We start from the raw sequence: 134,610 nt of genomic DNA on the forward strand, positions 1-134,610 counted from the left end.
TTTTGATTATCCTAGAGTGTTTTTTTTTTTTTTTTAAATATTGGACTATGCATGCTTTTTTACACTATAAATTACTGATATCGGCACTACTTCATTTTAATAAGTGCACAAATTCATCTTGAATTTTCTTGTTTAAATGGCTGTCAAAGCTTATTAACAGTTTCCAAAAAGCTATAAAAAGTAACTAAAAACCAAAAGACAAGCTAAGTTAGTGCAATTATTAAAAGAAAAAACCTCAATAAATACACTAGAAGAGGGGGTGGCTAGAGAAGAAAAGGCCCCGAATATTTACAGTTTCCCTTCTTTTTTCTACCGCCTTCTGACATTCCTGCCGTATTTGTCTCTCACCATTCCCTCTATAAAACGCCACCCCTCCAAAACCTCGTCTAAAACCCATCTTAGCCTACGCACCCACTCCTCAATGGAAGAATCCGGCGACTTTTTCCGCCCAGTTTCCGTCACCGTCGCCGGATTTCATCCACCGGAAACTCCACATGAGACAATGGAGTTTCTTTCTCGGTCTTGGAGTTTGTCTGCACTCGAAGTCTCAAAAGCACTCTCTCCCTCTTTTCTCCTAAAAAACCCCGCCGGCGGTGGATCTATACCGGAAGATGTGGCCGGAGAAGTGGAAGATCCGGCCGTTGTTGATCGGAATCCCTTCTCTTTTGCTTCCTCTGCCACGTCACAGCTCGTCATGGAAAGGATTATGTCTCAGTCAGTAAGTAAATGGAAACCAGGATTTTACAATCCTGGAAATGTACAATCCAGGTTTTAGCTTATAAAATCTGGGTCTTAACTCTTAACTTATAAAATACAGGTTTTATAGCTTGTAAAACCCAAGATTTTGGATTTTCTAATCCTGGATTATAAAGTACTTGAAAAAAAAAAATTATTATTTTGGTGAGAGTGTTTTGGGCTTTGGGTCTTTTTGGGTTCTATTTTGTTGTTTTTCTCATTATTTCTATTAAACAGAGGATTTCTGTGTTGGGTTTTGTTTTTTATCTCTTCTTTTTGGGCGTTTCTTAGTGTCTTATTTTAATATTTGTAGTATTTGTTGAGAAAAAAACAGAGTCAAGGAATATAGACTTGTTTTCTTCTGGGTTTTTATACTTTGTTTCCTCTTGAAAAGGATGAGACGTCTGAGTTTTTTGTTGTTGTTTTCTTATCGGATTTGTATTTTCCATAAAAAAAATTGACAGTAATTCTCCTCTTTGTTTTTCCAAACCCATTAGGGTTGTTGAATATTTGGTTTATTAGGACTGATGATGGGTATTCAAGATTCAAGTCTTAAAAACAAGCACTTATCTTTGATTTTCCATTTGGCTTTGCTTCAATCTTTTATGGTTTCTGATACAGTCGCAATTACAGCTAATTTCAGCTCAAAAGTCTCTATTTAGATGGGTTTATCTCAAATGAGAATATATTCCTTAACGTTCAAGATTCCAAAATAGGCTCCTCTTTGATTTTCCATTTGGGTTTTAGCTACCTTTTATGGCTTCTGATACTTTCTCAAGTTACAGGACTGGAGAAAAAAAAAAAGCAGCTGATTTCAGCTGAAAGTCTCTGTTTCGATGGGCTTGTCTTGTATTTTTTAGGCTACTGAAATTGGCAGCACCATATGTTTTGATAATTGCACGAACTCAGCTTGTCATTTCTTTTTTTAATTGGCATCTGGGAGCTGAAACAACCTTTTAACAACTCTGTAAATAGTAAAAGACAGAACCAGCTAGTTCAATTATCAAAACATGGTTGTGCCGATACCGGAACTTTTTTACTGCTTTTCCATGTTTTGATAACTGCACGAACTCATCTTGGCCTTTTCATTTATAAATGGCTTCTGGGAGCTTTCTGGCAACTGTTACAACCTTTTAACAACTCTTTAAATAGTGATAGACAGAATGAGTTAGTGCAATTATCAAAAATGATTGTGCTTATTTCACTTTCCTCTCTTTTTTTTCTAACTGTTTTCGTCTTTCCAGCAGGAAGTTTCACCTCTTACATCAGGAAGGCTGTCTCACAGTAGTGGCCCTTTAACCGCCGGTGGGTCTCTCACGGACAGCCCTCCGGTATCTCCGTCCGAAATGGATGACGTTAATAAGGTCTGTATTTTGCCTCTCCATATTTTTTACTGTTCTCTGTTTTTATTACGTGAAAAAGATAAAGTGTGTTAGGATTCTTTAGCTTTAAGAAGTTATATCTATCAGTCATTAATTTATGAATTTTTGTACCTTTTTCTTTCACGCTTGTCACAGAAGATTTTCTGTGATACTGAGAAAACAGGATGCACAGAGTCCCAATTAATGTGCCTGATTAATTTCAGGTGGGTCTATAACTGTGAAGAGTTAATTTTGTAAGGTTAGTTTCAGTTTTCTCTTTGATTGAGAGCTCCAAGAAGGAAACCAAAGACACTAGAAAAGTAATATGGTCTCACCCATTTGAGTATATAAGTCATTGAATTGGGTGTCTTGGTCATCTTGGTATATAATTTTAGGCAGTTTTGGGATTATAGGGAGATTTTTGTAATTTCAACCTTTTGCCTCTCTGTTAGAGTCTCAGAGATTTCTAAGAAGGAAAAAAAACCCTCAAAAAACATTTTAAAAAAGTTGATTTGTCTCACTTGGGTATTTAGTAGGGGTGCAACTCGGGTCGGCCGACGGGTCTCTAAATTTATGTAATCAAGTGTGTAAATTTAAGAAGAAAACTATATTTCCACATCACAAACATTATCACCTCGATGATAACAGTTATATCAATATATTGAAAAATAATTTTCTATGCTAATCAAGAGAGAATTAAAAATGTCATAGTACACCTACATAAGTCGGGTCGGGTTTCGGGTTTTTTTTCTTTAAACCCGACCCTACCCAAGACCCATGATTTCTAAACCCGACCCAACCCAACCCTAGTGTCATGGAAGAGAGGGTGTTTGTGGGGAGATTTTTGTAATTTCACCCATTTTTCTCTCACAAAGCCTTCTTTTTTAGCAGTTGTTTCTGTGCTTTTGTGATTGTTATTGTGTAGTCGTGATTTGTGACTTTTTGGCGTCGAAGGTATTGATTGGTACAGAGCACGGAATCCTTGAAAACTACCTTCTTTCTGCACTAAATCAGGTGTCTTTCCTTTTACCTAAGTACTGAATTACCCCTTCTTTTGTCACAAATCACAGATGTGTCCTTTTTTTTTTTTGTTGTAATGACGAAAGTCCCGGCCTTTTTGGGATTTCTTCATTTTGTAGGAACTGGTACCCTTCATTTTTATTTTATACCACCGCTTTTTATATTGCCACCCACTCCCCTTTTAGTTGACGCCGTCGTATTTTATATTGCCACCACCATGTTTTACTATCAATATGGGTTACTTCATTACTTGCTTGCTCCTTCCCCCATACAAGGCCAAGAAATATTTGGTGACACGCGTTCAGCTACACACCATATACAAGCGGTGGGTGCGCGTATCAAATCACGAGCTGGTCGTCTACGCACCCTGCTCAACTTAAAATATAAAATCCTTTTTTCTGTCCTATTATTCCTCCCTGAGATTTACTAAGCAATTTCGGATTAAACCAGTTTGCCGCTCACTTTTACCGGTGAGAACAGCCACGTAGGCTTATTTTTAGCAGATTTTGTCTTATTCATGTAATTCGTCAATGGTGGGCCTGCGAAATTGCCTAGTAAAATGGGATTTTGTCTTCAGAAACGATGCCCAGGAGATTGTCCTATAAGTCTATAATAACAATCAGCTGTCAGCCAATGTTTCCACCAGTGTAGGGGTATTTTCGTCATAAATTCATTATTTTGTTTTTATATGACACGTGGCAGATTAATAGCTCTTTTGCATGTGGGCGTAAGTTAGATGCTGAGGGCTTAACGTGCGCCTGCGCTTTGTTTCTGGGTGCAGTTTAGCCGGTCGAACAACACGGTAACAACCGGACCCTACAGGGGTGGCGCCGCCGGAGCCGGAGGTGGTGGTGGTGGGAAGACAGTTGGGAGATGGCTAAAAGACAGGAGAGAGAAGAAGAAGGAAGAAACTAGGGCCCACAACGCCCAACTCCACGCCGCCATATCGGTGGCCGGAGTCGCGGCCGCTGTGGCGGCAATAGCTGCCGCGACTGCGGCTTCCTCAGGGAAGGATGAGAATATGTCAAAGACAGACATGGCGGTAGCTTCAGCGGCCACCCTCGTGGCCGCGCAATGCGTGGAAGCCGCGGAGGCCATGGGGGCCGAGCGGGACCATCTAGCTGCCGTAGTTAGTTCCGCCGTTAATGTCCGGTCGCCTGGAGATATCATGACTCTCACGGCGGCAGCCGCAACAGGTACTCAAACATCTCAAGAACTTTTGGGTAAATTTTAGGAGGAAAAATATTTCTAAGACACTTTTCAGTACACTCGAAGGTAAACCATAATGATATGATTTCTCTCTAAATCATGAAAAGAAAAAAATTTCAAGGAAAAAGTTTTCTGTCAGCAATGTTTTTATGGAAAATGCTTTCATGGCAAACAAAATTTGTGAATAAAATGCCAATAATACCCCTATATAAGGGTCAAATTTGCAAAGGAATGGCAACTAGATGCACCCATTGCCAACTAGATTCATTCTGACCCGAATTGGTTTGCAACCATGATTGAGCTTCTTATCGGGGTATTTTAGTCACTGTAAATTTTATAGTTATTTCTCTCAAAATTAATCATGTAGACGGGTATTTTAGTCATTTTCCTGCAAGCCCAATTTACTAGCAGCACTCTCTCCTTTTTTATTTTTATGTGTGTGTGTGTGTTTGTTGAAAAAATTGGAGCTGTAATTTCTGATCTGAATTGGGTTTGTGTTGATTGTAAAAGCTCTTCGAGGGGCGGCGACGCTGAAGGCTAGGGTACTCAAGGAAGTATGGAACATAGCTGCCGTCACTCCAGTGGAGAAAGGCAATGGGGGTAGTGGGAATTTCAGTGGAGAACTCTTGCCTCAAGAAGATAACATGAACTTGCTTGGTCTCTGTAGCAGAGAGCTACTCGCCAGGGGAACCGAGCTTCTCAAGCGCACTAGAAAAGGTGATTCTTGGTTCAATTCAATTTGATTCAGTATATTTTCTACAGTATATTCTGGGAAGTTTTAGAAATTTTGGAAACAGAATATAAAAGTTTCTGTTGGTTGGGATTTGTTTCAGGTTCTCTACATTGGAAGATCGTTTCTGTCTATATCAATCGTCTTGGGCAGGTGGGTTTCTCTCTTTTCCACTGTAACCAATCTTTAGTTACACTCAAAAATATAGAACACTCAAAAATAAATATAGAAACATCATTATCTAATCTCCTTACCATTTTTACCTTAGTTACCTAATCAACCTTTGTTCCGTCATTTAACCAACTTGCCTAATATAATACTAAGATGATCCAACGATGAATTTCAACCTAATCCAACGGTGAGATTTCACAAATTCAAACATGTCCCTCAAATGTCTGAATTGAAAAATCTACGGAGGTTTGATTTGAGCATCCCCCAATAATTAACATCCACTTTCTTTATGCTCACTGTCGAACGATAGTCGATAAAAATCTACGTAGGTTTGATTTGAGCATCCCCCAATAATTAACATCCACTTTCTTTATGCTCACTGTCGAACGATAGTCGATCACTAATGATTGTTGCTGATGATGCTCATTATAATGATTACTATCCATGCCTACTGCTGAAGAATGTGTCGCTTGGAACATGTGCCACGAAGTGAACTTATGAACCTACACTTTTCCCTAAATCTTTACTGATTACATGATTCCTTTTTTAAAACTCCTCGTGTCAAGAGTAGACTTCCTTTCTCAACTCATTTTTAACTTGGTTGTGTTCAAGTCCATGATTGAAGTCAATCAGAACTCCTTGGACTCTACTGAGTATTCGACTGCCTTGCCGAGTTGACTAGGATTTGCTTTGTTTGCATTCTAAAACAGTGCTCTCTCTCTCTTCTCTCTACTATTTTATTTTTAAATTTTAATTTTGATCTCCGTTTTTACATGCAGGTAATGCTGAAGATGAAGAGTAGGCATGTAGCAGGAAGCATTACCAAAAAGAAGAAAAGTAATGCTCATCTTCTTTCATTCTGAATTTTCCTATATTGAAAGATAATTGGAAAATGGGTGCTTCCATTAGAAAGCTACTTATTAGTGTATTTTTTCAGATGTGGTTTTAGAGGTTTGCAAGGACATTGAGGCTTGGGCTGGCCGGCATTTGTTAGAACAAGGAGAGCAAAGGCGCTATTTTGGGCTGAGAACTGTTGGAGGACGTGTCATTGAATTCGAGTGCAGAAACCAGAGAGAATATGATATGTGGACACAGGGTGTCTCCAGGCTCCTCACTATTGTCCAGGAGAAGAAACGTTGAAGAACAATCATATACAGAAAAGCTACCTATGTCATTTTTAAGAAGACCCGTCTGAGATAAGAGCCTTTCAAATGCATATTTTGCGCATTCATCTCTCAATTGGGTCCCATTTTCTACTGTAAATATATATACATCAGTAAGCGTGCTCTGTTTTATTTTTGTTCATAGAGCGCACGGGAATTTCTCAATACAATATCATGTTCTGCGCTATCTTTTGGGAAGATAATCGCTCACTGTTTAGCAGGCAAAAGAAAAGAACAAAGAATTCAAGGGAAGAACGAAAGAAGGTAAGCTGCTACGAGAATGGAATATCCCAAAGCTAATAGTTCTCAACGATTTGAACTAATTGTGTCACCCGAGCGTTTCCGTCCATTTGGGTCCTTAGTGTTTAGAAAATTTGCATGCATATAATGTCTAATTCACCTTCACTTCATCCTTGCTACTTTAAAAGTAGCAGATTTTAATGTTGTGTTGGGCCACTAAGAAGCAGACTGTGGCGGAGATGGAAATGCTTAGATGGATGTGCGGCCACACAAGGTTAGATTGAATTAAAAATTAAGGCATCCGTAAAAAGGTAGGGGTGGCACCAATTGAGGAGGAGATGAGAGAACATCACTTAAGATGGTTTGAGCATATCCAACGTATGCTTTTAATTGCTCTAGTGATAAGAAGTGATTTGTGCCAAGTTGATGGAGTAAAAAGTAGTAGGCACAGACCGAAAACAACTTGGGTAGAAACAGTGAGGAAAGACTTGACTGTTAGGAACATAACAAAGAACATGACCTTGGATATTATAAAATGGAAGAAAATGATCCATGTAGACGAGTCCAACGAGTGTGAAGATTAGACTCAGTCAATTTGAGATGAGTAGATCCTTTCACCTTCTTCATGAAAATTTTCTACGGCCCTGTTCACTTGTTTTCTTACTGCAGGAAAAGAAAAGAAAAGAAAGGAATTTGACGTGGAAAAATGGAAAAGAAACTGTGACGGGAAACTTGTTTTCTCGCTGTTCACTTGCCCAGAAAGCAGACCAAACCCCTGTTTTGCTATTCATAATAGTTCCCCCTTTTTTGAACAGATCCAACCCATTTCTTCCTAACAGATCCAAGCCATTCTTGCTGGAAAAATATGTCTTGAAAACACTTCATTCTTGCATGGAAAAGGGGTTTCCAAAAAACAGAAAAGAGAGAGAGGGAGAGAGAAGCAGGTCTCCTATTTTTGCAGAAAAAAAATTAAAATATGTGACGGGAGAGAAAGAGAAATAACCCAAAATAGATAGAAAGTGCGAGTACCTGCTGACAGAAAGCGGTTTCGAGGGAGAGGGGGTATTGCCAGAGAAGAGGCGGTCGCCGAAGAAGACGAATGTGGGTTTAGGGTTTTTTTCTTCTCAAAAATGAGTTTCAGAGGAGTGAGCCCGACGAATTTTCTCATGTGGGAAAGGAAATGGGTTTTCTTGCTGTTTTGGCGAGAAAGTTGGTGTCCCACGTCAGTATAATTAAATGCCACCTAATATTTGATGGTTTCCTGAGAAATCAAGAGAACAATGGCTCTGTTCACTCGCATTCCCGGGAGACCAAATCCTGGGAAAACACACCATTTTTTCCGAAAAAGCTAAAATTCGCATGTTCACTTGTGTTTACGGGTTTTTGAAGGAGCCTAGGTGGAAAATGTCACATCTGACATGGAAATTGGGAAAAATGATGTGGAAATGAGTCTTTTCTCACAAGTGTGAGATTGCTTTTCCCTTTATTTTGGTGGGATTTGCTTTCCCAGGAAAACTAGTGAAAAAAGGTGGGCAAGCAGCTCCTCGTGAAACCTTTTCCTGCACAGTTCCTGCGCAAGTGAACAGGAGTGGAAAACCTTTTCCTACACAGTTTCCCTGGATTTCTTTTCCTAATGCCACGTCAGATTCCCGTGAAGCCTTTTCTTTTCCTTTCCTGGGAAAACAAGTGAACAGAGAGGATTCATTAGCCGATCCCAACTATTTTGGGACAAAGGCTTAGTTGAGTTGAGTTGTTCTTGATTGTTGTAATGTGAGCATGATACTTTAAAAGATCCGAAAAAAGGGAAGACAACAGAGTTTGTCTAATTATTAAAACATGGTTGTGTTGATATCATTTCCCTGATGCCCATCTGTTTTTCTGGTTGTATATAAAAAAAACCTGTTTTTAATAAAAAGTTTGTAATTCCAATGATAACGCAATTCACATTTCATTCCTAGCTTTTGGCAATGAAACTTGCTTGGTTGATAAAAACACAAGATACCCAATGGCTGATTAGGCTTATAAGGCAACAAGAAAAACAAAAAAATAACACATTTTCCATTTCGTTACAAATTCAGAACAAATACAGACAAAAAGAAAAACACTCCCTGTTTGAACTTGCTCAAGTAAAATTTACACGGTTCTGATTCCTTTCGATTTACAGAAGAAGAATGCATTTCAAGCATCAACCACCCTGAAGATGGTAAGTATGGCTAAGAAAAGGTTAATGATGTCGAGATACAAGGAAACAGCTGCCCATATATACTCATCATACGTATAGCGTTTGATCAAGTTGTCTGTGTCATATATTATGTAGCCAGAGAATACAATTGCTGCCACAGCTGCCCAAATCGCCAGAGAAAACCTCCCCAATGGGAATAAGATCTGCCAAATGAGAAAGAAAGTTTGATGAAGTATAAAAGATTAAATAATGACATCTCCATTAGCTTAAGCTTTTGGAGTACCTAGTCATTACACATGGTATCAGAGCCAAAAGGTCCTCAGTTCAAACCTCCTGGATAGCAAAAATCCACATGCAATGGCCAAACCCAAAAGAAGGGTCACATGTGCCACATGTAGGCCAACCCTAGAAAGAGGGGTCACAAGTGAGGGGGAGTGTTAAAGTATAAAAGATTAAATTACGCCATCTCCATTAGCTTAAGCTTTTGAAGTAACTGGGCATTTGACAAAGCTGAGTATGTAATAATCAATTACTCCAAAAGCTTAAGCTGTTAGAATTGGCTTTATTTAATCATTTATACTACAACAATTTATAATTCCAACCCCAGAAGCTCTGAGCTAGAAATATAGAACCAAATGGAAAATGGTCCTAAAATCAGCTCAAAGAAACAGACCCAAATAGAAAATGGTCAAAAAAATCAGTTCAAAGAAATAGACCCAGGTGAAAAAATGGTTAGAAATCAACTCAAAGAAACATTCCCAAATGGGAAAATGGTCAGAAATCAGCTAAAAGAATGGAGGTTTTGTAACTGGATGAGGGCGTAGACCATGAGCACAATAATGGCAGAGAACAAGAAAATCCCAAGGAAGTTGAAATCATAGCCTCTTCTAGCCGCCCAGAATGTGTAAAGGGTAAGGCTCACGACCACAACTGTAGTCAGAATCACAGATTTAATATAATCTTCCCTGTTATAAACAGCAATAAAATCAATCAAAACACACAACATTTCAATAAAATTATTAATGGCAAGGCCCAGAAGATTGAAAAATACATGGAGAAGATTTGAATTAGAAGACAAAGCCACTCCGGAAACAGAATTATGTTGTTTCTTTGAAGATGAGAAAGGTGAGAGTTCCAGAAAATGCAGCAGGAACAGAAACTGAGTAGGATTCATAGACAAAATTAGCTTCCCTTTTTTATTTTACATTATATAATTTTTTTCCAATTTTTTGAATTTTTTTAACAGTGTTCCAAGTCAACGATCGTTGGTTGTATGATCAAATGTGATCTTGGATGGACCAGTAAAACGAGTTATATTAGAAGTAAAATGAGTTACCCATTTTGAATTTTTTGAACAAGTGTTCCAAGTTCAACAATCCAAACTCGTTGGTTGTATGATCAAATATGATCATGGATGGACCAGTAAAACGAGTTATATTAGAAGTAAAATGAGTTACCCATTGACCATAGTGATCAGTAGAGGGTACAAGGGTAATCCGTGCATCTCATCCTCTTTGAGACAAGGATGGTTAGTGTAGTCTATTTCAACCATGGTTTTAAGTTTCGACGAAATTTCGGATTTCAGTGAGGAACGAAACGAAACGAAATTTCGGGAATTCTGTCGAAATTTATAATAAAATAATACTTTTTTATTCCGTTAAAAATTTCAAACGAAATTACCTGTAATTTCGATCAAAATTTCATCCCAAAAATCCGGGATTTCGTGCGGCAGTACCAAATTTAGCCTGAAATTTCGGGATTTTGGATGAAATTTTGGTTTTGGATAACTCCAAAATTTTAGCCGAAACCAAAATTTAAAACCATGATTTCAACTGCATTGGCTAGCTTTGGATAGTGTAGCTGGTTAAACAGAGTAACAGACTAAGTTGGTGGGTGGAACTCTAGGTCTTTTTCTATAAATATGCCTAGGTACAGCCTATTTCAACTACATTGGGTAGTTTTGGATAGTGTAGTGGGTTAAGCAATACTAAGCTAGTGGGTGGAACTCTAGGTCTTTTTCTATAAATACGGGGTTTTTCTATAAATACAGGGTTGGTCACTATACTGCCATCTCCCCCACTAGAAATCACGCATACCAGAGAGTGGAAGATCCATCCCGGTCGATCGCCACCATGGACAAACGCGATAAGTTTCTTGTTCTAATATCTTCCTTGCATTCTAGTAATTTGCAGGGTTAGATCAATAGATTTGTAGTATCTTTATTAGTTGCAGATGTGATCTTGAATACCATGATCCCAGGCTTACACAACCCACTAAGTGAAACCATCAAAACACACAAATCTGATAATGATTGTCAAAAGTAGGGAAGCTGAGTTAAGATCATGTAGTCTTCATTCTTACCTGGAGTGAAAGCACACGTCAATCCAACAGCGAAACTGAGAGAGACAGTAAACACGCCGAGAAGAATGAAATTGCAAGGATAGCTCTGATAATAGTAGTACATAGGGCAAATGACTGTAGAATTACAGAAAATTTGTAAAACAAGTAAGAAGATAGCCAAAAAAAAAATATCAAAATCAAAGAGACCCAATACTAGAATTTCAAAATAAATAAATAAAATTAAATACATGAATTTAAAAATTAAAGAGACCCAACACTGGAATTTCCCTGTGAACTATATTTTACCCATGAAAGGTATGAGGAGTATGAAGATGTAAAGCCCCAGTCCTTCGCCGGAGACGAAGAAGTTCCTAATCGGGGGGACAGAGACCACAACAGACGCGACAGCAATGGTGAGAAACAATTGGAAGCACAAATTTGTGTAGACCTGTTGAAGTATAAATGATTAAATAACACCAACTCTAATAGCTTAAGCTTTTCGACTAATTTGTTGTTTCACATGGTACCAAGCTATTGCCTCTTGCAGGAGGTCTGGGTACAAAACCCTAACAACTCCTTGATATTAAAAAAGTAGGGTTCACAATCCAACAACTCCCTGATATTAAAAAGGTAGGTATGGGTTCAAAACCCAACAACTACTTGATATTAAAAATTCACGTGTATAAACGATAACTCTAAGAGCCTAAGCTTTTGGAGTAATTGGTAGTTTTACAAGACCTTTCTGATCAATGCCCATCGTAACCCTGGGCTCTCGAGCATCATCGGATAAAGCCCGCCGGGACCTGCTTCTACGTCGGCAGCTTTCCAATTATAGTAATTCGGTCTCCACATCTTTGCTCAATAATGATAAAAGACTAATTAGTAGAAAATGAGATTAACTTGCAGACAAACTCAGGAAATTGAGAATGGAAAAGAAAGAAGGAACAGATAATCAAAGTGGGTGTCTTTTTCTTTACTTGCAAAAGATCAGACGATAGAAAACTAACGGGAAAGAAGCTTACATTGGCGTTTTTAAACGGTTTGTGGGTGGATTTTTTTGAGAAAATTTGGTTGCAGTGAGAAATAGGATTGATTTTTGAGAGGGAAGGTTTGAGAGGAATTTGGTGTCTCTGTTTGTGGGATTTGTCGTCTGATGCAAGAATCGTGGAGGCCCAAACCGTTAACACGTAACAAAGTTGGTGGGATAGATTCTGGAAGGCAACTGATATTCGCACTATCATGTCTTAATAACTGCACTAGCTCAGCTTGTCTTTTAGATATTTTTTTTATTAGTTTGTCTTTTAGATTTTAACCAGCTGTCAAAGGTTACGGACGGCAATTTCGAAAAAGCTCTTCATAAGCTAATTAAGAAAGAAAAGACAAGTTGAGTTGGTGCAATTATATAAACATGGTGGTGAGAATATCAATAGCCTTCTCGAGTTTTCTCGCTCATTTTCTGCTTGGATTCCAAAAACAGTAAGTTCGGTACTTTGACTAGCGGGGCAATGATATATTGGCCCCGTTTTCTTCGGGTGCCACCGTCTTTATAGTGTAGGGTTTTAAATTTCGGTTCAGGGTTATTTCGGTCCTAAACGAAACCGAAATTTTGGCCTAAATGCCAAAATTTCCGGCCCAAATTCGGTATAGGCGCTCGAAATGCCGGTTGTGATTTCGGCTGAAATTCTGTAAAGCAATAAAAAATTAATATTTTATCAAAAACTTAGACCGAAATTTAGTAAATTTCGTCGATTTCGGTTTCGGAACGTTTCAATTTTGGTCCTGACCAAATTTCGGATTTCGGCCGAAATTTAAAACCTTGGTCTTAACTCTTAAATATATAAGAAGGGTTGGAAAGGAACAAAAAGGGGAGGATATATTACTTTGAGCCAGAAATGGACCAAATGATCAAAAGGCGCATTGGTGCCTAAGATGACCAAGATTTTGTATGGTGTCCAAGGGGGAAGTTTTTTCCAAGAGTATAGTGGAGCCCACGTCAAAGGATGATCCAAACTTTTCATTTGTTGGGCCACGACGAAAATAGGCTGTACCCTATCGATCATCTCCCATCCCAACAAGATGATACTATTTTACTAACCCTCCGATCTATAGGGGTGTCGGGACCCTGGTAGAACTCACGCATAAAAGCAAGCCGTTAAGGGGAGAGTGCCCAATCCCTTATATGCCCATCCACATCTCCTTACTTTTTCGATGTGGGATCTTTTGTTTTTGCGTGGACGTCCCACCAATCTCCCCCTCCATGCAGAAGCAACATGGACAATCTTGTCCTCCACACAGGAGCAACGTGGAAACTACAAGATATTCCTCGAGGGATTTTTCCATCCCCATAGTCACACTGGGGTTACCGAGATCTTCCCTGATGGATTTTTCTGCCTCAAAGGCACATCGGGGTTACCACGCCTGGTTCTGATGCCACTTGTCTGGACCTAGGTAGAACTCATCGTTCACATCTCTTCACTTTTCCGATGTAGGATCTTTGCTTTTGCATGAAACCTTCAACAATCTCCCCCTCTATGCGTAAGAAACATGGATAATCTCAACCCTCTACGCGGCGGTAACATGGGAACTACGAGAATTTCTCTGAGGGAATTTCACCGTCCTCGAAGGTACACTAAGGTTACTGAGATATTCCTCGAGGGAATTTCATTGTCCTCGAGGTTGCACCAGAGTAATCATGCCCAGACTTTGATCCCACTTGTTGGGGCCTGGTGATGCAGTCCAAAAATCCGAACCCTCTTCGTTGCTCAGTAGCAAAGAAAAAATAGATGAAATAACAAGAAAAGAGGACCTTTAATCATCGTCGTAGGGAATATAATACTTCGATCACCGCTGTAGGGAATAGAATACTTCGATCACCGTCGAATAGAATGAGATTTACTTCGATCCCGTCGAAGTTGAGTTTCCCGAAGCGAAACTAGAAAATACTCAAAGTTCTCAAAGAACCCAAAAGCAAAGGTAAATTTTCATTCAATAATCAAAATAAGTCTATTACATTGCTTTGATGATAACTAGTTATAAGAAATACAAATTCTGAAAGCTAACTTAAGGCCTAAATTGCTAATCTTAGCCGTCCATCAAAATTCACTTAAATAAAACCTAAAAAACACTACACTAAAACAACCCAAATATAGAAATCCCGTAATAAGCATGTTACACATCCTAAAAATGCCAATAACTTCCTCAAATCACATCTGATTGATCATGGGCTCGTTAGATAGGTAATCGAAAAACATTTATAAAGTTACCAAAATCAAGCCAAACGAACAAGATTTGATGCCTGAAAAATAGGCTATACGTAAAATGACAAAAATATAAATTAAAAAATAAAATAAGAAACATGTTCTATGTCATTGAACCAAACGTTTTTGGTGATTTCCATTCGCATCACCTTGGTAGAACTCATCCTTGAAAGTTAGCCATTTAGGGGAGGCTGCCCAATCCCTTATAATCCCATCCACATCTCCTGATTAGGATCTTTTGCTTTTGTGTGGAGCTAGATAGTTTCTATAACGTGCGGTCCTTGTACCGATCAGAGGGATAGGATCATCCTATGGAAATGATCCACAGGGTAGAACCTATTTACGCCGTAGCCAAACAAATTAACATTTGGATCATCCTTTGAAGTGGGTTCCACTGTACGTGGCGTCCCCATTGTTTTGGTGATCCAAACCATTCATTTCTGGGTGTGCCCAAAAAAATCTTCTTATGGATGATCTCAACACTATTCATCAATGAAGGTTTTTATGCGGTGCCGTCAGTATAAACGGCAAAAAAAAAAAAAAAAAAAAAAAAATGGGAGTAAAATTTTCCGTCAGAAATGTTTTTCCTGCACTCCAAACAGGGGTTTTTAAAAAAAAAAACCGAAAACAAAACGTAGATTTTGAGAATAGGGAGATGTTTCGCTAACATTTATCTCCCGTTCTCTCTTCTTTCTTATTCGAATGCTGCGCGCGCAATCCCTCCTCAATCTCCCTCAAATGCTTCCTTCTCCCGCTCTTTTTAGGACTCCAAATCTCGCAGCTCGTGCTCTCTTTCATCTTCCTCTACAACCCAGAAACGGAGTTTTCTCCACTTTCCACCGTTTTTCTTCGAGCCCTCAAAATGAAGGAGAAAGCACCGAGCAGACCCACGAGGAATTCTCAAAAGGGGTGATTTCTCCTGCTCCATTTCTCTCTTATAACCTATGATTCTGTTGTTTTTCTTGTTATTTTTTATTTCTACAATTCCCTTCTCTTTGTAACTCGTTTCTTCTGTGTACTAGGGTTTTGAGAATATGCCATATGATTTCAATTTCAATATATATATATATATATATATATATATATATATATATATATATATATATATATATATAGATGAAATAAGTTAAGTACCATGCCACTCTTTTTACACCCATTTTAAATTCGAGACCAAATCACCTAGTGATGACTTGTTTGGACTAAGTTGAGAGGGTTATTGTTTACACTTGTTTTTTAGTTTGATAGGTCAATAGGGAACCGAGTTACTAAACGATGACCTCATGACCCAGTTGGACTAGGTGAAAGGAGTGACACTCAGATGTCACTTGATGGAAGGTGAGGTCATGGCCACCTGGAAGGAAGGAGGACATGCAAGTAATTATCGGAAGTTTCCTCTTTAAGAACGTGGGGGTAATGGGGAGTGGTTACCCGAATAAAGCTATATAAGGAGAAGTTTCTCTTCAAAGAAGAGGTCCAAGGACCAACATCAAACATGTCTTAGCATTTTATCTTTTATCGTATGATTTCCTATACTGTCTTTTACTTTTCCTATCTGTAGAACCGGATTAAGGAAGCAACAAATTCATCTTCCCAGGTGAGTCTTTCTCTTTAATTCACTATCCCTTGCATTGGCGTTTTGCTCGTGTCATTCTGTTGGTTAGTTCAATCGGACAGTCTGCCGACCCTGAGAGTCGTTTGCATTCTGCGTGCATCGATACCTTTGTTTGCGTTCTTCGCACATCGGCATTTCTCCCGCGAGTCGTTCACATTCTGCATGTGTCGATGTGTCGTCCATATTCTATGTGTGTCGTTCACATTTGCAATGACTCCGAAGGTCTATGATTCCCCAAGCTAGATCCATCAAAGTTCAGTTTCAGGAACCCAGGTGGCTCCCAATTTTGAACAATCTTGGGCTCCCACTCGGAATCATGGCAAATCTCCTTCCATCCATACTAGAGATCATGAGCCGATGATACAAACCTAAAAAAAGGTAATATCCTCACCCAAGAAATAGTGATGGCCAGCACCTTATTGGAAAGGAAATGCGATCTCTTTGAATATCCTTTAAAAATACACACATTTTTTGGGTCATTGTTTTGGAAAGGTAGGCCTTTGGTGGGTGATCTGCTGAAGCTTTGGAGAAAGGTGACTGGTGGTTATGTTGTGAGGTAAGGAGCAGGGAAAGGTATATAGGGACGGTTTTGAAGTTGGGTGAAAAATCAAGGCTGTGTTGGTGAGGATCGGCAGCAAGGTTTTGGGAATAGGCGCCTAAAATATAGGATTAGGAGGTGGAGATGGGTTGCTAATGAAGGAGGTTCGGATGGAGGTTGTGGAAGCCAAGAAATGGTGGCTTTGATTGAAGGGTCTGCTGCTGGAAACCAATCAAGCACAAATAGATGGGGAAGAAAGGACTGAAACACAAATCTTGGTTTGGTTTGCAACCTTGATCCAAGAAGAATATGAAGATAAAAAGGAGATAAAATTCCGAACAAAATAAACTTTATTTAATAAACTCAGCCATCAAATTCGATTACATATGATGAATTTGTAGAAGTTTGCATGGCTTTCCTAAGTTGACTCAACAAGGAAAAAGAAGAAACGTTTCCTACCTCCACATGACCAACTTTAAAGACTCCTAAAACTTCTCAACTCTCCTACTAAAACTCAATTTCCCTAAAGTTTAGCTAACTTGGACACAAACACTAACTAGAATTTGTTCAAATATAAGAAAGCAATTTAAAAATTATAAAATAACTAAAACTAAGCCTATTTCTTAGCCAATAGAAAATTTCTAACTAAATAAAACTAAAACAATTAATAAGCATGGATCCTTGTGAAACAAGGACCATCGATTGTAATGTCGGCTAATTCTTAACGATCTGTGAATGGTCGGCCTTTGGGTAATATGATCTGGCATCCTCGTGCCCTTGATCGTCGTTCTGTATCATCTATTGCTTGATCTGACAGTCTGAAATGGCCTGATCATGGCTCTGTAGTTTTCAGCCTTCGAACGACATAGATGCACGTGCATCATGATAGTTTTTCCTTTACAAGGGCAATCTGATTTGGTTAAGAAGTCCACTGCTTGCTTTGCCTCCCTCCAAATGTGAGTGATTCCAGACCTTCCTATTATAATTCTTTTCCTTGTTGCAAAGCATTTCTTTCTTTGAGAACCAGGAATAATGTTTTAAAAAAGAATAAAATAAGACATGCAAAAGGATCCCCTTTATAAGTAGGAGACAGCAGAACTATTCATCTGTCTTTCAACACACAAAAAATATTCATCACAAAATTTTCCAAATAAGCAACACAAGTGTTGCCTTCTTTTGGAGTTTTAAGAATCGTGAACTCTCAAACTTAGAACATAAATGCACCATTTCTCTGAAGCAAGAGAAAGGGATTGCCTCAATAGGGTGAGTGCTTAACAACTAAATTGCAACTAAGTCATCCTCTTCAATGTAGGTCTTTGAAGAAGACAACTCATAAACCTATTCATGTGCAGATGAGTCATAATCTTTGCCTCAACCAGATGTTGACCTGACTAGGTATGTCTGGCAATATCATTGCACCCTTTTCAATTACTATGGCAAAGACTGCATGAAGCTCAATTTCATCTTTCCATTGAATCAATTTTCTGTTTCATCGATGTTGACTTCTAGGCTTTAGTCAACCTCATGGGATGCAAATTTGGATGATTAACTCCATTTATTGAACATCATAGATCCTCTTCAATATGTATTGATTGGGCTGAAATCTTCTTTGAATGTTTGGACGTTCTTCTGTAAGGTTATCGAGCATTGTTACAATACCATGTTATGATTTGAGAAGGAAAAAATTGAAATTTTTTCACAAATTAACTCCACACTGGTTTTTACAGATTAAGGGAAAAAGAGAAATGAGCAAATACAGGGACTTAAAAAACAAATCCTCCAACACCTAACATGTTCCATATCCTTTCTCGATATAATGAATATATTTAATATCCTTGTTAAAAACTAGTGTTTAAATTCCATATTTTGCATTTTGTGATGGAAAGAGAATTAAGTAAAATACCAGAATTTAAAAAACAAATCCTCCAACACCTAAATGTGCCATATCCTTTCTCAATATATGCTTAATATCCTTGTTAAAAAATAGTGCTTTGATTCCATGGGTGATATATTGTTTGGAAAGTTCTTGTCATAATGGAAAATGTTAGAAAAGTTCTAAAATGGATCCATCTTAGATTAATTTTGAGGCGCATGAGATTTAATTTGTTTCATTTTCTATAACTTTGTGTTTTAGGTGTTCTATGGGTGCCATATTGTTTGAAAAGTTGGCAATATTACCCTTGTTAAAGAAAAACTAATTTTGAAATGATTTTCTTATCAATACCATTATAGCTTGTGAGCTTCCATACCATGGGAAAAAAGACTTGTGAGCTTCCATAGTTCTTGTCATAATGGAAAATGTTTCCTGCATTCCTTTAGAATCTGGCAGCTTTGATATACAAACACTTATTCTTGAAATGTCCCCTCTCCATGATGTTGATAAAGCTTGATATTTTTGCAGGGCCCTTTGAAATCTGGTTTATATCTTGTAGCGACGCCAATTGGTAATCTTGAAGACATCACCTTGCGGTATGGGTCATGCTTCATAGAAGTGGCAAAATATTTACCAGAACTAATTGAAATACCAAGAATGTCCTCATTTATTTGTATGGAGCTAAAAATGAACTTAGTAGTATAACTGATGCAACCCATATCTTTAGACTACCCCTCAAGTTTGTGGTGAGGATTGATGAACACCCAACTTGCTGAGTTACTAAAAATTATCTTAAAATGGAGCTCTAGAGAAATTGAATTATGAGATCCTATATCTGAGAAAGTACAGGTCAAGGAATGATGCCATCCACATATTAGAGAATGCAAATCCTTGGAGAAGAGTGTTGCACAATGCCACAACCTAGAAGAACATGCCCGGCTACATCGAGAACCAGTGGCCAATATGGAAAGCTTTTGAAAATGGTTAGCATGGTGGTTGCCATGAAGGAATTCTTCACTTTCAGTTTACATGTCGCTGTCCAAAAGTGGAAATGGATAGAATAGTTCAAGAGGTATTTTGCTTTACCACATGACTTATCTCTTACTTAAATTAAGTTCATGGTGCTCGGTCAAGAGTGGGAATGGAACACGTTAGTGGTTTCAAAAATTATAATAAAAGGGAAAATCAAACATCAACTACCCTCTAATGACCATAATGACCACTAGTGAGAGCCAAACGAGCGCACAACACAAGGCACACAAAGTATGCCTAGAAAAGGATAAGAATCTCTAACCACATTAGACTCTCTAGTAACTCTACTATGACCGAGATCACCAGCCTCTGATTTAGGAAACTTCTGGTGGGGACAATCTGATTCCAATAGCAAACAACGTTGGGTGGCAATTTGCAAACCCCAAGGAGAGCTTGGAACAAGCTCCCTCAAAGAGTATAACCTTGCTTTAAGATTGAAGTCTCTACACAATCTTCACCAAGGAAGATCCCTATAGAGCTAGTTCATCAGATCTATGGAAGTGAAAGAAGGGCATCTAAAGCTCTAGGATCAATGCGTTGGAGAGATGTCTTCAAAGTAAAGGATCTTTGGATAGGCAACAATAGGTAGGGGTGTTCATTCGGTTATAGCCGAACTGAACTAACCGATCCTATTTCGGTTACCTATTTTAAGCAACCGAAACCAAATTCTCTAAAAACCGAAAAACTGAAATCGAATAATGATTTCAATTATTCAGTTTTTTCGGTTAAAACCGAATTAAATGAGGATTTGCCTGATCAACACTGTTTTAGATCGAAAAACCAAATAAACCGAATTTCTACATGTACTTTCATCATTATTATGAAATTATTTGGTATGTTCTCCCTTGAAATTCGGTTTATTCGTTTTTCGGTTACATCGATTTTTTTGTACCAAAACCGAACCCGAAACCGAATAACCGAAGTTTGTAAAAAACACAACCGAAACCGCACCGAATATCCGAATAACCGAATGAATTCGGTTCGGCCGGTTATTTCGGTTATAACCGAATAATGAATACCCCTAACAATAGGCGGAATTTGGGCAAGCGAGTGTCCGATTCTTGATTGATAAGTGGATATATCACAAACTACTTATCGATCTGGTTACAAACAGAAGCTAGATCAATGTAAATATGCAGATTAATGAACAGATCACATGCGAAGGATCATGGATTAGGACAGCTATGCAACAACATATTCATAGTTTAATAGCTGAGACCGTTACGAAAACTCGGATCCAGTTCAGTGACAGTGGGGATAAATTAGTGTGTTGTTTGACAAGAAATGAAAAGTTCAGGATGAGTTAGGCCAGAAAGTTGGTCAGATCTAATGGTCATAAGCCTGAATGGGCCAGCATCATTTGGAGTGATGTGTGCCCCCAAAATCAGTATGTTTAACTGGAAATTATTCATGAATGCTGTTAGTGTGAACGACAAGATTAAAGACCTTACCATTCCGATCACATCTATGTGCAATTGCCGCGTCAACCATAAAGAGGAATCCATAAACAAAGAGTGTGGTCTTGCTGCAAGTTTGTGGACTCATTTTGCTAGCATTTACTGCTTGGGATGTAGAACTCCTTTTCCACTTGTGCTAGAATGTTAAACTAGTTGAGAAATGCGAAAAGTGCGAATTTATAATAAATCTATCTCGGGCAACATCATGAGAATCACATCTATGTTGATCATTTGAGAAACATGGAAGGAACGATGCAACAAACGAATGGAAGGTAAGTATAATTATGTTTACCGAATAAGCAGCATGGTTACAGAATGGATCATAAAGTTAATGTAGAAAGTTCAGCCAAAATTTCATGCCAACCTAGAAACCAAGGAGATATACAAAAATCCGGGCATTAGGTCCGTTGAACAAAAGAGTGAAAGAACTAGGGGTGTTCATTATTCGGTATAATCGAAATAACCGACCGAACCGAATTTGTTTGGCTATTTCGATTCGGTTATTCGGAGTGGTTTCGGGTTCAGGTTTGGTAAAAAAAATTCGGTGTAACCGAAAAACCGAATAAACCGAATTTCGAGGGAGAACATACCAAATAATTTCATAATAATGATGAAAGTGCATCTAGAAATTCATTCTATTCGGTTTTTCGATTTAAAACTGTATTGATTAGGCAAATCTTCATTTAATTCGGTTTTAACCGAAATCATTATTCGGTTTCGGTTTTTTCGGTCTTTAGAGAATTCGGTTTCGGTTGCTTAAAATAGGTAACCAAAACGGGATCGGTTAGTTCGGTTCGATTATAACCGAATGAATATCCCTACAAAGAGCAATAATTATTCGATGGACTGGACAAAATGAACTCTTAAAATTAAAATTGATGGAACCTCCAAGGGCAACCTTGGGACGTCGGGCGGTGGGGGTATCATTTGGATGATAATTCTTACATTGTGTTGGCATTTTCCCACTACTATGGAAGGATTACTAACATGCAAGCAGAGTGTCGCTTCCTCCGTGATGAGTTGAGGTTTCGCAAAAATCTGAATCTTGGAAAAGTGGGGGTAGAATCTGATATCAAAGTACTTATAGATTTTACTGGTAATGTTCCTTGGACACTTATGTCCTTTGGCATGAAAATTTAAATCTCATTGATGATCTATCCCCTTCACGTATTCACCAATATAGAGGGGAACAAATCAACTCATGCGGTTGCTATTGCAGCCTGCAAGGACCAATCCAACAAGATATATTACCAGTTAAAAGATCTCCATAACACACTGCAAGAGGAGCAGTAAGGTGTGAGTGTTTGGGTATTCCAAACATTTATATGAAAGGAAGGGCCAAGGTGGATATGTTAGACAGTTAGAGGTTCTTGGTTGCCTCCTCTTTGTATTTTCCATTTTCTCATCAATAAATTCTAGGTGCCAACATATATTGGTGAGAACTCAGTATGGGAGCTGAGTACGGACCTTTGGCAGAAGGTGCAACTGAAAATCTGTGGGTGATATGGATTCTCTATGATATGAATGCGCCCCAGGAAAAGAAATCCTCACACACCATATCTCATGTTGAACCTTGTGCTTCATCCTTGAAACTTTTCCTTCAGATAAGTAGTTTGCAAAAATTTCACTCATGCCTGATGTAGGCCACCTTTACAATATTCAAAACTAAATAACAAACAACTTTATAACTCCCACAAGCTTAATATGTTCATCTTAGTTCAAGAGGTGCTTTAGGGATATAAGAACATGGTTTTAACTTTCGACCGAAATCCGAAATTTCAGTCAAAATTTTGTTTTTCCCGAAATCTCGTCTGAAATTGAAGGAAAATCAACCAAAAATCTTGATTTTTTAACTTATTTAATATTTTCGGCCAAAATTTGGGCTGAAATTTCAGTTTTGGTGAGGACCGAAACACATTCTGAAACCGAAATTTGAAACCATGTATAAGAATAGTCATTTTTTTTAATATAAGGCATAGTTTAAAAAAAAACCCTCGTCCGCGTTGACTCCCCCGAGTCGACTCCCATTTACCTTGCCCGCGTACTGCATTGCGCCGCATCTGCGTTCCGCATTTTCCCTACAAAGTCAATAAAAACTCCTTTGATTCTCCCGAATTATGATCGCGTCAACCAAGTACTCAGCTGTGTCAACCTTGTTCTTGGCCGCGTACGCGCCGAGTCGACAAGAATTTTTTCTTCGGTCGTGTTCTGTGCCGCTCCACGTTTGTAAACACTTATAAGGGCATTTTAGTTACTGTATTCAAACTATGGAAATTGGGACAATACTAGGACATTTTAATATAAATATTCTCAATGAATGAGACTTCGTCTCTGCAGTCTTTTTTTTAAAATAAATTTCGTTGGGACAATATGATGTAGCACCGTCAAGGGAAATTGAGGAAAGGGGAGAAAAGAAGAGAAGAAGAAGAATAGAAGAGAAGACGAACAGGGGAAGAAGAATAGAAGAGAATAGGAGGAGAAGAAGAATAGAGGAGAAAGAGGAGGAGAAGAAGAGAGGCAATTAGAGGGGAGAATCTCAATTTAATTAATCATTCAAAGTTACAAAATAAGTTGTAAAAAGGCCTATATATAGGCAAATAAACAACCTAAAAGATAGAAACCTACTAAAATAAGAATTCCTAAAAATAACATAGAAAATAAAATCCTAGAAACTAATGACATGGAAATAAAAATACTATAAACTAAATAATGTGGAAATAAATCCTAATATCTGCATCATTCTCCCCCGCTTGAAAAGAACTCGCCCTCGAGTTCTAATCCGCCTGGATCAAATACGTAGACGACTCACTCAAGCAGCATGAGTCGCAATCTTTCGACGACACTCCTGATGTGTAATGGTTGTAACAACTGTGAGAAGTGTCTGAAATGCCGACGTTGTGAGAGGGAAGAAATCTCCCACGTAAAACCATAAATGCGCAAACCTCTCCTGACAAGTAATGTAGCGGGGAAAATGGCAACGTACTCCTCCTGGATCGGTGAGATCGGCATAACAGCTATGGGCAGTACTACTCCATAACCAGCATCAAGATGGTCATCTTGTGCACTGAAATCGGCGGGCTCGACCTCCATAATCATCTTGATCGGGGCATCTACTGGAGAAGCAATGCTATCAGTGTGCTCATGTAATGATATGGAATCGACATCCTCAATGATCAGCTCGTGCTGTGTATGCTCTGATAATGCCTCAACGATCTGGTCACTCGGCTCAGACTCAGGCAATGGATCAGCCTCACTTGGATATGCCACAATATCTGCCTTAGATGAATGAAGCTGACTCGCTGGATGCTCGGCAATCGGTGCGGCAGAAATCCCAAAATCGTCATGCTCAATGATGTCGACCTCAGGAATCAACGGAGTCTCTGGCTCTAGATCGTCCTTCTCAGATTCTAAATCTAAATCTGATGGATTCAAAGGCTCAACATCGATGATCTCATCAATACTACCATTGGGCTTCGTAAGAATAGCAGCAACGTTAGGTGGGACGGATGAAGTAGTGAAGCGACTCTGCAAATATGACTCGCGCATGCGACGCTCGAAATATCGATTTTCGGCTGCAATTTCAATGTCTCGTGCACGACGTGCTACGGCTTGTCGTTCACGGCGAGCTGCTGCTTCTCGTCGAGCGGCTTCTTCACGCATCAATCTTTGGTCATACGCTGCTCGCTCACGTTTTAATCTCTGCTAATTTTGATAGTGGTATGTAAATTCATAGCGAACATCCTCTCATCGACGAAATGGAGGCTTACAATACTCACTACGCTCCTTAACAAAGAAATTCCATTTCGACTTGGCTTCTCGGCACACTGTATCTGTGACTTTGCGAATTGTTATTTGATGATCATAACCACAGTACCTATGGTATGCATTAAGTGCCTGGATCCAGTCTAAACACGCATCCTCGACATCTCCATAGGGATAGGTGCAGTCATCATAACCATAGAAATATGGAACCTATGGTGCAGAAGAATATCGAGGATCATATCTATCACAATACGGAGCAGCTGGCGGAGCCATAGGGATCTGTGTCAAAAACTGAAATCAACTGTCTGATCTATCTGACATGTCGAAAGAAGCACAACGTCTGTCGCAGATCTGAAATCAGATGAGTGAAAGCTGATGATCGGAAGAAGGGGCGCGATCAACGGCTGAGATGGCTCTGATACCAAATTGATGTAGCACCGTGAAGGGAAATTGAGGAAAGGGGAGAAAAGAAGAGAAGAAGAAGAATATAAGAGAAGATGAATAGGGGAAGAAGAATAGAAGAGAATAGGAGGAGAAGAAGAATAGAGGAGAAAGAGGAGGAGAAGAATAGAGGAAATTAGAGGGGAGAATCTCAATTTAATTAATCATTCAAAGTTACAAAATAAGTTGTAAAAAGGCCTATATATAGGCAAATAAATAACCTAAAAGATAGAAACCTACTAAAATAAGAATTCCTAAAAATAACATGGAAAATAAAATTTTAGAAACTAATAACATGGAAATAAAAATACTAGAAACTAAATAATGTGGAATAAATCCTAATATCTGCATCACAATACTATGACCTTTTAATATAAATATTCTCAATGAATGAGACTTCGTCTCTGCATTCTTTGTTTTTTTAATAAATTTCGACACTGCTTTTCATTGTATTTCATAAGAACATGGAATCCCATTCTCTCTCGCCCTCAACTTCTTCTGTGTTTTGATTTTTCCAATGTAGTGCCTTGCGTGTCTTAAGATCAGCAGATGTGATACTTTCAGAAGATACAAGACATTCCGGGAAGTTGCTTCAATACTACAATATTAAGACTCCCCTTGTGAGTTTTTCTTTTCTTTTTCCATTTTTTTTGCACCCATTCATAGATCTGTGTTAATGGTGTATGATTTAAATTTTCAGCTTAGCTATCACAAATACAATGAGTCTCAACGCGAAACATCGATCTTAAAAAGGCTGCAAGGAGGCAATATTGTTGCTTTGATAAGTGATGCAGGGTCACCAGGCATTAGTGATCCTGGTACAGAACTGGTAAGCATTTTGCCTGTTCAATCTTCCTTGGGTACCTCTGATTTCATTTTATCTGCAAAGGGCTACTGGACATACCATTGTTATGGTTGGGTCAAACCGGAAATGCATAGGGTGGGGAGAACAAGTTACTTCTAAACGGGTTTTAGAAACGGAAACAAAATGTGAAAACAATTTTTGGGAACAGTTTGGAAATGTGTAGGAAACATGTTGAATACTTGAATGCATATGTGACATGTGTGGGAAACATTTGTGATACATGTAAGAACATATGCACAAAAGATTGTAGAAAATTGAACTTAACAAATTCCAAATCTACAAACACAAAAATCTTGAGGAAATACAAATTAGAAAGAAAAATAAAAAATAGGGTAATCAGATAAAAATAACTAAACTAAAATAAAAAAATACAAGAAAATAAAATAAAAATGCTTGGAAACTTATGAAGATACAAATTATAAAGAAGAATGAAATAATCCATCTAGAATCTTCTCATGTTTGACCCCACAATGACCAATTGAGAATTTTCTCATGGTGGCCCCCATCTCTGATCAATCCGAATTGTTCCCATGGTTGGACCACCTTTGATCAATGTGGAATGGTTCACTTGGCCATGATCTCATTGCAATACAATTAGGCATGCCCATTGTTACATAGTAGGCACTCCCTTTGGTTAATGTAAACTGATCATGTAATAATCTCTACACTGAATCTCAATTGCTCAAAAATCGCACCAATGGGGTATTTAGTAATATTTACTTTTGGTTGTTGAATTAGGATCACTGACTCGTGTGTATTTTTAAACTCCACATTTAATGATCAAATACATACAAGTGGATATTATGATTTTGTGATCTTTTGGGCCATTAGAGATCCAACTTGAAGCCCATCGGATGGACACTTTCGATCAACCAATGGTAGGACCTTTTATGTAATAGTGGTTGTGCCTAAGTTGAACCTTATTGAAGCATTCCCCTTGAAGCCTATCGGATATTATGATTTGGATCACCCAATGGTAGGAGACCTTTTATGTAATAGTGGTTGTGCCTAAGTTGAACCTTCTTGAAGCATTCCCCTTGGTTGATTTAAATTGCCTACATTATAGTCAACCTTGTATGTGTTTATGTGGACAATTTGGATCTGAATTTATCAACTATGGGATCCACCATAAGAAACGAAATGTCATTACCCATGGTAATAAATATCAGGCCCACCGTGAAAAATGTTAAAAGATGCCTTTACACATTCAATTCACATGGTAGCAAATGAGACCCACCATGAGATTTTTTAGAAAATCCTTTACACATGCAACTTTGCATGCCGACAAATATTGGGTTCACCATGAGAAACTTTCACAAGATGCCTTTACAATGCAATTTACATGTTGACAATTATGGGGTCCACCATGAGAATTGTCACAAAATGTCTTTACCCATGGAATTTATATGCAAACAAATATGGGGTCAAGAATGAGAAATTGTTACAAATGCTTTTTTTTCTAATCCGGAAATGAACAAACCTCCGGGCCGAAAATGGAGACAAAACATATGAATGTATATGCTTTTTGAACCAATCATCGCAATAAATCATATATGTTATTTTCATATTATTCTATAGTAGGAAAAAAATGCACACAGTAATATTGGCCAAAAACAATTCGATACAAGTATGTTTTGATACATGCTTAGGAGTGGCATTTTCTTCACACTCATCCGCCCATCATATAAAATTAAAACAACATTAGTTGACCACTTTTCTAATAACCTCAGAACCTTTTCTGGCTCTCCTTTTCATTTTCAAGCAAGGTGGTCCCTGTTCTCTCATAGGATGGAGTCTTTTATCCTGCTACTTGACTAATTGCAGAAACCATCTCATTTTATTATGATTAAAACATTGAATAGAATACCATTTGCGCATAAAATTCTGAAAACTTTATAATCTACTTCTCGCTCTTATATGTTAAAGGCTTTTTAAATCGGATCTAGAGTACCTGTTAATGTGGTGGTGAAGTGTTATTAGGTATGAGTTAGGTAAGCCTATGAAGGTGAGACTCTGCAATTGGAATGACACATAATGCAATCTCAGATCTCTTCATTTGGATTCTTATCTTAACTTGCAATCGTGTATTGTTCTTGACAACTTGAGAATAAGAAATTTTGAGACTTTGGCCTCTGAGCACTCATGAGATGGCCATATTCACGAGTGCAAGAGTAGTGATAGATATTCTTGCCTGTCAACATTTGAAAATTTTCGACCCACCAGTGGCACTACCATTTTTTTGCCCTTCAAACCACATGCATCCATAGAATGTCAGATGTACTGGGAAGAAGACTTCTATCCTCATCATAAATTTTTTGAAGAATTTCGTCTCCATTATCTCAGTAGTCGTCATCTTCTTCTTCAAATAGACACCCCCTCATCATCATAACCTTCTTGATTTTCTTGTGATCCAAAATGATTAGGTTCTTGATTTTCTTCATCTCGAATGTCTGCTCCATCATTATTATTTTTAATTTTATTCTCAAAATCCATCCTATTATTCAAAGCATCCATGAAGAAAAAAGAACAAGAAATAAAAACATAAAAAGTGATGGACTGATCAAGTTCCAATTCCTAATGAAAAATGACTTTTAAGCAAAAACATAAAGATCCTATTTTAAATTAATAAGATCCAGTCATGTATTAGCATACTCTTGAACTGTAGGTTGTCTCGCCTTGACATACCTAAAGTTTGGATTGAGGGTGATTCTAAAGTTACTATTTCATGGCTTATGGAGGAGAGTTCCCCTCCTTGGAGATTTAGAGAGCTATTTCCTGATATTAGAAACTGGCTGGCTAAATTCTTAGAGGCATCCTTCACCCTCGTATTCACTGTAGAGGAAATTCCTATACTGATATTTTAGCAAATTATGGTCTCATGTATGGATGTAATGATGTGGCACGAGATGCCATCTTTGTAATCTTGGTGTTCCTCCTCTTTGAGGGATCCCTGCTTGTATTTTTCTTTTAATTTTATTAATAAAATTTACTTTTTCGAAAAATAATATTATAGATTTTTTTCCTCTTTGAGGTAAAAAAAAAAAATGTAAACAATGCCTCTTGACTAGTCTATTATCAATGCTATCAGAGCTAAAGTAAAAGAAGAATACAACGATTTCTTGGTTAGTTGGAATTGGAACCATTGACATATTTTATTACTAACCAACAGTGAAACTTGGAAATTATACTTCTATTTAAACTCATTGAAGCACATTTTGTATCTTGAACGCAGGCAAAATTATGTGTGAAGGAGAACATCCCTGTTGTTCCTATTCCTGGGCCATCTGCTTTGGTAGCTGCTCTTTCTGCCTCTGGGCTTTCCACTGACGAGTTCACATTTGGTAATGTTCTTAGGAATTCGATACTTATATATATATATATATATATATATATATATATATATAGGGATTTGCTAGCCACTTTCGCGGAAAGCCATTTCACGCCGGTCTTTTGCATGTGGTGAGAGCCACGTCAACTGAATTAAATGAGTAAGACAAAATCTGCCAAAAAGTCAACATGTGCGGCTGTCATCACATGCAAAAGCCAGGCGCGAAATGGCTTTCCGCGAAAGTGGTTAGCAACTCCCTTATATATATATATATATATATATATATATATATATGATGATGATGATGATGATGATGATGATATTTTCACTCCCCCTGCATTACGCATGCGCTCCCCTTATAACGTGATTTGACGTGAAAAGTGAGCAACTTTAACACTTTTTGACGTCAAATCACGTTATAAGGGGGGCGCATGCCTAATGCCGGGGGGGGGGGGGGGGGGGGGTTGGTGAAAATATCATCGCCCTATATATATTATATATAGGGATTTGCTAGCGTCAAGTAGTTGTGCTTCTCTTTTAAGGTCACTTTCTTACACTTGCCTTAACCGACCGAAGGCGGACTAAAGGTGGACCATCGCGGATGGTCTGTTGCATGTGAGACCAGCCGCATAGGCTCACTTTTCGGCAGATTTTGTCTTCATTCATGAGGTGGTTGCTCTCACATGCAACAGACCATCCGCAAAATGACACACTTCCCTTAAGACTGCCAACAGAGACTTCGTTTCTTACTGCTGGTTTGATATCTACTCTTACAGTTGGTTTTCTTCCAAAAAACGCTGGACTGAGAAGGCAAAAATTGATGGTTTCTGCCAATGAAACTGCAACACAGATATTCTTTGTTCCTCCACACAAGCTCCATCAGTTTCTTGAAGAGGCTTCATCAGTTTTTAATGACTCAAGGTAAAGATGGAATGAAATACTACAGTGTCTGTAATATGTTAATATAAGGGCATTTAGTTCACTTTTTGTAGCATAAATAATTTTTGGTTGCTTAAACTTTGATTTTTTTTTTCTTGTAATTGAAGCAAAAGATGTATGGTTAACTGGAAATTAGCACGGAAACATGTTTTGAGATCAATGTGAAAGCAAATTGTTAGAGAATAAAATCAGATCTCTCAAGATCTTAGATTGATTAGGCATAGTTTAGGCAAGCCGATTTGATTAGGTAACTAGATTAGATTATGTTTATCTCTTTCCTTTCTTATCACTATGTCTTTCTCTGTTTATCCCTACGAGTGTTCTATATAAACACTCTTTGGGCTCTTTGTACTGTATCCAAGAATAGTGAAATTCCAAAACTTATCATGGTATTAGAGCGGGTCGATCGGATCTAGCCCTGAGCACAACCCTTCAAACTTTGTTTTCCGGCAGACGGCCGATGTCGCCGTCCGGCCGGAATCAAGTCCTTGTCACCGCTGCAAATCCAAAACCCTCTTCTTACCCTCTTTGTTTTTCTCTGCCGTTATGTTAGTTGTGTCCCCGGCCTCTGAATGTTTACTTCTCTTTCTCTTCTCTCGTTTTTCATGATATCAGTCATTATCTTCAACAAAAACTTGGCAAATCCCCTCTGCTATGCTGCCGTCCTAGTACCGGCGAAGATCGTGACCTTGGTTCCAGTTTTTTTGACCACCGACTCTCCATCAACAAGGGGTTTGATTGAATAAACACACACCAAAATTTTCATCCAAGGCTGGTGTTGGATTTCTTCTCAGCTACAAACTCTTTTCTAAAAGGTCATCTAAAAGATGTTGTGCCTTGATTGGATAGAAAGCATGGGATCCGTTACGGCTCAACTAATCCAAGTTTGCATGGACAGATCTGCTCTAGTTCCTCTCACGAATCCCCCGGCCACAGCACATTTCTTGGTTGACATCGGGCAGATATGAAAGAAAGGGGTGAAAATTGTTAGAGGCACTCCCTTTCCATAATTATTTCCAGCTTTGTCCCTTGCCTCTATTGATATGTGACTTCCAATCCAAGTAATTTTGCTCCTCGTCTTAAGTGAAAATCCAATCTCCCTTATCTTGATCCTTGCACCCATCTTTTCTATCCCCCAAAATTGATTTCAACACCACTTCTATTTTAGGCATTTTTTTTCTCCCAAATGTTTCACTCTTTATTTTTTAGAATCCCTCTTACTTTGATCACCCCTACAGTCCTCAACGAAATATCTCATCTCCTTTTCATATTGGCACCCCTTTCTTCTATTTTTTCAAAAGTGTCTTCCCTTGCTTCTTTTTTTTAGCCCCATTGTTTTCTTGGAAGCCATCCTCATATTTGATATGTGCACACTCTTCTTCTCATCTTGTTTAAAGTTTCGTCTTGTTATTGCCGTCATTACATTAGTCGTTTGTTGTCGCTCATCTCAATTCTCTTTTCTTCCAAATCTCCATTTCTAATTGGGAAAATTACATATAGACCCCTTGTGGTTTGGCCATTTTCCGCTTTAAACCCTGTGGTTTGGAAGTTACCAAAGACACCCCCTCAACTTCCGACATTTTTAAGTAGACCCCCACCGTTGACGGTCCGTTAGTTTAACCCGATGGAATGACTAAAACTAACCATGGTTAATATTTTGAGGACAGAAATACCCTTTATCACTGGTTTTAAGCCATTTGCAAAGGGATTAGGGTTACGCCATTTCCCACCGCCGTCGCCATCTCCGGCCACTGCCATCACCTCCACCACAGACAATGAAACCCCACCCCATGGCTACATCAAACCCATATTTCAAGAAAAAAACATTGATAAAAAAAACAAAAAATCCCTAAAATATTGAAGTTTATGTGCAAATCATGATAATGATGTGAATGAAGACAAATAAAACTCCTAAATCAAGGGTTTATGTTGATAAATAAACAAGGGTTTGAATCAAACCCTAATTTTCACTTTGCAAGTATGAAAACCCTAATTTCAGTTGGGGAAGACGAGGGCATAACAGTCATTTCCCCCTCTCCGTGCACTCCGTCACATTAAAAAAAACCCACGGAAAGTTGAGGGGGTGTCGTTGGTAACTTCCAAATCACAGGGTTTAAAACGGAAAATGGCCAAACCATAGGGGGTCTATTTGTAATTTTCCCTTTCTAATTTCAGTTGAGGTACCTCTTTGATGTGCGTGCCTGAAATTGATCCCTCTACTTAGTTGAGGACCCCCTCGATTCTTTGAGGTTCGTGCCTGAGAGAGTCAAATTCCATTAGGATCGGTACTTGCCGGACCCTGATGTCTTGCCCATTGAGGCCCATTCTCGCCCATTGAGGCTTTCTTTTGCCCATTGAGGTATTCCAAAACTAGCCTATGGTGACTCGCCCATCGAGGCTTGAGTTCTATTCCCACTTCGTGGCTCATCTTCCAAGCGACACATTCTTCGGCAAAAGGCATGGATCATCATCAGTGGTATACAAACATCTTCAGTGGACATCGGTCATTAATATTCAAAAGTGTGCATCAAATTGGGTAGATTGTTGGGGAATTTTTTGGGAACTTTTATTGTAATCAAACGTATGTCGATTTTTCAACCCACATACGTTTGAGGGGGCATGTTAAAGAATAAAATCAGATCTCTCAAGATCTTAGATTGATTAGGCATAGTTTAGGCAAACCGATTTGATTAGGTAACTAGATTAGATTATGTTTATCTCTTTCCCTTCTTATCACTATCTCTTTCTATGTTTATCCCTACGAGTATTCTATATAAACACTCTTTGGGCTCTTTGTAATGTATCCAAGAATAGTGAAATTCCAAAACTTATCAATGTTAACTTACCAACTTCTCCAAAAGCTTAAGCTGTTGTAGAAAGGTGTTATTTATCTTTTATACTTTAACACTCCCCGCACGTGTGGCCCACTTGGCAAACACGTGACACATGTGGTCCCACTTTGGGCCGACCATTGCATGTAGATTTTTGCTATCCGGGAGGTTTTGAACTCGAGACCTTTGGCTCTAATACCATGTTAACTTACCAACTTCTCCAAAAGCTTAAGCTGTTGGAGAAAGGTGTTATTTATCTTTTATACTTTAACACAAATGTTGCAAAACTAGTAAATGACATAATTTTTCATTTCTGTACCACAATACAGTGTATTAGTCCTTATGCACACAAACCTGAGCGTAGAACAATGACTTCATTGTGAGAAACTTCTTTCATTTTGGGGATGAAACATCATAAATTTCGCTTAAATTAGTTAACATTGTTGAACGAATTCTCTAGATATCATGCATTTTTGTTTTTGGGGTTTACTTTTGTCCTCTTATTCATGATATTTGGTTCTGTTCAGGATGGTTTCATTAGATTCTGCCAGGTGTATAGCTTGAAACATAAATACGAAGTTCTGAGAAATGGTTTCAAAGTTCAATATATTTCTAAAACTTGTTTTCAGAAAATAACTAAACAATTTGAAAGCAACAATGGAACTGAATACAATTCATCAGGATTTTGCAAATTATTGTTGACATTGTATCATCTTGTCCAACGTGTTCTCCCTTTGCTCATCAAGATATTGCTTATATCATAGACATATATTGGGAATTCCATTATCTTTGATGTTGATTCCCTGGGTTACTTTTACCGAAACTTTCAAAATAGTCTATAATTGACTAGTTCTCTGTTGTTGGGCTTGGAGATTGTTGGAAGTTATGTCTAATTTAATCTAAGTTGTAGTCATGTGGTGTATCTTCATATTATTTTGTCTCTTCTCCTCATTAAGAGTATTTTTTTTATAAAATACAGCATGCCCCACGATGGTGACATACTCTCTTACTCCAATGAACAATTTTCTCTCCACAATATCTTCATTTTCATCATCTTCTTCTTCAATATAGTAAACTACATGGTATCAGAGCAGGATTAGATCCTCCTTGCCATAGATCCAATCCCCTTCTCTCCGTCAATCTATATCAAGGATATCAAAGAAGCCACTGAATGATGAACACGAGAAAAACCACCTTCACTCTAGGCCATATGGTTAGCCCCATCAGTTGTATGATACATCACATACCAAATCTGAGACATGTGCTATGTCATGATTTAAAATCTCAAGGCATTTTTAACGATTTAATTTTAAAATATGTGGACAGATTGTCCCTTTCTTTTAATGAAGCTTCGACCATTCAAATATATGTGTGTGTGAACCTTTTCATGCACTGTATCTCTCCATTATAAGTTTTGTAACTGATTTTTTGAAGCTATTATGATCGTGAAAGTGGCCCTTTTCATGCGTTTTTTATAAGAATTTCAAGAATTGATCAAAATCCTACTCATAAATTTCTCTAATTTAAAATTTTCTAAAAGTCACTGGGATAGTGTTTAAAATTTTTATAATATTCACCAATATTCTTCTAAAATCAAAATGACTAGTGTTGGAGGCATTTCAATAATTTTTGAAGTGGGTGAGACCCATGAATGACATAAGCAAGCCCATCATGATGATGTCACTAGTACATAATGTACCCCTCTTTTGGCGCACTTTTTCATCTCCCCTCTCCCTCGCATATATGTATGAAAATACTAGGTGTTCTCGTGCTGGAATGTGTGCATCACTTTGTTACGTATCTATTTCGAGGCTACCCAAATGCGGCCCCTTCTGCATTCCAGTTGGACTAATAAAATTTGAAGGTGATGAGTTTGTGTTCTTTCTTCTATTGTTTAAAGGTTCTGACATTCATAGAGTATTCTGAAAGACATAAAAGAACAAAATTGGTGCAAAATTTGGTGCTGGTCTTTCAAATTCCTTTCACACTCTATCTCATCATGATGTATATTTTTTATATCGCTAAGTAATGAAATAGGCTGTTAATAATTAGTGTAATATTGACACTTTCAGGCAATGTGTCATAGCTCGGGAGATGACAAAACTTCATGAAGAGGTACTTATTACCGAACTGGTATCTTTTTAAAATTATATTATTTCACCGTATGTTGGAGATCTTTGAATCTCAAAGATAATTGTTTCATACAATTATATTATTTCACCTTTTGTTGGAGATCTTTGAATCTCAAAGGCAATTGTTTCATAGAACTTATATTCTACGGTCTTTTTCACTTCCGGGATATATATATATATATATATATATATATATATATATATATATATATATATATATATATATATATATATATATATATATATAATGGGCAGATTTGTGGACAAACTGTGTCTGTCCATTTTCCCCATTTTTCCCTCCACATTTGGATAGGTTGGGATGATCCAATGTATCTGATTTTATGTGGACACCCTATGTAGGTAAGGGCCTTTCAAATGAATGGTTTGGATCACCCAAACATGTGGGCCCGCATTGTTTGTAGCTCGACCATTGGATCATCCTAACCCTTCCATTTTTGGTGGGGAAAAATGATCAGATTTGTGGACACACAGTATCTGTCCATTTTCCCTCTCCCAAATGGACACCCTAGGATGATCCAATGGAGCTGATTTTTGGTACACACCCCATCCATGATGGGGCCTTTCAGATGAATGCTTAGGATCACCCAAAACATGTGGGCCCGAAGCAATATAAGGCGACGTTAGCAGCAACCCTTTTCTCATATCTATATATATATATATATATATATATATATATATATATATATATATATATATATATAGAGGAAAGTTTTTCTAGTCGGCCAACTAGAGAAGCTTCTCTAGTCCGCCGACCAAAAACACAGTGGGCCCATGTTGTTTGGATGATCCAAAGCATTCATTTGATGGGTCCTATCATAGATAGGGTGTGCCCAAAAAATCAGCTCCATAGGATCATCCTAGCCCTTCGATTTGTGGAGGTTAAAAATGGACAGTGGAGGTTAAAAACACAGTGACCCCACGTTGTTTTGATGATCCAAAGCATACATTTGATGGGCTCTGACATAGATAGGATGTGCCTAAAAAATCATCTCCATAGGATCATCATAAGCCTTCGATTTATGGAGGTTAAAATTGACGCGTATAAACTCCACAAATCTGTCCATTTTTAACCTCCACAAATCAAATGTTTAGGATGATCCTATGTAGCTGATTTTTTGGGCACACTGTGTTTTTTGGTCGGCGGACTAGAGAAGCTTCTCTAGTCGGCCGACTGGAAAAACTTTCCTCATATGTATATATATATATATATATATATATATATATATATATATATATATATATAATGGGCAGATTTGTGGACAAACTGTGTCTGTCCATTTTTCCCTCCACATCTGGATGGGTGTGTATCTGATTTTTTGTGGACACCCTATGTACGTAAGGGCCTTTCAAATGAATGGTTTGGATCACCCAAACATGTGGGCCCGCACTGTTTGTAGCTCGACCGAGTAGATAAGCTTATCTACTCGACCAAGTACGCTCGACCATTGGATCATCCTAACCCTTCCATTTTTGGTGAGGAAAAATGATCAGATTTGTGGACACACAGTATCTGTCCATTTTCCCACTCCCAAATGGACATCCTAAGATGATCCAATGAAGCTGATTTTTGGTACACACCCCATCCATGATGGGGCCTTTTAGATGAATGCTTAGGATCACCCAGAACATGTGGGCCCGAAGCAATATAAGGCGACGTTAGCAGCAACCCTTTTCTCATATATATATATATATATATATATATATATATAGAGAGAGAGAGAGAGAGAGAGAGGAAAGGGTTCCTCCGCTCGAGCGCAGATAGCTTATCTGCGCTTGAGTGCAGGAAACAAGAGTGGGGCCACATTGTTGGGGTGATCCTAAGCATTCATTTGAAAGGCCCCATCATGGATGGGTGTGTACCAAAAATCAGCTTCTTTGGATCATCATAGGGTGTCCATTTGTGGGGGTGAAAATGGACAGATACTGTTTGTCCTCTAATCTGCCTATTTTTTCACCCCACAAATGGACACCCTAAGGTGATCCAATGGAGCTGATTTTTTATGGACCCTATCCATGAAAGGGCCTTCCAAATGAATGCTTTGGATCCCCCCAAAATTGTGGGCCCACCCCTGTTTTTCACTCGAGTGCAAAAACCCTTTACTTATATATATATATATATATATATATATATATATATATATATATATATATATATATATATATATGACTAGGGTTATAAAGGCAATGACAAAAATAACCCTATGCAGGCATGTAGTTACACCACTACTTCCAACAATTATACTTTGAATTGGGAGTCATAGCATATCCAATGCATTATTTTTGGTACTATACGCAGTTAAAAATACCTTATAATGATGCGTAGGTTTCAGTGCTTGGGTGATCATGGTTACATTTCTTTTCTTCCCAACCCAAATTAACTGTTATGAAATTTTCTATTGGAAAAATTAATTTAGGTGCAATTAATACAAATTCCATAGTGCTATTTTTGTTGAAGCTTTAATTTCTTAGACCTTCCAGAACACACACACACACAGTCATGCACACACATATACATAATGAATTTGTTTTGTTTTCCCTTATTTCTTGATATTGCTCATACATCATCTGCATCTTGGTGTGTGCTCTTTTGTGACCCTTGTTTTACTAATATTGATGCCTTGTTAGTTTTGGCGGGGTACTTTGGGGGAAGCTATAGAAGAATTTTCGATTCGCCATCCGAAAGGAGAGATTACTCTCTTAATAGAAGGAAACACAAATAATACTGCTGACATTCCTTCAGAAGCTCAACTCGAGCATGAATTGAGAGATACGATATCCAGCGGTCATAGTCTTTCAATGGTAAGTCATCGAGCTCATGAAGTATCTTTTCACCAAATATGAACCTTTGCAGTTCTAAATATTCATTCATAAAATTTTTGAGAATTTGAATAGTAGATTTTATTCTGGTGTTTTTTTTTATGACCACTGGATATTTACTGATCTTCAAAAACTTGATCATGTGAATTTCTTATCGTTCAGTGCACTCATTGTAAGAGGTCAATATTTTACCTCTTAGGCTCTCGTTGATGATAACTATTTTTGAATTTTGATATGCAGAGGGGTATTGATAATTTGATCTATAAAGAGAACGTTTAGAGGACTCGTAATATCATTATTACCTAAACTAGCCTGCAAAAAGAGGTTGAACTTGAAAGAAATAAATTACTGGTAAAACCTAGCTAGTGCTTGTTTACATAAGATGCACAGTACCCCTAACATATACTTTAGTTCATACATACATGAACATATGCAACAAGGGCACACATTTTCATGTATGCTAGTGTATTTGATCTTTTAACCATTGGCAGGTTGCCCTGATAAGTTTAAAGCATAGTTTTAAAACTCCCCCTGCGTCATCGCGAACTCCCCCGAGTTGAGTCCCTTTTACCTTGGCCACATTCCTCACTTTGTTGCCGTGTTCCGTGTTTTGACCTACAGAGTCAATAAAAACTCCCGTAACTCTCCCAAATTATGACTGTGTCAACCGTGTCAACCGAGTCAACCGAGTACTTGACCACGTCGTGCCGAGTCGACTTGGATTTTCTTCAGCCACGGTCCGCACTGCACCGCACCCGCATTTTGAAACACTGGTATAAAGGATAGGTGTTCCCTCCAATGCATATCCCTAAACTTGTTCCAAAAAATGAGGAAAAAGAAAAAAGAAGCTTACCCTTCAAAACACCTTTCTCCCAATACTTTTGGAAGTATCTAACCTAAGCCCTTGCTTATATTTAACTTCTCCATCCTATATCTTCTTCAATGTTCAAAATAGCGGTATCAGTCTGCATATCAACTGCATATCAACTGAAGTTGAAAATGATATGTATCACAATACTTATCAGTCGTATTGGCGATGGGCTAATGTATCAGGCCATAGTCTCATGCTCCTGGAAATAGAGCGATACACAATGTTTCGGTCGCATATTTGTGTTTACTTATATTTTAAGGGGCCGTCTAGATACGCGGATTTTAGAATCCAGGTTTTAGTTTGAAAATAGTGTAAAAGAGGGTTCATGATCAAGCTGTTGTATGCTGTCCTGACAGCGTTTCTTGGATTTTAAATAAGAAATCCAGGTTTTAGAATTCTCTCCCCCATCTTGAGATTTCTAAAACCTAGAAAACGACTCCTGGTCTCTTTCTTCTCTCATCTCCGTCTACAATTTTGAGGAAATCAAAGATTCTAAAATCCGCGTATCCAAATGCCCCCTAAATGATTTTTTTTATTTATTTACTTTGATAAGTTGTTTAATGGAGAACCTGCGAATTTGGGAGAACTTGACAACGCTTTTGATGATACAAAGCGGAGGTTTATTCGTAGAATCCAAAGATCAGAGGTAAGAGTAGCTATGAAAAATATGAAATTAGGTAAGGCTAGGGGGCCTGACAATATTCCTATTGAGACTTGGAGATGCTTGGGTGATGTGGGTTTGGTTTGGTTAACTAGATTATTTAACAATATTTTGAAGACAAAGAAGATGCTTGATGAGTGGAGGAAGAGTACATTAGTACCTATTTATAAGAATAAATGGAGTATTCAGAGTTGCACCAATTACCGGGGAATTAAGCTAATGAGTCACACCATGAAGCTTTGGGAGAGGGTAATTGAGCATAGACTAAGAAAAGAGACTAAGGTGTTAGAGAATCAGTTTGGCTTCATGCCCGGATGATCGACTATGGAAGCTATCTTCTTGATTAGGCGGTTAATGGAGATATTTAGAGAAAATAAAAAAGACCTTCATATGGTTTTCATTGATTTGGAGAAAGCGTATGATTGGGTTCCCAAGAGTGTTATGTGGTGGGTACTTGAAAGGAAAAAAGTGCCTACTAAATATGTTGATGTGATTAAGGATATGTACGATGGAGCAGTAACTAGTGTCAGAACCACGGATGGCACGTCTAGTGAGTTTCCAATTACAGTAAGACTGCACCAAGGATCAGCCGTAAGCCCTTATCTTTTTACACTAGTTATGGATAGCTTACGGGGGGTATCCAAGATGAGGTGCCGTGGTGTATGTTATTTGCAGACGACATAGTATTAATCGACAAAACCAAAGCAGGAGTAAATGCTAAATTAGAGTTATGGAGAACTACTTTGGAATCCAAAGGTTTTAGACTGAGTAGGACTAAGACAAAATATATGGAATGCAGCTTTAGTAATGTAAGGAGGCGGGATGAGGATGTAGTAAATATGACTGAACAGGAGGTACCTAAGAGGGATATCTTTTGCTAGCTTGGTTCAATTCTACATAAGGAAGGAGAGATTGAAGACGATGTTAACCATAGAATAAGAGCAGGTAGGTTGAAGTGGAAGCTTGCCTCAGGAGTTCTGTGTGACCGTAAAATCCCTACCAAGCTGAAGGGAAGTTTTATAAGACAGCTGTGAGGCCAGCCATGCTGTACCATACGGCTCAGAATGTTGGGCCACCAAGAAGCAGCATGTGCATAAGATGAGTGTAGCGGAGATTCGAATGCTTAGATCGATGTACTACACAAGGTTTGATAGAATTAAAAATGAAGACATGTAAAAAGGTGGGGGTGGCACGAATTGAGGAGAAGATGAGAGAGCACCGCTTAAGATGGTTTGGACATATACAACGTAGGCCTTTGGATGCTCTAGTGAGAAGAGGCGACTCGTGCCAAATTGATGGAGAGCGCAGACCGAAAACAACTTGGGTAGAAACAGTGAGGAAAGACATGATAGCTAGGAACATAACGAAGAACATGACCTTGGATAGGATAGAATGGAAGAAAATGATCCACGTAGAAGAACCCAACTAGAGCCAGGATTAGAGCCGGGTAGATTCCTTCTTCATGAAATTTTTCTAAAGGATTCATTTAGCCAACCTCAACTAGTTTGGGACAAAGGCTTTGTTGAGTTGAGTTGAGTATTTACTTCAACTAAAAACCATGATTTGATATTTTCAACTTGATTTATTAGATTTGGACTGCATTGGTGAGTAATATCTGTATAACTGCATTGGTGAGTAATATCGGTCACCTACCGTTTTGCTTGTCAGTCAAGTTTTTTAGTTACTATTTCGAGCATAAGTGCACAAATATTTATTTTAATTGAAGAAATAATTAGCTAAACAATCTAAATATGTAAAAAAAATGCAAAAAACAACTATTAATTAATTTATTGCTTTCTCAGAAGGCCGATGTCTACTGCTTCGGTGTCTCTTATTTCCCTTCCTGTTTATGAACAACCACCGAAAGTACAGAGTACCTCCGGTGTCTCTCTTAGGGTTAGCTTCCACTGTTAATATACATATATTTTTTGAATAGCTTGCTTCAACTGTTAATTTGTTCATGGTACACTTTTTGGTACCTTTTTCCTGCTATATTTTAAGCAGGCATTGTTTATGTGTTACTCATTGTTCTCTCACAACTGGATGTGCATTTAGGCAGTGAAGTTAGTATCTGAAGGAACGTCAGTGAAAAAGAAAGCATTATATGCACTTGCACTCAGGATATTCAGAAAGCAACCTGAGGGTGAAGATGGTTCAAGTTAGCCTAATTACCCTATTAGTAATGGTGAGTGCCTCTCTATTAGCATGATGTAGTGGTAAATGACTTTATGCAGTAATACTAATTTTTCGGTTCACTTTCTTACAAGGGGAAGCTTTTTTAAAACTCGGTAAATATTATTTTAGCCGTGCCTGAAATGTTCGTGGGTGGATAAATCTACTAAACTATGAGAGAGAGTAGCAAGAGTTGATAACAGTGCTCTTTTGATTATCCAACCCATTGTTCGCAATTAAAGAGTAAAGTACATAGGGAATTCACTGATTGGCTTGCTTCGCCATCAACTCTCTGCAAGCTAGAATTCTTTCTATAAGGAGTTTCTACCGTCTTACCAATGAAAACATGGTTAAGCACTGTCATATGCTCATAAAATGCCATTAAGTAAACAACAAAATCTATAACTGTGAGCATCTATGTTTCATCAGTACGGGTACGAGTGTCGGAATTCGACACGGATATCGTGTTGGATTTGGCAAATCTCAAAAATAAAGATATGCTCAGATTCGCCAAAATAGTTTAAACGATTCTCAAATTTTATTTTATTAATAATGAGATCTTTATATCAAGTAATATATTGAAATTTTAAATAGGTTTAAGTAAATATATTTTTTCCATATAAAAACTTACTATTAGGATGGATATAACTCAAAACATGAGGTAATTATAAAGCTGTGGTAGTAATATTCAGAAAAAAAAAACAGATAAAAAGACCTAGAAGTGTCATAGAGAATCGTGACGTATTGGAATCTGACACGTCTGACACGGGCACTTTGCACATTCAGAAGAATCCGTGTAACATCAGTGAGCATCATAGGGTGTATATCATATAGTGCCATAAGAATGAAAACCAGACATAACGGAATTCATTATTTTTTTTCTAGCATTACATAGTTTTAATTTTTCTTAGATGATTTCCAGTCTTTGATTAAATTTTTTCCAATCATAACAATTTGAGTTTTGGTGCAAGAAATAAGAATCGTGCCTGAGTTGCATTTATATCATGTAAGTTCGTACTTTTGTGAACTTGTTATATTCTTGAACCCGCCTTTCTTTTTAGAAATTTTTAATCAGGCTTCATAGCATTTATTCTTATCCTAATGTGCTTTTGGAGTGGGACAAGGTTCCTATGTATATCTCCTGCCTCAAATCAACTGAGATGACTGTTACTACAATTCTTCTATTGTGGTTGTAGCTAGGGGTGCAACTCGGGTCGATTTTTTGGAATTCGGGTTGAGCTTTTACCATAAAATTGGGTCGGATTTGGGTTGATTCTAATTCATTTTTAGCAAAAGCTCAACCCGACCCGACCCAAGTTGCACCCCTAGTTGAAGCTGTTTACATTGCCAGTAGATTTTGTCAAATGTTTGGCAGTCTGCTATGGACAATTTTCTCTAGTGATTGTACATGATGCTAATGAAACTTGAACAGGGGATCCAATCATCTAGCTTGTTGTTCCCACCTCTTGATCTCAATGACAACTAAAACAACTTCTTTGAGGGACACGCCGAACCATATATGAACATTTCTGTACGAAAATCTTCCAAGAACAACATTCTTGTCGCTTGATCGCTGGATATTTTGCTACTCAATGCGCGCGCTTGCCTCTCCTTCTACAAGTTGGTTCCTGTTTTGGTTGATAATACATACTGGACAGGGTTAATTGATTGAAATACACAGAGATGAAGCTGATGTAATGGGGCATTAAAAACAATGCTATGAAAGCATATGGATTAATGAAATGAAAAAAAAAAATTTCTTTCTGCAAATTGAATCTCATTCTTTACTGTGCTGCAGGAAAATTATCAAAAGATTGATATTGATCAAGCTAAAACTGTGACTTTAATGGGTAATTATTGACAAAATAAGCAACAATTCACATTCAATTGGCAAAAGATCAATCGGAGCGAAGATCATCGGATCACTGCAATGTTGGGTTATGGCCTAATCATGGTTTTATTGCTGAGTGAGTTGTTGAAACTGATAGAATTCACTCATTGTGAACTTCAGTTAAGGCCGTTTCACACCAAATACCTCATTACTTATCCTACAAAAGAAAATTACCAAAACCTACTTTAGGAATAGCCTAATTACTGACAGGAGGCTGATATTTACATCCCCTCATTTTTTTTCCATTGTCTCAAAATAAATTTTAGAGGTGACCAATTCAATTAAACCAAAGTCAGTATAATAACAAAAGGGAAATGTTATCAGCACTACTGTATTTTGATTAGGGCACTCCTCACTTTATTAAAAGTACAGTATGTCCCGCACCATAGGATGATGCAAACCGTCCGTTAGATGGGTCCCAGCCTAGATAGGTTGTGCCCCAAAAATCATTTCCATAGGTTGATCCTAACCCTCCAATCTGAATGTTGGAGGGTTGATCCTAACCTTAGTTAGGATCAACCTATGGAAATGATTTTTGGGGCACAACCTATTTAAGCTGTGGCCCATCTAATGGACGGTTCGGATCATCCTATGGTGTGGGCCATACCGTACTTTTAATAAAGTGATGAGTGCCCACATCAAAAGACTGTAGTGCTGATGACATTTCCCTAACAAAAAATGCCATAGTATTTCTAAACGAACGGAGAGAGAGAGAGACCCAGTTTCTAGAGCTAGGGGTGTAAACGAGCCGAGCCGAGCTTGGCCAGGCTCGGCTCAGCTCGGCTCGGCTCGGTCAGGCTCGGCCAGGCTCGCGAGCCTTACCGAGCTCGGGTTATATTATGTTCACACCCCTCATCTTCCCTGGACAGCCCTACTAGTGTAATTTGACTACTTTTTTTACACTATGGGGGGTGGTCCTAGTAACAAATGGGGTTCCAAAAATGAAGTGACATATTTTGCCCCCCCATTTCACTCCATGGACAACCCTTTTAATGTATATATTAATATATAATATATATATTTAAATATATTAAATTCTTAACGAGCCGAGCCGAGCCGAGCATGGCCTAACTCAGGCTCCGAGCCGGCTCGGCTCGGCTCGTTAAGGATTTGAGCCGAGCTCGAGCGAGAGCCAAAATTGACACCCTTATCTAGAGCCATGGGAACAACCACCACTTTATCGTATGGGATAAGTGATGTTTTATCTCATATTTAACCCCACTGGAACAGACCTTAAATAAAAATATGAGCATCAATATTGTAAACAGTGTGAATTTTATGGATCAGAAGACCCTTCTCCGGGTCACAGTTCATTTTGATTTTGACCCTCCATCAGTGTCGTATGTGGTACTTATGTTGTACAACATGCATAAAAGCCATTAAGGGTGTGATAGGGCTTGCTACTTGCTTTAGAGATAATGGCATAAAAGCCATTAAGGGTGTGATAGGGCTTGCTACTTGCTTTAAAATTCACGGTGTTTACAATATTGATGCTCATATTTTTATTTAAGGTCTGTTTCAGTGGGGTTAAATATGGGATAAAACATCACTTATCCCATACGAAAAAGTGGTGGTTGTTCCCATGGCTCTAGAAACTGAGTGTTATAACGCCTCCCATTGATGCGCTTAAGCGGGACCCAAACATTTAAATGAATGGGAGGCGTTATAACAACTTAAGCGCACCAAAAAAATGGTGAGCTTAAGAGCACTAACAGTTCTCTCTCTCTCTCTCTCTCTCTCTCTCTCTCTCTCTCTATATATATATATATATATATATATATATATATATATATATATATATATATATATATATATATATATATGAGGAAAAGGAGTGTGAGGTCGACCGCACCAAGCTTAGGTGCGGTCGAGGGCCCCAAACTCATGTGGGCCCACTTTGTTAGGATGATCCAAAGCATTCATTTGAAAGGCCCTTACATAGATGGGGTATATATATATAGCAGAAGAGAAAGGGAGAATTATTGTCCATTTAACACGTCAATGTGGATGATTTTGATGTTTTTGCCCCTCCCCACATATCTGTACATGCTATCTATGTGAGGGTAAAATCGTAGTAACGACACGGGTACGTGTCTAAGACAATTACGGAAAAAAACTATCAAGAAGAGGTAAAGACATATGACAATGACGAAAGAACTACTTTATATTACTCATGCAGGACACTTGCAAAATATTGACGGATTTCAGGCAGCTGAAGAGCAACAACAATTATACAAACCTCTATCGATTGGAGGGCTAGGATCAACCTATGGAAATGATTTTACGGGCACAACTGATTGATGTTATGTTCCATCACATGGACGGTTTGGATCAACCTATAAAGCCACATAATTTCAATCTTACCACCCTCCTTTATGCTTTTTTAATAAAAAAATCTATAAGGTGATCTTAACCATCCGATTTAAGAGGAACAACATATTATGGAAACCTTTATAGATTGGAGGGCTAGGATTAGCCTATGGAAATGATTTTTGGGGCACAACCTATTTATGTTGTGTTCCATCATATGGACGGTTTGGATCAACCTATGATGTGGTTCGTACAGTTCTTTGTCGGCCCGTGGCAGAAGAGAAAATGGAGAATTATTGTCCATTTAACACGTCGATGTGGCTGATTTTTACCTTTTTTGCCCTCCCCACATATCTGTACATACTATCTATGTGAGGGTAAAATCGTAATCTCCATACGAAAAGTACCGACACGGATGCCTGTCTATGACAATTACAGAAAAAACTACCAAGAAGAGGTAAAGACATATGACAATGATGAAAGAACTACTTTATATTACTCATGCAGGACACTTGCAAAATATTGACGGATTCCGGGCACCTGAAGAGGAACAACAATTAAGGAAACCTCTATCGATTGGAGGGCTAGGATCAGCCTATATCAATTGGAGGACTTGGATCAACCTATGTAAATGATTTTACGGGCACAACCAATTGATGTTGTGTTCCATCACATGGACGGTTTGGATCAACCTATAAAGCCCCACTCCTTTATACTTTTTTAATAAAAAAAATCTATAGGGTGATCTTAACCATCCGATTTAAGAAGAACAACATATTATGGAAACCTCTATAGATTTGAGGACTAGGATCAGCCTATGGAAATGATTTTTAGGGCACAACATATTTATGTTGTGTTCCATCACATGGACGGTTTGGATCAACCTATGATGTGGTCCTTACAGTTCTTTGTCGGCCAGTGCATCGCACGGGTTTTTTTACTAGTGTGTGTGTGTGTGTGTATGTATATATATATATATATATATATATATATATATATATATATATAGAGGAAAGTGAAGCTACACCGCCGGTGTAGCTAACTTAGCTACACCGCCTGCTTAAAATACAATGGGCCCACATTGTTTTGGTGATCCAAACCATTCATTTGATTGGCCCTCACATAGATAGGGTGTCCACCAAAAATCAGCTCCATAGGATCATCCCAACCCTTCAAACTGTGGAGGCAAAAATGGACAAATTTGTGAAGGTTTTTACACGTTCATTTTTGCCTCCACAAATCGTAGGGTTGGGATGATCCTATGGAGCTGATTTTTGGTGGACACCCTATCTATGTGAGGGCCAATCAAATGAATTCTTTGGATCACCAAAACAATGTGGGCCCATTGTATTTTAAGCAGGCGGTGTAGCTAAGTTAGCTACACCGGCGGTGTAGCTTCACTTTCCTCATATATATATATATATATATATATAAAGAGAATAGAGTTCCTAAGGTGTCACCTCCTAAGGTGTCACTCATTTGAAAGGCCCTTAGATGGATATGGTGCCTACAAAAAATCAGGTCCATAGGATCATCCTAACCCTTCCATTTATGGAGGTTAAAAATGGGCAGATTTATGGAGGTTTATACCCATCCATTTCAACCTCCACAAATGGAAGGGTTAGGATGATCCTATGAAATTGATTTTTTGGGCACACCCTATTTATGTGAGGGCCTATCATATGAATGGTTTGGATCATCCAAACAAAGTGGGCCCCTTATGTTTTTAAGCGTCACCTCATATAAGCTATATGAGGTGACACCTTAGGAACTCTATTCTCATATATATATATATATATATATATATATATATATATATATATATATATAGTGTCCATAAAAATCTATATTTGATGGGGCTTCCTCCTATACTTAAGAATTCCATTGGACCCAGAGAAAAAATGATAGGTTGGGAGAATCTTTTTGGTCTTCCAATATCAAAAGGTTGATTGTTTCACTTCTTATCTTCCAATGATACTCACGAGGTCATTTCTTTCCAAAATGATTCTCATCATCTGGGAGAGTTCAGCAGGCAATCATTAAGATGTCTTCAGGAAGGGGGATGACATTTTCACCCCTCTGCAGAAAGCATTCGCCCCCTTTTAACGTGATTTGACGTCAAAAGCGTTAATGTTGCTCACTGTTCACGTTAAAATGGGGCGAATGCTTACTGCAGAGGGGTGAAAATATCATCTCCCCCTTTAGGAAACTCATGAGTTTTGTGATGAGGTCATTTCTTTCCAAAATCATTCTCATCATCTGGGATGGCTTAACCAGTTCAGCAGGTAATCATTAAGATGTCTTTAGGAAACTCATGCACCTGGCCAATAAGACAAGTTGATTCAAGCAATAAGACAAGTTGGCGACTATAGAAGCAATTTACACGCATGATATAACAAAAACACTTGCACTACACCGAGAGAGAAGGACTAACTAGGGGTGCAACTTGGGCGGGCTCAACCCAAAACCGACGGGTTCAACCCGGGAAAAAGTTGGGTTGGGTTGAGTTCAGGTCGGGTTCGGGTTGGGTTTTCTCAATGGACATTTGGATGACGATCCAAAATAAAATTTGAGCCTTAGGAGATGGATCCAATGGACATTACAATTATGTGTTCAGATCGTCTGGATCCGTTAACAGCCCTAATGTTAATTTATTGTGGTGAATGTGTGTTCATTACAATCAATCATATAGCAACTTGGTTAAAAAAAGGAAAGAAAAATACAGACAAACAATTCCTCATATTTTTATAGCCAAATGAGGCCACAATGGCAGGTCTCAAGAACCCTAATTCAAAATTTTAGATGCAAAGTCTAACCCACCATCTTCACACCAAGTTAGTGAAATTCCCTATGAACATTAGAAATTATTAAAATGATTTATATCACCATTATCGCCGCCAGTCCAGTCAATCTGCTTTCTTCAATATCACATATGATACTTCCAATGAAGTATATTTTACAAGGTCCCTTGCAACATATTACACAAAATAATGAATCTATCTTTACAATATGCTACCCAATTATATTTGTTCCCACCAATCTCTGTTACATCACTCTTTTCAGTTCATATAGCTGTTCCTTAGTTTTGTTTCCAACTGCAAGCATAATACCAAGGAACAACAGCTTTTAAGCATATTATTTTGCCAACTTAGAATCAACATTTCAAGCTACAAAATCATGTAATAAATGGGAGGATATGAACCTGTCCCCAACAGAAGCTCCACTGTACATATCATCCCCTCTGACGGTAACGAAGTTCTGCTGACCACCAGACACTGGTAGACTCCCATCACAATGTTGCAATCCCAACGTGAGCGAAACCCCACCACTCCCAAACCTTCCCAACTCTGACATTTGGTAGGCCATAAACCTCCCACTTTCATCAGGATGAACTAGTGCATTTTGAAGACTAAAATCATCTGAATTGGGTCTCTGGTCCCTTTGTTTTAAATTCCCATAGTTGGGTCCTTCGCCGTTAGGCCTATTTTGAAAACCAACAGTTGTTCCAGTCATTTCTACATCGGAGATATGATCTGACTTTGAGTCATTGAATTGGCTGGTGAGGCATCTATCCTCCGATGTTCCAATTTCATCCCTAGCTTTAGCTACGTTATCCGATGATGAATTGGAATCCATCTCGGCATCACCAATCTCTTCTTTGTACATCTCCTCAACCATAGGCTTCCAGAGACGCACACGGGCATTTATGAACCAGTTTGAAACCTGAACCAAAGGAGAGAGAGTAAAGATTAGACGGCAGAGGAAATGAGAAAACTAACAGATAATTTAACTTCTTGACGCTACCTGACTTCTGGTCAATCCAGTCTGCCTTGCCAGAATTATTTTTTCTGAATCCTTTGGGTAACTGGTGAAATTCAACAAATAGAAAAATTCAGTAATGGAAGGTTGGAAGTATAGGAAATTTGGAAATCATATCAGCACAATCTTATTTTGATACTTTCGCTAACCTGTCTTCTCTTTTAGTATTTAAAGAGTGTCAAGGTTATTACATTTCTCAAAAATCTCTCACGAGCCAATTAAAGAAGAAAAGGCAGCTGTGTTTGTGCAAATATCAAAATACAGTTGTGCTGATAACATTTCACTTTAAAAAAATGAGGCAAAAAGGGCTGTGCTGAGGGAATTACGGATGAAGGAAGTGCTCAAAGAGCCAAGCACGGAGGATTGAAACGGAACTTTCGGGAAGCCCCCTTTGTGGCCTCCAAGCATGTTGTTGAATCATACCAATCTGTTGAAGAGCTCTCTGTTGCCTGAGCTGTTGGTCTACAAAACGGAGGCGAGATATTCCACCCCCTTTGCTGTTGGAACTCTCTTGCTCCCCAAGGCTTTTCCTGGTCACTTGAATTTGACCACTGATAGCATCTCGCAAGCAGCGGAAATGCCTGGAAATTGTCTGGAGGGCAAGTGCCGTGTATGGTTTGGCAGCCCCGCTCCCTGCTATTACATCAAACGAAGACACCACAATCTGCATCTGATGGAAATACTGCTTGTATCTTCTATCAACCTGAAACATGAGATTTGAAATGTAACTACCTCCTAAATATCGCATTTTTATCACGGCATTTTGATAAAACGACAAAATCTCGAAATCATCCCGAGATTTAAAAAAATATAGCGATATTTTCATTTTTTATCATAAAATATCGCAATAATATCATGATATTATCCCGATATGTTTATTTTGCATTTTTCTTAAATTTTATATATTTATATATATTTTTAAAGAGGAAACAGTTCCTGCATTCGAGCACAGATAAGCTTATCTGCGCTCGAGTGCAAGAAACATGGTGGGCCCACATTTTTGGGGTCATCCTAAGCATTCATTTGAAAGGCCCCATCATGTATGGGGTGTGTACCAAAAATCAGCTCCAGGATCAACCTAACCCTTCCATTTGTGGGGTGAAAAAATGGGCAGATTTGTGGACAAACAGTATCTGTCCATTTTCTCACCCACAAATGGACACCCTAAGATGATCCAATGGAGCTGAGTTTTGGTACACACTTCATCCATGATGGGGACTTTGAAATGAATGCTTGGGATCACCCAAAAAATGTGGGCCCACCCTTGTTTCCTGCACTCGAGCGCAAATAAGCTATCTGAGCTCGAGCGCAGATAAGCTATCTGAGCTCGAGCGCAGATAAGCTATCTGAGCTCGAGCGCAGGAACTGTTTACTCTTTTTAAATAATTTTATTTTTATAGTTTTTTTCCCAATATAAATCCGAAAAAAATAAAAATTAATATATCCCGAGAAATTCCTGAAAACAGTATTTGACAAAAACGGCTGAAAAAAAGGGGAATTATGGGCCTTTCAAAAGAACATAAGTCACTTAAAAGACCTAAAGCATTTTGTAAAAGTGACAGTGCAAGTGAGTGGGACCCGTCCAATATAACCCCTCCAACACTCCACCTCAAGCTAGTGCATAGATGTCGTCCATTTCCAACTTGGAACAAATATTTCCCAATTGACTGTGAGCAGGAGCCTTCGTGATTTTGTCCACTAACTGATTTTTGGACTTAACAAGAGAAGTAGATATCAAATTACTGGCAATATTTTTACTAAAAAAAATGGCAACCCACCCCAATGTGTTTAAGTCATTTTATAAAACACAGGATTGCAAGCAATGTAAATAGCAACTTGATAGCCAATTTAAAGGTTGTGTGAGCCATTGCTTGATACTCTGCTTCTATACTACACCGTACAACTACATTTTGCTTCTTACTACGCCAAGTAACTAGATTCTCTCTAACGAATGTATAATAACCAGTTGTTGAACGCATGTGCAAGGGCGATCCTGAATGATCTGCATCGGAAACACTTTTCCCTCTTAGATGATCATTTTTCTTGAACAAAAGCAATATTCCTAGAGATCCCTGAAGGTACCTTAGAATTTTCTAAAGAGCTTCCCAATAATCCCTATAGGACTTCGCATGAATATCCTCTATAACCACGATGGAATCCATGTATATTGCTAGGATCTCAATATGACGTTTGTATTGATACAAATACAGAGTGATCCACATGACTACCATTTTAAGCTACTGAAAATTACGAAAATTTCTGGAATAATTTGAATAAGTTTTCTCCCTATTATCTATTCTAGATCTTTGTACTTTTTAGTTTTCATCTTGTATCTATCTCGGGACTTTGTCGGTCTCGTTTTTCTTAATATATTATCTATTTACCTTTTCAAAAAAAAAGTTTTATCCCTATTAAGCATTGAATTCTATGGCCAACAGACTGAGTTTGGGACATGTAGAGATTAAATTAGACTCCACAACAAATTATACAAGTACGTTGGTTGGAAAAGGATACTCAAACACAAAGACCAAGTGGGATTGAAAGTTATAAAGATTTTACGGAGTTAGAGTTTATTTATGTTGTAATTTCTGGACTTTTAGTAACTTCAGTTTTTAGTCCAATGTTTGCATTAGGACAGTTGTTAGTTAAGGAGGGGGCAGTCACCCCACATGAATTTCTTTAGATTTATTTCCTTTTCTTGGAATTCCCAGTTTGGCTATTCTTTTCAAGTTGTAGAGGTTTCAAAACTTGAAGGACTTCTACAACTTGTTCCTCTTCAACCCTGCTTCCATCTAGCACACACAGCATTCTAAATGTCTAACAGCAACTGTAACAAGGTGTTAGTATTTACACAATCAATACTCGGAGATTATTAATCGTAAATTAGTGAACACCGTAATTTTATTTTACGGCATGCTTGGCACTTCATCAATTTGGTATTAGAGATAGTTGATCATGGACGCAGTGCCGCCTAAGAAGATTCCATTTGACTCTCAAGGGAGGATTGACTGCATAGAGGAAGTGCTACACCAAGTGATGTAGTGACTAAATCAGCTGGCAACGATTGTGTACACAATCGGTGGAGGAAAGCCGGAGGACGAGAACACACTCAACAGGGAAGACAGCATTGAGGGTCATATAAAGCACCTTCTTCTGTATTTCCGTGAGGCTTCGGTTCATTCTCACATTGATCGCGAGTAGTTTGATGAGGAAGAATCATTCACGTTTTGAAGCGTTGTCGAGAATCTGGAATATGGGTAGTGAAAGTCGAATCTGAAGGACGCATTAAAACATAAGAATTCATCAATTGGATCGTCGAAGTAGAAAAAGGTATTTGAATCCAAGGAGATACCAGATGATAAGAAGGCAAGGCTTGTAGCCATTAAATTATCAAATTATGCCCTGATTTGATGGGATGAGCTAAAAAACAATCTGGTGAGGTTTACAAAAGAGAAAATAAGATCATGGGAGAAGATGAGGAAGTCAGTCCTTAAAAGCTTCCAACAAATCATGTATGCCCGTAGCCTCCATCACTGTTACCAAAATCATCAGCAATGAGACAGGAGTGTACAAGGGTATACGAAAGAGTTTTATATGTTGAAAGCTTGTACGAAAAATTATGGAAGCAGAGGAGAAAGGATAGATCGATATCTCAATGGGTTAAGGTTTTCGATCCAACAAGAATAAGCACTTCAGGATTTCAAGTTACTGAGTGATGCTTATTGATTCACCATTAGAGTTGAAGAAATTCAACATTCCGGTCCAATCAGCAACATAATTTTTGTGAGGCTATATGTACAAAAGCATCAAATCATTAAGCATGTGCACAAATTTCGATGATTATACCTAAGCCCCCTTACCAATCAAACCCTGACTCGAGGGGACGTACAAAGGTTAGTGGTGCTGGTTCGAGTAGCACAAACCCGTTGATTGTGTGCTACCAATGCACAAGCAAGGACATTACTCTAACAAGTGTTCATCAAGCTCCAATACACATGGCCAAAGACGGAGATTGGCTCAACAAGGAAGGAGAGGAAAAAGAGTACCCTGGGCTTAACAATGAGGACTGGGATGAAAGTATATGCGATCCTAATCATGGGGAGGATAACTTGATGATCAGCAAGACCTTACTCTCCCCTCTCAAGGAGATTAATGAAGAGGAGTGTTCCAACATCTTATGAACAAGGTACACCTCGTTAAAGATTTGCAGCCTTATCATTGATGGTTCTAGCAAGAATATTGTGGCACAATAGATGATTGACAAGTTCCAATGGTTAAGAAAAAAGGTGAAGAGCTTGTTAATAAGAGTTTGATATGCTTTTCCATTGGCACCAAGTACAAAGGAAGTGTAAGGTATGACATCATCCCTATGGATGCATTCCATATATTTCTTGGAAGGAGATATTAGTACAATCGAGGTTCTCTCAATTATAGATGCAAGAAAAAAAAGGAGTGTCGCATCCAATCTTGCAAAGAGGAGGGTTAAACTTTCTTAATAATGCAAGAGTACTTAGTAAGGATACTTAAAGAGTCTCTGCACTCATTGTGAAAGAAGTGACTCCAATGGGTATTCCATTGACTCTCAAGCCTCTCACAAAATACAAGGAGATAGCACTAGAAGCACTTCCTGAAGGACTTCCAGCAAAGTGCAACATTAAACATCCCATTGAATCATGGCCTCGATCAGCATTATTGATTTATGGCACTATCGTGTGAGTCCAATGGAGCGTGAGCTACGTTGGGACCCGGGTAGAACTCACCCTTAAAAGCTAGCCGTTAAGGAGAGGGTGTCCAAGTCCTTATAAGCCCATCCACATCCACTCAAGTTTCCGATGTGGTGCTTTTGCGTGGCTCCACGCTGAAGCAATGTGGACAATCTTGCCCCTCCACACGGGAGCAATGTGGGAACCTCAACAAGCTACGTGGCAAAATCACCAACTTATTGAAGAAGTGCTTGATCCGAGAGAGCAAGTCTCCAAGTGTAGCTCCTTCCTTGCTTACTGCCAAGGATGGAAATTGAGGATATGTGTTGATAGCCGTGCCCCCAGCAAATTACGATCAAGAATAGGTTTCCAACCCCACGATTAGAAGACACGTCGGACGCACTACATGGATCCAAGATCTTTACACAGGTCGGCCTATGGAGTGAGTATTGCCATATCTACATTTGACCTGGCGATGAGAAGAAGACTACCATTAAGATGCGAGATGGCTTCTTTGAGTGGTTGGCATGCTATTTGGGCTCTCTAACACCACAGATAGCTTCATGTGGCTCACGAAATATGTACTCCATCTGCTCCTTGAAAGATTCGTTGTCATCTACTTTGATGATATTTGGATTTTCAGTCATACCCCTGAAGTGCATGTAAAGAATCTACACTTGGTGTTAAATGTACAACGACAAGAAAAGTTATACTCAACTCAACTACAACTCAACTCAACTAAGCCTTTGTCCCAAACTAGTTGGGGTCGGCTAATGAATCCTTTAGAAAATTTTCATGAAGAAGGTGAAAGGATCTACCCGGCTCAAATTGACCAAGTCTAATCCTGACACTAGTTGGGTTCGTCTACATGGATCAATTTCTTCCATTCTATCCTATCCAAGGTCATGTTCTCTATTATATTCCTAGAACTCAAGTCTTTCCTCACTGTTTCTACGCAAGTTGTTTTCGGTCTGCCCTACCTCTTTTTTACTCCATCAACTTGGCACGAGTCACTTCTTCTCACTAGAGCATCCAAAGGCCTACGTTGGATATGCCCAAACCATCTTAAGCGGTGCCCTCTCATCTTCTCCTCAATTGGTGCCACCCCCACTTTTTTACGGGTGTCTTCATTTTTAATTCGATCTAACCTTGTGTGGCCGCACATCCATCTAAGCATTCGCATCTCCACTACACTCATCTTATGCACATGTTGCTTCTTGGTGGCCCAACATTCTAAGCCGTACAACATGGCTGGCCTCATAGTCTTATAAAACTTTCCCTTCAACTTGGTAGGTATTTTATGATTGCACAGAACTCCTGAAGCATGCTTCCACTTCAACCAACTTGCTCTTATTCTATGGTTAACATCCTCTTCAATATCTCCTTCCTTATGTAGGATTGAACCAAGATAGTGAAAGATATCCCTCTTAGGTACCTCTTGTCTAGTCATATTTACTACATCCTCACCCTGCCTCCTTACATTCCTAAAGTGGCACTCCGTATACTCTGTCTTAGTCCTGCTCAGTCTAAAACCTTTGGATTCCAAAGTAATTCTCCATAACTCTAACTTAGCATTAACTCCTAGGGGTGTTCGCTCGGTTATAACCGAACCGAATAGACCGAAATTTGATAACCGAAATAATTTCGGTTATCAAATTTCGATAACCGAACCGAAATTTCCAAAAACCGAACCGGAACCGAACCGATTAAAAATTCGGTTATTCGGTTATAACCGAATAGTGGGAGAAAAAGAGGAAAAAAAAGTAAAATCTCGGTTTGGATCGGAGGGCTAGGATCATCCTATCGAAATGATTTTTTGAGCACAACCTAATTAAGTTGTGATCAATCAAATGGACGGTTTTTATCATCCTACAGAGTGCCCATATAGCATTTTTTTGGGAAAAATAATGATTTTTATCCATAATTTCGGTTATTCAGTTAACCAAATTTTTTTTTTTTTTTTTTGAGATAACCGAACCCGAATAACCGAATTTCCAAAAAAAATAACCGAAACCGAACCGAAAAGGAGAAAAACCAAACCAAACCGATCAAACCAATTCGGTTCGGTTCGGTTTCGGTTATAACCGAATAATGAACACCCCTATTAACTCCTGCTCTAGTTTCGTCAATTAATACTATGTCATCTGCAAATAACATACACCACAACACCTCGTGGTCACACAAGTGAGAAGCTTCCACGATCTTGAAACCTTCTACTTGTGTCTCATCAAGAACTTTAGCACGCCGATGGCTTTTAACAACAATTGCCTGAAGTCCCAACTCTTTCAAGTGGATTCTGACTGCAAAGAAGAGCTTTAAGCTCGTCAAGGAAAAATGACCCGCATTCCCATTCTCACCTTGCCAGACATCAACAAGGTGTTCGAGGTTGAGTGCAATGCCTCATATGTGGGCATTGGAGTAGTCTTGAGTTAAGAGGAACACTCAATAGATTAATTCAGTGAGAATATGAACAAAATGTGTGTCAATATCAAATCGTATGGAGCTCTATTTCGTTGTTTAAGCCTTAAGGTATTAAAGGCACTATCTCATCCATCATGACTTCATTCTATCCTCTAATCACGAGGCCCTCAGATACCTTAATTCTCAAAAGAAGTTCAATTGGTGTCATGCCAAGTGTGTTGCTTTCCTACACAAGCACAAGGTTTTGCTCGGACGTCAACTTCGCAACCAAAATCGTGCTGTGAATGCATTGAGCCGACGAGCAGCCATGTTGGGCACCCTATCAGTTGAAGTGGAGGGGTTCGGCTTCATAAAAGACCGTTACAAAGATGATCCTAATTCGGTGACATGCTACAACGTTGCTTGGACGGAGAGTTTCTTCTTCATAATGGATTTATCTTTAGAGGCACCCAACTTTGTACATGGTTTTAAATTTCGGCCGAAACGAAATTTCGGTGGAAACCGAAACGAAATTCACTGTGAGTCGGAAAAGTACCAAACTTCGCCGAAACGTTTCGGAAATTTCGGCCGAAACGTTTCGTTTCGGTAAAATTTCGGTGAAATTTCGGAAATTTCGGTGAAGTTTCGGAAATTTCGGTGAAACGTTTCGGAAATTTCGGTGAAACGTTTCGGTGAAGTACAAAATTTCGGAAATTTCGGTGAAACGTTTCGGAAATTTCCGAAATTTCGGTGAAATTTCGGTGAAATTTTTACAAGATTTCGTCCGAAATTTCGTACCGAAACCGAGATTTAAAACCTTGAATGCATGACTATTTGTTGAGAGATATTACGGTCGAGCTTCGTGTTGGAGGTTTGGAAGGGCACTTCGACCATGATAACACTTTGCCTCTAGTCGAGCTTACTATTGCCCATGTATGCATGGAAATGTTGCACGCATGTGCATTGATGTCATATCAGTCAAGTTTCGAAGGGTTACTTCCAAAATATCAATCTACACACTCCATTACCAACTCTGAGTGCTCCATGACAGGATCTAAGCATGAACTTCGTGTTGGGTTTGTGATGTAGAATGGAAGCGGAACTCAATTCAGTTCTTCAGATTGAAGTTCAGATCTCAGAAAAGGTACACAACTACTATTATCTTGAACAGCTCAATTATGACTGAAAGAACAGATTTGAAACAGAAACTAATTGATCTGTGTCAAATGGAATTTCCGGCAGAAATATAGGAGGCTACTGTCAATTAGTTCCAACGATCAGTTCAGTTCAGAACTGAATCGAACTATGATGCCTAATGTGACAAGACCGTGGTCAATTCCGTTTATGAGCAAGGAAAGAGTTTAAGATACAGATCTTATCAATGAGAAGACTGTCCTGAGTGTATTCCATGGTTAGGAATAGCAAAAAAAATGTAAGATTGAGAGTTGCAGGTCTGGAATGCAAAGAAAGTTCAAGGATCCAAAGATCAAAACAGAGCTGTCTATGGACGAGGTCACCATCAACTGTTTCTGAAAACTGTAGAAAAATCGTAGAAATTCTGCTTGTTGTGTGAAGAAGAACGAAGGGTTGTAGTTTAAGAACCATAGGCTTTAAGATTCTACGCTTTAGACTAGATCTGGATTGAACACAAGTGAGAGAGTCCTCAAGCAAACAGATAAGACAACCTGCTAACACAAACTAATTTCAGAAGGGATTTGAATCATATAAGTCACAAACTAATTTCTGAAATCTAGGATAAAACTTCAGGTTGTTTCAGATTCTGTTAATAACAGATCAACTCTAGTCTGATATCTTAATTCTGATATACTGCTTGCTCTTTGAAGAAAAATTCGATCATAAATGGCAACCAGATCTATTAAGTCAACCAAATTTTAACAAATGGCAGGAAACATTCAAAGATTACTAATTGACAATTTGAGGCAGCAAGGTACTCCAAGGATTAATCGAATTCGCTAACATGATAGAAAGTTGTAATAGAATTTCATGAGCTGAACTGTAATAGAAGAAAAAAGGTAAGAATTACATTCAATGTAAGATAGGGAGGCGAGCAACAAGAAGTATCGCAAGGCCACTAATCAACACTAAAGACCACAATTTTTCAACGAAGGATATCTAATCATAGTTTATCTTTGTTGAGAAAGATTTCAGGTAGGAACCTATACGAAGCTCAAGCAGAAGAAGATTGGTCAGTTTAGAATTTTCCAACAAATCCACAAAAATTCATATAAGCTAAAGGTATTGGAGGGATCTGAGTCATCTACATTCAACATTTTTGTTCAAATTTCAATATGATGATGCCATAAGCAATATAGAAGTGCGCTTTCCGCTTCCATAGAAGCCAGAAGATACGATCATTAATATACTCAACATGAATGTTAAACGGTCCAATGGGAAATCCTCTTACCAATACCTTATTCAATGGAAGGGAAAACCACCAATCTATGATATGATGTTGAAGAACCCCAAGAAGATTCCAGTTGACCTTTGGAACATTATCAACGGCGATTTAATCTATAACTTTTGATAGTTGTTTTTTTTATGTATTGGAAGTTGTATGTATATGAAGAATTAGAGTTATCTGCATGCCATCCAATAAGGCTATTAATACTTTCCTAGTTTTTATAAATTGTATAGGACCTAGGTTTTAGTCATTAATGTTTCTAGGGTGTTTTTTTAGCAATTAATCTCTTGTAAATATATGTGGCTAGATTTCCCCTTTATAAGAGACCTATTTTTTATTTATATTTAGTTGCTTGTGAAGCAATTGTTTTTAGTCACTACTCATTAATGTTTCTAGGGTGTTTTTTTTTGCAATTAATCTCTTGTAAAAGCCTATATATGTGGCTGGGCTTCCCCTTTGTAAGAGACCTATTTTTTAGTTATATTTAGTTGCTTGTGAAGCAATTGTTTATCGTAAGATTCGGATTCGCCTTGACTGGTTGGATTGTTTGGATTAGCATCCTGCAGGAGTTTTTCTTGATTTGTCACCGTGACATCAAGCTACAATGGTGATCATAGTCTCTCTCTCTCTCTTTCTCTCTCTCTCTCTCTCTCTCTCTCTCTCTCTGAGATGTGGATCACTAGGGGCATTTTTATTTCACTACTATCATTCCATTGCACAACAAGATGGAGCCTTCAACTTATCCTCCCGTGTCAACATTTCAAGAAGTGGCATCAAGAAGTGGGTTGGTGGTAGCGAAATTATGGCAATAAGTGAATGTAAGAGCAGTTTCAGTTAGATGCTTTGAAGGAATGGCATGGGTAGCTATGCTCCATCACGGTTGTATGTTTGGGTTAGATACCAAGAAAATCAGAGTCTGTGGGATCGTTGTGGCATCTCTAACTTTGATGTTAAGTACTATTTATATCGAAATTCATTGTCATTGAAACGGAGCTTCACTTTCACATGTTTTAGCCTTTGAATCAGCCTTTTGCACGCCCACCCCTAAAACTCGTACAAACTTGATTCTGTCCACCATTCCTCAATTCTTCTAAAAAAATAACTCGAAGAAAAGATGTACAATGAAGAGTCTCACAAGACATATGAAAGTAACCCAAAAAAGGCCATATGGTAGTAAACAAGTCCTTTTAGTCATTTCCCAATTCTCACACCTACGAGAGTATAAAGAAATACAATTGAATGTGTGATTGTGTGGTTCCCTTCCAGACATCACAAATACTAATCATTCCACTAATTTTCGACAGAGGAAGTACCTTTCTAACACACAGTCAGCGATACAAGAGTTGCATTAGCCAAGCTAGCTATTTTTTGCATAGATTGGATGCGCTGGGTGTACCTAGATCATGAGCGAACATTTCTTGTAATGGAGTAGAATCCATCCATGAAAGGACTTGCTCTCTTTTTTCTTTTCTTTTCTTTTTTTGTTTTTTAGCTAAATAGAAATGATACAATTAGAGAAAGAAGAGGTATGAAAATGTAAAATCTCAAGACACAGCGTTAGGATATAAGTCAATACTCATGGTTGATCAAGAAACACTCATTGGTACAAAAATGTAAAAGGAAAGTAGAATCTCAAGACACAAGGTTAGGATATTATACTGCTACTTGATCAAGGAACACTTTGGGGCCGTTTGGATAAGCGGATTTTAGAATCTTGGATTTCTTCAAAATTGTAGATGGGAAACGAGAGAAGAAGGAGACCAGCCATCGTTTTCTGATTTCTCGCCCTTCTTTCCATCAGCAAGAGAGTAGGAGATCATCCCATGTTTCCAGGTTTTCGAAATCTCAGGATGGGGGAGAGATTTCTAAGACCCGGATTTCTTACTTAAAATCCAAGATTCTAAAGAGAAGCAAAACGGACGGTCTCCTTCCTCTCTTGTCTCCCATCCAGGATTTTGAGGAAATCCAAGATTCTAAAATCCGTGTGTATCAAAATGAGGATTTTGAGGAAATCCAAGATTCTAAAATCCGTGTGTATCAAAATGGCCCCTTTGTTTACCTGATTTCGCTAATTCTCTTATCAAGCAAAAGTTGGGAAACATGGACCTCTTCTAAAGACTTCAAGTCATGAATACAATCAAACTCAACATCCTTCAAATTTTCCTAAGAATCTATCCCCAAACCAGTCTGTATTCATCCCTAATCAACATTTTTTCTTGAAGTGCCTCAATTTTGATATCCAACAATGACATATCCAATAAACTTTGATTAGTATTCTTGCTTCATTTAGGCAATGAAAGACTTCTATCTATTATCTCATGTACTCTGTTCCCCACATAATCCTTAAAGAATAAAACAAACAAGGAAAAGGTAACTGCAAAAACCATGTGTATGTACCTACTATATCCTCCGGCAAAAAGTCATCAATCAAACTCTTCTCTTCTTGCCTAGTTTCACACCAATCAAATCCTAGAATTGCTTCTTTCTCTTCAAAAAAGATGAAAAGGATCAAATTTCTTCTTAGAGAGCACTAAAAAGTGCAATTTTCTCAGGACATGTGCATGCATACAAACTAAAAAATCCTGTTTCTCCAAGAAGTTCTTATTGAAGCTCCCATAGTGACAAGTCTCATTCTTGGCATTTTCTTGAAGAGATCTTGAGCATGTCCTATTAGCCGAGCTAGCTATTTTTGCATACAGTGCCATTACGGATGATAAACCATTAAGCAAATTAAAAGCAACCAGTTTTCGACATCAAGGACTTCTCCTTAGATATATGAACATCTAAGCTAGCCATGAGCTGTTGATAAAACTCAGCAACCTAAGGACAATATCACTGTGATGGATGCAATTAGCGTAGTCTTAAATGAAGTATTTCCGAGTCTTTTTTTAGAGTGCTCACATGGATTTCGTAAGGACTGAGGGAGTTCTCTTGTTTCAGCTATCATCTTTCTTTTGGTTTATTTATAAAGAGCCAGTACAGACCACTAATTTCGAGAGTGCTTTCCCTTTCATACTGTGTTAAAGTATAAAAGAATAACAACGCCTTCTCCAAAAGCTTAAGCTTTTGGAGTATCTGGTTGTTTGACAAACTGAAACTAGGGCCGTTACTCTCGGGCTTCCTATTAAAGCGCACTAAGGGAGGGTCAGTCTAGAGGTTCGGGTTCTTGGTCGGTTCCTGTTTGCCTGCCCTTGGTGTGGGTGGTGTGTTTGTGGGTGGGGCGTTAAACTTAGAGGGCACCCGCCTCCTCTACAGATGAGTCCTCGACAACCTGATGGTTGTTCGGTCTCCGCTTTTGGGGGAAGGAGTGCTTGGGATTTTCTTGAAAAGATCTTGGGCACGCCCTCTTAGATGAGGTAGCTATTTTTGCAAAGATTGGATGTGTTAGTTATACCTAGATCATGAGCGAAAATTTCCTGTAATGGAGTAGAATCCATCCATGAAAGAACTGATTCTCTTTTTTTTCTTTTCCTTTTTTGGTTTTTAAATGAATAACAATGATACTTCATATGGTTTTCATTGATTTGGAGAAAGCGTATGATAGGGTTCCCAGGAGTGTTATGTGGTGGGTCCTTGAAAGGAAAAAAATGCCTACTAAATATGTTGATATAATTAAGGATATGTACGATGGATCAATAACTAGTGTCAGAACTACGGATGGCATGTCTAGTGAGTTTCCAATTACAATAGGACTGCACCAAGGATCAGCTTTAAGCCCTTATCTTTTTACGGTAGTTATGGATGAACTTACCGTGGATGATGTGCCGTGGTGTATGTTATTTGCAGATGATATAGTATTAATTGACGAAGCTAAGTTAGAGTTATGGAGAATTACTTTGGAATCCAAAGGTTTTAGATTGGGCATGACTAAGACAGAGTATATGGAGTGCAACTTTAGTAATGTAAGGAGGCGGGGCGAGAGTGTAGTAAATATGACTGGACATGAGGTACCTAAGAGGGATTTCTTTCGCTATCTTGGTTCAATCCTACATAAGGAAGGTGAGATTGAAGAGGATGTTAACCATAGAATAAGAGCAGTTTGGTTGAAGTGGAAACATGCTTCAGGAGTTCTGTGCGACCGTAAAATACCTACCAAGTTTAAGGGAAAGTTTTATAAGATAGTTGTGAGGCCAGCCATGCTGTACGGCTCAGAATGTTGGGCCACCAAGAAGCAGCATATGCATAAGATGAGTGTAGCGGAGATACGAATGCTTAGATGGATGTGCGGCCACACAAGGTTAGATAGAATTAAAAATGAAGACATCCGTAAAAAGGTGGGGATGGCACCAATTGAGGAGAAGATGAGATAGCACCAGTTAAGATGGTTTGGGCATATCCAACGTAGGCCTTTGGATGCTCCAGTGAGAAGAAGTAACTCGTGCCGAGTTGATGGAGTAAAAAGAGGTAGGGGCAGACCGAAAACAACTTGGGTAGAAACAATGAGGAAAGACTTGATGGCTGGGAACATAACAGAGAACATGACCTTGGATAGGAGAGAATGGAAGAAAATGATCCATGTAGACGAAACCAACTATTGTCAGGATTAGACTTAGTCAATTTGAGCCGGGTAGATCCTTCCACCTTCTTCATGAAAATTCTCTAAAGGATTCATTAGCCGACCCCAACTAGTTTGGGACAAAGGCTTAGTTGAGTTGAGTTGAGTTGAGTTGAGTTGAGAAATGAATAACAATGACTCTTATGCTCTGTTTGGTTGCTCAAGAGTGGCTAGGAGATTAGTGGAAGAAGAAGTCAAAAGGCAGAAGACCAGCATTGATGATGTATAGAAGATTAGAGGAAGAGTGGTAAGTAGTGTTTGGTTGCGCGGCAATCCGCGAGAAGAATAGCGGAGGATTTAGGAGTTTCATTACCAAAATAGAGAGTGGAAGAGAGAGAAAGGGAAAATAAAGAAAGGAGAATAAGACAAGAATCTTCTCCTCTTCTTCCACCCAAATTCTACCAAAATGGTGAAATTTGGGGAGAAGATTAGAGGAGCGAACATTGCCGCCAAGTGGGCGCCACGTAGGAAAAAAAGCAATAATGAGGTCTGGAAGATGTCAGGTGGTCAAAGGGAGTTTCAATGAAAAATGGCAACCAAACATGCTTTGGGCAGATCTTTGGAAGATCATCAGCGTTTCAAACGCTGATGCTCTCCCACATTCGAGCAACAAAACATGGCATTAGAGAAAGAAGAGGTACAAAAATGTCGAAGGAAAGTAGAATTTCAAGACACAAAGTTAGGATATAAGTCGAATAATCATACTCGATCAAGAAAAAAATACTTGATCAAGAAACACTCTTTGGCACAAAAATGTTTAAGTATAATCTCAAGCCACAAGGTTAGGATATGAGTCGAATACTCATACTTGATCAAGGAACATTCTTTGTTTACCTGATTTCGTTGATTCTCTTATCAAGCAAAAGTTGGGAAACATGGACCTCTTCTAAGGACTTTAAGTCAAGAAGACAATCAAATTCAACTTCCTTGAAATTTTCTTAAGAATCTATCCCCAAGCCAGTCTGAATTCATCCCTATTCAACATTTTCTTGAAGTACCTCAATTTTGATATCCAACAATGATGCATCATACATCCAATAAACTTTGATTAGTACCCTTGCTTCATTTAGGCAATGAAAGTTTATCTCCTTTACTTTATTCCCCTCCTAATCCTTAAAGAATTAAACAAACAAGGAAAAGGGAACTGCAAAAACTGTGTGAACGGCGCCTACTATATCCTTCAGCAAACAATCAGCAATCAAACTATTTTCTTCTTGCATAGTTTCACACCAATCAATTCCTAGAATTTCTTCTTTCTCTTCAAAAAAGATGAAAGGATCAAATTTCTTCCTCGAGAGCATTAGAAACTGCAATTTTCTCAGGACGTGTGCATGCAGATAAACTAAAAAAATCTTCCTTCTAGAAGATGCTTTTATTAAAGCCCTAGCAATCACCATAGTGACAATTCTCATTCTTGGGATTTCATGAAGGGAACTTGGGCATCAAGACATTTAAAAGTTTTATTTTTTAGTCCTCAAATCAGAAGTTGTCGAAAATTAAAAAAGAAAAAGAAAAAGAGAATGAGATATAGAAAAATCACGAAGAAACACTTTTGATATAACAAGATAATGAGATCTCATGAAATATTGTGATAATCTAGTGATAATATGTACGAAATAAATTTATCACAAAGATTTTTCAAAATCTCACAAGAATTTAACAATATTTCTTATCATCTTTTGAGAAAATCCCGAAAAAAAATCGCAAGATTTTGAAAAACTTGAAGATATTCGTCACTATGAAAATCACCCCACGAATATGAGAAAAACTTGATGTTTAAGCAGACAAGAACAATAACATTACTACCCTATGTCAAAAAAAAAAAGGAACAGTAACATTACTTATTGTTTAATCTTAATATGGGAGAAATCACTAATGAGCATATGAAAGTGAAGAACAGAAAGAAATGAAAAAAAATAAAAAATATCGGGAATGATTTTTGTGCACAACAAACTTGTGCTGAAGAACACCCTACAGCTCACTTGAACAAGCAATACACAAAGCCAGTCTAACATATTAAGTTTGAGACCGATAGTCTCAACATGCTCCCGTAGAAAGAAACTCAATAAAGATGAAAAGATTTGCAAACCTTCAACTTCATTGCTCAAGTTTCTTGCATATAAATCTCTCCTACTAGTCATTAACATATTTAAGGGGAGATTTAGAATATTTGAGCAGTTCCTCCCAAATCATGTCTAAAACTAGGTCCAATTCTCTACTCAAGCCTCTCCACAATCAAGTTTGCCTTAGAAGAACAGCACAAGTGCCAAATAATTGAAAGAAGGTGAAGGTGCTTTAAATCCAACTATTGCAATTTTATGAATCCCCAATAACATGTTAGATATGCTCAATAGTATGTTGACAGGAAAATATGTGCATTGATCCACACTGCTAAATAATATGTCAGATAAAGTGAATTGTGTGCCTAAACTGAATTCTTCTGGTTGGAATAAACTGGATAGTAATAAATAACCAAAAAAAAGTAAGATGCATGGAATCATGCAAAGAAATTCAAACTAGCAACCAAAACCCAAAATGAAACTTCAGGAGAAGCTATTTCTTTTAAATTGCAGTGTTGTAGTTACAATTATACTGATGCCATGCTATCACTGTTATAGCCTGACTACGACGTAAAGCAGAAATAACATATACACCAAAAAGGAAATTTAGGCCTAAGCCTACTAACAGCAACATAGCAATGACAATTCACATATAAAAGTTAATACGGGCATACCTCATCCAACATGGCTAAAAGTTTGGTCATCATGTGTTGTAAATCCTGTCTTTCAGATGGTGAGAGGTCCGTAGTGGAGTTGGTGCACGAGTCTTGCATGTTTAAAGCCGTTCCATCTGAAGGAAGCACTGCCGTACCTTTCGACCCTCCATCAGTCTCTTTGCAACCTGCTATACCAATATTGAAGCCTTGGTGTTTTTCTGACTCCTGCTTGAGGGCCTTTCGGACATTGACAACTTCATCGAGTAGCTGTTGTGCTGCCTTGAGATATTTAGAGTTCGGAATTGTGCTAGTCAGACCCGACATTCCATAGGGAGAGGGATCCATATGCATTTGTTTCAGTGCCGCAGAACATTGAAAATTGTTCAATATGTCCCCTTTAATTGCATGATCTCCCCCGGAATAAGCAGGAGCAAGTTCAGCATTTCTCGAGTGTTTGCTAGGAGAGCTATCATCTCTACATGAGCCATCGTCTCCTGAGAAAGAAATGTTTGCATTCGTATGCCGGTACTGGAATGAGGGCACTGGAATGGTAGAGGGGATCTGTGTGCTAAGGCTAAGCGATAACCCTTGTCCTTGAATAGCTGAAACATTTGGCCTCTGCAGCTGGCCGCTGTGTAAAATGCCTAGTTGTGTACGAAAATCTATCTGAGGATCATCTGAAGAAGTTATATGCCCACCCATTGCTTGCATATTTGTGAGGGGACTAGTTGGCTGCATGAACATCATCTCATTCCTCCCATCCCTCCAAGCGCCATACGTGTGTTCTCCGTAACGGGACGCAACCAGGTTTAACAAGAGTTCTTGATGTGATACTGTTGATTGCGAAGCCCCCGCAGATGAATCTTGAGAAAGCATGGTAGTAGGGACAGGGAGCTCGGCACAGTTCTGTTGAGATTGTGAATTGCCTGCTAAATTATCTGAATACGACCCGGCCGATGAATAGTTTAGAAATACCATGTTACCAGGAAGTGATGATTCTTGGTAGGAAGTATCGCCAGGATCCCTCAAATGAAGTGTTGGCATTACATCTCTTTGGTTGCTTGAAGTGGAGTAATAAGTAGCCATTAAGTCTCCCTTTAGTTTGAAGATGTAACGCAAATCAACAAGGTAGATTCGAGATATTGTCACCTTTGTCACCAAGAGGCAGTTGGGATTTTCATCTACAATTTCAATATAATCCACAAATCTGAAGTGTTTCTAATTCCAAAGAAGAGCACTGGCTGCACGAACAAAAGTACACAAAGGGTAAGCGACGCGAAGGATAGAAAACACTACACATATTCTCCAGTTCAAAAAAAAAAAACATTCCACATATTCATAGATGCTATTTTTGTTCTTGTTTTTTTAACTTTTCATTGAGAAAAAAAATGAAGAAATTTGTTACAAAAGATGGGTGTTTCTGTGTATTGACGTTACAAGCAAAACCTAGATTTTACAACCTATGGTTGTTTTCTGTGAAAAGAAAACTTCTGCCACTCTTACCAGATGTATGTATTGACAATAAAATCATATGATGAGAGATAAGACAAAAGAACAGTGGAGAAACCACCTGCAAACCCCTAACCTTTTATTTTCTCCCTACTGTATCTCTGAGAAGTGCATCTTTCAGATAAACATACAGATCAACATACAGTAACCCTCCAAACTATATCTCTATCTCTAACCCTAAAGCCCAAAAAGCCCATTTCCCAACAAGTCAACAACAATTCTCCCCAACAAACAAAGCTGCAAAAACAAGCAAGTCTCAAAACCTACAACCCAAAAAAATAATAATAATAATAAAATAAACAAATAAATCAATACACAGAAACCCAACAGCCCAAAAACCTAGAACCACAACATAGATGAAAAACAGAGAAATCAACAAAAACAAACCAAACCCAAGAAGCCCAAAAAGCCAAGCAGCCCAAAATAAAAAAGAACCCTTCCCTACCACAGAAACCCAATAACCCAAAACTCAAATCCAAAATCCAAAAAAATCAATACACAGAAACCCAACAACACAAAAACCTAGAACCTTAAAATAGATGAAAGACAGAAAAATCAACAAAAACCAACCAAACTCAAGAAACTCAAAAACCCAAGCAGCCCAAAAACAAAAAGAACCAGTTCCTAACTACACAGAAACCCAATAACCAAAAACCAGTTTCTAACAAGCAAACAAACCCAATAACCCAAAAAATCTCATGAGTCTATTCCAATAAAAACAGAGAACTCTTATCACAAACACAGGTTATTGCACCCACAAAACATAATCAAAAGGCAAAAAAAAAACCCTTTTTTTATCTTTTTATCCACTAAAAAGATAAAATAAACCAAAAATACCTGAAAGCCCTAAACTGCATCACTTGTGGGGGGCAAGAAAGCTCGAAATTGCAGCCAAAACGATCCCCAAATCCAAACCAAGCCCTTTTCATGGGGAAAATACAAATCAAATAAAATAAAAATAAATTTATCTTTACTATTATTATTAAATATATTCTCTATCTATCATCAGACCCCAAACATTCTATCATTTGCACGTAGGACTCCTCCCCTTTCTTACAAAAAGAGAAACAGACAGATGATAAAAAGCAAACAGTACAAAAAAAACTCTCTCTCTCCTTCTCTCTAGACTTTTGTCTCTACCTCTTTTATCTTTATCTTAGTTTTTGTTCTACTTCTTCTTTATCTTGTGGTTAAAGTGTTCAATCTCTAACTACCAGTAGGTAGACCTAAACCTCCATTAAACCCATTTCTCATAGCTGCTGATATTGGCACTACCATATTTTAATAATAGCACTAAGTCATCTTGTCTTTTATTATTTAATGAGCTGTAAAATGTAGTTGCAATTCAAATTAAAAGAGAAAAGACAGTGTGAGTTAGTGCAATTATCAAAACATTTGTAGTGCCAATATCAGTAGCCTTTCTCTTCTACCTAACTCATTTCTCTCTCCTTCTCTGCTAAGCATATGGGGAAGAATATCATCTCTCACTGTACAATCTGCACCATATAAAACTTTTCTCCTGATCCATTAAAAAAATAGGAAATTGACTTTAATCATTCATTAATAATAATGAATTGATTAGCTAATTAATTGTACTCCCATCTTTAATCGTCTCCCTTGTCGAATCATTTATAAGCTGATCTGGGTTGTGACGTGTGCACATTAAAAATCAAACATTTTTTCATTTTTTTCTCTCACTACTCATCATATAATGTTTGTCTACTCGTGGGTATGTATACATGAAATTGATATTGCCACTCCTCCCCCTCTTTGAAAATGCTTATTCAAAGCTCATTCTCATTAACTGATCTTGGATCTAATCGATGTTGGAGAAATTAATGGTGGGTGGTGGCCCACTGTGAAGTCCAGTGAAGGTGTCACCTCAAACGCACCACCCTTGATATCTGATCCAACAGCGGCCTCTTAAAAATTGTGTTGCTTTTGGATCAAATATCAAGGGTGGTACAACTTTCACAATACTTGAGGGTTGGGTCTCAGTATTGATATACTGAGTACCTGTTGATACAAAATATTAATACCTGAGGGTTGGGTCTCAGTATTGATATACTGATACAAAATATTAATGCTTGAGGGTTGGGTCTCAGTATTGATATACTGAGTATCTGTTGATACAAAATATTCCGAATCGAATGGGAAGTTAGAAAAAAAATGGAGTTATGGATTCTTGCGCAACTCAGCTCAATCTTCTGCTCCGGTTTAGTAATAACAAGTGACAACCTCTCCATTGTTTTCGCTTTTCAAAATTAGTAAATAAATTTTATTCTCGAGGTTGAGCTTCTAGCTCAATTGGTTAAGGCTTTGGCTTTCAACATTTGAGGTCCGAGTTTCAATCCCAGCTTATCTATGAAAAAGATAAATAAGTAAATTCTAAGCTCACAAGGAAATTTAACCGCTTAAATTCAAAAAATTATAAAAATATTAATCATGTTTTTTTTCTTTTCAAATATCAACATCGGCTTGTCGTATTTGATAAAAGAATAAAATACCCTTCCCAACACTTCAACATAACTTGTTGAATTTGACTTCCCTCTCTCTCTTCTTCTTCTTCCTCTCCCTAAAAAATGAGTTTCGGTAAAATAAAATTAAAATAAAATAAGTGGAAAAAAAAACCTTTCGAGTGCTAAAAAATTTTGAGCATTAACGAAGTAAAAAAATTTAGAGTAACAAAATTTGTAGCATGAAAAAAATAGTGCATTAAAAATATTTAATAGCGGTGCAATTTTTAGTGTTGAAAATTTTTTAGAGTAATAAAAAAATTTAGCATGAAAACTGGATCTTACAATTGTTTTTGTTCATCATCTTCACCCTCTTTGTTTTTCTTCTCGTTTCACTTTATTTCTTAGGATTTTTTTATTGATTTTGTTTTTTTTCTTGCTCCATCCTCAATATTTTGTAGAGATTTTTTCTTCTATTTTCTAACATATTATGATTGTAAGATGTCGTGTTTCTCTTTGCAAACATTTCGATCACAATACTTCAAAAAAGAAGAAGAAGGAGATGAGAAAGAAGAGAGAGAAGAAAATGAATAAGGGTGTTTGCACCCATTTTTGAATTTTCATCTAGAGCCAAAGCAGTTACATGCCAGCTGCCCCTTCTCTAGAAAATGAAGGAAACAATTATTCTCCAATAAGGGGGCATATGAAAGTTCAAAGCTGAAGTGGGTGGTTGTTGCAAGTTTCCTCTCAAAGGACATGGAGTGGTGGTGAGCATTTACAACAAATCAACTCAAGGTCATGGGGTAGTGGTAGGCAGCTACAGAAGAAGGCTAAAAAAGGAACGACTGCCTTGGAGGAAAGGGTCTCAGAACCACAACAAAACAAGTTTTAGCATTTATCATTTACCTTTCCGCACTTTTCATAGTTGTAGATTGTCCGATCGAACTAAAGAATAATGGATTCATCTTCCAAGGTGACCTTTTCTCTTTAATTCCCTGTCATTCGCACTGGCATTTGTCTATGTCGTTTTAATAGCTGTGTAATCGAATGGTCTCTTGATCCTAAGAGTTATTTGTGTTTTGTGTGCATCGATGACGTCATTTGCGTTATGTACGCACCGGCGTTTCCTGCGCGTCAGTCACATTTTGCGTGTATGTACGTATCGTTCACATTATGCATGTGTCGACATCCCCACATTTGGCTTTGCGGTGTACTAGAAAAGTTCGTTTCCATCTGTGTAAAGGCAAGCCCAAGGAAGAAGTGCCATACCTCTCTTCTTCTCAATCGTCTGAAAATCCAATCTCAGGGGATGGAAAAGTTCCGGCCGTCGACTCCTCGAATTGAATATAAAATTGTCTCCTAAGAGATTGGCATGCCCAGTGGGAACCCAGTGCGCTACGCGGCGTTAAATCGCTCATAATATCAAAATTACAAGTGCAAGTTGTTGGAGGATTTGATGTGGAGAAGGTGGGAAATAAAACAAGAAAAGAGATGCTTCAAGGCACGATGTCGCTTTCCTTAAGATAATATCCACCCCCACCAGTAAGTGTGCAAGAGGTACCACGAATTTGCCTCCAAGATACAATGAAGCCCGGTGCAGTCTACACCAAAATATTTGTTGACACTTTGCACTAAGCGAAAACAAACCCAAGAACCACATTTGGAAGGAACACGTATTTGAGATACAAGTCACTGTTTTTGCAGAAAACAATATACTTGAATGTAATTCGGAAACAGTACTTTAGAAAGGCTTTCAAGAGAGTATTTGCTTTAGAAATCTGTAATTTGGAAGTTCTCAAGTGCGAATTTCGAATTCCATATGCAACGGAACGTTTCTGCTGTTTTTATACAGCTTCTGACACCCTTTCTGTTTGATCTGCACCCTTACAGAGTACCTATTCAGAGCGGGTTAGATCTACCTTGCGACGATGTGTTGTGCAAAGTGCAAAGTGCACCATCAAAAGCACCCTACCGCCCACGCCGCACGTGTGCGAATGGTGTTGCACCATCCCGCGAGTCCACCCAATAGCTAAAACATATTATGCCATAAAGCAATAGATAGAAGTAGGAAAATCTATATAAACCTCTCTCCTACTTTTTGCCTAACCGATGTGGGACTATCTTTTCAAAGCTCCTTTACTCTCTTTTCAAAAAGCACCGACTTTTACAAAACAAAGGCACTTTTCTATATAAAACACTTTCAAAAGCTATTTTATTTTTAAAACACACTAACACAAGCATCGCTGCTACTTGAAACCCTACTAATTCTAATATTTTGAGACTGTCGAAATACAAGATCAAAGGACTTTTAATAGGGAAAATCCTCCGCTAGGGGAGAATCCAAATCCAGTTTTGCCAAATAGAGGTGCTCCTCCACAAAGGTGAAACTGTGATACGCCATTCTTGCTTCAAGACGTAGCTGCTTCGTTTAGGCAACACCTAGACAAGAATTCGCATGAATTATCTCAAATAGTGGCTTGGAAAATTTCTGAAGTGATCAGGCCCTTTCACTCTTCCAATGAGAATTTTTCCAAACAGGTCGACAGACTATTTGATTTGCTTTGTAGGGTAATAGACGGGTCCAACAGCTACCATACATTGGAGCTGTTCGACGGTTACACTAAACTGGATCCTTAATTCGAAGTTCTACCACCCCGCAGGAGGGCAAAATCAAGTTCGACCAGTTACAACTGTTAACTAGGCCGAATTATGTCCGAGAGGCCAATATGGTGGCCAATATAATTTGTATTTGTTCCGGGAGAATCAAGCCAGAATTCGGTGTCAAGACAAAATTTGCCACCAGTCACGACGATTCTCAATAATGTCATTCCTGTCGTACTCGTACAACAGATAAGGTCACTTGTGGCGAATTAACCAAACCCTGGCTCCATAAGACAAAATGGAAATGGGTTCGATCCTTACGATAGTCCGCATGTCGGTAATGGAAAAGATTTCCTAGGAAACAATAACGGAAATCAAAACAAGAATCGGCCTTGTTCGTTTTACATTGAGAATCGATTTTGAGTCCAAAACTGTTTATTGGACTCAAAATTGAGTGCAATTTTAAGCCAAACCATCAGTCAAGTGCAGGACTTAAAGTTGATTCTCAAAATATAAAATCAACACAAAGAGGACCATTTGGATACATGGATTATATAATCCAAGACTGTAAAATGCTGGATTTTATGGACTAAAACCTGAATTTTATAAGCTCAAAACTTAATTTTGGGATTTGCTAGTCAATTCATGCAAAGCCATTTCGCGGCTCACTTTTGCACGGGAGAACAATCACACAAGCTCACTTTATAGAATATTTTGTCATATCCATTTATTTCATATGAGGTGGCTGTTCTCTCCTGCAAAAATTACCCCATATATATCTTTCCACGAAATTGCCTACACAGAGCAATCATTGTTACCCGGTACAACAGAGGAATTAAAAAATAAAGAGAAAAATACAATTACACCTCCTCAACTTTCTGACACATTCAACAATGACCATATAGTTTCAAACTCATCAACTACACCCCTTGACTTTTCAATGTGTGTAAGGTAGTATTCTTTTGAAACACTATCAATGCTAATTAAGATCCCGTGGGCCCTCATTGTTTGGATGATCCAACGCATTCATTTGATGGGCATTCATTTGATGGGCACTGACATAGATTGTTACGTACCTAGGATTTTTGTGTTACTTTTTACATTTAGTGGGACTCTTTGGATAAAGGTTAGTAGTTATAACTTTAAGAGTTTTATAAGATTAGGTCTCTTGCTTATTAGTCGTATAAATAAGTTGTAATTGACTATTTTCAAATTACCGAAGAAACTTATTCCAATACGTGTCTTTGTACACAGAGGAGGGACGACCCTGTTGGAAAATTTGTTGAGGGTACTGTTGATGATAGAAAACAGAAACTTGTTGCTTCAAGGCGTGATATCACTTTCCTTAAGACAAGATTCGCCCCCACTAGTAGTGTGCAAAGGGGATCCGCGAATTGCCTCCAAGATACAATGAAGCCTAGTAGGGAAGCCCTACTAATGTTTGATGACGCGTAGCACTAGCGGAATCAAAACCGAAATGCCCTTTCGAAATTTCAAGCCTTAGAGAAATCTCTAGATTCTGTTTCTGCAGAAAAATAGTATCTAGAACAGTAAACAAAAGAAAAACAGTATGTAGAAATACTTGGGGATTTTTGTAGGAGTGTAGAAGAGTGTCAAGTCGACGTTGCGTACGCCCACGCCGCGCGCCACTATGCGCCCTATAGCCCATTGCCCACGCCCACGCCGCACGCGCGTGTGCAAACGGTGCGTTGCACCGTCCCGCGGGTCCAACCATGGGTTCAACCCAATGTGCAATCAACAAGAGTTAGAAAAGGTAGTGCTTTATAAGCCCTTCTCTTTCTTTTCTCTCATCCGGTACGGGACTATCTTTTCAACTACACTTCTACATCCTTTTGTAAAAGCAAATATTTCCAAGAAAACATTTTCTTTTTCCAAACGCTTTTGATAAAACATTTTCCAAAACACTAAAACATGTAATATACATGATTTTGAAAATGCAAAATCACTAACAATAACCCTTCCCTCGAAGTGGGTCAAGAGGCTGATCTTCCCCCTGAGATGATCAAATCCGTTATGAACCGATCCGGGTTCGTAACATAGATAGGGTGTCCTAAAAAATCAGCTCCATAGGATCATCCTAACCCTTTGATTTGTGGACGGACCGTCATCTGAGGGGGTCTACCTTATACACATTGAAAAGTCTGGGGTGTTGTTGATGAGTTTGAAACTACAGGGTTATCGTTGAATGTTTAGAAAGTTGAGTGGGTGTATACAGATTTTTCCCAAAAAAATTATGGAAAACGATTTCAGCACAACTATATTTTGATACATGCGCTCATGCATCTTGTCTATTAATATTTAATTGTGCCTTACGTGCTTTTTGGGAACAATAATAAACCTTTTACGGCTCTTCGAATACTAAAAGACAAGATACATGATCGTATTTTATAAAAACATGTTTGTGCTGGAATCGTTTCCCAAAATTATCACCCGATACGATGAGGGGCAGTTTGGTAGTATATGCAAATATCGGGGGCATATTGTATATAAAAGCTACCGTTGTACTACGCAGGCAGCTTATCTGACACGGCGCTACGAAGATCTTTAAATTATCAACGGCGTTCATTGATTGGACGGTGTATTTACACAAATCTATCTCTCCACGTGGGCTTCGTTTTTCTCACACGGACAAAAGAGAATCTCCTGACCCAATTCCCTACTCTTTGTAAATAATTTAAGTTAAAATTTAGGCTACTGATATTAGCACTACATGTTTTAATAATTGAACAGACTAAGCCTGTCTTTTACTTTTTTAATTGGCTTCACTATATGTTTTAATAATTGAAGAAACTAAGCCTGTCTGAGGGCTTTTTGAAAATTGTAATAACTTTTGACAGCTGTTTAAATAATAAAAGACAAGATGAGTCAGTGCAATTATCAAAACACGGTATTGACAATATCCACCATAATTCATATGCTTTCTTGGGCTCATGCTATGCAAGCGTGTAAAATAATGGCCCCATCCCATCAAAACATGAAGCGTAAAATAGTGCCCCCCCTGCCAACATCCCATTAAAAAAAACACAAAATATGAGACAAAAACAGTGGCAAACCATGTTTTTATAATGGGGCAACTCACTTTGTTTCACACTTCTATGAGTTGCTCTCTTATAGCTTTTTTGTGCTGCAATCATGGTTTTTAAATTTCGACCGAAATTCAAAATTTCTGGTTTCGGTCCAGAACGAAATCTGAAACTTTGAATTTTGGTTGAAATCTGAAATTTTGGGTTTCGGTCCAGAACAAAACAGAAATCGAAAATTTACGTGGTTATCCGAAATTTAAGAGATTTCACCAAAAAATCTTGATTTTTGATAATTATTTAATATTATCACAAAATTTCAGCCAAAATTACCTTGGAAATTTCAGTCCAAATAAACTACTAGATAAAATAGCCGTTGAATTGATTTCGTCAGATTTCTGCCAAATTTTCAAAATTTCGGTGAGGACCGAAACGCATTCCGAAACCTAAATTTGAAACCATGACTGCAGTGGCCTCTGATATTTGGTTAAACAATAAAATAAAAAAAAACAAAGTGACCTCGCCTCGTTATCAAAACATGGTGTAAATGGTGGGCCTCACTCTATGGAGAGAGAGAGAGAGAGAGAGAGTTGTTTTCACTGGGTGCCTTCTCCAAAGGATATATGTCACTACAAATTTGACTATCAAGTAGTAGATGAAGATAAGGTGTCCTACGAAAAGGAGAAAACAAAAAATTCCAACCATCTAAAAGCAAAAAAATAGAAATGGCAGGTGTGATTTCTCAACTCTTTCTATTGTTTTCATTTGACTCATAGTTTGAAAAGTCGACATATTTTAGTTGCAAAACGGAATTAATAACTGAATTAGTAGCAGCAAAACAGAATTAGTAGGGAAGAAAGTTTCCCAAAAAAACAAAAAAAAAAAAAAACTTTTCTCGGGAAAAAAAAAAAAAGAAGCCGAATGACAACAGAAAGAAACATGATTGTAGTATATATTATAAATATATGTATGTATATGTGTATATCATACGCGACAACTACAGGTAGCAATTAAAATATTCAACCGCTAATGTTTTAAACGTGGCCTAAAATATTAAAAGATTAGCTTTAAGTTTTTAATGAAAATAGTTTTATTTTTATCATGTTGGTTACTTATTATAAAAGGCAAGAGTTTATAAGTAAGAGTAGTGGTTACGGGTTAGGTTTCTATACCAACCTTATGTAATGGGGCTTGTGGGTCATTGCAACAGCTACCCATATCCTTGAAAAAAATCAGAATAAGAACTATTCAATACCTTATTTTTTATTTCTAGATACTAAAAAAATAAAAGGCCAACTAATTGGAATTGCAGTTAGAAACAAAATAAAAATATATCGACCGGGAGAAACCGGTCGACCAGTTCCTCGCCGACGAGTTTGTCTCAAAAGACACGGCAGCAAAGAGGATATAGTAAATAAATAATTCTCAACAATAAATAAAAAAATGAAAGATGATGAAGTGGGTCCCATATCTTTTGCGTGGGAATCAAAGTAGAACGTTTGGTTAAGTATTCAAGTGGGTCCCACCTCTTGTGATTGAGTAAAGGGTGTGTTTGTTTGGATTGCCAAAATCAAGCAGTGGAATCGGTATCCTATTCCGATGGGGGGGGGGGGGGGGGGGAGGGGATTAAAAGGGGAAGAATGTCAGAATCTATTTCCCGCTCCAGGAGGTGGTATTCTGATTCCACCTCGATCGGAATGAATCTTTTATTTTTTTCTATTTAGTTTCCAGTTTCCACAGTAATCAGAGTAGAATACTGATTACGATTCCTATTCCCGCAATACAAATGCAGCCCAAGGCATAACTACTAAAAAACCCCTATATCAAAACCTATTTAAGTTGGGTCTCTTAGCTACCATACCAGTACCCCAAAAAGCTCCGGGGCTGATGTAACGCATTAGGCAAGTGATGCATGTGCATCTTTGCCGTTCAAATGCCGAGGACCACAACACCGTGATCAAATAATTTTGGACCGTCGGATCAAGCAACAGACGGCACGAATTTACGATCGGGCCCGAGGAGATGCCCGAACATATTTTTCCAAGGCCAATCAAGTTGAGATTATCAAGTTATTTGACGGTGCTAAAATCAACGATCCAAGATCACTCTTCATGTTTTAGTATATTTTTTAGGAAACATGGCATATAAGTAATTTCCTTTCTTTATTTAGGCCTTTAGTTAATAGGAGTTTGAATTTAGATAGAATTAGACGTACAAGTTACATGGAGATTGGACTTGTTTCCTTCTTTAATGGCAATTCTAATTGGAGTAGGAGTAGGAGTTGTGGTCGAATAGGATTCTAATTTTAGATGTGTTAAACGAATTGAACAAAGGGATGGCCTCTGTTGACCGAACTCTATAAATATGGCATTGTAAAATCGTTTTACAGAATTGTTGTGAATAAAAATTTGAGTTTCTGTGGAAAATCTTTCCCTTCTATCTTCATCTTCAACCTTGGAACAAGAAGCAAACACAAAAGTTTTTGTTGTTCTCTTCTTTCTTCCCCATCTATCTTTGCTTGTTGGTTTCTGATGATACCCAAAATCTGACTGCACGAACTAGCTTGTCAGGACCTGGAATCCTGCACTCACAGAAAAAGCATCAGTGGGCCCGGAGTTGTGGCTCCGGATGGCCACTTCGACACTCAAGTCAGAAATAGGCAATCACAGACAGTGGACGGTGAATGGGGGAGAGCCAAGTCAAGTTACCGGACCAAAGAGGAAGAAGGAGAAGTAATTGAATGCCTTTGCTTGAGTGTGTAGACCATTTTTATAGGGAGGGAGATCCACGATCTTGGAGATATCAATTAGGCCTTTAATTTAGCCCACGTGGAGCGTGATGGATGGAGAATAAAATCGTAGAGATATGATTTCCGATGATTCTGAGCGGAGATATTGGATAGTGGCCTGGGCGGAATGTTTGAATTTTGAATATCGTGCATGGCGTACAACGGTAGTCCGGATTGGTCGTATTATGGCGAGATTCCCGTGATTGTGTTTGACTTCTTTTGAGGTTCGTTACAGTATGAAGGCGTAGCCTTATGGGTGTGGTTTGTTAAGGAGCGCTGCTTGTGAAGGTCAACAGGATCTAGTCGAATGGCGAAGGATGGATTTGAGGGTCGGTACCGTGTGTACCGATTTTACCCCCAACATATTGCCCCCTACTTTCTTGTCCCTTTATAAGGGTCAAGGAAGTAGCTAAATTTTTTTTTTCTTTAAGCGGTGGACCAGTCCTGACTCTCTGAAGATAATGGAGTTGAAGAGTTTCTATCAGAGGTCCGTAGGCCATGATGTGGATTCTTGGGGGAATGGCTCATAAAAGGACACATCTTTTCATGGGGTGCTGACAGCTTTCATCATTATAGGCGGCGGAGGCATTGAATCCCACCCAAAGATTTTTTTTTGAAAATGGGAGAGATTTTTATTTTCCCGCTTCATATGAGGTTTCAAAAATCGGTGGGAAGTTAAATTCGGCCCAATTATTTGCCATCTCATCTTCCTTTTTTCCTTTTCCTTTGTCGAAAATGTCTCAGGAGCTTGTTGGTGATAATCAACCGGGAGCGATAATTCCAGTTGTGGAGGTGAATTCGCCCTCGGATGGGGACGAGGAGCCTCAAGCTTTCGTCGAAGAACCGGTATCACGGAGAACTCGGAGGTCGCAAAGGGCAAAAAACCCACCGGTGGCGGGGCCTGAATCGCCGGAAGTGGTGACTCCGGTGGCGGTGGTTTCTCCCTCGGCTAGGGATGAGAGAGTGGTTCGCGGCTTCCAGAGCCAAAAGAAGCGAAAAGCAGAACCCAAGGAACATTCAAGTTCCCCTGTTTCCGGGGATCGTCTCGCTCCTGATGATGTCCCCCACTACCTTGAAGCATATCATGGAGAGAGGATGCGGGGTGGCGGATCAACTTCTCCAGTAGGGTTCAGAGGTTCTTCGATTGAGGGCCAAGGTCGATAAGTTGGAAATGGAGAACGAGGCCCTGAAAGCGATGCTACAAGGAGTAACGGAAGGTGACAAGAGGGTTGGATTTGTGTCACCCGGTCATGAACCTCATCTCGACGAGGATTCGCCAAAGGAGGAACCTGAGGAGGACCTCGAAGAAGAGCCGGAGGAAGATCCGATCAAATGACCGTGCCTTTGGCCGCGACCTTGGCACTGTTGGATTCAGGCTCCTTTTATCTTATGATCGAGTTTTAGATGTTACTTTTTTCTTGTAAATGGCCTAGAAGCCCTCCTTTTGTAGAAGTTCTCTTACTTGTGAATAAAAGAATATTTGCCATTTCTATCGTCTTTCTTGTTCTTTTCAGTATTATTTAATACCGATACTAATGCGTGGTACGGTCGGTGCTCGTAGGTGTATGACAGGTACGTTGTTTGGTAACATTCAGAACCGAGTGTCATGAATCATACGTCACCATGTGAGAGTGCACTGTTTAGTTGGAGTTACGCTTATGGTGTAAGTGCGTACATTCGGTTCTGAATATAGTCTGACTTTGACGTGGATATCACATAGCTTGAGTGTACTGTGGTATTGAGTTTTCCCAAAAATATTCGGCACCGGGGGAAACTTTGTTTCGGGAGTGTCTATCGTTGTATTTTGAGGGGTGCCTTGGAGGGACACTTGTAACGGTCGTGACCTTTTAGTTTGGCGCTTCAGACAATGATGATGAAATGACGTATTTAACGCCCCAAATGTCATGCGTGAATTACAATGTGCCACGTGGCGCCTCATGTCAGAGAGACGCGACTTTTGGGTTTTCCACTTGCGGGTCTTATAAAAGCCCGCCCATTTACCCTCTTTTTTCATTTTTATTTCTCTTTCTCTCCCTTTGCCTCTTTCTTTTATTCCGGTGGGATTCCTTTGGGTTTTCCGGTGTGAGATCCTCTGTTTCTTTGTGAATCATCTTCCTCTTCTTGGTGGGGCTTTCCGCCATATCCAACTTTTCGTCGAAACTCCGAATTTTTCGATCAATTTCTCCTTTTTTGACGCTATTTTAGATACTGGTTCGTCTTCTCCGGCGAGCTTTCCGACGTCTATCCTCCGATCTCACTCGTGCGTTTCTCAACCCGTCTTCGCATTTCATTTTCTTTTAGAATAATTAAGTCGAAAAACACGGATTCTCACCAAAATATTGAGCCCGTGGGAATGGAGGAATCTTCCTCCTCTCCTCAAATCCAGTTGGAAGTAGAGGTAGGGAGCCTGCCGGAGCAATCATCGGCGAAGAGGCATAAAATTAGGGCCAAGAGAGTCGGTGATGGCCTGGCGGTTGAAAAAAGTGAAATGTCACAGAAAAGGATAGCCCCACGTTCGAGGAAAGAGGTGGATCTGATTTGTTCCCCTTGAGCCTCCAGGTGCAATAGAGTCAGTGCCGAGTGATGCCCCCGTGATCGCTACGTTGTTTGAGGATAGGAGTGATTCACGCTCGGTACCGATGGATGTTCAGACTAGGTGTCACGCTAGGGAGTCGGTGGAGCATCATAAGCCTCGCATCCCTCATGGTGGGGCATATCGCCCCGAAACTGCTATGAGTTCAATAGGTATCCTTCAACCTTTAGATCCTAGGCGAATGCGGGAGAAATATCACATTCCAGATGATTATGAAGTTCGTGTCCCTACTTCCAACGAGCGAGTATGCGGGAGTAGCGTGGAGGGGGAAATGGCCTTTTACAAAGAGGTTATTGAGGCAGGAGTTCGTTTTCCTCTTCATACAATTCTGATAGATTTTTTCGATTTCTTTGGCCTGGCACCATCCCAGATCTTTCTGAATGGGTGGAGGGGTCTTCTGGCGTACATAGTAAAGAGTAAGATGGTGAGGGCCCGTTATCCTTGGATGTAATTCGGAAGTGTTTTCTTATGAAGATGAAAGGCAGTTGGGTGGATGTGGCTCAGCGTCAAACGTTGATGATCATGGGCGGATTCCCGTCTTCAATCAAGCGGTGGAAGAATGAATTTTTTTTCGTGAAGCCGCCTCAAACAGCTGGGTGGCGATTTCCCTTGGATTGGAGAGAGCCCAACGAGGAGAAGATGGAGCTAAAGTTTTCATTAGGAACATTGAGTCAGCTGGTATTTAGTGACGTTGTTGGTAGGGGTATAGAAGTAGGAAAAGAAGGTTTGACGTTCGGGATTTCAAATCCGAACGAGTATTGGTCAAATTTAGCTTTAGTGATGTAGTGGTATATTCGGAAGATGAAGTTTGAGACGACAGTGAGGAAGAAGGGGAGGAATGTGAGACGAGTGTGGGCGAGAGTAAATCTGGTGATTCCCTATTCCGACCCTCTTTTCTATATTTTTGTTTGCTTCCCTTTTATTTGTATTGTGACTTGTTCCTCGGCCTTATTGCAAAAATGGCAGCACAAGGTTCAGGTGCTAGTATATCTGCTTCGGCTTTGGAGGAGGCACGGAGACTAAAAACAGAGGAAATAGCTTGGCAGAAGGAAGATAAACTCAAAAGTCGGGCAGACAAGGCCGGGAAAGGGTCGATTTCGACCGTAGGGTCTAAGGAGGTTTCCTCTTAAGAGAAATCCGGGCAAGGGAAGCGGCAAGCGGATTTGCTGGAGAAGACCCTAGTAAAATGGGTAAATCGGTAGAGGGGCAGGGTCTCAAAGGTAAAGACCCAATCATGGCTCCAGGGACCTTTCCTACCGAGGGTTGTGACGGGACCCAGGCTCTTTTTCTGCGGGTGAACCTTCCAAAGATTCAGGCGGTTCAACAGGGGCCTTATTTTGACCCTAACTGGAAGGTGGGTACCGATGATTCCGCCCTTCGTAACCCAAAGGTGGCTGTGGAGATGGCGATGACGAGCGTCTTACCAAAAGACCTGGCGGAGATGGAAAAATGTTCGCACTACGCCTTGAGCCAGGACATGGTTGCCTTGGCGAAGAAGGTGTGTATCTTGATTTTTAATTCCTTGAGTGTCTTTTAGGCCTTGCCAATATTTATCTCTTGCTCTTTTTGCAGTTATCAGATATTTGTTCCTATACCTCGCGGCGCATGGACAAGTACCAATCCCTTTATGCTCACGCATCCAAAGAGGTGAAGAATTATGCGGACTCGCAGGAGAAGAATAGGAAAATCTTCGAGGAGTCCTTGGCGGATGCGAAAAAGCTTTATTCAAATGCCCAGGCCGAACTTCAGAGGGTTAAGGATGAACTTGACCAAGAAAAGGAGACCCGTGCTAACCTCGAGAAGGAGCGGAATGAGGTGGCGCAACGAGAAGGAGAGATTCGGTCCCGGGCGATTACTGAGTTTCGCCAGTCCCAGGAGTACCAGACGGATATAGCCCTCCATGTCCTGGAATTTGAAGCAAAGGGGTTCATTGATTGTCGGAACTAGGTCAAGGCCATTGATTCTGACTTTCCTATTGAAAGGCTGGAGGGACCTCCGGGGACTGAGATTTCTGAGAGAGAGGATTCTAAGGCAACTGAAGCGAACGTGGCTGATCCTGTGATTGCCTCTCCTGGAGTGGAATCCTCCGTTCCGCCTGTGTCCGATCGTCCAGGAAACTCGGAGAAAGATCTTTGAGGGCTGGGACCTAGTGTTTTTCTTTTTACCTTTCTTACGAACTTGTTCTGTGAAAAAACTTAATTTTATTTTGGTGTGGATGGAAGGGTTTGTCTTTCGAGGCAATCCTTTTTTATGGTGATGTAATTAAAGACGTCCTTACCTCTCACTGGTGATGGTGCGTTTTCTATCAACTCTCATAAAATATTGGTTTACTTTTTTTAAACAGATAGATTCTCTACCGTGCTTCTTGAGGCATCGGTTATGGGTCATATATTTTAAGTAGATAGACTCTCTACCGAGCCTCTTGAGGCGTCGGTTTATGGGTCGTATCTTTTAAGTAGATAGACTCTCTACCGAGCCTCTTGGGGCGTCGGTTTATGGGTCGTATCTTTTAAGTAGATAGACTCTCTACCGAGACTCTTGGGACATCGGTTTATGGGTCGTATCTGGTAGAATTTCATCCTTAGTTTGTCGTTTGTTCGTCTTGGAGATTTATTATCTCTAGAGAGCAGTCGTTCTTATGTGTGGAGAATCGAAAAAGGGATTTTATTAATTGGAGGAGAGAATTACATAGATGCAATATCACAAAGACAAAGACAAACACATAGATTTAATGAAAACATATAAAATGAAATAGGGCTAAATTCTTGCCTATTGGTAGAATTTCTTCAAGTTCGATATATGTCAAGTGCAGGGAATAGGGTTGCTCTCCAGACTCTCCAACTGATATGACCCTGGTTGGAGTATGCGGGAGACGCGGCAGGGTCAACTTCCGGGAGTTGCGAGGGTCGGAGACTTCGGCTCGTTGTAGCACCAAGTCTCCTATTTTTACTGCCCTTTCCTCCATTTGGGAGTTGTAGTATCAGGCGACCCTCTGTTGATACGCGACCATCCGGACTTGGGCTTTTTCTCGGATTTCTTCTACAAGGTCGAGGCTACTTATTAGATGTTTGGGGTTTGCCTGCTCGTTGTATGTTTCAAGCCTCGGGAAGTGGGCACCAATCTCAACCGAGATAACAGCATCTACTCCGAAGGCGAGGCTAAATGGTGATTCTCCGGTAGCAATTCAGGGGGTGGTTCTATAAGCCCAGAGGAGACTTGGTAATTCCTCTGCCCACAAGCCTCAGGCGTTCTCCACGCGCTTCTTTAGTCCTTGCAAGAGCATTCGGTTGGTTACTTCAACCAGTCCGTTAGCTTGTGGGTGGCCGACTGAGGTAAATCGTTGTTCGAAGCCGAGTTTACCACAAAAGTCTTTGAACTACCTGCTTGCAAACTGAGTTCCGTTGTCGTTTATGAGGACCCGCGGAATTCTGAACCTACAGATAATATCATGGTAGAAGAAGTTTTTCATTTCTTTGGAACTGATCTTTTTCACCGCTTTGGCTTCGACCTCCTCGAAAAAATCAAAGTCAGATTCAGTGCCTATCACTTTCACTGAGAAAGACTATGAAAAGATAGACCGATAGCATGATGACGCTATAGTCATTCGACTCGCTATTGCCAATTTCATTGTAAGTCGAATTCTCGTAGATACTGGAAGCTCTGTCAATGTTCTCCATCATGATGCTTTCGCCGAGATGCAAATCCATAAAGACAAGCTGGAACCGGTGGATTGGTCTATTTTTGGATTCTCCGGAGCATAGGTCAAAGTGCAGGGCAAAATCAAACTCCCCGTCACATTTGGAACTTACCCTGCTCAGCGAACCATCATGCAAACCTTCGTGATAGTCCGCGTCCCCTCTGCCTATAATGGTATCATCGGACGACCAGCGCTGAATGAACTGGGGGCAGTGGTTTCCATTGCCCACTTGAAAATAAAATTCCTCACAAAAGTCGGCGTCAGGGAAGTCATCGGCGATCAAGAGAAAGCTCGTGAATGTTACGCCACCCTGCTAAAAAAGAGAAAAGCCGCCAAACAAACCTTCTCGATCGGTGGCCCCGATCCTCGAGTCGAAATAAAGCAAGGAGAACTGGTCGAGGAACTCATAAAGATCCCCCTATTTCTAGGATCCGACGAACAAACCATCTAGATAGGATCTCTCTTGACATGTAAGTTTAAAGCCGAACTTGTCAATTTCTTGAAAATTAATTCGGATATCTTCGCCTGATCCGCCTCAGATATGCAGGGAATTCCCTCTGACATAACAGTCCATAAACTATATGTGGACCCGAGTTACAAGCCCATCAAACAAAAGAAATGTAATTTCGCCGCCGAAAGACAAAAGCACATCAAAGAAGAAGTGGATAAGCTTCTTGAGGCCAAATTCATAAGAGAAATTCATGAAGACAAAAGCACATCAAAGAAGAAGTGGATAAGCTTCTTGAGGCCAAATTCATAAGAGAAATTCGTTACCCGGAGTGGCTCACCAATGTGGTGATGGTCAAAAAGTCTAACGAAAAATGGAGGATTTGTATAGAGTTTACTGATCTTAACAAAGCTTGCCTCAAGGACTGTTACCCGTTACCAATGATTGATCATCTCATCGATGCAACTGCCGGACATGAAATTATGAGCTTCATGGATGCCTTCTCCGGCTACAACCAGATACAGATGTACGGACCTGATAATCCGAAAACATCCTTCGTCACCGATCAAGGATTGTTTTTTATGAGGTCATGCCCTTTGGCCTCAAGAACGCCGGCGCCACGTACCGGCGATTGGTCAACAAGATTTTTGCCAAGCAAATCGGAAGAAACATGGAAGTGTATGTCGACGATATGCTCGTCAAGAGCCTCGAAGCGTGAAACCACATTGCCGACCTTGAAGAGGCCTTCGATGTACTACGTCAGAACCGAATGAAGTTGAACTCCGCCTAAAAATGCCTACTTTTTTTCAAAACCCTCCGAAGCGTAAAAGATTTTCAATGGACAGAAGAATGCCAGACCGCCTTCGACCAACTAAAGGCATATCTCCAAACACCTCCATTACTCTTGAAGCCGGTACCGGGGGAAGATTTATACCTGTACCTGGCTGTAGGGCCCAGCGCGGTAAGTTCCGTGCTCGTTTGGCAAGAGGGAAAAACGGAGCAACCCGTTTATTACGTTAGTCAAGTGCTCCATGATGCCGAAGCACGATATCAAGAGGTTGGGAAATTCGCCTTTGCGGTCGTCGTATCTGCAAGGAAGCTCCGCCCATATTTTCAAGCCCATTCCATTACAGTCCTCACCGACCAACCTCTCCGAAAGATATTGCAGAAGCCCGATACCTCAGGCCGACTAATTAATTGGGCAATTGAGTTAGGGGAGTTCGACAATCAAATAAAACCAATGCAGAAACCTTGTTGCTATCGACTATTTCACCGCTTTGGCTTCGACCCATTTGGTGAAATAGTCGATAGCAACATACATCATTTGGTGCCCCCTGGTCGAGTTTGGAAAAGGTCCCAATAAGTCCATTCCCCACATGGCGAACGGGACAAGGTTGGAGATGGGTTTGTAGGGAACCGCAGGGAGACGAGGTACGGTAGTGAACTTCTGGCACTACTTACAATTTTTGACAAAATCCGATGTGTCATGTTGGAGAGTCGGCCAGAAGAAACCTCGGCGGAGTATCTTATGAGCTAACACACTTCCATGTTTCTTCCGATTTGCATGTCTTGATCGCAGGCCGGGGTTTTATTTGAATGTCAAACTCCCCTAACTCAATTGCCCAATTAATTAGTCGGCCTGAGGTATCGAGCCTCTGCAATATCTTTCGGAGAGGTTGGTCGGTGAGGACTATAATGGGATGGCCCTGAAAATATGGGCGGAGCTTCCTTGCAGATACGACGACCGCAAAGGCGAATTTCCCAACCTCTTGATACCGTGCTTCGGCGTCATGGAGCACTCGACTAACGTAATAAACGGGTTGCTCTGTTTTTTCCTCTTGCCGAATGAGCACGGAACTTACCGCGCTAGGCCCTACAGCCAGGTACAAGTATAAACCTTCCCCCGGTACCGGCTTCGAGAGTAATGGAGGTGTTTGGAGATTTGCCTTTAGTTGGTCGAAGGCGGTCTGACATTCTTCTGTCCATTGAAAATCTTTTACGCTTCGGAGGTTTTGAAAAAAGGTAGGCATTTTTCGGCGGATTTAGACATAAACCTGCTGAGGGCCGCAATTCTGCTTGTGAGCCCCTACACGTCCCGGACTTCCTTTGGCGCTATCATCTCTAGTAACGCTTTTATTTTCTCGGGATTAGCCTCAATTCCTCGTTGGCTGACCATGAAGCCTAGGAATTTTCCGGAGGTAACCCCAAAGGCACACTTGGTGGGGTTTAACTTCATTCGGTTCCGACGGAGCACAGCGAAGGCCACTTCAAGGTCGGCAATGTGGTTTTGCGCTTTGAGGCTCTTGACGAGCATATCGTCGACATACACTTTCATGTTTCTTCCGATTTGCTTGGCGAAAATCTTGTTGACCAATCACTGGTACGTGGCACCGGCGTTCTTGAGGCCAAAGGGCATGACCTCATAACAAAACAATCATTGGTCGATGACGAAGGATGTTTTCGGAATATCAGGTCCGTACATCTGTATCTAGTTGTAGCCGGAGAAGGCATCCATGAAGCTCAGAATTTCATGTCCGGCGGTTGCGTCGATGAGATGATCGATCATTGGTAACGGGTAACAATCCTTGAGGCAGGCTTTGTTAAGATTAGTAAAATTTATACAAATTCTCCATTTTCCGTTAGACTTTTTGACCATCACCACATTGGCGAGCCACTCCGGGTAACGAATTTCTCTTATGAATTTGGCCTCAAGAAACTTATCCACTTCTTCTTTGATGTGCTTTTGTTTTTCGGCGGCGAAATTACCTTTCTTTTGTTCGATCGGCTTGTAACTCGGGTACACATTTAGTTTGTGGACTGTTACGTCGGAGGGAATTCCTTGCATATCTGAGGCGGACCAGGCGAAGATATCCGAATTAGTTTTCAAGAAATTGACAAGTTCGGCTTTAAACTTACCTATCAAGAGAGATCCTATGTTGATGGTTTGTTCGTCGGATCCTGGAAATAGAGGGATCTTTATGAGTTCCTCAACCGGTTCTCCCTGCTTTATTTCGACTCGAGGGTCGGGGCCGCCGATCGAGAAGGTTTGTTTGGCGGCTTTTCTCTTTTTAGCAGCGTGGCGTAACATTCGCGAGCTTTCTCTTGATCGCCGATGACTTCCCCGACGCTGACTTTTGTGAGGAATTTTATTTTCAAGTGGGCGTGGAAACCACTGCCCCCAGTTCATTCAGCACTTGTCGTCCGATGATACCATTATAGGCAGAGGGGACGCAGACTATCACGAAGGTTTGCATGATGATTCGCTGAGCAGGTTAAGTTCCAAATGTGACGGGGAGTTTGATTTTGCCCTGTACTATGACCTCTGCTCCGAGGAATCCAAAAATAGACCAATCCACCGGTTCCAGCATGTCTTTATGGATGTGCATCTCGGCGAAAGCATCGTGATGGAGAACATTGACAGAGCTTCCAGTATCTACGAGAATTCGACTTACATTGAAATTGGCGATAGCGAGTCGAATGACTATAGTTTCATCATGTTGTCGGTCTATCTTTTCGTAGTCTTTCTCAGTGAAAGTGATAGGCACTGAATCCGAGTTTGACTTTTTCGAGGTCTCCACAGAATTGATCTGTCCCGCATATCAGTTGCATCCTTCCACAGTCGGTCCGCCAGAAGCGGGACCACCGTAAATGGTATCGAAGTTCCCAGTGATCTTGGGTGCCTCTTCTTGACCCAAAGTTCTTTGTCTGCTACCCTCTGCTTGGAGAGCGGGTGAACGTCGATGTTCGTCCGGTCAATGTACTTCGGATCTAGGTCGCTGCTGACTTCTTGGAGGGTTTTGGAGGTAACGATCGATCCGACCGAGTCCCGCAGGTCTTTCAATTTCATTCTTAAGATGATAACAGTTGTCAGTGGTGTGCCCATGATCTTGGTGAAAGTGACAATATTTACTAGAATTTCTTCCCTTCCCCACGTTTCACATTCTCTCAGGCCAATGTACAGGCTCCTTATTTCGAATCTCGTACAGGATATTTGACACGGTGATCTGACACTGGAGATCAGCCATGATGCTAGGGTTTTCTTCTGTTTGGTCATTTTTCGTTGGGCTTTCTCTTCACGGAGGTATCTAGTCATCATTTCATGGAGCCAAATTTATGGGCTCCATCATCGGGTCATTGCGTCATTGGCGACGGTCATCATGACGATAGCTAGATGGCGGACCAGTGATTGATTCAGATCTTTGTTGATGCTAGCGGGGTCTATAATTCCGAGGATTTCACCCTTCTTAAGATTCTTGCTCTTCTGATATTTTGGCGGGTGAGATTTTCTCGGCCGGCGGGTTTACTGGCGGAGGTAGTGCCACCGGTTGAGGAGGGATTCTTTGAAGTATCTGTTGGAGTGCGACTGCAACGTCTCCGAGTTGTTGCGTGAACTGGTTGAAGGCTGTCATAGTAACTAGAGCGTCACCGGAGACAACCATTTATTTTGTCTCTTCTGGCCGTCCCTGGTTTCGTTGACTAGCTTGGCTTCTCGTCACCATTCCACCATTAGGTTGGAAAGTAGTTTTTGAACTTGGCATAAACGGTCCCACGGATGGCGCCAATCTGATGACGCCCAAAATTTGACTGCACGAACTAGCTTGGCAGGACCTGGAATCCTGCACTCACAGAAAGCGTCAGTGGGCCCGGAGTTGTGGCTCCGGACGGCCACTTCGACACTCAAGTCAGAAATAGGCAATCACAGACAGTGGACGGTGAATGGGAGAGAGCCAAGTCAAGTTACCGAACCAAAGGGGAAGAAGGAGAAGTGATTGATGCCTTTGCTTGAGTGCGTAGACCCCTTTTTATAGGGAGGGAGATTCACGATCTTGGAGATATCAATTAGGCCTTTAATTTAGCCCACGTGGAGAGTGATGGATGGAGAATAAAATCGTGGAGATATGATTTCCAATGATTCTAGGCGGAGATCTTGGATAGTGGCCAGGGCGGGATATTTGAATTTTGAATATCGCGCCTGGCATACAACGGTAGTTCGGATTGGTCGTATCATGGCGAGATTCCCGTGATTGTGTTTGACTTCTTTTGAGGTTCGTTACCGTATGAAGGCGTAGCCTTATGGGTGTGGTTTGTTTAGGAGCGCTGCTTGTGAAGGTCAACGGGATCTAGTCGAATGGCGAAGGATGGATTTGAGGGTCGGTACCGTGTGTACCGATTTTACCCCCCACAGTTTCCAACAGCACTTTACCATTGAATCAGCCTTTCCTGGTTCTAATATCATTACCTCCATCCACCATTCTTTCTACCATCATAAACAGCCAACCACCATCCGATCTTAACCCTTATTAAACCCATTTCCAGCCCCCTTACAACCCTCCTGCTTCGTCATCCTAACAATCCAGTCCTTTTTCAAATCCTTTAATTTTAGGCATAGAAACAGTCCCTAAAAGTCAGCCGTGTGAAACAAATTTGCCAAACTTCTTCCCAAAGCCATACACCAACAGTCACATCCTCCCCTTATTTTTCAAAGCCTTCTTGAAACCATTCTTATCAGCCCAAGAACTATTAGCCATAATCCAAACAATCTTGTTTCTTTTACCCCACCAAGAATTCTTTGTAACCCACCTTCAATTACCCTCTTCCCTTAACCCTAAGCTTTCGCTAATCCGCCCCTGCGTCAGCAAGGCACTTTAAACCAATCCCATACCGGGCTAAGTCACACCCAGTCCCATACCTAGGCAGGCCCCCACTTAGGACTGTAACATACCACCACACTTCCGCATCTGCCGTCCTCGGCGGCCCACTCTGTGATGATTTTCACTTTGCCTTTTATTCCAGGTAGCCCTTTCCACATGCCGCCCCTTCCGTGACTCGAACACAGGACATGGTGGCTGCGTTGATACCAAAGTTGGTATGTTTGGAACCTAGGATCTGCCGAACATGCCACTGAGAACGGCACTTCTTGCTGCCTCGACCTATGGTGCTGTTAAAACACTGCTCAAAGAGGGTGACAAGAGAATAGAAACAAAAAGAGAGGAGAAAAATAAAGAATAATGATATTCGGTCTCTTTTTTCATAGATGAGTGATATAGATGCAACGCACAAGAAAATAGAAACGTCCTACAACAGCTAAGACAAAGAATATAGAATCTAAAAGAAAATAGAAACCCAATATAGAAACTAAGGGGCTGTTTGGATATGTGGATTTCAGAATCCAGATTTTGGTTTGAAAGCAGTATAAAATTCTAGATTTTACAATAGAAGTGGGTTGCAGGAGTGGGGAAAGTAGGTTGCAGATGAAGGGTTTGAGTAAAAAAATCCAAGTTTTAGAAATCTCTCCTCCCATCTTGAGATTTCTAAAACCTGGAAACATGGGACGATAGGAACTCTCTCGCTAGACGGAAAGGTGGTCGAGAAATCAGAAAATGACGGACGGTCTCCTTCTTCTCTTGTCTCCCATTTAGGATTTTGAGGAAATCCAAGACTCTAGAATCCGCGTATCCAAACTGCCCCTAAAAGAAAATAGAAACCCCAAAACCCTCATATCAGAGTCCCACCTTCTTGTGGATCTCTCTCTCTCTCTCCCTCTCTCTCTCTCTCTCTTAACTGAGTTCTTTTTTCAAAGATTAGTGCTTCTAATAGTATCAACGGAGGGAGAGATTTTAGGGATATTTTTAGGTAAGCTGGAATTAAACCTCGGAACCTCGAGATACTTAAGTTTGAAGAACAAACCTTAACCAATTGAGCTAGAGGCTGACCTCTAAGATTTTAAGAATTTTTATATTGCTGTCCTTAATTTTTTAACCAAAAGTAAATTTATCAATAAATAAGGGTGAAATTGGTATAGAAAATCTTCAAGGTTATTTAAGACACAAGATGGTACATACATTTTGATGTTGTTAACTTACCAACTTCTCCAAAAGCTTAAGCTGTTGGAGAAATGCAGTATTTATCTTTTATACTTTTAACACTCCCCCGCACGTGTGGCCCACTTGGCAAACACGTGGCACATGTGGTCCCACTTTGGGCCGACCATCGCATGTAGATTTTTGGTTTGAACTCGAGACTTTTGACTCTGATACCATGTTAACTTACCAACTTCTCCAAAAGCTTAAGCTGTTGGAGAAAGGCAGTATTTATCTTCTATACTTTTAACAGATGTATGGGGGATTAAATTTCTCAGGGAATAAAAAAATTTGCTACTTCTTTATGGATTTTGTTGTCGAGTTACGGTGATGGGAGGAAGTAACTTTTGATTTTATGATTGGTGTGGAAAGTTGCAATGAAATAATATCCAACGTACAGATTTTTGATGAGTTGCAGTGAGGTATATAACTCATCATTATATAATTATTTGCAGTCATAAGTTTTGCAACTTATAATTTGATGGAAAGTAAGAATGATATGTAACATGTGAGTATTTTTTTTCGAACGTTGCAACGACAGTGTAACTCTTTAGCATACAACTATGAATTTTTGAGAGCTACAGGGACATGTTATGTACTGTTGGAGATTTTATAAGTTGTGTGTGTGAAGTCTCAGTATTTTTCAAAAAGTATAGTGGGGCCCACTTTATAGTATGATCCAAACCATTCATTAGTTGTGCCACAACGTAAATAGGCTGTAGCCCATAAATCTACTCTATAGAATGATCCCAACCCTCCGATCTATAATGTGTAGTCCTTCTAGAGATCAGACGGTTATGATCAACCTATGGAACTGATTTTCTGGACACATTTACGTTGTGACCCAACAAATGAACGGTTTGGAGTACTAGGGGTGCAACTCGGGTTGGGTTGGCCTCAACATGAGGCCAACCCGACCCGAGGAAACCTTTTTTTGCAACCTGAACCTGACCCGATTTTCAACCCGACCCAAGGAACCCTTTTTTCCAACCCGAACCCGACCTGAGTTCAACCCAAACCGACTTGAATTCTTAAGCTTAGAAAAAAAAAATGATAAAAAATGTCGGGTTGAACTCGGGTCAGGTTGCCCAAACCCTCAACCCGGGTTGGGAAAACTCGACCTGACCCGAGTTGCACCCCTAGTTTGGACCACTTTTTTTTTTAAATACTGGACTTTCTACGCAATCATCTATCAAAAACATTAGTGACTGGCAAGCTGGCGTCAAAACTATTTGTCATGGGGCGGTATAACAGCCCAAACAACTCAGTAATAAAAATCTATCTTAATTGCGAGGTGGGTAAAAGCCATAGGAATTAGACCCAGGATCATCGTTTTATCACCCAAAAATTTTCCTTGCACGCATCTAACATGGGAACATTTAGGGATCCATTTATGGGTTCCGCAGAGGCACATTTATGATCTTGTAGAACATAAGAGCTTGAGCATATAGTCCTGGTCCCATGCCTAACAGACATCCCATGCATAGGCCTACCGTAATGACCCTTTTCCTCAACCTCAATGAAGGGTCTTAACCTCTCTCACCAAACATGGCTACTTTACATAATCACACATGACAACACTCCCCACTTAACACACAATTACAGCACTATCCTTCATGGAATTCAATCACAACAGTTCATAGAGGTCATCACCACAATGCAAGAAGTAAATGAAAGATGAGCACTCTCATGTTAATTTCTACATACTCCGATTCATTAAAATACAATAAGGAGTGGGGGAACTATATAGAGGGAGGTTGTAGAGAATATGTAGGGAAGGAGAATATTAAGTTGGATAGGGGATGATGGTTCTCTGATCAAGGGCGCACTGCACATTGGAATGGGTGGTGGATAGAGGTTGAAAATGCTCACTGCATTTGTATCCAAGTAGGATATGCACTAACTGTTATATATTATAAATTATTATATTACTAATAATGTAATTGGTGTTATTAATTATATTATATTACAATAATATATTTTGAAGGGAAAAACCAAAGTTTTTGAGACTTGTGCAAGTTCCCTCCATTAATTTGAAGGGAAAAATCAAAGTCTTGAAAGTTGTGCAAAGTTCCCTCCATTTTTTTCATTTGGAATCTTTTCAAATGCTTTGGTGGGAAGTATTTGAAATTTAGTGAATCCCAAATGGAGATTTGGGTTTCAAACCCCTACACTCCTTCATCTATAAATAAGAGATAGTTGTGCACCTATTCGAAGTCCTTAAAAGGGACTCGATCCGAGTTTGTTGAAAAACTTTTCTTCCAGAATTTCTATAGTCTTTTCTATTCTAACTTTCATACTAGTTTTAAACGTATTTTCTGAGTGGGTTCTGGTTCGTGAGAATACAAGAAGTGCGGTCCTGTTAAAATTCTTGGTGTTGGGCATTGTATCCTAGAGATAGAATTTCAAGAGTCCATCTACATCTATACGTGGAAAATTACTATCTTAATGATAGCTTCCTGGAAATGCCTTGCCCAACAAATTCTACTGTTCTTTTGTTTCTACATTCTGTTCTTATCATTATCTGCAACACTAATGTCCACTTGGTTGGCTTCACTGGCCCAAGTTGCTCCCAAGAACAGAGATATCATAAAACTCAAAAGTCATAAAAAAACATTACAGCCCTAGCAAGAATAACTTATAGAACTTGCAAAACCCAAAGTCATGTGGGTGGCCATATCATTTCAAACCCTTAATGAGAATGGCCAATGCGCTCTTGATGATCGTGCACTTCTTCATGATCGTGCACTTCTTCATGAGAACTTGAAATGATGTCCATGTGAGTGTCCATATCACTTCAGCCCCTCCATGAGAATGGTCAAAGGGGTGCCAATATCATTCTAGCGCTCTAGTGAAAATGACAAAAAAAGAATGGCTTTTGCCCAACATGGACACCCTATCATTTTAGCACCAAGGAAGAAATAGAACCGAGATAGTGGTCTTCCACATTTCAAGATCAGTTGCATATATCAAAAGAGATAGGGTGTTGATATCATTTCTGCCCCAAGGCAGAGACAATCCCAGTAGACTACTGGGATTGTCTCTGCCTTGGGGCAGAAATGATATCAACACCCTATCTCTTTTGATATATGCAACTGATCTAGATGTCCATCTCTTGGCCCCTTGGAACGCTAGATGGCCGGTTGACCCACAACCTAAAGAGAGACTCCAACTCCATGGACTCCATAAGTCGTCCACCTCCACATGATCCGGCCCCACAGATGATGCCTATACACACGAAAAGGTACCCCACACGGCCAAAACCTTGCCTTCCTTCTAGTCTTTGTCCTACGGAGTGCGCCCCACACGAAGATGGCCCTTGGCTTACACCCACATTAACACCATAAGGGGAGCCCTCTTGAGAACAACCAAAAGTGTGGCCCTTGCACACGACAACCGACGAGCCTTGATCAATGTTCCTAAAAAGGAACATTACACGTACAATTTTTTTATTATTATTTTTTTTTTTTGAAAGATTAGATAGGCCTACAAATATCAACAGTTTAATCTTTTCTTTACAAAACCCTAAAAGATGTGTTATGGATCAATGGCCTGGGATTATCTGATCAAAGTGTACTCAACAGCACTTGGACGGATTCGAGATCAATGGTCAGATCAACAGATCTGATCGACTTGATGGAAAGAACACCAAAATATCAGTGCAACTTTCTGTACCAGCCAGTTCCTCTTCGAGTCGATGGAAAGAACACTCACCCAGATTGACCATATGGAACAGTAATCTGAACCAGATATATAAGGATCCACAATCAGTAACGAAAACTTACCACACCACTACCATCAGCCAGGAAATAAATTTTGGGCAATGAATTCAGTGATTTTTCGCCTGAGCATAGCAGAATCCGTAATGAGAATGGGATTCAAGTCAGCAATCAAAGATAGGGTTGCAACAAACTAATCAAAATAGCAAAGAATTAATGGCTTAGTTTAATCTTTCATACCATGAGTTGGGTTTCAGCTTTCTTGATCGTTCCAGTACGATGATCAAAGAAAGATACATACTAAGATCAAATGCAAAATATCATCACATATGCATAGACCTGTGGCAGTAAGCCTTGAACATTGATGCAGAGCTACAACTTTATTTTTGGGTTGCTCATGTTTATGGCTGTTCTAGCAAGTCCTCCAAGACTTACAAAGCAGATTAAGAAAACTAATGTAATGGCCTTTTGATCTTACAGAGGAAAAATTAGCGTTCTTTCTTCGAAACAAATCCACCGCAGTGACCCACAACATGTCAAGGTCAGGTATTTTAGTTTGGAAATAAGTGTATTTGTCGTTGAATGGGGATGTTTCAGGTCCTTTTATAATGTCTGCTTAGCACTTAACATGAATCTAACAAATGAGGAAAGGAAATGCTTAGGATGTGACTCTATAACTAATGTTTAAAATTTCACCTGGTCAAGCATTGACTTGGTTGAATCGCTTTTTTCTAACGACTAAATAAGGCCAAGTGGAAGGAAAACTCATATTACTGAGCGAAGTTTGACTCGCCCAAATTACTCAGTAACCATGTCCAGGTCCGAGATTTTAAACATCGTACATAACAGAAATTTAGATTCAAATACCATGCACAAGCTTAGCAGAAACCAAAAAAAAAAGCGAAAATAGTCTGTCATGATTGATTCTCTGGCAAGGCTTATGCCAAAATACTTCACCAAGTAACGCTATACAACTTTGCTTCCCCAGCCATCTAAGCAAAAGTGCTGGGGAAAAATGCGTCACCATACCAAAGTTTCAGAAAAGATCAGCCCTAAACAGCTGTACAGGTGCATCACATACTTACAGTGTTCCACATTTACAGACACCAAAGGGACCTAGCAATCATTGTGGGATCACTCCAAAGGGACCTTACAGTGTTCCACCTCCAGATTGATGCCACTGACATTGACCTTGGAGTTCCTGAAGAAGTAATAGATACATTAAAATATTAAAATGAAGTTTAGAATAATTTCTATAAAAATAGGTGAAATAAAAGCTGGTTGGAACAAAACCCAATAGAGACTTACTGAAGACTAGTCTGGACTGGAGTAGTAGACTCCTGTCAGAAAAATGGGTGATTATCCACTTTTTCTGCTACATCAGCCCGCAATTATAATCACCTGTACAAAAGATTGATCCTCGTTTTAGGACAAGAAGACTCAACAGTTATTGTGTGTGGCTCATCATGGATAAGAATACTAACCTCTTGTACAAAACCTTCACATCTTCTCTCAGATAAGGAGTTTCCAAGAATATATCTTCACAACTTTTCACATCAACAGCCTCCATTCCAAAGTCCTGATTGCTACAAAACTCACTCCACTCAAACCACATCTTTGAAATCAATTCCTTTCTAAATGAAGTAATGTGGTCTTCCTCTTCTGGGGAATCAGCGGCAACCAACCTATATGCGTAAACTTTCTTAAGTTGGCCCGGTCGAAATGCACGGCCAATTGCTTGGCGGGTAACTGATGGGTTAAGGTGGACGTCCAAAATCAGTAAGCGTGATGCTCCAACTAGAGAAATGCCCTCTCCACATGCTTTGATTGACCCAAACAAAACCTTAGCGTCAGAAGAGTTATTGAATTGTTCCATAGACCACTCTCTATTCTCAGAACTTGAATCTCCCGAGATCATAAAAATTTCCTTGCCTGGGCTCCACCCCTTTACTTTAACTAGCAATCTCTCTAAAAATTTCAGTGGGAGAAGATATTGACTGAACACCAGCATCTTCTCTCCTGCGGAAACAGACAGACCCAAAATACTAAGAAAAAATTTGGTTTTCACCCCATCTTTCAAATTCATTTTATCCAACATCTGGTCTATCTGATCTATCTTTCCGTCACTGAAAGCACCAATTTTATCTCCAGTGGTATTCTCAGAGAACTCCTTTAGGTATGGGTGCATGTAGACAGCACTCCCCACGGAATTTCTCCTGAACTTATCCATTTTCTCAAATCTTTGAATGCAATCTTTCTGCTTGGCACTGAGATTCAGAAGTACCGTAAAGTCAATCAGCCCCGGTAATTCGTCTAAGAAATCCCCTTTGTAGTAGTGAAGAACTTGATTTGTCATTTCTCTCAGGTCTTGTATAACAGTAACTTTCCTTTTCAAGTCATCGTTATTTTGCAGCGTCTCTTCAACCAAGTCGTAAAATGTTGAATCTACAGCACCTCGACACTGCCTCCTGATACCTGACATTTCTACTCTGCTCATGACACGCCTCACAACAGCTCGGGAAGTATCCAACTTCAAGAATTTAGGACGGACAAGGTTCAAAATATTGAATACTTCTTTCACATGATTCTGAAATAGGGTACCTGAGAGAAAAAAAATAAAACACCAGATAGTTTGGGACAAAGGCTTAGTTGAGTTGAGTTGAGAAAACAAAACAAAAACACAAATAAAAAATATAAAAAAAGGTACCTGATAGTACCACCTTCCGAGGTGTTTGGACCTTTGCAAGAGTTTGGAGAATATCTGTGTTCTCATTCCTCGGCGTATGCCCTTCATCTAGAATAAGAAGGCTAGGGACTTTCAGTAGTCTTTCCTGACAAGCAGCCTCTGTCTTGCTAGTTGTAGCGCCACATACTATGTTAGCAAATTGCTTATAGCCTAGAAATAGTATACTCTTTTCCTCTACCCATTTGTTCAACACCTCTAGTTGCTGCGACCTATTTTCTGCCTTAAAAGAGTAGAAGTCCAAAAGAGGAATATCCTCGACTTGCCATTTCTGAAACTCCTTTTTCCATGTAGAAAGTATTCCCTTGGGGAGTATGACTAGTGGTCTAGCATAGGGATACTTAGCCAAAAAACTCTGAATAAAACTGATTATCATGAATGTCTTACCAGAACCTGGGGCGTGTGCTAAAATGCAACCTCCAGGTTTATCTGTGACTAGGTTCCTAAGCAAGAAATTGATACCCTCAAGTTGATGGGGCTTCATTTGTTTCATATGCCGGGGATGAAGGGAAATTTCAGCCACATTTATATTTTGCTCAGAGTCTTTTTGTCCGGAAAATGGAGATATTTCAGTTCCATTAGCATCCTTGGAATTTCGAGATTCAGATCTGTAAGTCCTTGTAGTCTTGCTGCCCTGATCATAGGAAAAATGTTTGAATTAAAAGAATGTTAATTCTGAAGCATATACCAATGTATAATAAATCAATAACACTATATTTATATTGGTCTGAGATCTTTTTAATAGATTGATCACTTAAGATGAGTACAATATAAGCAGGATTTCCATAACAAAATATCAAACCATCTAAAAATAAAGACAATGTGACAAACAACAACTGAAGCTATTCATCAGCGCCGAAATCTCCCTGACCAGAGGGATTGATGAAGTCCAAAGTAATCACAATCAAGAAAAAAAAAGGGTTCAACCAAGGAAAAAAGAAAAAAAGTCGAAATTGACTTGGTTGTGCAAGTCATCACACTAACATCAGCAAGGCGTCCACAGGCTTTAGATGGACTGAAAACAAGGAAAACCTGCTATCTTTTATTTACTGGGACTATTTCTGATTTTTATTTGAACTTTCGGAAGGGCTTTAGATTGGTTTTAGAAAGTCGCATTCTAAAATATTTAGGGATGGATTTTGAAAGTTTTGATGATTAGAATATTAGTTAAATCAAAAGTCTTTTTTTAGTGTTAGAATGTGTTTAGGATTAGGAGACCTTTGGAATAGTTTTCAAGTTGTATAAAGCAAGTATACGGTCCTTACATAAGGTTTCTATAATGGTTTATTATCTATTATAGGATTTGAAGATTATGCAAGTTATTCTTTCTGCTGTTTCTCTTTGGAACAGCACCATATTCTGTTCTCTGTTTTCTACAGTTGAGGTATGTACTTCTTCTAATCTTTTTTGAAAAATGACAATTCTATTGATAGTAGTGAATTTACATAGATTGGGGACCAATAGTCCGACAAAACTATCGACATAGAGCCAGGAGAATTTTAATCCAATGGCCAAAAAGAAATCCCCAACCCAAAAAAGTCTTCCCAAAATATCCACGCTTTAAACCCCAGGGTAGTCTCCCCAAAACAAAACTAATTCTTTCATCCAGATTTCTTTATACCCGTAAGATAGAACCCAAAAAAGACTAACCCTCAACCTAACAAAAATTAACAGGCTACTGATGAAAATTCTAATCAAATCTACACCTACCCGTAAGATAGATCCACATTATGCAAGTTGAGGTATGTAATTGGTTCCATTTCGGATTTGAATTTAAGATATGTGGTTGTGACATTTTTACAGTGCTGCATCAGTTATCTTCTAGTCGATGATGACTCCTATTAATTCAGTAAAAGAAATAAAATTTCGCAATTAAATATCAAAAATACATTTTGGCAACATAAATGAAATCTGAAAGCAATTTCATTCTTACTTTAGGTATGGAATTTGCAAGCATATTTTCACATTCTCAGCACCTATTAAATTAGTCTGGAACAAAAAATGACATTAGAAACGCTTATCCTTTTTTGTATTGAAGAGAAGAAGAATATACTGTGTAAGAAATCAGATGGAACACATCACGCTTAGGTGGAACCCTCCACCAAATAGTTGGATCAAATTGAACTTTGACGGCAGTTCCAAACGAAATCCAGGACGTGCACGGATTGGTGGATTATTCAGGGACTCTAGGGGATCCACTCTACTGTCTTACTCCATACCGGTAGGCATTTGCAACTCAAATGAAGAGGAAGCTCGTGCACTGCTATTGGGATTGATGTGGTTTGCAAATCATGGTTGTGTCCATTTAAAAATAGAAGGCGACTCTTCCAATGTTATATCTTGGGCGACCAACAAGGCCATAGGTCCTTGGGCAATTGCGGGCATTGTAGTTGAAATTATGGATCTCGTTGCATCCTTATCACCAAAATTTCAGCATATGCATCGGTCGGCTAATGAAGCAGCCAACAAATTAGCTAAAGATGAGGCGTATAGAGATGATATGGTTATTATTCAGCCGGAGAATGTTTTGGAAGTGAGGATTATCTAGAGGGTTCTGAAGTCTTTTTTTTTCCTTGACCGGGGGCAGGAAATTCTGTAGTTGAGACTGATGTAATCTGTTGCACTAGTGGGACACCTTATCCCTTTGGCGTAATAGTTTTTCTAAATAAAAGCATTACTTTTCAAAAAAAGAAAAAGAAAAAGAAGAAAAAGAAGAAAGAATTCAGGTGGCCTTAGTCAAGATTAAAATCATTACTTAATAATGATGAACAATAAATACATGTAAAGAAAATCAAAATTCTAGCTCCATAATGCAACAAATGTCTCAGCAGAGCATATACATACCTTTATCCACTGGTAGTCAAATATAGTTTCTATGCTTTTCAGGATAACCCCACAAATACGGCAAACATAGCCTAAGTCATCTTTGAGAAAGCAAGAATGAACACATTCTTCTTCTTCTTCTTCTTCTTCTTCTTCTTCTTCTTCTTTTCTTCATCTTTTTCTTCTTCTCCGTTGTGTGTAACAACTAAGCTGATAGAGGTGAAATCCTGGCACCAGCAGCCAAAAGTTGGCATCAACACATTACTAGAGGGAATGATTTACATATTTTGTAGCTGTCAAAAGAAACTACAAAAAGCACTAACAAGTAATATCATTGGTTACTCAATAAGTAACTCCTGCTTCTACAATGCGAACAAGCCTAGAAGAATATAATATTCCTCAAGTCTTAAGCAAGGGGGAGTGAGCCAAGGTAACACTCTCAAGTCTTAAGCAAATCGATAGCACACAATCATTCCAAGTGTTTTCACTTTTAAGATAGAAGAATATAACGTTCCTCATGGAGGCGTCATTTTAGACGAACACACTAACATAGCTGATTCCCGTTAATGCTGTAGAGAATGATACAGAACGAAAGTACCTTAGAACACTCCAAAGCTAGTGACATTTCCCTCCAGATGTCATCTAGGCCATCGTTTTCCATACCACCTTGAGGATTGCTCTCTTTGCTAAAAAAATCATCTTGTAACCCAATAGAAGAATTCAACCCTGCTTCAACATTTTGCTCTTTATCCCATAACCCCGTAGAAGAATTCAACCCTGCTTCAACATCTTGCTCTTTTTTTGTTGTTGTTTCAACATCAAGGGTTCCATTGTATCCGATCCCATCTTTTACCTTCCTTCTTTGCCTTTTTCCTGTTGCCAATTTGACATCAAGGGTTCGATTGTATCCGATCCCATCTCTGCTCTTCCTTCTGTTCTTTTTTCTTGTTGCTGTTTCAAAATCAACGGTTCCATTGTATCCGATCCCATCTTTGCTCTCCCCAAAATCCCTGACCTATATAAGATAAAAGCAAACATAATGTTATCATAGACCATGGTTCCTTGACTTGAAAAAGTTAGACTATAGAAGAGCCAGATTTTGGAAATTTGGCTAGATGAGAAGGTGATTCATTTCATTTTCAGAACAGTATATCGAAAAGTAAAGTCGGATATAAAATTTAAAGGAAACATGAAACAATATGGACATTTGGAAAAAAGGAAGAAAAAAGAAACACCGCAAAGAGCAAATTAAGATTTGAAAAGAAGATATAAAAAGGGAACTCATATCAGCATTACCATTTTTTTATAATGGCACTAATCACCGTGTTTTACACTTTTTAGCCAGCTGTCAAAGGCCAGTACAGTTCCCAAAAAGCTCTTAACAGTCAATTAGAAAAGTGAAAACAAAGTGATTAGTGCCATTATCAAAACATGGTAGAAATCAGTCCCCTATAAAAAGCATGCTCCAAGTAGAACTATGAAAGAGCCAAACATGAACGCTTTGGACAACACAAAAAAACAGTAAGAACCTATTTACTGCAAAAAGATCTTTTTCTTTCCACATTGGATATCTCAATATGTTTTATGCATTATTAAGAGAAACATTTCATACAATTTCCTTTGTTCTAAATTTCAAAGTCTGCCCAGCTTACCTACCATAAAAAGGAGGCAACATGAACTCTTGACATGAAATTTCATAATTCACATATATTGCACTTGCTATCTCACAGCCAATGCTCAATTGCACTGTATACTTTAAAAGATAAGAGACTCCTTCAAAAGATACGAGATTGGACAGTGAGAAAGTAAATCACTAATTAGAAAGCTTTAAAAGGGGGTCATCAACAGCTAAAACAAATTCTTTCATAGCTTCAAATGAGGCTATCACAGTCCATGGAGCAATTTGTTTTTGTCTCAATCTGAAGCCCAGCTCAAACCAAAATCCCCTTTCAGTTTCAAACACAAATGGAGAAGAAAATAATTGTTGAACTCATAAAAACTGCAGGAATATATAAAAACACTAACACATAAAAGTTGTTATGGCATTGAACTGCCAAGTTTATCGCTCCCAAGTCAATCCCATCAAATCCAAAGTGGCATAATCTAGTCATTTTCAAGAGTTTTTTTTAGATACTAAAACAAACAAGCCATTCAAAAAAAAAAAACCTATAACAAACAAGCCTTGCAAAATCATTTGGAAGAGAATTATCAGGCAGACTATTATAATAGGGAAATGATATCACCACTACCGTATTTTGATGATTGCACTCCTCACTTATTAATAAGTACGGTATGGCCCGCACCATAGGATGATCCAAACCGTCCATTAGATGGGCCACATCCTAAATAGGTTGTGCCCCAAAAATCATTTCCATAGGTTGATCCTAACCCTCCAATCTATAGAGGGACTGGACATTAAAGGGTTGATCCTAACCCTCTATAGATCAGAGGGTTAGGATCAACCTATGGAAATGATTTTTGGGGCACAACCTATTTAGGCTGTGGCCCATCTAATGGACGGTTTGGATCATCCTATGGTGCAGGCCATACAGTACTTTTTAATAATGTGAGTGCGATCATCAAAATACCGTAGTGGTGATATCATTTCCGTTATAATATTGTCACAGACTATGTAATTCTTTCTGGTTTAAAATATTTTCCACCCATGTCAAGTTGACTTCGGCAACTCGTGAGTCAACTTGGCAAAGTTGAATCCTTGTCATAGGCAGAACCAGGCAATGTGAGCATTCTTGGAAATTTTACTTCAGAATTACAACGAAGCAAACCATTTCAAAAAAAATTTACAATGAAGCAATAACTTACTACTAAGTCCCGAATTGGGTTTTCCTCCACTGCATGTGTCAAAATAATTGGGTTTTCCTCAATTGCATTCGTCAAAACAACCTTCTGATACAGATATGAAGACTGCCAACTCGCCTTGGCAGCAATATTGGCACTCATTATAGGATTCTCCATCTTATTACATCCCTGACTATTTCGAGCTTTCAAATTACTATGGCTCACTATTTCAGTCCCTAGCAGCAGTTTGAAATTACCAGCCTCGAGCTCAGACTTGGAAGTATGTCTAATCCCAAACCGATCAATGGTGTCTTCTTCATCCGAATCAAGAACTATCACTGATGTGTTATAATTCCCTCCTTTGTTCTTGGGGCGAGGACTCGGAAGGTCATATTGAATAGCTGGTACTTTTTCATTCACTATGATGCTATTGCCACCGTGTAGCGTACTTCCACCATGACACTCATGGAGTTCATCTAGAGATGACTTGCAAAGTTGTTTGGCATTTTCTGCTCCAGAAATGGCATTACTTGCAATATAATCGGAATCCAGGTCAATTATATCGTGCGATACAGAAAAACTGCTTTGCTGATTCCTCGACAAGGGAATCACTTTAGAACGTGATGGACACAATGTAGATAAGTGATTAACCAATTGCATTCGTCGATCAAAAAGGGCTTCAATTTCTTTGGTCTTACTTCCGTACACACCATCCAATCCATCGAACAGATTGCGAAAAGCAAATGGATTAGAATAGTCTATAACGTTCGAGTGAGACCTTCCCTCCTTTTTCTTCTGGTCACCAAAATCCATACTATATTCATTGCAGGTTTTTGCCCTTTTGAGTTCGCGCTTGCACAACTCTGTTTTCAAATAGAAAGGTTATTGTACCAGACCACAAAACTGTGAAAAGCCAGCGAAGCAATGAAGAAACTAGGACCTCAAAACTAATAAGAAACATTAGAATTTAGAAGTATAAAATAAGGAACTAAAACACTGATAGATTTCAGAAAACTACAACAAAATCAAGAATAAAAATGGTTGAAACTTTAAAATGATTCAAAAAGGCACCAGCTTTAAGTCACATCATACGAAAATTACAGTACAAAAGCAACTTAAAAATTTTCTGCACCAGGAGGCAAAGAAAGCACATGAATACCAATGAATTACATAGACCAACTACAAGGCCAGGGTCATGCCAAGGATTCAAATAATATTAAAATTTAAAACTATAGCACGGTAAACTAAGCAAAAATGGGCAACAACATTTCATCGAATGGACCAACATATAGGGAGATGGAACACATAACAATAGAGGTCCAAGACAACATATCATAGTTTTTTGTTTTTTTTTTTAACGGTAGCAGATTTCATTAATAAGAGGGTGACTGAGTGAGTACACCCCAAGAAATAAGAGAAGGGATTTAGCCCATGCTATAGATAGAGCAATGACTCTGATGAATAGAAAGTGCGGCGATTTGGATACTCCTTCAAAAGCTATCATTCCTTTCTTTCCAAAGAACTTTGATGAATAGATAGAGTAATGACTTCGTAGCTAGAAAAGGTAGGGACCAAAGAACTTTCCTTTTTTTCTTCTAAGAGACCGCCGACCAATTTTCAAATAGCTCTTGTATAGTGGATGGGAAAACCCACGAAATTCCAAACCTGGATAGAATGCCACTCCATATCTCGCTGGCCACACTACAAGGAATAAAAATATGATCCACGGATTCCCCTGCCACTATGCATAAAGCACAATTATCTACTATCATCATTCTTCAGCGTCTAAGAAAGTACATGCTTTTGGGGGTCCAAAGCATTCACTTGGAAGGCCGTTCGATGGATAGGGTGTGGCCCAAAAATCAGCCCCATTGGATCATCCTAACCCTGCCATTTGTGGAGGGGGAAAATGGGCAGAAACATGGACACACGGTGTCTGGCCATTCCCCCCACCCACACACCTTTGATTGGGGTTAGAACGATCCAATGGGGCTGATTTTTGGGGCCACACCCTAATGGAAGGGCATTCCAAATGAATGGTTTTGATTCCCCCCAAAAATGTGGCCCCTACCCTGTTTCTGCACTCATGTGCAGGTAACTTACCTGCACACGTGTGGAGGAACCCTTTTCTCATATATATATATGAGAAAAGGGTTCCTATTCCCTAGAGTAGATAACTTATCTATTCCGTGGGCTTAAAATACAGTGGGGGTTGTTAGAAGTATGTGTGTGTGATGTAGATGCCTAAGGGCATAATGGCAATTGTTATGTTCTCTCTTTTATATAAATACATAAGTGAGGGGGAGCATACCCTAACTCACTCTTTTCTCCTTTTTCTTCTCCACAACAAGAAGATCAACCTGGTATCAGAGCCCAGGGGTTGTGTGCCCTAGGGACCACCATAGAACACCATCTTCTTCTTCTGCTCCTCCTCCTCCTCCCCCTCTCGGCTCCCGCGACCCCACTCCCGCCCTCCCGCGACCCCTTTTCTGCCTCGCCCTCCCCTCCCCACTCTCCTCGGCATAATGGCAATTGTTATGTTCTCTCTTTTATATAAATACATAAGTGAGGGGGAGCATACCCTAACTCACTCTTTTCTCCTTCTTCTTCTCCTCAACAAGAAGATCAACATGGTATCAAAGCCCTGGGGTTGTGTGCCCTAGGGACCACCATAGAACACCATCTTCCTCCTCCTCCCCCTCTCGGCTCCTGCATACCCTCCTCGGCTCCCGCGACCCCAATCCCACCCTCCCGCGATCCCTCTTCTGCCTCACCCTCCCCTCCCCTCCCCTCCCCTACCTCCCGCAAACACACACACACCCCCTTCTCTTGGCTCCCTCCACAGTGAACACCCCCCTCCCTGGTCCATTTTTTTATCTCTTCATCTACTCTTGTAACAACCACCCTTTTCCAATTGTTTTAATTAGTAAATTAAAATTTTCAAATAAATGATAATGACACCCTTTCGTTAATCTATATTAAGGAAATTGATAATTGCACCCAACTAGTGGGCCCATTAGATTAATAAAACTTAATTAGATAAAGAAATTAGAAGTATATTAGGGAATAAATAATTAGGAGATAAAGTAGGGAAGAGATATATCAAATATACTAGTATTTTGGGAAAACCCAAATAACCCAAAAAAATAGCCGCCCACTCCAAGTTGGAGTGCGGACGGCATATTCTCCCCAAAACACTTTGGGCGCCACTTTGTGGCCCCATCACAAATAAAATATTATATATAAATATATATACGAGAGAGAGAGAGAGAGACCGATTGAGAGTGGGAGAGAGAAAGAGGGAGTCGATTGGAGAGAGAGAGAGAGAGAGAGAGAGAGAGAGAGAGAGAGAATTGAGTGGGAAAGAGAGCGGGGGAGAGAGAGAGAGAGTCGAGAGTAAAAGAGAGAAATAAAAGAGAGAGAGAGAGAGACCGAGAGAGAGTAGAATCAAGAAAGAAAGAAAAAAGAACCGAAAGAAAGGGAAGAAAAGAGGAGAAGAAAGGATTTCGGTTTCCTCCGTTGGGATTCGTTCGTCTTCGAGTAAGTGTCTGGAGAACCTAACTTTTGCCTTTATAATTTTTTTTTTTTTTTTAATTAAGGTTTCTGACAAGATTTCTTGATTTTCTTTACGTTCTTTAAAATCAAGAAACTTAATTTAGAATTTATTTTCAAGATTTCTAAGCCCTAAAAATATCAGTATTGTTATTTTTCTTTCGAATTCGATTTTTTATTTCAAGAAAGTTCCCAACTTTCAAGTTTTAGCAGTTGTAATAAAAATCTCCTATGATGTTAGTATTCTTGTTTTTTTTTTAAAATCTTTTAAGAAGAAAAAAAATGAAAAAAAAAATTCTTTGATAAAAAAAATATAGGGTTTCGAAGAAAATTTTAAGGTTTAGGTGTAGAAATATTGCCAAGAGGCTAACGAAGTTATTTTTGGGATAATTTAAATTATAAAATGAATTTAAGAAGAATTTTCATGTAAAAATCAGCAAAGAATTATTGCTAAAATTTTGGGAAAAATAGTTGATAATTGATGTATTGTGATAATACTATGTAATTAATGTAAAAATAATTGAGTAACTATAATCTAGGAAGTTAAACACAATTTTTATTCATAAAATCAGAAACTAAAAATGTATAAATAAGTATTATTTAGGGTATGTTGGCTTACTTATGTTACCTAAAGTGATTAGGTTAATTTTTGGGGTAAAGTAAAACATATATTAAAGGGTAACATGTATTAAAGTATTGTTTTGTTAAAAATGCCAGCAAAATAAAGGGCTGGAAAATTGGTTTAAATTAGATTAAAAAGGGAAAAGGGACTCATAGAAATATGATTAAATAGTATGTAAAGTAGTTTATACAGAATTTTATTTTCTTGAGGGAAATTGCCTCTTTATATTCGAATATTATGGAGTTATGGGAATTAAATCTTTATACTATAAATTTATGTAATTTGAAAATCAAAAGGAAGATAAAATAAAATAGGAGTGTCATAACTACGAAGAAAAATTTTTTAAAAGTAGAATTTTATTTCAGATTGTGCGTAGAATTTAGATTATGGATAAAAATTTATGAATAAGGTCCAAACGATTAAGATAAATAATTAAAATAGAAAGAGGATATGTCACTTCAATAAGATTATTGGCATTCGCTACCCAATATCCATTCAGGTCGCTTTCCAAAAGGACATCTCGCCTAGGCATCGCACTTCGAGTTAACTCAAGGCAAGTGATGGTGGGCTAGTAAAATAATGGCGGTATCAATGGCTTGCTTGATTATAACTTTCCCCTTATTATATTGTAAAACTTTTCCATTTATTAATTTGTGTTGTTGAATTAATGAATAGAGTTTGATTTTTATTGTTTACGTAAAAAGGTATCATGAAGTGAATTTTAAGGTTAATAGAAGTATGTTGTGGATTATGAGCTAACAATGATTGGCAGGTGAAGATTTCCCCTCATAACAGAGAGGGAAGAGGCACGTAATCTGCATCCATAAGTGTATCACAAATTAGAAATTTGATAGATGTGGGGGGAGGACTAAGGAAATCCCTTAGATCCAACATTGTGCTGCGAGCCAAAAGCTAACCAGACCAGAGCGTACGACACCTGGTTAGCAATGCATATTCGGGTGGGCTCATACAGGGTGACCCAAAGGAAATCCTAGAAGGGATTGCATTTCATTAGGAAATGGAGAATCCATGAAGGTCAGTGATTGACGGCCAGGCTAGAAAGCCACCGCCAGGCCAAAAGCCATTGTAAAATGAGAAACAAAGAAAAAGGATATTGCCATATGATCACTGAGGAATGAATGATTGCATATGTTGTGTAAATTCCATGCATTTTAAAAAATTTACATGAACAATGAATTCTGATTTAGTTGATGTAGTGTTTTAAAATTTTGTCATGCAATGTTTTAAGGTTGATTCTTACAATAGCCTGTTATTTTTAGTTGCTCTTATTGTACAAGTATTCCATAGGATCTTGCACTAATCCTTGCTTTTCCCTGCAAGATTGGTAGGTGAGGAAGAAGGAGCGTTCGCAAATGAAGACATTTAAACCATCACGGGAATAGAGAGTTGTGTGGAGTCCCGTGGATAGACCTGGCGGTCATGTCCAATTTGTTTTAGAATTTTATTTCAAGAGATCATAGTTTTATTTGAAGTTCTAGGATTTGGTGGATTAAGTTTTAAGTTGAATAATGATTATGAAATGATTGTTGGACATGGTTTTATTTCATTGAATAAGAGTTGAGTGATTATTAAAGTTTTAAATAGTTTTATTGCTTCCGCAAAAGTATACTCTTGGTTGAAAAAAAAAATTCGAAGTATTTTTACTTGTCTTTTCCATAGCGACCTAATGCTGGAATTGGGTCATTACAACTCTCCTTTCTCTATGTCACTCTTTTGGCTAAAACCCTAATCTAGTTCCCTTTCTTTCTCATGGTCTAGATCCCTTTTTGGGTGTTCTTTCCTTTATTCGCGGCTCCGATTCTATTTGTGAATTCGAGGCCTTCCCATGTCTCATTATTATCTTGCTCTTCATCGAAGAAGCGCTCTCTTTCTTGAGCTCGTCTAGTGGCTCTTCTTCCTCATCGTAGTTGTCGCTGAGGTTATTATTCTTTTTTTCTCCATGGATACTCCCGTCATTGAGGATCCCTCTCTCGGGCAGGCTTCTGAAGCCCCTATCCCTATACCCCCCATGGCTTCCTCTTCATCTAGTCATTCTTCATCGATGGATGGTTCATTCCCACCGATAACTACAGTAAAACTAGAAGGGTCCAATTACCTGAATTGGAAGGTAGATGTGGAGACTTACCTCATTGCTCGGGGTAGGATCTATCTCATCCGTCGTGATCCTCCCCCTGCCACTGATCCCACTTATGGAAGTGGGAACAGGATGATGCTCTTTTTCGCTTGTGGCAGAGTATGACCACTCAGAATGCAGGCACCATGATGCACCTTTCGACCTCCAAACGGATTTGGGACATACAGTCGTTCTCTATTCTGGAGTTGGCAACCTCGCTCGCATTTGTGCCACCTATTCACAGTGGATGCATCTCCGGAGTGGTGACACTCCTCTTTCTACATACTACAGTTAGTTTGTCTCACACTGTCAGCAATTGGATGTCTTCATGCCCCTCACGACTGATTTGGAAACTGCCGCGCAGCAGCGGGATCAACTTCGCGTCGTTCACTTCATCGAAACATTGGGACCTGAGCTCTTGCATCTCCAACTGCAGATTTTTTGTTCCGGGTCTATGCCTTCCCTCCAGGAGGTATATTTACGAGCCCAGCAGTGCCTTGTTGGTGATTCTCTACCCGCTGTCAATATTGATGGCTTTGCAACAGCGGCCTATGATGCTAGTACCTTTGGCCGAGGTTGTGGGCGTGATTTTGGCCGGCGCGGTCATGGTGCTAGCCAAGATTTTGCTGGAGGCCGTGGTACAGGTGGCCTTCCCCGCCCATATTGTTCTCATTGTCGACTGGAGGGACATCATCTTGACACATGTTATGTTCTGCAGCCCGAGCTACGTCCGCCTCCTGAGCCTCGTTTTGGCCGAGCAGCGCATCTTTCTGCTCCTGACATTTTTGATCCCTCGGCGTCTTCTTCCCAGCACAGCTCAGTCGCCTCTACTGATGGTTTCTTTCTCTCTCGCGCTGACTATGATGAGTTACAGCGCCTCAGGTTGACCACTCGCCTTCGAGTGCCGGTTTTGCCCAGCCAGGTAGCTCTCCTGCCTCTCTACTCACTAGCTCCCGCTCCTTGATCATTGATTCCGGAGCATCGAACCATATGACAGGTTCCTCTTCACCTCTTAAGTTTGTTTCGCCCCCTTTCCGCTCAGTCTATTACTCTTGTTGATGGGCGTACTACTCCCATCTCTGGAATTAGGAGCATTTCTCCCCACCCCGGCCTTACCTTATCCTCTGTCCTATGTCATCCCAAGTCCCCATTTAGCTTACTTTCTGATAGTCGGCTTACTAAACATCTTCACTGCTCTGTCTCATTCCATCCATCTTATTTAAGATGTTTGTTTCAGGATCTCTAGACTAGGAGGACGATTGACTCGTGCCGTGAGGTGGATGGGCTTTCTCGTCTGGGTTGTGGCCCTTCAAGTGTCATTTTGCACAGCTCCATTGACGCCTATCAGTGGCACTGCCGCCTTGGTCATCCCTGTCTCGAGTGTCTACGGCGAACATCCATTGTTTCTACCCCTCTTCAGTCTTTTCAGTGCGAGGCCTGTGAACTTGGAAAACAACATCGTGTGTCGTTTCCTCCTAGGCTTGTTGGTCGAGCCTCGCACCCTTTTGGTTTAGTGCACTCGGATGTATGGGGTCCAGCGAGGACTACCTCTCTTTTTTTATAAAGATATTTCATTGTCTTTATTGATGATTATTCTCGCATGACTTAGCTTTATTTACTTAAATATCACTCTGAGGTTTTATCTGCTTTTCGCATCTTTCATGCTGAAGTTACCAATCAATTTGCTTGCACCATCAAGTGTTTGCGCACTGATAGCGCCCGAGAATACTTTTCAAAATCTAATGGATTTTATGATTCTCTCTACTCGTAGCATCGTCCACCAATCTTCATGTGCTCACACCTCCCAACAAAATGGTGTAGCTGAGCAGAAGTTGAGATCTTTACTCGATGGGGCCTGCACTCTTCTCATTTAAATGCGGGTCCCTGAGATCTATTGGGGTGATGCCATCCTCACCGCATGCTTCCTAGCCAATCAACTCCCTTCCTCAGTCCTTGGTGGTTCATCCCCATTCGCTGAGTTACATCCCCAGCATGACCCTTTTCCTCTCACCACTCGGGTCTTTGGTTGTGTGTGCTTTGTACACAACCTTCGTCCTGGCCTAGATAAATTGGACCCTCGAACTGAACTATGTATCTTTCTCGGCCATTCTAGGACCCATAAATGTTATCGATGTTACAGTCCTCGCTTGCGTAAGTCCTTTTGGCTTTGCCGATGTCACCTTTTTTTGAGTTCGAGTCTTACTTTATCACTCCTCAGGAGCGTAGTCCCATAGTTCTTGATTCGGACATCCCGCTTCTTGTTCCCGCTCTTTCCGATCCCGTCGTATCTCCTCCTATGCATCATCCTTTACAGGTACCCAAGATTCTTCCTGTTTGCGAGCCCTCTTCTTCATTACACGTAACTGAGGCTCCTCCTCCAACTCCTACGAAGACATATCAGCGACGCCTGAAATCTGCAACCCCTCACCCTCCGCCTGCGCCATCGTCATCTCAGCCGCAGATCACAATAACCACTTCCTAGGTGCCTACCTCTCTCTCTCTTCAGGTTTTACTACAAATTCCCCCATTGCTTCCCGCACTCGCTCTCATAACACTGCTCATCCTATTTCCTCTGTTGTTTCATATGATTCTCTCTCCTATGTTCCGTAGTTTTGTGTCTTCTTTGTCTTATGTCTCTTTGCCGCAGTCAGTGCCAGAGGCTCTTGACCATCCAGGTTGGCGTGCGGTTATGGATCTTGAGATAAAGGTCCTTCAGGCCAATCAGACATGGGATTTGGTCCCTCTTCCTGCTGGTGCTCGGCCCGTAGGCTGTCATTGGGTTTATGCAGTCAAACACTTACCTTATGGAATTGTTAAGCGCCTTAAGACGCACTTGGTTGCTAAATGTTATACTCAAACCTTTGGCATTGATTACACAGAGACGTTCTCTCCTGTAGCGAAGATCCCCTCTTTTCGGGTTCTCATCTCCCTCGCTGTCAACAGAGCGTGGCCCCTGCACCAGTTAGATGTAAGAGTGCCTTTCTTCATGAGGAGCTTACTAAAGAGGTTTATATGGAGCAACCGTCTGGGTATGTTGCTCAGGGGGTGATGTCATCCTCAGTGTGTCACTTGAAGAGATCTATCCCTAAAGCAATCCCTTAGAGCATGGTTTGGGAGATTTAGTGATTTTATCATGCGTTTTGGCATGAAGCAATGTGTTGTTGATCACTCTGTCTTCAATCATCATTCTGCGACTGGTTGTGTTCTATTGATAGTGTATGTTGATGATATTATCATTATTGAGAGTGATTCAATGGAGATACAGAAACTAAAGACCTTGCAAAAAGAGTTTTCCACTAAAGATCTATGCCGTCTTAGGTACTTTCGTGGCATTGAGGTAGCCTATTCCACCAGAGGTCTCTCTCTCTCTCTCTCTCTCTCTCTCTCTCTCTCTCTCTCTCTCTCTCTCTCTCTAAGGAAATATGTGTTAGATTTGCTTGAAGAGACAGGTTACCTTGGAGTGGAACCTGCCCATGTTCCCATGGATCCAAATGTGAAACCCGTCCAAAAGAAGGAGACCTATTAGATGACACTAACAAGTACAGGAGGTTAGTTGGTAAGCTCATATATCTCACAATTACTCGTCCGGACATATCATTTGGCATTGGAGTTGTCAACCAATATATGAGCTCACCTCATACTTCACACTGGGCAGCAGTGCTTCAAATTGTTAGGTACTTAGAAGGGGCTCCGGGAAGAGGCTTGTTATTTAAGAAGTATGGTCACCAAAAAAATAGAAGGGTTCACAGATGCTGATAGGGCATCTTCAGCTGATAGGAGATCTACCACGGGATATTGCACCTTCGTAGGAGGTAACTTGGTGCCATGGCAAAGTAAGAAACAAGATGTTATAGCTAAATCCAGTGCAGAAGCAGAATATAGAGCCATGGCATACACGAGATGAGAACTCATTTGGTTACGCTCCCTCTTCTCAGACATTGGTTTTCCTCCTTCCTCTCCTTCTCAGTTACATTGTGACAATAAGGCTGCAATCCATAGTGCCACAAATCCAATCTTCCATGAGCGGACTCAACACATTGAGGTAGATTGCCACTTCATCCGCCATAGAATTCAAAAGGGAGAGATATGCACAATGTTTACTAGATCTATGGATCAACTGCGGATATGTTGACCAAGACATTAAGCAAAGCGAAGTTGAGTGACATTTGTAACAAGCTAGGAATGTTTGATATATACATTCCAGCTTGAGGGGGAGTGTTAGATGTATATGTGTAGATGCATAAGGGCATAGTGGTCATTGTTATGTTCTCTCTTTTATATAAATACATAAGTGAGGGGGAGCATACCCTAACTCACTCTTTTCTCCTCTTTCTTCTCCTCAACAAGAAGATCAACAGGGGCCTAATTGTTTGGGTGATGGGCCCTCACATAGATAGGGTGTGAAGGTTTATACCCGTCCATTTTTGCCTCCACAAATCGAAGGGTTGGGATGATCCTATGGAGCTGATATTTTGGGCACGCCCTATCTATGTGAGGGTCCATCAAATGAATGCTTTGGATCAACCAAACAATGTGTCCCCCACTGTATTTTAAGCCCACGGAGTAGATAAGTTATCTACTCCGGGGAGTAGGAACTCCTCTCTCTCTCTCTCTCCCTCTCTCTCTCTCTCTCTATATATATATATATATATAGTGTGAGAGAGAGAGAGAAACTATATATATATATATATATATATATAGAGAGAGAGAGAGAGAGAGAAAGAGGGGGGGGGGGAGAGAGAGTAGTAATCCTTCTCTATGTTTCTTCTTAAATTCTTAGATTTTTATTTCTCCTCTCTTCAAAATAAGAGTTTTAGGGGTTTCTGTTGGTTGAGGTGATTCTGTCTCACCCAATTTCAGAAAATGTAAAAGAGAACAAGGTCTAGGAAACTTGACTGGGGCATAGTTGGCTTTTTTTAAAGTTTAACTTGGATTTACATTAAGTGTATTTCTTTTAAGAAGGGTTTATTATATGTTAATTAGATAGGCCCCATCATGGATGCCCTAATGTCATAGATTGTAATTATTCTTAAGTGATATTAGAAAAGGCTTCAAGCTGTGAGATTGGGAATTCAAACTCCATGAAAACTATTTTCTCCTTTCTTTTCTTCTTTCTTCTCTTCATTATTTTTCTTCTTTCTTCACAAGAATCACGTGATGATGGTGATCTTCTGAACATTAACATGATATCAAAGTAAGATCAAAGGTTGGTCATTATAGAAACCTAACTCCCCATTCTCTTCTCTTCTTGTAGATCTAACTATCTCTGTTGTTCGAGTCGTTGAAACCTTAGACAAAATTATCTTCTCCGCTACCAAAGTCGTGCATAATGGATCTTATCTTCTCCGCTACCAGAGTCGTTGAAACCTTAGACACGATCTCCTTTGCTACTAGAGTCGTGCATAATGGAACGTATCTTCTCCACAATTGGAGTCATTGAAACCTTGGATATAATTCAATTTCCCATCAATCAAGAAGTTGTTTCAAAACCCTCATCCCACCATTTGAACCTTCGAATCTTAAATGAAATCTCTAAAACCAAGGACCCACCAACCAAAAATCCTAAGACCCAATTCCCTACTATTTCAACACCGCAAACCCCAAAACCATATTCCCAATCTTCAAAAATCCCAAACCCCGCCATTGAAAACCCACAAACCCTAATCTACTTCCATTCAAAATCGATCTTTTCACTATTCGCCAATTTGAGAACATAAACTCATCCCCGATTGGTCAAAATCCTCAACCATTCGAAAACCTAAATTACAACCAATCCCTAAACAAACGAAGTGTTCGATAGGCAAGTCAACCGAGCTAGGAAGATTAGAAATCTACCCAAACATGCATTGCAAATAATATACCAGACCAATAGATAGAGAATATATAAATATAGCATCACAAGTATAATGAAAAAAAAAAGGAAAATCTAGGGCCCAAACAACCTCTATCAAGGGTAATTAATCTCAAGAACAAATAGGCACAAGGGCGAGGACTAAAGGGGTGCAAGGTCATAAAATCAGGACTAAAGGACTGAAAATATCAACGATCAGATCTTACCAAGGTAGACACGTCGCCCGCGAATCTCATGTAGATCAGCGGAGAAGTCGGGAAGACCCAAACAGTCCACGAAACAAGAGTCAACACCTCTAGATCAGGCCCAAGAGGAAATATACAATGCATAGGTGATCATGTAAGCCCCAAGACAACAAGGTATAAAAGTGTATTAAGAAGAAAGGAAACATGGGAAAAGGTGAGAGGAAGGGATTGTGTTATGACAAACCACCATGGAAACCGTCCTAGGGACTGTTGAATAGAATAGGGAGAAAAGGATTGCAAAAGGAGATAGAGAGGTGGAGAAAAGTGAGGGAAGAAAGGACTGTGACAGTCAAGGCTGCAACAACAATCAAGAGAGCGGTTTTTCGAAGAGAAACCATGAGGTAGAGGAGAGGAGAAAAGAAAAGAAGAAAAAAGAAAAAGAGGAAGAAGGAGAGAAGGGGTAGAAAAAGGGAAGAAATGAAGGAGAAAGGATGAGAAAAGAGAGGGGAATTGATAACTTGTGCAAAGGAGAGACTATTCACCTTTTCGCAACAAAGAGCGTGGAGAAACTCCACTTGTGAGTGCTCCTTGGGGGGCTGCACTAAAATCACTTCTCAAAATTAGGGTTTTCTCCCCTCTTGGCCTCTTTAAATAGAGTTTAAGTGGTTTTAGTGATTGGCCCACTCCAGCGGCCAATAGGATACAAGTAACTTAAGTCATTAGGCTAATGACTTGAATGTCCCTATCTAATAATAAAACAAGCACTAACCACCTCATGGTAATAAGGGCCAACACAGGAGTGGGATGTGACGGAGGTGTTGCCGGCCCTAGTTGATGTGGACAGCCCCGCATCTAGGCTCTAAAATATCAACATAAAGTCATAAAAGCTAAACAAACATAAAACCTCTAACGGTGGTATGAAGAAAAAGGCTGGATCACATCAAACAGTCTCCTCATACTTAGTTTGATAAGTTAAGAACAATGTTAGTAGGTATGGATTTCAACAAAGTCATATGGATCAGCCAATGCTTCTACGGAGGAATGCAAGTAATGTCATCATTTTTGCTATCTATGTGGACAACATTATAGTTACTAGACATTAGAAAAGAAAAATAGATAGGGCAGTGATAAATCCACCCCTTTTGATTACTTGGGACACCCAACAGCAGTGTATCAATGGCTGCAGAGGGGCTGATGTACTTCACGTCAGGAGGAGTCAATGGGGCTGATTGCCACGTTACCACGTACACTGCTTCTGGATGTCCCAAGTAATCAAAAGGGGCAGATATTGCACTTCCCAATAGATATAGTAAAAAGGTATCCACAAGAGCATGTGCAGACAAAAGACCTAGGTTTCAAAACATGCCATAGTGACCATTCTATGTGTGTGTGTGTGTGTGTGTGTGTGTGTGTGTGTGTGTGTCTTTGACATGCCATAAATGGGTGTGTGCTGGGAGCAAAACCTATTGATACTCGTATGGATCATAATGTAAAATTATTAAAGGACAACGTAGGCTTATATGAGGATCCAGGTAGGTATTTTGGCCTTCTTCAATGCTCCTATAGTCCTATAGATCATAATGAAAAATTATTAAAGGGTAATGGAGGCATATAAGAAGATCCAGGTAGGTATTGTCACCTTGTTGGAAGGCTTATCTATAGGATGATTACACGTCTCAATATTGCATTCCTTGTAAATGTTGAAAAGTCAAATTATACAAAATCCGACTATTGATCAATGGGAAGAGATTTGGCACATTCAGAGATACTTAAAAGTAGCACCCGACATGGCAGTTATTTTCAAGAAAAATAATCACTTAAAAGAGTGGAAAATTTCTCAGGTGAGAATTAGGCAGGATCAACTTTTGATAAACATTAAAAAATGAATAACTGCACTAGAGAAAATCCAGTTACATGGGTAGAGATAATCAAGGCACTAACTACATTGTTAGAGATCCTCTATTTCATGAGATGATTACATACAGTGAAGTGGATTGTAATTTAAATCATGGAAAGGTCATTACTAAATTGTAATCTATTCCATGTGTGAGGTACAAAGATAAGTAAACGGATATATTTAGCAAAGCAGTTTGCACGAAGCCAATTTAGATGTATTTGTTCCAAGATGGTTGTGGATGACATCTATGCACCAGCTTGGGGGACAAGGAGAGGGGGCGTTGAGAGCTTAACTAAGATTCACATTAAGTTTCAATGTAATTCTTTTAAGCAAATTATTTATTTTATCTTAATTAGAAAGGGCCCATCATGGGTATAGCTCTAATGGCATAAGTTGTAATTATTCCTACGTGGCATCAAGTCGTGGGGTTGGAGATTGAACCTCCACATATATTCGACATGGCAAAACATATAATTTAGATGGCCACACTTCCACATGGTGTGTTGGCAATGTGTCTAGTTTGACACATGTCAGTGTCTGACACATTTCAACAGGTTGCCAGACAAAAAAAAGTAAATCACTCATTGCAACACCATTTTGAGGTCTGACTAAAAGGAATCACCTCAAACCAAGGTTTATGATTGATACTACTCTAGGACATTTTATGCTGGAAAATTGATAGTTCTCTCATTAGAATTTCTTAGTAAATCGAGCTTATACCATTAAAAAAAAGTGAATAGAGCTTAGGTTTTTGTTTGATGACAATTGACCATCCCTATCCTTTCTTGTTTATTTTTGCTATGCTTGATTTAGATCTAGCCCCCATAATTCATTGCATAACCATATTTCCATTTTGTGTGATTATAGAAACCGCTATTCCACGAGGAAAATAAGTTCTGTAGAACTTATGTAAACTTCGTAAACTACAAGAGCATACATTGAACAATAAGCGAGAAAGAAGCATATCAAATCTTGAGGAGAAAGATTTTTAGTATCGGAGTTTGAAACACTAAATGCTCCCAAATGAATTGCTAATCATACCATTGGGATTCCATCGCTTGCACTTCCTTAGAGGAAGGTTGCCCGTAGGATCTTGATCAGGCGGCTGAAACGAAATCTGATTCCAGCCCATTGATCACTGGGAAAAAAAAGGAAAGGAAGATATTAATGGTTAGCATATTAAAAGGACAAATAACTTGGACACAAACAAGGGATTGCCTCGCTGTATTCATAAAGTCAACTCAAGAGTAAGTTTTTTAAGTTTTTGCTTGGCTCGATAGGGAAAAAAATGGGTCAAATCAGCTGACCCAACAAATCAAAAACATTGAACAGGAACACTCATCGAAACAAATCAAAACGTTCTGCGTGCAATTCAAGTCACAGCATATTGTTATTGAAGATTAAGCTGCCAGCAAATCCATGACCTTAACATCAAAACTGCTGAAGGCAAAAAAGCTTACTCTTGACATTGCAAACCCTTTTAAAGCAGCCCTTGCTTGCATATGTTGGAAAAAAATACCCTCACTGCATAATCCAAGACAGGACGGACAGTTCTAAATGTTTGAGCCATTTTTCTCAATCTTCCTTTTCAACTCATTTCAGAATGGTAACTCATTCTGAAATGAAAGTAAAATGTAAGAAGAAGAAGATATACAGAAACCCAAAATGTAATTCGTGAAAAATGCAAAATGTGTTCCAGAATCTACTTTACCAAATGGAACATGAAATCGATTGCCAAGTTTGAAACATGCACACATTGCCACAAACAAATGTTTGAGCCATTTTTCTCAATCTTCCTTTTCTAATCATTTCAAAATTGTAACCCATTATAAAATCAAGGTAAAATAAAAGTAGAATAAGATAAATAGAAACACAAAATGTAGTCCATGATTTTCCAGAATCTGCTTACCAAGCACATTATGAAATCAATTGACAAGTTTGAAACATGCGCACACTGCCACAAACAAATGGCTGGAAGCTCTTTGGATGCCATCAAAATTGCTCCTTAAATGTAAGTAATACAATTCAATTTAATCTTATCTGCAAATAAAACATTACGGCATTTTTATTTTTCAAAAAGTACTGTACGGCCCGCACCATAGGGCCACAAAGTAAATAGGTCGTGCGGTTATGCCCCAAAAAATTATTTCCATAGTTTGATCCCAAAAAATCATTTCTAGGATCATCCAATGTAAATGAATTTTTGAGCACAACCTATTTACTTTGTAGCCCATCAAATGGATGGTTTGGATCATCATATGGTGCGGGCCGTACATTACTTTCTAAAAAATAGTGGGCTATACAGGCTTACATCATATAAAAACTACATATACCCAAATGGTTCTTAGAATCTTAGAGGTAGCCAAAGAGGCCCTAATTCAGTAAAGCCCTGTCTAGATTGCAAGAATTTTCTGGAAATGTTTGGAAAGGAAAAATATTCCTAAAATCTCCAACTTTTTTTCTACACACGAAAAGGATGAATTAAACCAACCCTATGCAATTTTTAGTTAGAGGGACCTTCAATGTATCATGGTATCCCTCTAAACTAAGCATAATTACATCAATGTTTGGAAACGTCATGAATTTCTTCATGGGCATGATATATTCGATCAAGGGATTAACCTAGAGATGCAAAGCAGCTCTTTCTACAAAAACCCAATTCAATTGTATGAATTTACATGCAATGATAAGTCTCTAAAATCATTATAACAATAGAAATGCAAAGAAGCTCTTTCCACAAAAAACCCAAAACTATAAAACACTGTATAAGATTTCTTGGGACAAAATAAGAAAGAGATTGGGAAAATAAGAAGAGAGACTCACATGGGTTTTTCTCTTTGTCCCAGTAAGTAGAAGAAGCAGAGAGAGAGGAATTGACTCCTTTTTTACTACAGCTTACTAGGGTTCTCTATCCTCTCTATTGTGTAGTGTAGATTTCTGGGGTTTTAAGCATCCACACAAGACTCCCTGGGAATGGGAAAAAGAGGAATAAAAGATTCTCGAGAAGTTGTAAAGTCGCCCCCTTTTCTTCTCCGGGCCAACCCAGTGGAGTAGATGAGTTTCTCGAGCTTTTCGAGTAAATGAGTAACGCTGGATTGAAAGTGAATTTTGGGGGGAGGAATGGGGATTTTTCCACTAAAACCCTCCCCACCAGACTTACTAGGGTATTGAGTTATGATTCTCTTTTCACAGTACAAGGCGTGGCCGGGGAAGAAAAGACGGAGCTGATTTTTTAGGCACACCCTATCTACGTCAGGCACATCAAATGAACGCTCTGGATCATCCAAACAGTGGGCCCACTGTGTTTTTTTTTTGTAGTGTTTGGCTTCGGGTATGTGCCCACATTGTTTGGATGATCCAAGGTGTTTATTTGATGGGAGATAGGGTGTGCCCAAAAAATCAGCTCAATCATATCATCCTAACCCTTTAATCTGTGGACGAACCGTCAACTGGGGGGTCCTACCTTACACAAATTAAAACCACGGGGGGTCTACTTGTAACTTTTTAAACATTAGGGGTTAAGTGGGAGTGAATGCCTACAACAGACGGGTGAAAATATCATATCCCAGAAAAATTGTTTGGCCCATTGGTGGTATTTGTAGGACCACCGAGAAGAAATGGTTGGATCCTCTAAGTCCTGACCTCTTTTGGGCCCGTTTGTTTTAAAGTTATTGTTTTGGATTTTGAGAACCCATTGTGAGTCCAAAACTGATAATTTTACTCGATTTGTGTTTAATTTTGAGACAATAATCAATTTTGGACTCACAATCAGTTCTCAGAATCCAAATCAAACAGGCCCTAGTATCGTAGGTCATACTAATTCAATGAGTACTAGGGCATTTCTGTGGTTGGTTGGGTTAAGTGGCAGGGATGCAGAAGTAATTTGGGAAATTGTGGAGGGGCTCAACTGTAACAGTGAAAAGAGAGGTGAATGGAGAAAATTCACTATGTCGTTCTTGTCATATGGTATAAAATATATACATGGGATTTGCTAGGGACCATCGCAGAAAGGCATTTCACGGCTGGCTTTTGCATGTGAGAGCAGCCACCTCATGGCTTAAATGAGTAAGACAAAATCTGCTGAAAAGTGAGCCTGTGTGGTTGATCCTATAAAGGCATTTAGTGGCTGGCTATTGCATGTGAGATCAACCACAGAGCCTCACTTTTCAGCAGATTTTCTTTGATGGCAATCCTTCGATTGGTAGAGAACCACTTTTTTCTTCCACGAAACCCAAGGTGATCTCAAGTTTCATGGGAATTGACCAGAGTCGCCACCTACGATAGTGTGTCGGACCTACGTGTGACTCAGTAACCAAGTCTACATTTCCATTCTTGGATTCGTAGTTTGGTTACAAGGATCATAAGGTGTTATGTACAGTCTTCGCCCAGTGAATACCAATCTCTTTTGAGCCTTATTCCCATTGAAATATCAAATATCTAAGTTAAAATCCCTCGAATTTCAAACAAACATGCAAGTGAGAGGGACTGTCTACCTGCAAACTGCAATTGCAAAACATGGGTACGATCATGGCCATGGGTATGATCTACTTGCTTAAATTCCACGAAACATAAAGAAATAAATAAAATGAGGAAGCAAGAATTAATCTAGCATCTTCACCCTGATTGCACGTGAAACAGTTTAAAGAAAACATACGATTCTGCGCACTCATTATTTAGAGAATGCCTTCGGGTTTAGGGTTCGTAATCAAACCCTGATCAACCTAATGTTTTCCCCTAAAAAGCCATTATCAAACCTAATATGCTTCTATATGGATCTAAACCTAGTATGCTTCTATCGTCAGTTGAGGTTAGGAAAATTAGGTATCTACACCCATATAAAACACAAAAAATGAAAATATCTGCTTTAAAAAAATCACGATTTCTCACAATTTTTACTATTTTTTTGTTCGTAAATTAAAAAAATTGCTCATAAGTTTTAAAAAAATCGAGTTAAAACTCCCTCTCTCTCTCTCTCTCTCGCTCTCCCCCTATCGAACCCGTGAGTGTAGAACTCATGACATACCTTCGAAGAAGAAGAAGAAATGCATGGATAACTAGAAAGGAGAAATGCATGAACAACTACAAAGGAGTAATGCGTGAATAACTAAAATGCAGGTATTGATAGGTTGATTTTGCATGGCTTTCTATTCATTAATGAATTGCAAAAAATGAAGGAAAACCAATCCGGGAAAATAGGTTGCAAGGTCACCCGACAGGGAATCGAGACAGAATCCAGCTCATTTTCACTCAGGCTCCGTTTCTTTCGATGTAAAAATGGACGTAAATTTTTTTTATGTTGTAAAAATGAACATAAAACAAATTTTACGTCCAATTTTACATCGAAAGAAAAGGAGAAAAAGGAGAAAAGACAAAACATAAGGTCAACGCATTTTGACGAAAAATGATGTATTTTCCACCTCTTCTCAGAAGCAAACAGCTCAACTGAATGGAGCCTAATATGGGAACTTTCACTGAATAGAGGAGAAAGTACTAAACGGCCATGGCAGAGATGACATAAACAACATGCTACAAATTTCTGTACCACCTGCAGGCCATACACATGGTTTGATGAAAATTTCGGTAAAAATCTTATAATTTGAACCGAAATTTTAAATTTTCGGTTTCAGTTTTAAATATCGGTCCCGGCCAAAATCCGAAATTTCGGATTTCGGCAGAAATTTAAAACCATGGCCATACATAATCAAGATAAGAATTGCCACTAGTTCTAGTGTTGGCCACTGCAGAGAGTAGTGGATCAGCTAATAGCAGGAGATTGGCCAATTTAGCATCCAGTCTAGGATTTACAAGCTCTCAGCATGGGGGGCAGCAACCCTCAGTTACAACTTCATGCTGCTATAGGTTGGTCTGCCCCATGTGTCCACTGGAAAGTTGTTTTTTGATGTATTGCCTTCCCACTGCAGGTTGAATCTCTGGCTTTTGTCCTTTCATAGGTTGTAAGGGTTTTGAAGAATTGTTCAATCATACCCAAGGAGGCATTGGCACCTAAAGCACCCGTGGACCGTGATTCCTACTTTTTCCACTTCGCATATATATGGGATTTATATTCTCTATTGGTGTCAACCATAAGCTACATTACATCGTATTCAGTTTGAGCTGGGTGATGAGAAGTTTGATAATCTATACTCAGACCCATTTGCTGCATTCTCTAGCTGAATGTGTAAGTATGGTCTCCAGCTCTCTATGAGTCGTGTTTTTCATGAAATGTGAAAGATATGGTGGTGTGAACAGCTTTTTGGATGGAGAAATAGATGGTGCCCGTATGATCTTTATAAAAATGCCGTGTATTTGGTAAGAGAATTTGTTGGAACAGGAACACCATTGTTGGTAGGTTCATTAGATGGCATGACATTGTTTCAGCTAGAAAACACTGAAGCAAGGAACATATCGATTTTGGATGGAAATTTTGATGAAAATCCTATAAATCATATAGATGTATTGAAACATATGCAAATGACGGATGTTTAGGAAGAAATTTCAAGAAGCGTTAGAATAAGCACAAATGCAATTTTAAAACCATCAGATAAGTAAAAAAATAAAAAACTTCATATGGTATCATTTTTTGAAGTACATTTCAGTCGTTTCGTATAATTTTTGGTGGAAATTCAAAACCATACTCCCAATTTTTTCCACGCGGACGTAGTTTCTTGGTGTGCAATGATCCATGGTTATCTGCCCAAAGAAGACACAATAAGGAGGCCCTCAGTCTCTTTGATTGGATGCAACTCTCAGCTTGCAAGCCAAATCACATTACTTTCTAACTACACTTTTTCGTATCCCATTTTTTGGTGCCCTCAGAATAGGGATTCACATGACTATATAGAAAAGAATAGTTTCTGTCTAAACGTGTGTACAAGCATGACTCTCTTAGACATGTATTGAGAGTGTGGAAACAATGAAGAATAGGGATTCACATGACTATATAGAAAAGAATAGTTTCTGTCTTAACGTGTGTACAAGCATGACTCTCTTAGACATGTATTGAGAGTGTGGAAACAATGAAGAATAGGGATTCACATGACTATATAGAAAAGAATAGTGTGGAAACAATGAAGAATAGGGATTCACATGACTATATAGAAAAGAATAGTTTCTGTCTTAACGTGTGTACAAGCATGACTCTCTTAGACATGTATTGAGAATAGGGATTCACATGACTATATAGAAAAGAATAGTTTCTGTCTTAACGTGTATACAAGCATGACTCTCTTAGACATGTATTGAGAATGTGGAAACAATGAGAATTGTGAAGATATTTTATTTTATGCCAAGGGATGTGTACACTTGGAATACCATCACCAAGGGACTTTCGATTCATGGGCTCAGAAAGTGTGCTTTGGAAATGTTCTAAAAATGCAGCGTTATAACTGAATGGGATAGCATTCATTGGCATTGTTCCTACGGCCGAACATAATATTGCCTCATTTACCTTCTCCGTTGGCTTCTCCCATTTGCCATTCAACGATTGAACCTTGATGATTTCTTCTTTTGAGGATTGACGAATCAAATGGTATCTTTGTTTCAATTTCTACCTCTTCCTCACCATCTAAATCAAACTTTTCTTTGTCATGATGGTTCAATTCCTATTACTGTCAACGATACAGGACAGATCCTAGATGTAGAAATATCTCTCTCTCTCTCTCTCTCTCTCTCTCTCTCTCTCTCTCTCTCTCTCAACCAAAAAAAAAACCCCAACAAATCGAATTTTATTCTCTCTGAATACCATGCCAACTCCCCCCTTCTCCATTGATTCTATTCTCGCTGAATTGAATACAATGCCTATCTGACTCAATGGTAATGTTTGGGGAGATTTACTCAATGGTTGTAAGGTGGTAGGAAAATTTGAACCAGAGGGAAAGACCTAAAACAGTTATTCAGAGAAAAACAAGGCCCTGAAACATCTCTTGTAGATCGAACCTCGGAATGGCTGAAATTGCTTGCTTCTGTTAACATTTAGACAGCTGCAGGCCTGCAGATAATGGGTTGATCTCGAAAAGGTTAAGAAATGGGGAGAAAACTGGGGTGGAAAAGATTCATGGGCTTAGATGAAGGGTGGTTTTCTATGTGGAGAAATTATATGATGAATGGGCGTACAAACACTTATTCATCACTCACCCTTGATATTTGATCCAAAAGCAGCACGCTTTTTCAGATGCTGCTATTGGACCAATTATCAAGGGCGGTACTTCCATTGTACAACCAATAAGTGTTCGTACGACCATTCATCATATATTTTTTCTTCTATATGAATTATTAGAGAGGACAAGAGACTCAAAGGATTTCTACGAATTTTTTTATGAACTAGCAATGAAGTTGAAGGATAAGAGTAGTACCTAAGACTGGAGAGGTTTGGCATGATGTAGATGAAGAAAAGGAGTACTCTTTCCTGGCTCTTTGAGGGGCTGACAATTGATTTTGTGCTTACAAATATAAGGTCTAAAAGCACAGTTGAGATTCTGAAGTACTTGCATACGCGTTTGATATAGTGGAATTTATAAAGGGGATATCAGGGATTTAATCGGCATGCTCATCAAAATTGGAAAGATACTCGTGGTTAAAGCAAGGGGGGCAGAAAACTGCTTTTACACATTTGGAATGTCTTAGTAGAAATAGCATAGAAAATAGTAATAAATCTCCACAACAGATTAGGACTATTAACACAGAGAAAACATACCAATGAAAGAGGATACAGAGCATGGAAGGCTAAGGGGAAAGAGAATGGAGTGATTACATTTTAAAATCAGCGAGAACACTGTAGATGATAGTGACAAAACCGTGCACAGCAGGGTAAGAACAAAACCAGAAGACAAAAAGGAAAGGAAGAAGAAGAAATAAGAACTAAAACTAGAAAAAGAATTTTGGGAGACAAAAGAAGAGATTATAAGTTCAAAACTCAAGGATATGTAATCCAGATTATACGTTTTCAAAAAATCTACGATCAATCAAAAACTGTAGTCCGCAATTTCAGTAATGAAAAGAAATACTTCTGCATAGTCAAAGATAAGAAAACAGCAGGAGAAAATTGGTTAAAGATTCTATTGCCAGAGTACTGTGAATAGAAAAGAAACAGCCAGTGAACGTACCAGTATGCTGAGAACTGATGGGAAAAAAATAACTGAGAAAGAAAAAAGGAAAATGATGTGTGTGACGGTATTCAGTGTTGCAGAACATGTTGATTAAATAAAAAACCATGGTACAAAAAATAGAGGAAAAGAAATAAGAAAAGTACCCAAAGAATCCACCTTAGGGTTCTAGGAATTTAGGTGATGTAGAACCGGGAAGAGAAATAGAAGAAAGGGGAGAATAGGAGAAGATTAGAAGTAGAAAAGAAGAATTCAAGGAGATGTAGAGGAAGAATAAGAGAAGAGGAGAAGAGAGGGAGGAATAGAAGAAGAGAAGTAGATGAAGAGAGGAAAGAGTAGAAGAAGAGAAGTACAAGAAGAGAGAAAGAAAGAAATCTGGAGGAGAAGCTCTCAATTCAATTAATCATTCCAAAAGTTGTAATTCCTAATACAATGAGGCCTATATATAGGCAATGGGGTGGAAATAAAATTCCATAAAAAATATATATCCTAACAACTACAAACATGGAAATAAATATCCTATAATCTAAATAACATGAAAATAAATTCTTAAACTAAATAACATGGAAATATAAATCCTAATGGGCAAATATGCCACTTATTGGCCTATTATCTACATCATTCTCCCCCGCTTGAAAAGAACTCGACCTCGAGTTCTAGTCCGCCTGGATCAAATACGTAGACGACCCACTCAAGTAGTAGTAGTCGTAATCCGTAGGAATAACTCGTGATGTCGAATGCTTGCGATAATCGTGAGAGAAGCCTGATATGCTGGCGGAGCAATATGGAAGAAATAGCCCATGTAGAATCATAGATACGCGAACCTCTCCTGAGAATCAATGAAGCTGGGAAAATGGCAACGTACTCCTCCTGGATCGGTGGGATCGGCATAACAGCTATGGGCAGTACCAATCCATGACTAGCCTCAATAAGGTCATCATCCACTGGCATCACATCTAGCGCAATGGAATCAACAACAAAGTCATCTGCTAGAATCGTATCTGGCATAATGATATCAGATGGGCAATCCTCCTGATCAATCTGCGTAACAAGCATGTGTCAGCACAAATCTCGACAATCTGCTCAATCGCTCAAAGATAGGACAATCCTCAACAATATGCTCTCGAACATCCGTCTCAGCTAATGGCTCATCAGTCAGGTCACTCACCTCCGACACATAACAGTGCTCGATCGACTCTGTCAAAGGAACAGCCTCACATGGCTCTAACACAATATCTGCCTCTACTGTGGAAGTGTCAAGATCTCTCCCTAGATGCTCGGCAATCGGCTCTGTGGAAATATCTGAATCGTCATGCGCATTGTCGTCGACCTCAGTAAGCACTAGACTCTCTGGCTCTATATCGGAGATCTCTGACTCAGTATCTACCATCATGAGCCCATGTATCTGACATAATCATGGGCTCAACAACTATAATGGTCTCATCCACAATGTCAGCTAGATCATCATGCGGCTCTGCAGTAGTAGTATCAAATTCCTTCCCATGCATGTAACGCTCTTAATATATGTTTTCTGCTTCAATTTCGGCTTCTCGTGCACGTCGGGCTGCGGCTTTTCGGTCACAACGAGCAGCTTCTTCTCGTCGAACAGCTGCTTCACGCATCAATTGTTTTTCATACTGATATGCCATTATTACATAAATACCCATAAACTCATCACGGACGTCCTCTCAACGACGGAATAGAGGCCTGCCTCCGTGACGACGGTCCGTGACTCGACATATCCATAACCTCTGGGCTTATCGTCGTACAGTTTCTCTGGCTCGATAGATGGTCGCTCGGTGATCATAGCCGTAGTACTCATGATATGCATCCAAAGCATTGATCAACGGCAGACATGCAGCCTCATAATAACTATAGTGAGTGCGGCCTTCAAAATATTGATCGTCGTACCCGTCAAAATATGGAACAAATGGTGGAGTCATTGGGATCGGCGTCAAAAAAATATGGGCAAATATGGAAAATGTGCTGGATAGACTCTAAAAGTTGTCACGAACAACTTTCGTGTTGATAGTGAATCTTAATTTTGAGCAGAAAAATGACTCAAATGAGGGGGCACTACTCATTTAATATGAGGGTGTGCCTTGGGGAAAAAGAGGGGGCTGATATCAGTCCTTTTTTTAATGGGAGGGGTGTTGCTGACGTATCAGAGAAAAGAAGGAACCTATTATGAAACGGACAATACTCTTTTCTAGTCAGTAGTCACATGCTTTCCTTTCACAGCAGGTTATGCGGTGAAGAAATCAGACGTCTCCGACTCGTATCAATCACCGGATATGGCTGACTGCAGCTTCCACATATGGCTGACTGCAGCTTAAGATGGGTTGGGCTTGGGGGCGTACGGGCTACTGGAACAGGATCCAGGCCGGTGAACGAGCAACAATGACCTGACAAGAGGCAAGTCGTGCAGCCCTTCTCTTTGAAACTGATTTTCTAGTCCTCCAAGCGAGATTAAATGTTTGCAAAACAGATCTCTCTGTACCCCTTCCTCTCAACCAGTAAATCAACCAAAAGAGTTGACTGGTTTTGGCAAAGCAGTTAACTCGCAACAAGAGAACTGATTTGAAAGGGGAAAGATTCTAGGCACCAATCCGAAGAAATCTCCAGAAACTCTTGGATCTTTGGATTAGTTAGGGTTTGGGTTTTAGGGATTAGGGTTTGGGTAGAAGATAAGATGGGGTTAAGGGCGGCAAAAACTAGACGATGGAGGAATTGTTAGCGTAAAAATTTCTTGGCAGCAGATTTTGTAGAATTTTCATGCGATTTGCAGCTAGAAATTCGAAGACTTCGGAGACTTTAATCCTTTGCTCTGATACCAAAATCTGATGTAGGATAGGCCTATTATCTGCATCGTTAGGTTCTAAGAATTTACCTAGAAAATAGCCATGGATCCACAAAATAAAGTAGGGCTGAAAGCACTATTCCTTAATTCTGAAATTCATGATAACATTTAGGAGCCAAAACCCCCTTTAAATAAAACAGAAACTAAAAGAAACCTACAATAACTAAAGTTTTAATCATATTAGAACTTGGAGTTGTGGAACTCAAGTCTCCTAACTAAGATAAAAAATTATTTACTCATTAAACCAACGACAAGTATATCCTCTTTTGTAAAATTCGCAATGCACGTGTGGGACTCACTTAAAATAACCTTAAGTTAATTGACTTAAGTGATTTAGATGAGACGAGACTCTGCTACCCCTAACGGATAGTGAACTGTTAGCTTTTTTTTTCCCTTCGAAGAAAGCATATGTTGATCCGCACTGCATCAATCCTGACGATTGTTCCATGACTCCCTCCATTCGGAGGTTTGATTCCCATTCTTTTTATGCCATCGCCGGAAGAGATCTTGTTGTTTTGGGTTCCAATGCCTTAAAATCACTTGAAAAGAAAAAAGACATCTTAACACTCGTGATGGACCCTTCTAGCTAATCTAACTTAATCTTAACTTTGGTAAAGGATGGTCCCTTGGCTTGAAGGCAATTGTCTCTGATGAATGGTAAGAAGTGTATTGCTGCAGATATGGAGGCTAACACGTTGAAAATACCTCGCCATAATCAGCATACTATCTGATCGTGACAGCCATTTCCATCTGACCAGGAATTGTCAAGTAGAGATTACTTTATCAACAAGCACATCATCAATTTCCTCTGATATCTTAGACATGGTAGGAAATCTGATGCATTGCTACCTGAATTCATCTTCAACCTGCTTTATGAGAAGGGCATTGAAAAGCTTCCTTGTCTTAACCTTCTTCGAACTCACATGCTTCTTGTTCTTTTCAACTCCCGCATACTACAAATTAAGAATATTTTTTTTTTCCAATTGAATGTTAAGCCACAAGTATTACTCTTACACCAAATCGTAGCATCTCGGTTAGACAGTTATACAGCCATGGTCTACCCAAAAGAAAATATGATCCTCATCAGCATGATCACACCAGGTCAATTCTCATAGCAGTCAAACTCAATAGGAACTAAGTATCTCTGATCCATAGTCATCACATAATCAACAATCAATGCTACCTCCACAGGACACCAATGCCCATACTTCAATAACAAGCACGGACTAACCAAAGCAAACGTTCATCCATTCAGAGCATGGCATCCTTCTAATAGGCGAAAAAGGATTTTGTCCGGAAAGAGTGAAATCATATGATCGAAGTCAGAGTAATCTGTTACAACTTTCACTCCTAACCAAAATTTCTAAGAGAAATTAAACAACATTTGTCAGGGTGAAGAATAATTTTCAGGAATGATATGAGACACAAATGCCCGCATCTCATTTTACAACATTTGTCACAGTTTACCCAAATGAGTAAAACAGATGTGAGGTTAAGGAAGTAAGAAAAATGGGTATTTGTGTGGAAGAAAGTATTTGATTGTCAGTGGTTTAAACTTTAAACATTTTTCTTGATTAGCACACTGAGAGTTAATTATGAAAAAGAAACTCTCTGTTTCATTTTTTGGAACAGCCAAACAAAAACAAATTATAATGACAAACAGGTTATCTCTAGTGTTCGATGGGCAATGGGATGAGAGGAACAATAGAGTCTTCAAAGGTACCTCTACAGATCATGTGAAAGTCATACAATGAACTAAGACAGCACCATAAAAAGGAGCCTTTTTACAACCTTATGTCAATTTAGTCAGCACCTGGTTTGGACTTTGGAGTTCTTCATGGAAACTTGCCTTTAAACAAAGACTGAAGTTCCCTATTTGGTTAGGGCCTTGGGCCTAGTTAGAAACAAATGCAATAAAGAGATCTTTTTTTTTCTGAATGAACAATAAAGATATCATTAACCACAGAATTTTTCAATTGATGTTTCTTTCAGTTAGGGGCTAATTTGGAGTTCTTTGAAAACTTATACTGAAACAAAGACAGAAGTTTTCTTTTTTAGTTTTGGAGATGGTAAACACAAATAAAATAAAGAAAACTTCTAGTACTGACTTTGTCAAGGGATGTTTGTTAGATCTTAAGACATGGGATATTCTCTGTGTACATGTTGGTGGTGATGGATAATCTAAAAGCTCTACAAGCATAAGATTTTTCAGAAGGAACTGAGCCAGTGAAATCAAGCAGAAATGCTTATGAAAAAAAACTGTAACATTCCAATCTAATTGGAGAAGCAAAAGGTGTCCAAAGGAGAAAAAATGAGTTCTTTTTAAGTTTTAAATACACTCTTAGAGTATATTAAAAAGAGGTGCCTCATGTTTTAATACATTCCTTTAGAGTTTATTTAAAAGGAGTGTTCCAAGTTTTAAATACATTCTTTTAGATTAGCGAATGGGAAAAAATCAAGTAAATAGGATGCTTGATGAAAGCGTGCTTCTACTAAATTTGGCAAATGAAAAGAAATAACCTTCCGAAGCGGGAACAAATGCCAAAAATATCTCATTTTATGACATTTGTTACAGTAGTTACCCAAATGTCTGAAACGAATGTGAGGTAGAGATAGTGAAAAACACACGTATTTGTGAGGAGGGAACAAGTTTCTTGTCAGTGATTTAAACATCTTCTTGATTAGCACATTGGAAAGTGGATTATGAACAAGAAAAACCCCTCTATTTCCAATTTTGCGGAACAATTGATCAAAAAAAAAATTATCTATGTTGCATCCATTTCCTCTGGTGTTCTATTGGGCATATGGGATGAGAGGAACACCAGAGTTTTCACAGGTACCTCTATAGATCATACGGACATTGTACAATGAATTAAGATAGAACCATAAAAAAGAGTATGTTACAACCTTGCCTCAATTCAGTTAGGTCCTAGTTTGAAGTTCCGCTTGGAAACTTACCTTGAAACAAAGAACTTCGCTTATTTGGTTACGGTCAAGGCCAGTAGACACATCTGTAGTTAAGAAAACTTCAATCACTGAATTTTAAAGGGATGTCTGTTTCAGTTAGGGCCTAGTTTGGAGTGAAAACTTATCCTGAAACAAAGACATAAATATTCTTCTTTGGTTATCGGGATAGTAGACAGAAATGCAGTAAATTGATCTTATATTACTGACCTCTTCAAGGGATGTTTGTTAGATACTTAGATCTTTGGACATGAAACATTCTCTATGAACATGGGGGGTGATGAATAATCCAAAAGTGGTAGACGCAACAGATTTCTGAGAAAGAACTGAACTTATGAAATCAGGTGGAAATGCTCTTAAAGAACTGTAACCTCCCACTCCCAATCCGTGAAAAGCATGACATTTTTCTAAAGCTAAGCATTCAAAAGAAAATTCGAAGAAGCTATATATATATATATATATATATATATATATATATATATATATATATATATATATATGAGAAAACGGTTCCTACACATATGTGTAGATAAGTTATCTACACGCTAGCTTAAAATACAGTGAGGGCCACATTATTTGGGTGATCCAATCAATTCATTTTTAAGGCCCTCACATAGATAGGGTGTCCACAAAAAATCAGATCCATAGGATCATCCTAACCATTCGAACTGTGGAGGCAAAAAATGGACTAATTTGTGAAGGTTTAAAGACATCCATTTTACCTCCACAAATCGTAGGATTGGGATGATCCTATGGATCTGATTTTTTGTAGACACCCTATCTATGTGAGG

The 134,610-nt window shown here is 39.2% G+C and overlaps 5 protein-coding genes across 12 annotated transcripts; 2 read left to right on the top strand and 3 right to left on the bottom strand.

Moving 5' to 3' along the window:
• Positions 1-357: 357 nt before the first annotated feature.
• Positions 358-6,576, top strand: LOC143885205 (VAN3-binding protein-like). Of its 2 annotated transcripts, none has more exons than XM_077389264.1 (7): positions 358-718; positions 1,980-2,099; positions 3,898-4,312; positions 4,836-5,042; positions 5,159-5,208; positions 6,006-6,063; positions 6,164-6,576. In XM_077389264.1, the coding sequence occupies exons 1-7, from the start codon at positions 422-424 to the stop codon at positions 6,364-6,366; spliced, it is 1,350 nt and encodes a 449-aa protein (XP_077245379.1). In that variant the 5' UTR covers positions 358-421; the 3' UTR covers positions 6,367-6,576. The 2 variants fall into 2 exon arrangements, with proteins under 2 accessions (XP_077245379.1, XP_077245380.1); XM_077389265.1 differs by having other exon boundaries at positions 359-718; positions 1,983-2,099.
• Positions 6,577-8,666: 2,090 nt separating this feature from the next.
• Positions 8,667-12,308, bottom strand: LOC143883567 (protein LIFEGUARD 4-like). Its single transcript, XM_077386903.1, has 6 exons — positions 12,174-12,308; positions 11,890-12,003; positions 11,458-11,599; positions 11,173-11,286; positions 9,620-9,741; positions 8,667-9,014 (listed from the first exon to the last, which is right to left on the bottom strand). Exons 2-6 carry the CDS (start codon positions 12,001-12,003, stop codon positions 8,808-8,810), a joined length of 699 nt encoding a protein of 232 aa, XP_077243018.1. The 5' UTR covers positions 12,174-12,308; the 3' UTR covers positions 8,667-8,807.
• A 2,707-nt stretch (positions 12,309-15,015) lies between these two features.
• Positions 15,016-43,530, top strand: LOC143883568 (Tetrapyrrole (Corrin/Porphyrin) Methylase). 4 transcript variants are annotated; one of them, XM_077386906.1, is made up of 10 exons: positions 15,016-15,317; positions 18,960-19,027; positions 25,647-25,743; positions 25,824-25,952; positions 29,221-29,329; positions 30,093-30,237; positions 35,159-35,201; positions 37,865-38,038; positions 41,391-41,484; positions 41,644-41,774. In XM_077386906.1, the coding sequence occupies exons 1-9, from the start codon at positions 15,111-15,113 to the stop codon at positions 41,439-41,441; spliced, it is 1,023 nt and encodes a 340-aa protein (XP_077243021.1). In that variant the 5' UTR covers positions 15,016-15,110; the 3' UTR covers positions 41,442-41,484; positions 41,644-41,774. The 4 variants fall into 4 exon arrangements, with proteins under 4 accessions (XP_077243021.1, XP_077243020.1, XP_077243019.1 ...); XM_077386905.1 differs by lacking the exon at positions 41,391-41,484 and adding an exon at positions 43,210-43,530 and having other exon boundaries at positions 15,017-15,317; positions 41,644-41,773; XM_077386904.1 differs by lacking the exon at positions 41,391-41,484 and adding an exon at positions 43,193-43,530 and having other exon boundaries at positions 15,018-15,317; positions 41,644-41,773.
• A 5,332-nt stretch (positions 43,531-48,862) lies between these two features.
• Positions 48,863-69,492, bottom strand: LOC143885206 (BEL1-like homeodomain protein 7). Of its 4 annotated transcripts, none has more exons than XM_077389269.1 (6): positions 68,923-69,219; positions 66,595-67,817; positions 50,107-50,483; positions 49,766-49,826; positions 49,164-49,684; positions 48,863-49,056 (listed from the first exon to the last, which is right to left on the bottom strand). In XM_077389269.1, the coding sequence occupies exons 2-6, from the start codon at positions 67,660-67,662 to the stop codon at positions 49,041-49,043; spliced, it is 2,043 nt and encodes a 680-aa protein (XP_077245384.1). In that variant the 5' UTR covers positions 67,663-67,817; positions 68,923-69,219; the 3' UTR covers positions 48,863-49,040. The 4 variants fall into 4 exon arrangements, with proteins under 4 accessions (XP_077245384.1, XP_077245382.1, XP_077245383.1 ...); XM_077389267.1 differs by adding an exon at positions 68,162-68,322 and having other exon boundaries at positions 48,863-49,684; XM_077389268.1 differs by lacking the exon at positions 68,923-69,219 and adding an exon at positions 69,226-69,492 and having other exon boundaries at positions 48,863-49,684.
• Positions 69,493-97,127: 27,635 nt separating this feature from the next.
• DRD1 (SNF2 domain-containing protein / helicase domain-containing protein) lies at positions 97,128-122,100 on the bottom strand. Its single transcript, XM_077389270.1, has 9 exons — positions 121,718-122,100; positions 119,936-120,032; positions 104,678-105,516; positions 102,445-102,869; positions 101,876-102,023; positions 98,992-99,665; positions 97,773-98,885; positions 97,597-97,689; positions 97,128-97,489 (listed from the first exon to the last, which is right to left on the bottom strand). Exons 2-8 carry the CDS (start codon positions 120,024-120,026, stop codon positions 97,686-97,688), a joined length of 3,294 nt encoding a protein of 1,097 aa, XP_077245385.1. The 5' UTR covers positions 120,027-120,032; positions 121,718-122,100; the 3' UTR covers positions 97,128-97,489; positions 97,597-97,685.
• Positions 122,101-134,610: the final 12,510 nt, after the last annotated feature.

Source organism: Tasmannia lanceolata, unplaced genomic scaffold, assembly GCF_043159265.1.
Source record: "Tasmannia lanceolata isolate RefF3 unplaced genomic scaffold, GAP_Taslan_0.1 ptg000008l, whole genome shotgun sequence".
Taxonomy (NCBI): domain Eukaryota; kingdom Viridiplantae; phylum Streptophyta; class Magnoliopsida; order Canellales; family Winteraceae; genus Tasmannia; species Tasmannia lanceolata.

What these genes read in the sequence shown, in the direction of transcription:
- LOC143885205 (XM_077389264.1), top strand. Translation starts at nt 422, where the DNA reads ATGGAAGAATCCGGCGACTTTTTCCGCCCAGTTTCCGTCACCGTCGCC. An exon ending in CACGGCGGCAGCCGCAACAG is followed by an intron (nt 4,313 to 4,835) that starts GTACTCAAACAT and finishes TGATTGTAAAAG; the next exon opens with CTCTTCGAGGGGCGGCGACG. An exon ending in ATATCAATCGTCTTGGGCAG is followed by an intron (nt 5,209 to 6,005) that starts GTGGGTTTCTCT and finishes TTTTACATGCAG; the next exon opens with GTAATGCTGAAGATGAAGAG.
- LOC143883567 (XM_077386903.1), bottom strand. Translation starts at nt 12,003, where the DNA reads ATGTGGAGACCGAATTACTATAATTGGAAAGCTGCCGACGTAGAAGCA. An exon ending in GATGGGCATTGATCAGAAAG is followed by an intron (nt 11,600 to 11,889) that starts GTCTTGTAAAAC and finishes ATACTTCAACAG; the next exon opens with GTCTACACAAATTTGTGCTT. An exon ending in TGGTCTACGCCCTCATCCAG is followed by an intron (nt 9,015 to 9,619) that starts TTACAAAACCTC and finishes CTCATTTGGCAG; the next exon opens with ATCTTATTCCCATTGGGGAG.
- LOC143883568 (XM_077386905.1), top strand. Translation starts at nt 15,111, where the DNA reads ATGCTGCGCGCGCAATCCCTCCTCAATCTCCCTCAAATGCTTCCTTCT. An exon ending in ACAATATTAAGACTCCCCTT is followed by an intron (nt 25,744 to 25,823) that starts GTGAGTTTTTCT and finishes TTAAATTTTCAG; the next exon opens with CTTAGCTATCACAAATACAA. An exon ending in GCGGTCATAGTCTTTCAATG is followed by an intron (nt 38,039 to 41,643) that starts GTAAGTCATCGA and finishes ATGTGCATTTAG; the next exon opens with GCAGTGAAGTTAGTATCTGA.
- LOC143885206 (XM_077389268.1), bottom strand. Translation starts at nt 67,662, where the DNA reads ATGGCTACTTATTACTCCACTTCAAGCAACCAAAGAGATGTAATGCCA. An exon ending in TTTTAGCCATGTTGGATGAG is followed by an intron (nt 50,484 to 66,594) that starts GTATGCCCGTAT and finishes CTCATGTTTCAG; the next exon opens with GTTGATAGAAGATACAAGCA. An exon ending in TTTGAGCACTTCCTTCATCC is followed by an intron (nt 49,827 to 50,106) that starts GTAATTCCCTCA and finishes GAATTTCACCAG; the next exon opens with TTACCCAAAGGATTCAGAAA.
- DRD1 (XM_077389270.1), bottom strand. Translation starts at nt 120,026, where the DNA reads ATGGGCTGGAATCAGATTTCGTTTCAGCCGCCTGATCAAGATCCTACG. An exon ending in ACCCAATTCGGGACTTAGTA is followed by an intron (nt 102,870 to 104,677) that starts GTAAGTTATTGC and finishes TATCTTATATAG; the next exon opens with GTCAGGGATTTTGGGGAGAG. An exon ending in AAGGTGGTACTATCAGGTAC is followed by an intron (nt 98,886 to 98,991) that starts CTTTTTTTATAT and finishes TCTCTCAGGTAC; the next exon opens with CCTATTTCAGAATCATGTGA.